At 44.9% G+C, this 132,500-nt stretch overlaps 2 protein-coding genes across 2 annotated transcripts; one reads left to right on the top strand and one right to left on the bottom strand.

The window, feature by feature from the left end:
• The first annotated feature begins 29,195 nt into the window (after positions 1 to 29,195).
• On the top strand, positions 29,196 to 41,149 carry LOC142485027 (eukaryotic translation initiation factor 3 subunit M). Its single transcript, XM_075584259.1, has 11 exons — positions 29,196 to 29,343; positions 30,711 to 30,843; positions 31,178 to 31,316; positions 31,805 to 31,928; positions 33,202 to 33,296; positions 35,289 to 35,372; positions 36,070 to 36,169; positions 36,388 to 36,469; positions 39,664 to 39,807; positions 40,295 to 40,355; positions 40,818 to 41,149. Exons 1-11 carry the CDS (start codon positions 29,302 to 29,304, stop codon positions 40,936 to 40,938), a joined length of 1,125 nt encoding a protein of 374 aa, XP_075440374.1. The 5' UTR covers positions 29,196 to 29,301; the 3' UTR covers positions 40,939 to 41,149.
• On the bottom strand, positions 40,966 to 102,502 carry LOC142485026 (coiled-coil domain-containing protein 73-like). Its single transcript, XM_075584258.1, has 18 exons — positions 102,485 to 102,502; positions 94,828 to 94,974; positions 69,562 to 69,633; positions 67,762 to 67,833; positions 66,969 to 67,004; positions 65,947 to 66,021; positions 64,587 to 64,625; positions 60,509 to 60,644; positions 58,930 to 59,009; positions 53,762 to 53,890; positions 53,518 to 53,577; positions 53,024 to 53,128; positions 49,397 to 49,507; positions 48,048 to 48,188; positions 47,338 to 47,545; positions 44,886 to 46,445; positions 43,634 to 43,764; positions 40,966 to 41,798 (listed from the first exon to the last, which is right to left on the bottom strand). The coding sequence occupies exons 2-18, from the start codon at positions 94,960 to 94,962 to the stop codon at positions 41,502 to 41,504; spliced, it is 3,387 nt and encodes a 1,128-aa protein (XP_075440373.1). The 5' UTR covers positions 94,963 to 94,974; positions 102,485 to 102,502; the 3' UTR covers positions 40,966 to 41,501.
• Between the last annotated feature and the right edge of the window lie 29,998 nt (positions 102,503 to 132,500).

Genomic DNA, 132,500 nt, shown 5'->3' on the forward strand with positions numbered 1-132,500 from the left:
CTTATTTCATTGACTTTGTCCCGTAGTCCCGGAAAAGGTCGGGACGCATAATTGTCCCGTATTTTAGCGCCTTGATGTGAAATGCCTGAAGCGTAAAAATGACAGTAATTGAAATCAGTCCTAAAAAAACATAATACATTTCTACTTGAGTGTAACAGTTCCATTTTCCGATAACTGCCGCCTTACTAAATTATTCGAATAATAAAGTTAGCATACTGCACCGATCAGCTCATAATACCGCGACACCCGCCGCTATAGACGTTACCTTGTCTCCCACCGCTACTTGTTAGCTCAGTACGCGTTCTTTTCCGCGTCCGGCCAAGCACAGAGATGATACAAACCAAAGAAATATTGTGGTCAAGCAGGAGATACCTGCTCGGACCGAAGCATTCGCAAATCATTCCTCCCTCATAATGACGTCACATTTTTCATACTGGATTCGACGTCCCGTAAACTTCAATGAGGCCACGACGGCCAAATCCCAATTCCGACAGCAAGAGTCCCCCCACAATCATTTACCTCTCCTCTTCGGCCCTCTCCATTGACATCTGAAATGATGCCGAAGGTTTGTGAGCTTTCTTCCAGATCTGACTCAAATTTTCACGCGGGAGACATCGGAAGACAGGTAAGGAAACACCTCCCCTCTAGTATAGTACCTTGAGGGACTGCGGATCAGGTAAGATCCCAGGCGGGATTGCTGCTTTTAGAAATTGTGAAGAGGGGGCATCCTGACACTGGTTAATGGGTTTCAGAATCATTTCACATCTGGGGGTTTTTTTTTGTTCGATTATTGAGGTGTACACACACACACACACACACACACACACACTCTCTCTCTAATGGTAGTTAAAGTATAAGTGTACTACAATAAATAAACTGGTATATATATATATAATTATATATATATATATATAAAAGATGTGTCCCGGTTTTTCATTTTCAAAATCTGGTCACCCTAATCTTATCAATAGGTTAAATCCTCCTCTTCAAATAAAAACTGTTACAGCTCAACCCCCTTATATACGCTGTGCTTGGGGTCCAAAGAATCACATCGCGCTATAAGCGGATCGCGTTAGGATCGAAGTTAGAAATAATGTACCATTGAATGCATTGTACAAATAAAGTATTTAAGATACCAATAATCGTGTTGTAAAGTATTCAGAAATACGAAAATTGGGAGCCACGCTCACATCACGCTATAAGCGGATTCGCGCTGTAACGGATCGCGCATATAACGGGGTTGAGCTGTATTTGTGTGTGTGCTGTGTTAAAATGGATAGATTTTTATTTTGTACCAGGTTCTTGTCAACGTTAAACATAACATGCTTGTCAGATCTTTATTGCTTTTGCACTTTTATCTGTTTGGGTAATGATGGTGTGAGGCAAAGAATGGAAGAGAGTAACAGTGTATCGGTACATCCAGAAAACGTTCTCAGCACAAAAGAAATGAGATAATGATTGTTAAAGGATTGGGGGTTTTTTTTTTTTTTTTTACTGTTTTTATACAGTTATACAGAGCGGTCTCAGGAGCTGAACCCCATTCATTTCAGCTCCAGGGACCCCGGTGTACAGACCTCCAAAGGGGGTGTCGGTATGTCGGCAAAGTTTAAAGCCCCCGCGTCTCGAGGGCCAATAGGAAGCCGCACCGGGTGATGTCACAGCTTCCTATTGGCCGGCAGAGAACGGGAGCTTTGAAACGCCGCCGTTACGTGAACCCTGCTAGTCGAGCGGAGTGGCTGCCGGCGCCCCCTACGGAGGTAAGTATCTCGGGAAACAGGGAGTCCTCGGAGCTGAAATTATTGGGGTTCAGCTCCGGAAACCCCCTGCTTCCATCTCATGTTAAAAAAATACAACAAAATTGCACAAAAAAAACCGCTGGCTTGGTTTGCCTCTACAAAGTGCAGCAAAGCATTACATTACTATGGCACCAATCACCTAGATATTAAACATGCCCCCCAATAGTACACAGTCCTAGCTGGGACTGCCCTAACCCATTCAGCACTGCAGAGGCCAGCAAGGCAGTGGGAAGGAGAGGTATCATCTCCCAAGGGCCCGAGCCTACGGTATAGTCTGCTGGATAGTATCTGCTGATTGGCAGAGTGCTTCTCTGCATAATATATCTTGCGCTCCCCAGGGTGCTGTAACTAAAAATAAAAGGCACTGCATTTGCTGACTTCAACTGCAGCCGAACTGCATCACCTCTCCACATCCCGGAGTTCTTCTGAACGCTGAAGCTGTCCGTATGGCATTATCCTAGATGTCTAAGCACTTCTCTCCCATGTGTAATACTTGTCATATGTAAAAAGCCGCAGCTGTTTTTACTTAATAGTACAAAAAAAAAAAGAAAAGTTCAACTGAATGAATTAAGAGCTTTTTTTTTGGGTTACGAAACTATGTAAAGCAAACAGAAGCATTCAACGTTTTGGAGAGAGAGAAAAAAAAATGGCATGCCGGCAAAACACATCTCTTTGGAATTATTGCCAAAAGATGATTTTAATTTCTAGTAGTTGCTCTTTGACCTTTAAAAGACACGTTGATTTACAGAGAGGGAAAATCATATGCTGCTAAAAAAACGGGTTTATGGTCGAGATCTTTAACACGATGGAGCTAAAACAAGATCTAGTTTAGGGGTAGCCAACTCCTGTCCACAAGAGCTACTCACAGGTCAGGTTTTCAGGATATCCCTGCTTCAGCACAGGTGGCTCAATCAGTGGCTCAGTCAAAGACTCAAAGTTTATAGAGTTCTAGTTACGCCACTGGGTAGTGCCATGCAGAACGATCCCACAGACAGCATCTTTAGCCCAAAGAGGATGTGTTCATGTAGAAATACGTCAGGACTACTGGGAAATAACTTGAAAAATCCATTTTAGAATGAGAAAATATATCCCTTGGTGTAGCCTATAGATTGAGATGAAAAGTCTTAATAACCCCAATTAAGCCATCTCCTGGCCTGCCACTTCCCCTGAAATACAAGACTGTACAAAACCCTACCTACAGTCTCTTCCTACAGCTTTAAATGTCCTCCTCGGGGTTCCCACCAAGTGTAAAAATATATACTGTATATAATCAGCCTGTAAATAGCTTGCGCTTTGTCAATTTGGGACACATGGGGTTCAAAGTGAGAATTAAGAGCATTCTTAATGTCCCCCTAATGGGGCAACACAGATTTTCGTCCAGGTCTGAATTTGACCACAAATAATCCCTGGGTGACACAAAAAATTCTCGGAGTAAAAAATATGCTTTCTTGTGGCAAAAAAATAATCCACAAATAGATATTGGCAATGGATATAATTTTACCAAATGCAGATATTGATTGTTCAAATGAACTAATTGCTAAAACCCTAGAGATGCCGGAGGTATTTTAAATTATTTCCCGGGTTGCATACGATATATGTATATCGTTCTCGTCTCGCGAATAACGTTAATTTATATTTCCGAAATGCGCTAATTATTGTGGATTATTATTATTATTATTAGCCTGGATACATTCTTTCATCCGCAGCCTTGCCAGGTCAAATCTCTCCCTCTGATGGTCAATAGGTTATATTGAGTTAGAAATACGTGTCCGATGACTGTAACACTAATACTGTTAGAGGAAATAACTGTGTAGACCTGTAAACCTTAAAAACCTGATTTTTAAAATGTGATTGCTTTATTATATTTGTATTAAAGCTGCAGACGATAAGTAGAAAACGTGAGTAGAAGAATGAGTGGCTCAGCAAGTTACAACACTGCCTCTGTAAACAACGACACTGAGTGTGAAGCAGGGGAACCTGGTTCAATTCCTGAAGTCGGCTCCTTGTGACCTTAGGAAAGGCACAAAAAACATAGATTGTTAGCTCAACTGGGCAGAGACTGTGTCTGTAACATTCCTATGTGCTGCGTACCGCCACTATACAATAACTTTTAAGTCCCATTGGGAAAAAAGCGCTATATGAAATAAAGTTGTTATTATTATTAAAGCATCACATTTAGTAGACTCGTAATTAGAGACGGGCAGCTCCGTCAGCTTCAGAATTCCACAAATCAGTCTCAAAAAGGCAAATCTGATGTTTTTTCTACCCCTGTAAATCCGAGAGCGAGACATTCTCATTCAATCAGAGTATGGATTTTTAGCAATCCGTTGCTAAATTTCAGACTCTGTATGGAACACCAGTTCAGATTCTTGAGAATCCGGCAGGATTGTACTGTATCCAATGGGGTATTTGGATAAATCTGCTCAGATTTTTGTGGGGGGTGGGGATCAGATTTAGTCTAATAAACCTAGTGAAAATCCACAGGTCGGATTCAGATAGGTTCGCCCATCTCTGCTCATAATCAAAATATGCACTATTGGATTAACAGTACTTCTAAATGGTTTATATGGCTCGTGTCTCTCAATGTCCGAGTGTATAGATCAGCATATACATTGGGTAACCTATTACACATATGATGTAACCCAGGGGTAGCCAATTCCAGTTCTCAAGATCTACCAACAGTCCAACTCCAGTTCTCAAGGGCTACCAACAGTCCAACTCCAGTCCTAAAGAGCTACCAACAGTCCAACTCCAGTTCTCAAGGGCTACCAACAGGCCAACTCCAGTCCTCAAGGGCTACCAACAGTCCAACTCCAGTTCTCAAGGGCTACCAACAGGCCAACTCCAGTCCTCAAGGGCTACCAACAGGCCAACTCCAGTTCTCAAGGGCTACCAACAGGCCAACTCCAGTCAACAAGAGCTAGCAACAGGCCAACTCCAGTCCTCAAGAGCGACCAACAGGCCAACTCCAGTCAACAAGAGCTAGCAACAGGCCAACTCCAGTCCTCAAGAGCTAAAACAGGCCAACTCCAGTCCTGAAGTACATACCAGGTTTTCAGGATATCCCTGCTTCAGCACAGGTGGCTCAGTCAAAGACTGCATCATCTGTACTGAAGCAGGGATATCCTGAAATCCTGACCTGTAGGTAGTTCCTGACGACAGGAGTTGGCTACCCCTGGTGCAACCCCCTCTGCCGCCCAGGGGCCTTAAATAAGTGCACACACTTGTCATTTTGTTTTAGAAAACCAATTTACAGAAGTGACATTTAACCCCACAAAATAATTTTGCATGTAAATGACCAATCGGGGCCATAAATCACACCCCAAATCCACTGCAAAACGAGTTGTATTTTACGCCGAAGTCCGTCTGATAGTTCACCTAGTAAAATAGTGGGAGTTTAGCACGCCCAAAACCCGTAACATCCTTGCGCAAATTGAAAACTCATGTGAAATCCATGGTGGTCCTGCAGCATTTCAACTCATAAAAGTAAAAAAATGTTTTATATAGTGTCATCATTCATTGCTTTCATTTCAGAAATCATGGCTTAAGCAGGCACACCGAGACAGATAGCTTTTTATAAAAGGATATTTTATGAAAGAGTGAAAAGTAACATATTTCGAACCAGTAAACGCACGGACCTGTAAACTCTGAACCCGCATTGGCCTTTGTGTCTTGTGACCTTGTTTAAGTGATTTATTTCCTTTTAACAATTCCAATATGCCAGGCGGGGGAAACATACTGTATATGTCCAATTCTGCTGTTGAGCAAAATAGATGAGACGCTCCATAATGTTACTTTATAGTAAGTGTGGGCACTTTCACTCGTGTTTTGGTTCTAAAAAGAGTAATGTTTTGGTTTTCAGTGGTTTTGGCTTAATGTGTGTGTGTGTGTGTGTGTGTGTGTGTGTGTGTGTGTGTGTGTGTGTGTGTGTGTGTGTGTGTGTGTGTGTGTGTGTGTGTGTGTGTGTGTGTGTGTGTGTGTGTGTGTGTGTGTTCAAAGCTGTGACCATGCAGCAAGCTTAAGCTTATAGGGGACCATGTTAAATGGTTTTGAAGCAAACGGTGGCACTGTGTGCTCATTTGCATGTCATTTCCCAGAATCCCTTGCTGTAGTGGAAGCGCTGTGTGCTGGGTGATAATGGTGAAAGGTGGGGTTGCAGACCTGTCTAAGACATGCAAATGAGCATACAGTAATATTTCCATTTGCTATATACAGTGTGTATATATCTATATATAAACCATATATATATATATATATATATAAAAACAAAAGGAAAGCAAAACACACACATATATATATGTTTTGATTTCCTTTTGGTTTTTCCAAAATGCAATTCGTTTGGTTCTGCTTTGGGATTTTTACCAAATACTGAAATAAAAACTGAAAACATGCCGGGACGTGCTAAAATAGCATAATAGAGCATAAAAAGGCGTACAATGAGGGCACTACAACAATGTAACTGAAACATCTAAAATTGTAAACAAGATATGTCGAGAAACACCTCGAGATTGCCACTGGGCCATGGTGTTCTGGTTGGAAATAATCTGGGGGTTTGGATTCTAACGAAATGAAGAAAATCAGGGCTCCACGGATTTGCTCAACAAACTAATTTATTGCCAATAGACTGGACGTTTTGGCCACACAGGCCTTTCTCAGACAAGCCTGTGTGGCCAAAACTATGTCAAGTCTATTGGCAATAAATTGTGGAGCCCTAATTTTCTTCATTTCGTTAACCCTGGATTGACACCGAGAATCCTGAACCAGGAGCTCCGGTAGTTGTACCCCCTTTTGATTTTTTTATTAGTGTGCAGCATTTATTTATCTTTCTACTCGGTTTGCATTCTAAAACATCTTGGAAGGTTTTGATTTCGGTACAGTTATAATTTCACACACCTGATCATCAACAAAAAAACAAAACAAACTGGATCAGCACTCAAAAATAACAATGATGGATCTCCGTTTTGATTTTGGTCTCACCGTGGTACATAAAACGTAAGTCCGGCATTATTACTTTGGAGTGTTGATCCAGTTGGGTTTTTGTGTAGTTGTATTCATCTTGCGGTGTAGATGCAGGATCACAGCACCTCTAGCTGAACTGTGTTAGACAGGGTGAGTGAAAGTTCATGCTATTTCGTTACGCACTTTATAATCTACAATAATAACATACCCTCCAACGGCAGCTATTTAGCAGGGTCGCTACATGTGTTTGGGTCCAATAAGACCAGCGGCACCTGTTAAACCGAAGTTCTTTGTGTGTAAGTTATGGGACTTCCCAGGGATTGCTTAGAAGTCCCACCTTCCGGCACAAGTAGCTAAACTACAGTGGTAGCTCTTTATGTGCCAAATGTTGGAGGGTCTGGTAGTAATATTTTTTTTCTTATGTAGTAGTTCCTGCCTCCAAGAGCTTACATTCTATTTTTTGTTGTTGAAGCAAAGACGATAAAGGGAGTTGACCGGAGTCCCTGGCAGCTGATACACGGATTCGAAGCAACTTTAAGGGCAGTAACATTACCACTCTATGACTAGTATAACACCAGCAGCAAACAGGGACAAAGCATTATGGGGGATCGTACTACAGTCACCTGACCACAACTGGGGCAAAAGCAAAGGATCCTGTTTCCTAAGGGACCTTTTTAGCTGCCAAATTGGGTGCATTTGTTGTGCTCCATATTTGCATCCAGGAAGACCAGAGATGTACAAAGAGTCTGTCTTCCCCACCCTGCAGGGTATTGTGATGGTTCATTTTGCCCGGGTACCCGTTACCCGGTTTTTGGAAATTTAGGACCCGGTACAACACTGTTACAGACACAGTCCCTACCCAGATGAGCTTACTATCTATGATTTTGGTGCCTGAGGCACAGGGAGATAAAGTGACTTGCCCAAGGTCACAAGGAATCGACACCAGGAATTGAACCAGGCTCCCCTGCTTCACACTCAGTGTCGGTTGATTACAGAGTCACTATAGTGCTATATACAGTGCGCGATATAAGCATACATAGTGGTGAACGTTTCCATCCGGTTTATCGGTTATTATGGTAAAGAGAAGTAATTATAAATAACAAATCGCATCGCCGGAGTTTCCCTTCACTTAATCACTTTCTAATGTGGAAGGTTTGCAGATTTCACTATCCCCCGTTCCTGTCTCAGAGTAAATGGCTTTTTCCGAAAATGCAAAGGAAGTCTGATTCGAATGAGCCATCAAGATCCCCCGTTCTCATATTCTTTTTATAGATTTCCTAACAAGTTATCACTGGGATCTCCATCCACTCAAACGTAAGTGAAAGTTTTATCTTACTCGGGGTGTCACTCCAATAATTTATTGCTGAGGAAATAAAACCTTTTGTCTGACAGTATATTTCTTGGTGACAGCTGTAGCAGGTCAGAGAAAAGCACACACACACACACACACACACACACACACACACACACACACACACACACACACACACACACACACACACACACACACACACACACACACACACACACACACACACACACACACACACACACACACACACAAAGCTCTCATCGGCTAAACCAGGGGGGCTCAACTACAGTCCTCATGACCCCCCCAACAGGTCAGTTTTTCAAGATATCCCAGCTTCAGCACTGGTGGTTCAATCAGAGGCTCAGTCACAGGCTGCGCCTCTGATTGAGCCACCTATGCTGAAGCAGAGACTGATTAAGCCACCTGTGCTGAAGCAGGGACTAATTGAGCCACCTGTGCTGAAGCAGGGATATCCTGAAAACCTGACCTGTTGCGGCAGGGTCTTGAGGACTGACGTTGAGCGTCCCTGGTCTAAACTGTAATGCCCTGCTCTTATTAGGGCTTTTTTTTTACAGACTTTTAATAAGGTCTCCTCTGATAATTTATGGACAAGAGTTTTTGAAGTCAAGAGACGTTGTTTGGCAAAGCGCTCTCCGTCTAATCTCAGGAAATTTAAATAAAAAGTTCTCATTTCCTCTCAACTTCTAGTTTTGCTTCGAAAAAATAGGTTTAAAAAAACCCACCTGCTGAATTCATTTCATTGCAGATTTTAGTTTCTTCTTAAACAAAATACTACTTGATGATATTATTCTCATTAGTAATAAATGTTGAATTTAAAGATAAATATAAAAGGTATAGTATGTATATATATCTCCATTCCGAGAACAAACCAGCATTTAACAAACGATTATATTTTGTTCATATATGATTTTTTTGTAATATACAATTTATATTTGCATATATAAACATTTTGTACATATTTATTGTATATGAAAAAATATTTTCCGTTTGTTGAATGCTAGTTTGTTCTCTCAATTGTTGTGTGTATATACATATTATATATATATTTTTATTATTATTTTTCTTGTCTGTTTAATGAAATATTTGATATAAAGGAGCAAAAGATTTATCTTAAGCTTTGCATTGCGCTGCCAGCCGCTCTGTATGTACTGTAGATGCGCAGATCTAAATAATGTCATCTTATCTCTCCATAGTTGAGTAATCTGCTGGTTAGACAAGGAATGTTCTATTATCTTTGTAGGAAATACACTCACGTTCAATTTACTGCTCACATCAGGAGTAGGGGAGACTTGCAGGCCTCTCCCGCACTGCGCAGTGATCAGCAGTAGGGGAGACTTGCAGGCCTCTCCCGCACTGCGCAGTGATCAGGAGTAGGGGAGACTTGCAGGCCTCTCCCGCACTGCGCAGTGATCAGGAGTAGGGGAGACTTGCAGGCCTCTCCCGCACTGCGCAGTGATCAGCAGTAGGGGAGACTTGCAGGCCTCTCTCACACTGGGCAGTGATCAGGAGTAGGAAGACTTGCAGGCCTCTCTCACACTGCGCAGTGATCAGGAGTAGGGGAGACTTGCAGGCCTCTCCCGCACTGCGCAGTGATCAGGAGTAGGGAAGACTTGCAGGGCCTCTCCCGCACTGCGCAGTGATCAGGAGTAAGGGAGACTTGCAGGCCTCTCCCATACTGCGCAGTGATCAGGAGTAGGAAGACTTGCAGGCCTCTCTCACACTGCGCAGTGATCAGGAGTAGGGGAGACTTGCAGGCCTCTCTCACACTGCGCAGTGATCAGGAGTAGGGGAGACTTGCAGGCCTCTCCCATACTGCGCAGTGATCAGGAGTAGGGGAGACTTGCAGGGCCTCTCCCGCACTGCGCAGTGATCAGGAGTAGGGGAGACTTGCAGGCCTCTCTCACACTGCGCAGTGATCAGGAGTAGGGGAGACTTGCAGGGCCTCTCCCGCACTGCGCAGTGATCAGGAGTAAGGGAGACTTGCAGGCCTCTCTCACACTGCGCAGTGATCAGGAGTAGGGGAGACTTGCAGGGCCTCTCCCGCACTGCGCAGTGATCAGGAGTAAGGGAGACTTGCAGGCCTCTCCCGCATAGCGCAGTGATCAGCAGTAGGGAAGACTTGCAGGCCTCTCCCATACTGCGCAGTGATCAGGAGTAGGGGAGACTTGCAGGCCTCTCCCGCATAGCGCAGTGATCAGCAGTAGGGGAGACTTGCCTCAGTCAGGTCAGAATATGGTCTGGCTGCACAGCTGGTCCCATAAAGGTTTGGGAGTGTGGATATTAGGGGGTGTTAGATAGCATGGAGATCGGTCCAGCCGCACAGCTGGTACCCATGGGGTTAGGGGTTAGGGGTTGGGAGGGGGAGTGATGTTAGGAGCATGCCAGATAGGCTTCCTTAAACAGTTGAGTTTTCAGAGAGGTTTTAATCCATGAGAATCAGACTCAGACCCGGATGGGAAGAATTTTGCGATTAAAATGCGTTATTCCCCGCTCGCCGCCCCTGCGGTCAGATAGTAGTAGTAAAGCTGACTCACATAATCCGCTGCTTATCACAGCCATACCTTCCCTCCCCCGCCACTTCTGTAGTCATGTAATCCCGCAAACACCATGCGGTCTCTGACTCAATTTATTGGGCCTCGCCTGCGGCCCAACTAACCATGTGACGAACCCTGCGGCCACTTTGCAGTGCGCTGCATGAGACAAGAATCACCGCTTCCCGCCGACGCCCCTATGTCCGCCGCTTGCGGTCAAATAGGCCAACGTGGGCCCATATCCACAATAGGGTGCTACGCTTTAGCCTGCCTTTACCCCGACCCCTTTAGTTTAGGGCTACCAGGCGGTTTCTCCAAAAATACTGGAGATGCGCGACCTACCTACAGTAACTATCACCTCTCTCCATGCTGTTTCCTCCTCTCCTTGACCCCACCCCATGGCTCCTGACACCTCCTTTACCCAGAAGCAGCAGCCAATCAGGATGGAGGAAGCTGCCCTGCCCCTAGCAACAGCCCTGCTCTCTCCTTGCTCGGGGAAATCCTGTGCCCCCTCCCCCCCCCCCAAGCTGGTCAAGTCACTATGTCCAGAGAGGTAATGCCGTATACACATACACGCCCAGAGAAGTAATACCGGACACATACACGTCCCGTATTACCTCTGTAGCATGGCTGGCCCAGACTGCCTCTCTACCCCCTGTCACATAAGTCCTTAGTAGCTACAGGCTGTGACAGGCTATCCTGTGAGCATTGATCCCCCTCATCCTGACTCTCTGAGTGACGAAAGTGGTGGTGACTCAGGGTCTGTGTACAATCAATCATAGTACAGACCTTATGCCCTCCCCTTCTGGAGTCTCAGAGAGGAAGTGCTAAATTGTAGTTAGTCCAGGGCTTCCCCTCCTAGGGGTGAGACGTGTGAGTTCTGCTCCTCCCGGCTGGGAGTGAGCCAGGCCAGTCAGTCCCTCCTGGGCTGACTGAGCCAAGAGAGATCAGAGGCATCAAGAGAGAGCCCAGCACCATCCAGAGGCCTGGGACCCTCTGTCATCAATCTGCATCCGCTGTATACCCTCTGCAGTGACTGCCAAATAAAGCATCCCTTTCTCTATAGCTCTGCCTGAGTCTACAGTCTATTGGGCAGGGGTGTGAAAGAAGTCTGCTTTGGTGGGGACTGTCTCTGGGAATACTGGAGCCCACTGAAGCTGGAGGCGCTGACACCCTGAGTTGAACATCAAGATCATCAAAAGCCTGTCCTGTTCCCCACAACATCGCGGACCACTCAGCTCTCCTGGACCCTCACAGGTATGCAAGCACCACAAACACGTGCAGCAGCAGTACATCTTCCAGAGAGGGGGGGAAACAGTGCTACACCTCTCATTATTTACTGGACAGAGGGTTCAAATACAGGACAGTCCAGTTCAATACTGGACACCCGGCAACCATACGATCCCTTTTGTGGATCGGAGCCTCAATTCTCAGATAATCTGCTCTGTCAAGAACTTCAAATAACTGCAAGTCACTTCCCATGAGCCTAGGGTGACCAGTTGTCCCGGTTTAGCCGGGGTAGTCCCGGTTTTTTAATGCCTGTCCCGGTTTTTTAATGGTTGTCCGGGCTGCACTGCATTCTTTAAAATGTCCTGTTTTTTTGTGGCTGTTCCGGTTTTGGCCATCAGAGCAGGGGGGCAGCAGAGAGCAGAGAATGCAGGGAGAAGAGCAGAGGCCGGTCTGGTAGCTGCAGAGGGTGGGGGCGGGGTTAGAGGCAGAGGGTGGAGGCGGGGTTAGAGGCAGAGTGTGGGGGCGGGGTTAGAGGTAGAGTGTGGGGGCGGGGTTAGAGGCAGAGTGTGGGGGCGGGGTTAGAGGCAGAGGGTGGGGGCAGGGTTAGAGGCAGAGGGTGGGGGCGGGGTTAGAGGCAGAGTGTGGGGGCGGGGTTACAGGCAGAGGAGCCCCAGCAGTGAGACAGTGGGAGCCTCGGTGTCTGCTGCCTGGGTTCAAGATGGCTTCCCCCAATGTTCTACAGAGGCAGGTAGAGACCAGAACGGACACACACGAGATGCAGCATGAGGGGGGGAGAGAGAGGCAGCATGGGGGGGGGAGGGATAGGCAGCATGGGGGGAGAGGGAGAAGCAGCATGGGGGGGAGAGGGAGAGGCAGCATGGGGGGGGGAGAAAGAGGCAGCAATGGGGGGGGGAGAAAGAGGCAGCATGGGGGGAGAGAGAAGGGGGTGGGTGGGGAGGAGAGAGGTGGGGGGGAGGAGAGAGGCATCTTGGGGGGAGGAGAGGCAGCATGGGGGGGAGAGGCAGCAATGCGGGGGAGCGAGTGAGGCAGCATGGGGTTGGAGGAGAGGCAGCATGGGGGGGAGGAGAGAGGCAGCATGGGGGGGAGGAGAGAGGCAGCATGGGGGGGGAGGAGGAGAGAGGCAGCATGGGGGGGAGGAGGAGAGAGGCAGCATGGGGGGGAGGAGAGGCAGCATGGGGGAGGAGAGGCAGCATGGGGGGAGGAGGAGAGAGGCAGCATGGGGGGGGGAGGAGGAGAGAGGCAGCATGGGGGGGAGGATAGAGGAGCATGGGGGAGGATAGAGGCAGCATGGGGGGGAAGATAGAGGCAGCTGGGGAGCAGGATAGAGGCAGCATGGGGGGGAGAAGAGAGGCAGCATGGGGGGGAGAAGAGAGGCAGCATGGGGGGAGAGAGGGAGAGGCAGCATGGGGGGGAGAGGGAGAGGCAGCATGGGGGGAAGAGAGGGAAAGGCAGCATGGGGGGGAGAGAGGGAGAGGCAGCATGGGGGGGGGGAGAGGGAGAGGCAGCATGGGGGGGAGAGAGGGAGAAGCAGCATGGGGGGAGAGAGGGAGAGGCAGCATGGGGGGTGGTGGGGAGGCAGCATGGGGGGCTGGTGGGGAGGCAGCATGGGGGGGCTGGGGGGGAGGCAGCATGGGAGGGCTGGGGGGGAGGCAGCATGGGGGGGAGGATAGAGGTAGCATGGGGTGGGATTGCATGGAGGGGTAGGATAGAGGCAGCATGGGGGGGGAGGAGAGAGGCAGCATGGGGGGGAGGGAGAGGCAGCACAGGGGGAGGAGAGAGACGCACACCGAAAATGGGGGAGAGAGACGCACACAGAGAATGGGGGAGAGAGACAGAGAATGGGGTAGAGAGACGCACACAGAGAATGGGGTAGAGAGACGCACACAGAGAATGGGGGAGAGAGAGAGACAGAGAATGGGGAGAGATTCACACACAGAGAATGGGGAAGAGCGAGACACACAGAATGGGGGAGAGAGACGCACACACAGAATGGGGGAGAGAGACAGACAGAGAATGGGGAGAGATTCACACACAGAATGGGGGAGAGACAGAATGGGAAGGGTGGAACGAGAATGGAGTGATGGGGGGAACGACAATGGAGGGATGGGACGGAGAGAGAATGGGTGTGTGTAAGGCTGCGTCCCCGCTAGCGCTGAGCATGCGGCGGTTACTTACATATATAGCTATATGTAAGTCTCCGCTCACGCTATGCGCGCGGCGCTCGTGCGCGGACACACACGCTCACCCGCGCTCGACGCTTAAGTAAACACAAACCCTATACTTACCCGCGCGCTCAACTACCCGCAATGCCCCCCCCCTCCCCCACGCGTACGTACATGCAGGACACCCGGCGCTCATGCTTGGAGCGCTCTCCAAGCATGAGCGCTCTCAGCGCCAGCGGGGACTCAGCCTAAGGCTGAGTCCATGCTCCCTGCTTGCTCGCTGAGGCGCGCTGAGGCTCAGGGAAAGCGGGTGCTTTCCCTGGCCTTGCGGTTGCTTACCGCACGCGCTGTCAGCGGGCCGTCAGGGGGCGGGCGCGTCACTGGCCGGGGGCGGGCCAGTGACGTCACGGAGCTGGTTCGCCCTCATTGGGCGAACCGCTCACGTGACCGGCCTATCGCGCCGGCAAGCGAGGGAATTTTAAATTCCCCTAAGACCTGCGCTTCCGCAAGCGCGCGGAAGCGCAGGTGAGCCCCTACTAAAGCCGCTCTAATTGCGGCTGTAGGGTCTCAGTGCTGAGCGGGAGCGCGCCTCAGCACGCTTCCGCCAGCAAGCGGTTAACATGGCCGAGGCCTAAGAAGGGGGGACAGAGAGCGGCGGAGAGACATAAAGTGCAGTTGGTGATGTCATTTGTTTTATAAATATTTTTTTTTAATGTGTCCGGTTTTTACTTTTGTAAATCTGGTCACCCTACATGAACCGAGACTTCTTCGCTTGTACAGCTGACACCTCATCCGAGAGGAGCTATGGTGATCACGGCGCCCACGGCGGAGCTGGCTAGACATCCTGGTCATGGTTCGTAGTTTAGGTAGGCCGGAATCTGTCGTGTAGCAAACAAACAGCTAATCACGAGTCAGACGCCACAGCTGGTCAAGTCTTGTCGCAGAGTATAGAGTAGGGGTGGCCAACTCCAGTCTTCAAGGGCCACCATCAAGTCAGGTTTTAAGGATATCCCTGCTTCAGCACAGGTGGATACATTAGTCCCTGCTTCAGCAGAGGTGGTGCAGTCATTGACTGAGCCACTGGTTGAGCCACCTGCGCTGAAGCAGGGATATCCTTAAAACCTGACGTGTTGGTGGCCCTTGAGGACTGAAGTTGACGACCTCCTGTGTTAGGTGTTCTTGTGGACTTGAGATGGGAACCCCCTGATCCAGAGTAAACTGCACAATCACGCCAACGAATATAACTACGTGGAAATACTGTATTTAGGAAGACAGGCCTGAAAGTTACATGTTTCCCATCCTCCACTCAGCAGTAGGACTTTGCAAAGCCCTGTTACAGTAGATGCTTGAAACCAGATAGCACTTCTTAGTAATCTTTCCATCACGGCTCTCCCTGGCACTTTCTTAGAAACCTAAACACTGCTGATCAATCATTTTTATTTATTCAAAAATTAATTTCCTTAAAAAAAAAAAAAAATTAAAAAGACGAGTTGTTCTTGTTATCTCCAGCCACCCGAGTCTACAATCCATGCCTGTTATAAAAGGAACAAAAAATGTAAATATAATAACGGTAAATGCAAGTTGAATTCAACAAAGCCTCCTGCTGGTGGAGATGTTTATTTATGAACCTCTCAGGCAATAAATGGGTTAAAGATTGATGCTGGAGGCAAGTCGGGGTAATGTCGGAGAGAAAAGTGGGCATTTTGTAAATGAATTGTATCGTGTTTATTGGGTAACCTCGCATACTGACACTTCTCCTTATCAAGGCAGCGCACGTGGGAAAACATTGGAGCAAAGTACTTTAGATTGTAAGCTCTTCGGGGCAGGGACTCCTTTTCCTAAATGTCACTTTTATGCCTGAAAGCGCTTCTTGCCATTGTGTTATTTGTATTGTTTGGTATTTATATGATTGTCACGTGTATTACTGCTGTGAAGCGCTATGTACATTATTAGCGCTATATACATACATACATACATACATACATACATACATACATACATGAACCCTAAAGTGCCTGTATGACATACAGAGCACATCATGGCGTGGATGTTCCATTTACATCACCTGGGCGACAGGTGTGGTCCTGTGATCAGTGGCACACTTATACATTCAGGAACTTACCTGTGCCCGCCTGTGTCTGTCACCTGTACCCGCCGCCTGTGCCCGCCGCCCCTGCTTCCCCATCCCAATCCAGCGTCAAATGATGCCGCCGATGTCACCAACGTGATGGCGCTCGGCGTCGCGTTACCATGCTAGCGTGGCGTCATGACATCATTTGACGTAGCGACGTCACGGTTGCCATGGCAACAAGACACTGTGTGACGTATGTGGCGTCATTTAACGCTCGATTTTGAAGCAGAAGCAGGGCGGCAGAACGGAGGCGGCCGGCACAGGTAAGTCTCTTCCCATTAGGTCTGATTGGCCCGGGAACACGGCGAATGCTAATGGAGACGGACATCTTTGCCGCCCCCAAAAAAATTCCGCCTTAGGCCCGGGCCTAATGGTAAATTTGACACTGCATTCAGGGTTCTGTAGAGGTGATAAGTGGTCACCCAACCTCAAGGGATCCCCTGGTTCCCGAGACATTTCGTTTTTGTTGTGCCGGTTTTGACACACAAATATTGGCTGCTGCGTGGAAAATATTCCTGCCTGGTGGACAAACCTTGGTGCGGTTGGGGTACCACAGATCAGCTCTGGGGGCTCCCCTGGGGGTTAAGGTAAGGAAAACCAAAAATTGTGAGCGGGTAGGTGGGACTGCCGCTTTAAAATGCATGAATTTAAATGCTGCTGAAATCTTTTTAAAGCATTAAATAAAAACCACCCTAGGTATGAAGCACCTAAATACGTACCGCCCTAGGTATGAAGCACCTAAATACGTACCGCCATAGGTATGAAGCACCTAAATACGTACCGCCATAGGTATGAAGCACCTAAATACGTACCGCCCTAGGTATGAAGCACCTAAATACGTACCGCCATAGCTATGAGCACCTAAATACGTACTGCCCTAGGTATGAAGCACCTAAATACGTACCGCCCTAGGTATGAAGCACCTAAATACGTACCGCCCTAGGTATGAAGCACCTAAATACGTACCGCCCTAGGTATGAAGCACCTAAATACGTACCGCCCTAGGTATGAAGCACCTAAATACGTACCGCCATAGGTATGAAGCACCTAAATACGTACCGCCTTAGGTATGAAGCACCTAAATACGTACCGCCCTAGGTATGAAGCACCTAAATACCTACCGCCCTAGGTATGAAGCACCTAAATACCTACCGCCATAGGTATGAAGCACCTAAATACGTACCGCCCTAGGTATGAAGCACCTAAATACCTACCGCCCTAGGTATGAAGCACCTAAATACCTACCGCCATAGGCAGTGGTTGACAAATCACCAAAAAATCTACTCGCCACACAAAAAAATCTACTCGCCACCTAGTACCAAACGTGTGCTGCTTGGGCCAATATTTACTCGCCCGGGGGTTAAATCCACTCGCCCGGGGCGAGCAAATGTATAGGTTTGTCGAACACTGGCCATAGGTATGAAGCACCTAAATACGTACCGCCCTAGGTATGAAGCACCTAAATACGTACCGCCCTAGGTATGAAGCACCTAAATACGTACCGCCCTAGGTATGAAGCACCTAAATACCTACCGCCCTAGGTATGAAGCACCTAAATACGTACCGCCCTAGGTATGAAGCACCTAAATACGTACCGCCCTAGGTATGAAGCACCTAAATACGTACCGCCCTAGGTATGAAGCACCTAAATACGTACCGCCCTAGGTATGAAGCACCTAAATACGTACCGCCCTAGGTATGAAGCACCTAAATACCTACCGCCCTAGGTATGAAGCACCTAAATACGTACCGCCCTAGGTATGAAGCACCTAAATACGTACCGCCCTAGGTATGAAGCACCTAAATACGTACCGCCCTAGGTATGAAGCACCTAAATACGTACCGCCCTAGGTATGAAGCACCTAAATACCTACCGCCATAGGTATGAAGCACCTAAATACCTACCGCCCTAGGTATGAAGCACCTAAATACCTACCGCCATAGGTATGAAGCACCTAAATACCTACCGCCCTAGGTATGAAGCACCTAAATACCTACCGCCCTAGGTATGAAGCACCTAAATACCTACCGCCCTAGGTATGAAGCACCTAAATACGTACCGCCCTAGGTATGAAGCACCTAAATACGTACCGCCCTAGGTATGAAGCACCTAAATACGTACCGCCCTAGGTATGAAGCACCTAAATACGTACCGCCCTAGGTATGAAGCACCTAAATACCTACCGCCATAGGTATGAAGCACCTAAATACCTACCGCCCTAGGTATGAAGCACCTAAATACCTACCGCCATAGGTATGAAGCACCTAAATACCTACCGCCCTAGGTATGAAGCACCTAAATACCTACCGCCCTAGGTATGAAGCACCTAAATACGTACCGCCCTAGGTATGAAGCACCTAAATACCTACCGCCCTAGATATGAAGCACCTAAATACCTACCGCCATAGGTATGAAGCACCTAAATACGTACCGCCATAGGTATGAAGCACCTAAATACGTACCGCCCTAGGTATGAAGCACCTAAATACGTACCGCCCTAGGTATGAAGCACCTAAATACGTACCGCCCTAGGTATGAAGCACCTAAATACGTACCGCCCTAGGTATGAAGCACCTAAATACGTACCGCCCTAGGTATGAAGCACCTAAATACCTACCGCCCTAGGTATGAAGCACCTAAATACGTACCGCCCTAGGTATGAAGCACCTAAATACCTACCGCCCTAGGTATGAAGCACCTAAATACATACCGCCATAGGTATGAAGCACCTAAATACCTACCGCCCTAGGTATGAAGCACCTAAATACCTACCGCCCTGGCTATGAAGCACCTAAATACCTACCGCCCTAGGTATGAAGCACCTAAATACGTACCGCCCTAGGTATGAAGCACCTAAATACCTACCGCCCTAGGTATGAAGCACCTAAATACATACCGCCATAGGTATGAAGCACCTAAATACGTACCGCCCTAGGTATGAAGCACCTAAATACCTACCGCCCTAGGTATGAAGCACCTAAATACATACCGCCATAGGTATGAAGCACCTAAATACCTACCGCCCTAGGTATGAAGCACCTAAATACCTACCGCCCTAGGTATGAAGCACCTAAATACATACCGCCATAGTTATGAAGCACCTAAATACGTACCGCCCTAGGTATGAAGCACCTAAATACCTACCGCCCTAGCTATGAAGCACCTAAATACCTACCGCCCTAGGTATGAAGCACCTAAATACGTACCGCCCTAGATATGAAGCACCTAAATACCTACCGCCCTAGGTATGAAGCAACTAAATACATACCGCCATAGGTATGAAGCACCTAAATACGTACCGCCCTAGGTATGAAGCACCTAAATACCTACCGCCCTAGGTATGAAGCACCTAAATACCTACCGCCCTAGGTATGAAGCACCTAAATACGTACCGCCCTAGGTATGAAGCACCTAAATACCTACCGCCCTAGGTATGAAGCACCTAAATACCTACCGCCCTAGGTATGAAGCACCTAAATACGTACCGCCCTAGGTATGAAGCACCTAAATACCTACCGCCCTAGGTATGAAGCACCTAAATACCTACCGCCCTAGGTATGAAGCACCTAAATACGTACCGCCATAGGTATGAAGCACCTAAATACCTACCGCCCTAGGTATGAAGCACCTAAATACCTACCGCCCTAGCTATGAAGCACCTAAATACCTACCGCCTAGCTATGAAGCACCTAAATACCTACCGCCCTAGGTATGAAGCACCTAAATACCTACCGCCCTAGCTATGAAGCACCTAAATACCTACCGCCCTAGGTATGAAGCACGTAAATACGTACCACCATAGGTATGAAGCACCTAAATACCTACCGCCATAGGTATGAAGCACCTAAATACCTACCGCCCTAGCTATGAAGCACCTAAATACCTACCGCCCTAGGTACGAAGCACCTAAATACATACCGCCATAGGTATGAAGCACCTAAATACGTACCGCCCTAGGTATGAAGCACCTAAATACGTACCGCCATAGGTATGAAGCACCTAAATACGTATCGCCATAGCTATGAAGCACCTAAATACGTACCGCCCTAGGTATGAAGCACCTAAATACGTACCGCCATAGCAGGTATGAAGCACCTAAATACGTACCGCCATAGGTATGAAGCACCTAAATACGTACCGCCATAGCTATGAAGCACCTAAATACGTACTGCCCTAGGTATGAAGCACCTAAATACGTACCGCCCCAGGTATGAAGCACCTAAATACCTACCGCCATAGCTATGAAGCACCTAAATACGTACTGCCCTAGGTATGAAGCACCTAAATACGTACCGCCATAGGTATGAAGCACCTAAATACGTACCGCCCCAGGTATGAAGCACCTAAATACATACCGCCATAGCTATGAAGCACCTAAATACGTACCGCCATAGGTATGAAGCACCTAAATACGTACCGCCATAGGTATGAAGCACCTAAATACGTACCGCCCTAGGTATGAAGCACCTAAATACGTACCGCCCTAGGTATGAAGCACCTAAATACGTACCGCCCTAGGTATGAAGCACCTAAATACGTACCGCCATAGGTATGAAGCACCTAAATACGTACCGCCATAGGTATGAAGCACCTAAATACGTACCGCCATAGGTATGAAGCACCTAAATACGTACCGCCATAGATGCTGCCGGATCACGTTGCGACTTCCTGTTGGTTCCTGTTCAACTGGAGATTTAAGCCTCTATATCAGAAGTGGCCAACTCCAGTCCTCAAGGGCCACCACCAGGCCAGGTATAAGGGATATCACTGCTTCAGCACAATCTTTGACTGAGCCACTGATTGAGCCACCTGTGCTGAAGCAGGGACATACTTCAAACATAAACCTGTTGTTGGCCCTTGAGGACTGGAGTTGGCCAGTCCTGCTCTATATTCTTCACCCGGTCAGGGACGCTATCTGCAGCGCCTACGGAGGTAAGTATCATGAAAGCGGGGGGTCCCCAGGGTTTAAATTAATGCGACTCAGCTCCGGAGACCCCCTAGGCTTCCCACCTATAAGAAAAAGAAAACCTAGGCGAAGCGGCTCCTGTAAATAGAAGGCATAGACCCAAAAGTCGAGCAAACCCCCATCTTCAATGTCAACCAAAAAACCGAACTAACATGGTCAGCAAAAGCACTATTGAGGTATTGTATTGTATTATATGTTTTTATTTATATAGCGCCATTAATGTACATAGCGCTTCACAGTAGTAATACATGTGGTAATCAAATAAATAACAGATAATATAAATAACAGATCATGGGAATAAGCGCTTCAGATATAAAAAGTAACATTAAGGAAGAGGAGTCCCTGCCCCGAGGAGCTTACAGTCTAATTGTTAGGTAGGGAGACAGTTCAGAGACAGTAGGAGGGAGTTCTGGTAAGTGCGTCTGCAGGGGGCTAAGCTTTATATCATGTGTCCAGTATTATCCACAGTGCTATTCATATGCTTCTTTAAGCAAGTGTGTCTTAAGGTGGGTCTTAAAGGTGGATAGAGAGGGTGGAAGTCGGGTACTGAGGGGAAGGGCATTCCAGAGGTGTGGGGCAGTCAGTGAAAAAGGTTTAAGGCGGGAGAGGGCTTTAGATACAAAGGGGGTAGAAAGAAGACATCCTTGAGAAGAACGCAAGAGTCTGGATGGTGCATACCGAGAAATTAGGGCTGAGATGTAAGGAGGGGCAGAAGAGTGTAAAGCTTTAAAAGTGAGGAGAAGAATGGAGTGTGAGATGCGGGATTTGATCGGAAGCCAGGAGAGGGATTTCATGAGGTATACACAATTCCCCCAAATTCTTCTGAGACACAAAGAATAATCATACACCGAACTGATACAATGCGCGAAAGATAACACGCAGACCTTTTACAGCAAATTTGCATCCAGGATTCAACTCCAGCTCAGCAAATCGCTGCTTGCAAAGAAGCTTTTTTATTAACCTTGTTGCTGTCAAATGGCTGTACATCAAAGAGGATTAAGTTGAGCAGCAGGGTTTTGGGGTTTTAAACGGAACCCCTTCGTTATGGGGGGAAAGGGGTCAGTTTTTCTGTGTTATTATATATAGAGAGAAGGGGAGAGAGAGAAGGGGAGAGAGAGATGGCGAGAGAGAGCAAACAAGGCAGGTATTCCATATTACCTAAAAATAGATTTTTCTGCATTATGGTGTGCTGGCCTTTTTTGATCAATGATTGATACTCAACTGTATCTAGGTGGCCTGCATCCTAAATTGACTCTTGACTCTCCCTCTCTCCTTCTCTCTCTCCCTCCTTGTTTGCTTCCCTCCTGGCAGTAAATCCTGGTATAAGCAGGCCTTGCCAGTAGTTGATATGGTGTTTTCCCCCTCCCTGGTGCTGCACTTGAGTGACAGTGTGAGGCGGTGACATCAATCAGGCCTGGGCATGACCAATCATGAGTCGGACCAGGTGCCCTCCTACTAGCTGTACTTTCTAATGTGAAGCGCTATGTACACTAATGGCGCTATATAAAGAAATACATACGTACATACGTTAAGAGCAGGTACCGCCCCAAAATCCTTAGTGCCTTTCCCCACTTGAGGAAGGCAGGTCACACATTAGTGGTTGGAGAGACTGATTATTGGGCCTTCTCCAGTCCTCTTCCCTCCGGGGGAAGAGTGAGTGTGACTATACCTCCGCCTCTGCTAGGGAAGCAGGGAAGAGCTAGGACAGCTGCGGGTGCCCTTAGCCTGTAGTGGCGGTACAGGGATTATCCTTCAGTGGTAGCTGAGAAGTACTGCATTGGGCAGAAGCCTGCCGTGTAACTGTGCTGTACAGAAGACAATAAACCCGTTCCTGTTTGCATATACCTCCTGCCTGGTGCGTGACCTTACTGGGGGAGAGGTAATCGTTCTACCGTGGGAGATCATCTGCAGTTCCCTGGAGCCTACGGCAGATGGAGGCACTGCACTGCTAAAGAGATATTTAGAATATGAACCCCAGAAGCCTAGTCCTGTGTCCCCACTACTAGCGGCGGACGACTCAGCCCTCCTGTTACCAGCAGGTATCATGCACCACACGACCAGTAATGGCAAAATGTCCCACTGGATGGGGGAAACACCGTTACATTTGGAGGCGCTGCTGAGAGCTGTAACAGGACAGGCTTTCAGCTAAACAATGAATGGAGGCGCTGCACTGCTAAGACATATGTAAGGTATGAACCCCAGAAGCCTAGTCCTGTGTCCCCACTACCACCAGGCGGACGACTCAGTCCTCCTGTTACCAGCAGGTATCATGCACCACACGACCAGTAATAACCAAATCTCCCACCGGGTGGGGGAAACACAGTCACACACACACACACACACACACACACAATTAATCCAGAACTTTCTATATTTGATGTGAAGCTCGAGTCTCTGATCCATTTTTTCCAGCAGCTTTTTGTTCCTCTACTTTATTTATACATTTTGTTTCTGGTTACGACAATTTTTTTTATTTTTTTTTTAAATACATAAATTTATGGATATCAAGCACCATGTCTCTTTGAAGCCTTATACTAAGTGTACCCAGTGAGTTATATGAAGAAGGAAGTTTTTAATGATCAAATGGGATGTTTAATGAGAATTGATAGAATCTTTCATGAAAGGAAATTTCGTGAAACAAGCACATCCGCTTCCATTTAAGTGTAATAACCTTACTGTGGCCTCATTACATCTCCACATCTCAATATAAATCGCCAGTGTCTTTGTTAGTGATGTCGCATTTTTATAAGCGCTGATGAATTTCTCTCTTTCTACTGATTGGGGCAGTTCCACTTAGTAAAGAAAAGAAAAAAAACCTCACGCGTGTAACTGGCTCCCTTAGAAAGATGTAATCGCCTTTAAAGCCGCAATTAATGACGTTTTTTTTCTCTTCAATTTAAAAATGTTTAACATTGGATAGAAGCAGGGGGGTCTCCGGAGCTGAACCCCTTTAATTTCAGCTCTGGGGACCCCCTGCTTCGGGAGATACTTAGCTCTGTAGTAGGTGCCAGGAGTCGCTCTGCTTGGCTAGCAGGGTTCACATTATGGCAGAGTTTCAAAGTTCCCGCACCCTGTGGGCCAATAAGAAGCTGTGATGTCATCAGGTTCAGCTTCCTATTGGCCAGCGTGACACGGGAGCTTTAAACTTTAAAGCCCAGCTAGCTCAGCCGGAGCGGCTGCCGGCACCTACCACGGAGGTGAGTATCTCCGGAAACAGGGGGTCTCCGGAGCTGAAACTAGTGGGGTTCAGCTCCAGAGACCCCCTGCTTCAATCCTGTTTGAAAAATGGAAACGGCATGAGTTGCTCCTTTAAAGTCACACTTTACTTACTGAATGCTCTGCTCTTTTTAAGGTGGACACTGCAATTATCTGACCCGTTACTTGTCGCTCTCCCTATTTCGGTGTTTTGGTAATAATGGCGACACGATTACTTCCAATGGTCAACAACAACAAAACAACAAGTGGGGATTCACGCATTGCCTGCAGTTCAAAGATTCTGCACAATTCCCCCAAAAGTGAGGAAGGTCGGAAAATTCCTCCATGATTACAATGGAGACATTAATAGTTTAAAGCAGCAATCCCTCCCAGTGGCTTTAAGGTTTTTTGTTTAACTGTTAAAATCATGATTAATCTCATGCTTGGGAAGTTACCATGGTAACCGTCAGACTACCCTGGGCTCTGAGGAGAGCACCATTTTTGACCTCCCAGATACGTAATGTTTCTTAGGCTAAGTCCCCGTTAGCGCTGAGCGGGCGGCGCTTGCGGCGGGGACTTGCATATATAGATATATGCAAGTCCCCGCTCACGCGGTGCGAGCGGCGCTCGTGCGCGGGCACACACGCTCACCCGCGTTCAGGTAAACAAAAAACCTATACTTACCTGCGCGCTCAACTACCGCCATGCCCCTCCCCCCTCCTCCACGCTCGCGTACAAGCAGGACACCCGGCGCTCATGCTTGGAGCGCTTTCCAAGCATGAGCGCGCTCAGCGCCAGCGGGGACTCAGCCTAACGCGTATACTGTATCTCCTGCACGAAGTGATGGAAAAGGACAAGAAGAGATCTCTTATGAGATCTCCAATGATTGAAGCCGGGGGTCTCCGGAGATGAACCTCATTCATTTCAGCTCCGGGGACCCCCTGCTTCCCGAGATCCTTAGCTCCGAAGGTGGTGCTGGTATGTCAGCAAAGTTTAAAGCTTCCATGCAGCGTAATACAAAGCCGTACAAAGACATCACGGCGCGGGTTCTCTGAAAATCCGCCATTACGCTACCGGCACCCACTATGAAGGCAAGTATTTCTGGATGCAGGGCGATCTCCTGAGCTGAAATTAATGGGGTTCAGTTCCTGAGACCCCCTGCTCAATCCTGTGTTTAAAAAGATAAACAGAAATGGGGGGGGGGGGGTTGCTTGGATTGCCACTTTAAAGTAGTGTAACACCCCCCCTCCCCCCCTTCCTGGTGTTGGTTACTAAAGTAAGCTAAGGAGTTAATGGTAAGCAGTGGATGATAGGCCCCACCTTGTGATTAGGGTTGCCAGGTGGCATCTCCAAAAATACTGGACACACTGGTGAAAGACAGAGACACACACACACACCCCCCTCGCCTCTCTCTGCTCCATGATGTTTCCTCCTCTCCTTGGCTCCACCCCCCAAACCTCCTCCGGATTGGCTGCATTACTCAGCAGCAGCCAATCAGGATGAAGGAAGCTGCCCAGCCCCTTAGCAACAGTCCTGCTCTCTCCCTGCTCTGGGAAATCCCATGGCCTCCCCAAGCCGGCCAGGTCACTAAATCCAGAGAGGTAATACCGGTATACACATACATGTCCAGTGTTACCGCTAAGATTTTACTGGACAGTGTGTCCAAATACAGGACAGTCCAGTTCAAAACTGGAAACCTGGCAATCCTACCTGTGATCACACATAGAACTATGTAGTAGGGGGTATAGGAAGAGAGGGAATGTCCTAGAGATGAGGTACCAGCATGAGAGGAAGAGCAGAGCCTTGGGGAGTAGAGGTAGGGGATAAGTTCCCACAGTTATAGTATAGATCAGTGTTGCAGTTAGGCACAGTGCCCTTTAAGGTAGGATCCTATAGCATGGCCATAAGAGAGGGGCCTGTCCCAGAGTGGGAACACGTGCCACAGTGGGTAGAGCAGAGGATCATCCCATCAAGTGGATCCTCAGCTACAGTCTTCATTACCCCTGAGGAAGTGGCCGTTCCAGAACAGGGCTTGCGATTAACAGTAACGTGCGCAGGACAGGATCTGAGCAGGGGCCCGTTCCACAAGATGAACTCAGAACAGTAACAAGTAAATGTACCTCCCATGAGTGTTGAGAGTGGGCACCAAGGGAAGAAATGTGTCCAGAGTGATAACGGTGTGGATTAAATAAATTGCAACCCTGTCAGTCTTATTGTAACTGTGTCTGCAGTGTCCCCAAGCAGGGAACATGAATAAAGATTGAAGTTGTACTATAAAACCTCCTGGCGCCCATCTTTTCCATTGCCCGGCCGACGACAGCCAGCACCGAGACCAGGTAAATCTGTGCTGATGGCAAACACACAGCTACCTCGGTGTAACCTCCCTAGGGAGCCAGCAGGGAGGTTACAGTAGGTAAAACATGCCAAAAATGGTCTCAATCCTCTAGATTTAACCATTAAACGTACCAATGCCAGGAGTGCACATTGGTCCATGGTTTGAGTTCCCCTTAGAAATATCAACATGTTTAATATCATCACCTTCATACTATGACCACTGTTCTCAAACTCATTAGCAGGATTTCCATTTTATAACAAACATCTCCGGTATTTAATGTGTTGCTGGTTCTTCTGTGGGCGGGGGGGGGGGAAGGATAAAAAACGAATGGGGAATAGGTTTATTTACTTAACTTCTAGCATGAAGCCGTGCGTATATCTCATGTAAAATTCCCCATTTTGTTTTTTCAACACCAGCTAGAAGTATTTACAAAGCGTTAGATCTGCAGATTGATTCACACTTTCTTGTGTAAACAAATGTGAAACAGGGCAGCCGTACCAGCCTCGGGATTCCTATATAAAAAAACAGTCATCATCGCAGCTGCTGCTGCAGCCTTCCCGGCACTGGACAACTCCAAGCTCTTAGTAAGAAACCTCTAGGTTGGGAGTGACTTCACCGTGTGCAGTGGGGCGGTGGAGCAGTGCTGTTTTACTAGCCAGGTCTCCGCTGAGAAAACTGTACAAAGACTGCACAAGTCGGTCCATCAGATGTTTAATCCCCTAAAGAGGAGAACTTAGATTAACTTCAACTATTTGTAAGAATCTCCAAAGGTGGACTCAGCTGTCTGTGAGCAGGGTTACTGGCTCTGCACTTCTGTAAGCCAGGATGTGCTGGAAAGCTGTGCAAGACTGCGCTTATAGTGCCCGGCGATGCGACGTCGCTCCAAAACTAATCCATGGAATCTGTTGCATGTGATTATAGTAAGCGCGACTGAGCGGCGGTTCGACGTTGCGACCAAAAATTTGGAAGCCAGTGAAATTTTTTTTAGAGACAGTTGCCACATGCGACTGTCTCGAAACCACTGCCCTCCTCCTTGGTGACGTCACTGGCCTTGTCGCCAGCGACGTCGCTTAAAACTAAAGTTTAACTTTCGCCAGTGGCGACGGCATCGGTCGCCATCGCCGGCACTATAAACGCGGCCTAATGCAGCAGGCATACGCTTATAGGGGTCCCTGTTACAATGGACATGAAGCAAAAGGTGAGACTGCGAGTGCTCATTTGCTTGTCATTTCCCAGAATCCCTGGCTGCAGTGGAAGCGCTGTATCCTAAGAGATAATGGGGAAAGGCAGGGTTGCAGACCTGTGTAAGATGTGTGAATGGGCTCAGACGTGAGATTTTTATTTGCTAAATAAAAAAAGAAACATTCAAAAACCCATTTGTTTAAGTTGTTACCACTCATTATTGCTGCTTCTTTCTTGTTACTTTTCCTTTCTGTTGTTTACTGAGGTTGTGAGATACAGAGATGTCAACATTAAAGTAACTAAATGAGCGAGACCTGCCATTCTGGAGAGAAAAAAAAACAGCATTTTAAGGAAAAAGTTAATAAAAAATATAACGTGAGCACATTCACATCTCAGGCAGCCCGGCTTTCCCACAAATATCTCTTAGCATACAGTGCTTCTGGGAAATGGCATGCAAATTAGCAAAATTCACCTTTTGTTTCAAATCCATTGTAACATGAACCCCTATATTGTATGTCTTTATTTATATAGCGCCATAAATGTACATAGCGCTTCACAGTAGTAATACATATCATATAAATAACAAATAATATAAATAACAGGTCATGGGAATAAGTGCTTCAGACATAAAAGTAACATTAAGGAAGAGGAGTCCCTACTCCGAGGAGCTTACAATCTAATTACAAGCACATGCGTGTCGCCTTGCAGAGCTTCCTGGCACAGGCTGGGTTACAGAAGTGCAGAGCCAGTAATCCTACTCATGGAAAAGTACTAATTTATGTCACAGGACAGTAATATAGGTGAAAAGGGATTTATTAGAAAACTATCAACGTTTCGGTCCCTCCAAGGACCTTTTTTAAAGATAGGATAATGCTTGCTGATGACTTTCCAGTTACATTTATGATACAATCCACCCAGGCAAGTTTTATATTCTATGTGAGTGCCGCCATATAATATATACATATAATATATATTAGATACACATGGGAGTAGATATATAGATATATACACACACACTGTATTAGATACACATGGATGTATATATATATATATATATGCAAATATAACTGTATGCTCATATATATATATATACACTGTATTAGATACACATGGGTGTAGAGATTCTCTCTCTCTCTCTCTCTCTCTCTCTCTCTCTCTCTCTCTCTCTCTCTCTCTCTCTCTCTCTCTCTCTCTCTCTCTCTCTCTCTCTCTCTCTCTCTCTCTCTCTCTCTCTCTCTCTCTCTCTCTCTCTCTCTCTCTCTCTCTCTCTCTCTCTCTCTCTCTCTCTCTCTCTCGACGCGCACGCGCGGTGGGCAGTGTCACGTGCTACAGAGCAGCACACTCCCTCCTCCCCTCTCTCACTTCATGAAGTCACCGGAGCCGGACTTGACCCGGAAGCGCTCGCTCGCGCTGTCTCCTTTTCCGGTGCAGCGGCGGCGGCGTGTGAGGAGGCTCCGCCATGAGTGTGCCGGCTTTTATCGATGTGACGGAGGAGGATCAGGTGGGGAACCGGGGAGGGAACCTGGGGAGAAGGGGGAACCGGGGAGGGAACCTGGGTGAAGGGGGAACTGGAGAGGGCGAGGGAATGCAGGTGGAAGCTTGGTGGGTTACAGGAGGAACCGGAGAGAAGGAGGTGGAAGCGGAAGCTGGGGGGGGGGGAGGCTGGTCTTGGGGGAGCAGAGGGTTCCCGGGTCTGTATGCTCCCCAGGCCTTTAGTATTAATAAACAAATTCTCATGTTAAAGAGGGTGGTTCTGGGCCCCATTGTCCATAATAATGTGATGAGCTGTAGGTGGGTTAAGGAAAGCAGAGGCACTGAGCCCCATTAACCTTTAGAACGCTTGGCAGTACATGCGAATAATACACACTTTAGAAGTGGTGTGGTGTCCCCTTTTTGCGCCTCTACCTTGTTCAGTCTCTCCCTGCCCCCCTTACTGTGTTCTCCCCTCTAAACACTTCCCGAACTGATGTTATGACACTTTAAAAAAAAAATAGAAAAAGAGTCTCCACTGATCTTCCAGAGATTATAAAATGTATTACATAAATTTGCCACCGGACTTAAACATTGCTGCTTGTGCAATAAACTTTCTAATCTTTGGAAGCCCAGTGGAGCCTCTTTCTATCACTGATCTACGTGTGACTCTGAATGCAGCAGGACCCTTGTTGCTGTGCACTCGTCACGTTTTGTTACCTGGTATCGTGACTGCACCTATTATGGACTAATAATGTAACTTTTGACACGTGGTTGCTATTGAAGTCTCATGTGGGCAAGGTTGCCTCCTTGGGCCTGTCCGGCATGTGGGGGGTTAAGCTGTGCAAACCTTCCCAACTTCTGCATGCTGGGGGGAGGGGGCAAGGAAATTATCATCTTTTGCGTATGGAGGGATCCAGTTGTTTCTGCCTCTTGTGTAGTTGTGAACTGGGCATCTCAGACATTTTTGAAAGCTGCCGGCTATCGCTCAAATGCTAAGGAAAACCAGTTTCTATTGTTACCCTTGATGCAACAGAAATAATATTTTGGGAACAAAACAGGTCAAACACAGTAAGAAAACAGTTTTAGAATGAAAGGAAACAGCCAGTCAGTGATATATTAGGGATGGGGTTTGCTGCTTTAATCCATTGGATGCCTGAGGTTTGCGGAGCTTTTCAGTGTATTGCAGATCCTTCTGGTAGATGTGATAACCATTCATTGAACCAGCTGCCTGCTTCCCTTGCTATCTGCTCTCTACTGATTAAACCTGACGGTTTATAAGTGAGACCAGTCCGCTGTGAATACATGTTATTAGTAAACACAACTCTACCCATTTCACTTAATGTGAATCCTTATTTATTGTTCTCGCAGTATAAATGATAAACTTCTTTCTTATAGGCTGCAGAGCTCCGGGCTTTCCTGAAGTCTAAAGGTGCTGAGATTTCAGAAGAGAACTCTGAAGGCGGTCTCCATATAGACTTGGCTCAGTTAATCGAGGCTTGTGATGTCTGTCTAAAGGACGATGATAAAGGTTTGTTTTTACAATTTAAAAAAAGAAACTGCACAACATTGCTTTTCGACGTTTGAGCTGGAACTTTTCCCATTGTCTGTCAAGCTGCACCCATATCCAGGTTGTAAAAGAAGCCAGTTTAGATTTTATGTAATATTCTTTAGAACTGGTGACTGGTGTAATGTATCATGCTAAGAATTATATATTTATTTGTTATGCTGAAACAGTTTCCCCCATTTCTTTGAAACTGAGGCCCATTACTCATATAATTGTATGGCAGTAAAGACTGTCCTCATATAGAGCTTTTCTGTTTTAACGCACCTAATCCCGACGCTCTGCAATTTGACTTTTTCAGATGTTGAGAGCGTTATGAACAGCGTGGTCTCCCTCCTCCTGATCTTGGAACCTGACAAACAAGAAGCGTTAATTGAAAACCTGTGTGAGAAGTTGGTCAAATCTCGGGAAGGTGAACGTCCATTGTTGAGGCTGCAGCTGTAAGTGTTTCTTATTCCTAATATAAATGGGGAGGGGATTACTTTGTGAGTTTGTAAGGCTTGTATATATGCTCCTCATATGAACAGGAAACTTCCTGGGCCTTTGTCAATGTGAGCATAGCATGCGGAGATCTAGTTTACAGGAGTGTAACTACCCATGAAGGAGCAAATAATGAAATGCCACTGCATACAGAGAATATCCATCCGATACAAAACAAGTTTTTTTTTTTGTTTTTTTCTTTGTTTGGTAGAACTGCATGCTCCTCCATAATATATACATATCTCTACCTATTCTGGGCTAAGCCACGGAAATAGGGAACCATAAAATAAATGTAACAAAGCCACAGAAGTGACCACATAATACCTTTGTGGCATCTTCTTTTGCTGCGTCATGAGCTGTAAATGTGGTTCTGAAGAGTTGGGTGGTTGACTATATATTTTGTGTTCTGTGCAATGATGTTAACAATGACTTGTGCACCCATTTTTAGGCTGAGTAACCTGTTCCATGGCATGGATAAGAGCACCCCTGTCAGATACACCGTATACTGTGCCCTTATAAAAGTGGCAGCCACCTGCGTGGCTATCGCATACATCCCGGCCGATCTGGATCAGGTAAGTGATCATATTGTTGTTCGGTGTCAGGGAACTTCTGGCTGTGGAAAACAGATAGTTATTAAACTAGTGACCCCAGCAGAAGGCAGAGCAAATGTAATCAGCTACATCAGCTTATTCAAAGACGTCATTCTGGTTGTGTTAACCCCTAGTCTGCCAAAGGGCCCAGCAGTGAATTGTTTATGTACTTTATATGGACATGAGTAAGCAATTCCACTTTTGGGGCACAAATGTACCGATCATCACACCCTCTAAAGGGGACAGTTATGTTTCTTATTCGCAGTTTGGCAACATGAGGTTCATGGAGATCTTTTGAAACAAGATCCCTATGGAATTAAACACAGAATCTTGCATATCCTACCTTTTTTATATCACTTCTCCATGGGACTTATCAGTATTATGTACGGAAGGTTTCTAACATTCTTGCTAATACGTAGTGTTTGTCACGTTTGTCTTTGATTTGTTTTCCTTTTACTGTCCGCACTCCATGCTTTGTGTCTCTTTAACTAACGAAATGCAAGAAATGAACACATTCAAATACAGGCAGTACTCGGTTATCCGACACAATGCGTTACTCAAAATGGCGCTGTAAAGCGAAACGTTGTAAAGCGAAACACGTTTTCCCATAGGAACACTATTTAAATGAAAGGTTCCGTTCCTGAAGGCATTTTTAACACTAAAATACACCAAATATTTTATGCAGACAATAAGATATGCAGCACACACATAAATTATATAGTGTATATACTGTATTATATATATAATATAACATAATAAATAATATATTATATAGTATAATATATATATATATATATATATATATATATATATATATATATATATATATATATATATATATATATATATATATATATATATATATATATATATATATATATATATATATATATATATATATACATGCTCTTACGGCGCTTTGCAACGTTGTTTATGTGAATGTGTATATATATATATACACACATACACAACGTTGCAAAGCGTCGTAAGAGCGTTGGATAAGCCATTTTGGCGTTGTAAAAATGAACATAGGTATGCATTGCATAGCGTTGGATAAGCCATTCGTTGTAAAGCGAAGCGTTGTAAAACGAGGACTGCCTGTACACCAACACGTTTAGGATAATGAATTATATCTCTGGTGTCACATGATACTTTTAATTGTATGAAAACGTTTTGCGACCAACATGGGTATCTGACTGATTTAAGACATTCCTTTTTTTACTAAACGTATTCCTCTGACCTTGATTCTGTGCAGGTTCGAAAATGGATCTCGGACTGGAGCCTCAGCACAGAGAAGAAACACACCCTTCTAAGACTTCTTTATGAGGCACTTGTTGAGTGCAAAAAAAGGTGTTTTCTCTAATTCCAGATGTAAATAATGTAATGTTTCTGACCCTAACTTCCTGTGCACTCCATCTTAAAAATCTTGCTTTTATCTAGTGTACTAAAGGCAGTAACAGGATTTATTATTTTTTAATCACAAGCATACAATTTATAAGTTTATTTAAAAATGTTTTATTTATTTTAAGTTTATGCGTACGGTGAGTGGATAATTTGAAGGGGTTTGGTTTGGTCTGGCTACTCCCTTTTCTCTGTCACTGTGTTTAACAAATGTTTTCATGGGCAAAACCTTGTTCTCTTCTCTACCATCTCTGTTAAGGACATTATAGGGTCAGACTAGAGCAGGAGCGGCCAACACCGGTCCTAAAGAGCCACCAACAGGCGAGGTTTAAAGGATATCCCTGCTTCAGCACAGGTGGCTCAATCGTTGACGGGCACTGATTGCGCTACCTGTGCTGAAGCAGGGATATCCTTCAAAACCTGTTGGTGGCCCTTGAGGACTGGAGTTGGCCGCTCTTGGAGTAGGGGATACACTTTATTGACAAATACACCCCCCACTCGGAGGCCTCGCAGAAAAATAGTTTGTTTTCCAAGGACACAATAGCAGGCAAACCTTTCCTTTAAGCATGGTTACTCTTGTTTAAGGAAGACCATTAGATAGCCAACATAGAAACGTTGTAACAAGTTTGACAATCGGGGATTGCTCCTTTAACGTGTTTTGCACTATAGTCACCTGACTGACACATGTCTCTACAGTGGGTTAGGGATTCTCTTTTAGCACTGAATAAAGGTAATGGGCAGCCCATACAAACGCACGCAGAATTACTGACGCAATGGATCCCTGTTCTGCAGAGCTTGCTATGCGGGTGTATCCAGTAATAAATACAGTAATGGGTTTCAAGACACTGGTTTTATAGGCGGCTGTGGCTGCTCCACAATGTGTTTGTGTTACAGGGAATAGGGAGATGTTAAGTATAAAACGGGGTTCACAAGATGGGAAGCATTACATGGGCAGGGAGAATAAAAAGGTACGTCCGCATTGTTACAGTAACAAGTGAGGGGCCAGTCACAGGTCTGGGGCTCTGTAAGAACACTAAAGCCACAAGAAGGACTTGCACCCTTTGGCCCTGGCTCAGTCTCCTGCATCATTGGATACGGTCCTCTGGGAATCCCACAGCAGCATTCCAGCTAAAGTAATGTCTGTGTAAACTGTCCAGTGTTTAACCTGTACGCTGCTGAAGGATCATGCAAACCCCAGAATAACACTGAACCCCCAAAATAACCATAAGTCTGAGGCATCCGTTTCTGCTTGTCACTGACCCTTATTACTGTCTCTGGTTAAAGAATGGTTGCATGCATGCATGCATGTATTTTTCTACTCATTAGAGAAAATGGCCATCTTTGTAAGGGGCTTTAGAGTCATTACCGATTCTTTATTCTGACTGACCGTGATTTTCTGAGTAATGGTAGTAATAAAAGGATTCTGATAACTTTCACTTGCGCGGTCATCCACATTAAATGTTTAATTGTAACCAGAGCTAACACAGCTTAAATGTTTCTATTTTTTGTTACTACATATGGATGGGTAACGCTGCGGTCTTATGCCTCATTTATAATATGGTAATTTTGTGCAACTGATCTATCGCGATAAATTGCTATGCAGTGTAAAATGGCGTGTTCTGAGGATGTGGGAAAATATGTGTACCTCTAATGCAGGGGGGTGAGAAGCTCCAGTCATCAAGGGCCACCAGGTTTGCAGGTTTTCCCTGCTTCCGCACAGGTGGCTCAATCAGCTTGCACCACCTGTGCTGAAGCAGGGATATCCTACAAACTTGCCCTGTTGGTGGCCCTTGAGGACTGGAGTTGGCCGCTCCTGTTCTAGTATTTGCTATTTTTTATTGGCATTGATGTGCACAGATCCCGTCCAGTTTATGTTGAATCTCTAAAACAAAGCAATTTGTATCTGCATCAACACTAATGCAAATAATTTCTCCTTAACAGTGATGACGCAGCAAAGGTAATGGTGGAGCTGTTGGGAAGTTACACCGATGACAATGCCTCCCAGGCCCGCGTAGATGCTCACAAGTAATTGTTTCCTCTTTCCCCGTTTTACTGCAGAGTATCAGATTTGTGCATTTTTTTCATGTGCTCTACACCGTGTGGGCCTTTGTTTCCTGCCGGTAACCTCTTCTTAAGAGTTTTCTCCGCACAAGTCTTGTGCTCTGGCTTTCCTTTGCTGCGGCTTTCTCTCCTGCCACCGAACCCTTTTTGTCTTGGTTTGCCTCCGCCATATACCTGCTCCGAACAAAGCGGTGCGTTGTATCAAGTTATGAAACCGGAGGATTTTGATGGATGACCAGACTACACTGTCTAAAGCAGGGGTGTGCAATGCCAGTCCTCAAGGGCCACTAACAGGCCAGATTTTCAGGATATCCCTGCTTCAGCACAAATGGCTCAACGATTGGATATCCTTAAAACCTGGCCTGTTGGTGGCACTTGAGGACTGGAGTTGCCTGCCCCTGGTCTAAATGGTAGATGAAAAGGGTCATTGACTTTTTTACAAATACATAAGCAATGAATGAGTCTTTGCTTAAATATACATCAATGTCCTTTTTGATGCAAAACTGAAGTATACCTTTCTGTAAAGCCTCTCTCCCGTATTCTGACGACGTGGTTCATCTTACTGGATTAACACTGTTTATGAGGTCGACGGACATGAAAAATCACTTGTTCACTCTTTTTTTTCGTTAAGGGGTATCTATCGTCGTTTCTTGTTTTTTAGGTGCATTGTGAGGGCATTAAAAGATCCCAAAACATTTTTGATTGACCACCTGCTTGCTTTAAAACCAGTGAAATTCCTGGAGGGAGAACTTATTCATGATGTAAGTAGCAATTATATCATTTCCCCCCACTTGGCTATATTTTACTGCAATTGGTCTTTATTTCAGTTGTATTTGTTGGGTAACGCATGACGTAAGCTGCAGGGAATTTATCTTATGAAAATATGGACATGTATTAAAATAGGGAATCGCCGTTCTACATGTTAAAGTGTAATAACTAGTGACAAATTGGAAAGTAAATTTTTGTTTCCGTCTTGAAGCTCTTGACAATATTTGTCAGTGCCAAGCTGTCGTCGTATGTCAAATTTTACCAGAACAACAAAGATTTCATCGACTCGCTGGGTAAGCAAAACATTCACATTTAGCACATCATAAAATGTCTTCCTTATTGTTGTACAATGAAATTTTACATGTAGTATATAATGTGAAATTCTAGATTTAGTGACTGCAGGTAACTAAGCTTTATATTTGCTTTGCTCAAAGTGTGGTTGAAGCAGCCGTCCAAGCGCCAGGGTTGTTTTATGTTTCTCTTTAAATGGGTTTGAAGCCGGGGGTCTCTAGATCTTAATTTCAGCTCTGGGGGACCACCTGCTTCCCGAAATACTTGCCTCCTGTAGGGGGTTGCCTGTATCTGCAGCTTAAAGTTCCTGGTCACATGGGCCAATAGGAAGACACAAGCGATGACATCACGACTTCCTATTGGCCCGTGTGATGCCGGACATTTAAACCGCCCTTTCAATAACCTCCAACTAGCCCAGACGGAGCGGCTACCAGCCCCACCTCCCACCCCCACCTACGGAGGTAAGTATCTCGGGAAGCAGGAGGTCCCCAGAGCTGAAATCGACGTGGTTCAGCTCTGGAGAAGACCTCCTGCTTCAATCCCATTTTAAAACAATAATAATGTTGCTTGGACTGCTGCTCTCAACCAGAAGTTCGAACACTGAACTTGTGTTATTTCTGTAGCATTCTTTACCTCAAATTAGTACTAAACATACTTTATTTAATTATTTTTTTTAAATAGATATAGATAAGCTGGTTATAAGCGCTTCATATTATGAAAACATCCAATGGTAACATCATATGGGCAGCTATTTTTTTTGAAACCGTTCAAAAAAAAACACATTTTTGAATTCTAGAAAAACATTGGAATGTCATGAGAAAAGAAAAGGCAATAAGTGGTTATATATGTGTATGTATGTATATATTATATCTCTCTGATTGTGATATTGAGTAGGTGTTGCCACATTCTGCAGCGTGAGATTAAGCACCGTATCAGTAGAATGAAAGTGAAGTCAAGTAAGCTTAAAGTGCTGCAAATTGTATTCCCATTATAAACTTTGCAATCCAGGCTGTTCCTGTTAATTTGTTTCATAGCATGAATCTGCCTGATGGAATGTTAATGTCAGCAACCTCCTTTATTTACACACTAAGGGATAAGGGAGTTGTAATTAACACTTTGACACTCCCCCATTCATGTGTAATTGACTGTTGCAAAGGAGCACAGGTCCATAAGCTATTGCATGCATTAAAATTAAATTTTCCATATCGCCCCTTTTTAGGCCGGGGGTCAGAGCCAATGCCAGGCATGTTAAATGATGCGTTTCTGTATTGCTGCATTTAGATTCTGATGGCTAAAATTGAACGCACGCTTTCAGGAAAATGAAAAACTTTAACTTTACCGGCTATAGGGAAAAGTGCATTGTAAGGCCATTCTGTAATGACCGAAACACCAGCATACAACAATGTTCTGTATTTTGTGAAGAAGGGACATACAGTTAGCGGTTATGTGGTCCAGGCACGTAATGAGTCACATACTACTAACACTATTACCTATCACTATTGCTCTAGATGTCATCTAGTTTCATGCTAAATGTTTTATTTACCTACAGATTTCTATATAATTTATTTATTTTTTATTTACGGCATTTGGTCCATGGTGTCTTCCGGAGCTGAACAGCAGTATATATTTAGCTCCGGGGAGGCAGCCAATTCCGAGATACTTAGCGGTTTAGTTGCTGGTGTTCGTTCCCTCCTGCATTTTCAAAGATGGTGCCCACGGTCATCCAATAGGAAACAGCCATGTCACCCCTCATTTGCGGCTTCCTATTGGCCCGCAAGACCTGCAGAATTTAGCAGCCATTTTGATTTCACGAGAGGGAACAGAAACCGTAGCACCCAAACTGGCAAGTTTCTCCGGAAACGAGGGGGTCTGAATCTAATAGTGAGGTTCAGCTACGGAGGAACCCCCAAACCCCCATTTTACATGAGGTAAAATCAATCAATAAAACATGTAGGCAGGATTGCTGCTTTAATCTGAAGGAACAAGACCAATATGGCAAACGTTTTCTTTCTTGGTTACCAATTAGAAAGAGTTATGCTATCGATTTTTAATCTGACTCGCCCTAACATGTACGCACCCACTATCCCATGTTCACTGCAACCTTTTTGCTGTAAAAAGTTAATTAGCCTCTTATTTGTTAATTGGGGTAATGTGTACTAATTCATTTTATTTGCTTGTAGATAATTTTTGTTGAAGCCATTTGACCATAGTTGGGTGTACCTCGTTGATTTTAATTACGATGAGCACTTTTTCATTGAATCTCTGCCAAATAATGAGACCTCATAATTGCTGCTAATTAACACACCATGTGGTGTTGATTCGCTTGTCATTGTGTGCGGTAAATGTGAAACTTTTGCATATGTTCCCAGGGAAATAAAACATTTCTTAATGTTGATCGACTGCTTTTCTTCTGCTTGTTTTTACCCACTTATTTACCCACACACGAGCGTTACAAACATTAAATTATACTTGTTTACGATGTCATTTGTAGCAGTGAAAGGAAACTGGCAGATCTCCGAAATACCAGCCTTTCCTAGTTACTTAGCATTTCCCTTTAAATTCTGCTGTACAGTACTGCGGTTGTACAAAATTGCATTGTATTAACTAGTTTAATGCCAGACAGCTGAAATGGCCTTCCAACACACGACTGAGTAAATTTTTATAAAGGGACTTGTATATAAAGGCAAAACTGGTGCTAATCTGAAACGTCATTTATCAAAGAAACAAAATCCTGTTAATCAACAGGATTTTTACCTTCACTGTTTGTGCCCCAGAATTGCTACCACTTTTGCCTTGATTCATATACCCCATAATGTTTTAGGTGCAAATATTTCAGGCCACTCTGATAATTGCCCTTTAGTAGTGCAGAAGTTATGGATAAGTGCATTTGTTTCCGGAAGTTCAGTACTTCATAAGGTAAAAGTAGAATCTGAAAGTTGTGCCTAATTAGGGTAGCGTTTTTAATATATTCTTTCTCTTGTGATTTACTCACCACCTCCCTGTCTGTTGGCCCAAATGTCAGTTGAAGATATCTCTTAAATACAATTAGAAATATTCAGGCGTAAGTGAAGTTTCTTTTTTTTTTTTTTTGACTGAATGGTTATATAAAAGTTTTGAATGTGGAAGTCTTTTAAATAAATGTTGTTTTCCTCCAGTATCTAAATATTTAACCTCCAAGGATCGTGTGCTTTTGCAGGTCTGGCTCATGATCAAAACATGGCAAAAATGCGTCTCCTTACCTTTATGGGGATGGCGGTGGAAAACAAAGAGATTTCTTTTGATACTATCCAGCAGGAGCTGCAGATTGGGGCGGACGAGGTGGAAGCTTTTGTAATTGATGGCAAGTGATCCTCTTTGTATCTTAATTTGTATGCAGCCCATTTTGCATTTGGGAACAGTCAATAGACCATGTAATACAATAATCTGTATTATTACTTAGAGGTGACTTTAAGTATGAACACTACTAGTTCTGTTTTTAATCTTCTTGCAGTGTTTATCCAGGGATTGGGGGTATTTTATCCTTTTAATTAAAAAGGGCAGAGTGCTAAAAGTAAGTGATACGGGTTTGTGAAACTGCAAAGGCTTTAGTGTGTGGGCACAAATAATATGCTTAACCTTCACCTTCAAAATATTTGCTGCATTTTGCACTGAATTGTAACAGTATATTTGCAAACTCTTAACCAACCAAACCAATTCTATTTCTGTGGCCTTTCAATACAAAGTTTAGTGGACAGGTTGCACTGTAAATCATGTGTAATATATATTTCATTATGTTCAGTCTCTAAAATATTTGTTCCAGTGACTGTTAATATTTATTTTAATTGCAGCTGTAAAAACCAAGATGGTGTACTGCAAAATCGATCAGACACAGAAGAAAGTTGTTGTTAGGTAAGGCACTTAATTATGTGCAGCATTTTGCATGGCAATTTAGTATGTTTTTAATTATTTTACTCAACATGTCTGTTTTAATATTTTAGGAATACGCAAGGACAGTTCCCATTGTCTGCCTGTAGTTAAATACTGGCAAGCATTTTATTAAAGCCCAGACCTGAATGTGATTAGCTTATTTAATGAAAGTGTCCTATTTTCCAGCACATTTCACTTAATGGCCATAGTAACGCCTTGAATGCTAATGACCTGCCTGTCTGCATCAAGCACCAAACCAAGGATTTAAAAAAACGGGAACCTTCTTTTTGTATATAAATATTTTGTTCCTACAGTGTGGAATCTTGTTTGTTTTTGTTTGCTTTTTTTTACATTTTTTTTTTTTTTTTTAATAATCCTAATAAATGTGAGGTAAATGAAAAGAATTACTGGTGTGCGTTATAACATTTATTTTTGTTTTCTTAGTCATAGCACACACAGGACATTTGGAAAACAGCAGTGGCAACAGTTATACGACATTCTCAACTCTTGGAAACAGAACTTAAACAAAGTGAAAAACAGCCTCCATAGTATTTCTGACGAGTAAACCTTTTTATCCTGTTATCTTAACCAAATTAGCAGTGACAGTAAAGATTTCGGACTCTATTTTGATAAAGCATTCAATTTTACTTCCACTGGCAATTTTTTTTTTGAAATTGGTTTTAAGTTAAAAGCCCCATACAATTCCTAGCAGTTAAAAGGCCACCTAAACTAAGACTTTGTTTGTATACCGTCTGAAATAAACATGAGATATGAAAGCTTTGTTGTGATTTGTCATATTTCGATCTTGTGTAGCAGTAGCCTGGTACATAACTGTTTTTGTATCAGCAGGTATATTTTGATGCATGTAAATGGCATACGGCATTGAACTAAATTGCAATCTTCTGCAATATAGGGCTACATTATTTTTTATTTGTTTTCTAATGATCAGCGGCTTTGGGTGGGTTACATAGAGAAGGCATCATTTATACAAACCAGGTGCGTCAGTGGGGGTGTAAGAGACCATGGGTACAATATCTCCCCGTACTCACCCATATGTATATTTAATCCCGTGTATTAGTTAACGACAAAAACATTGTGTGTGCAACCAAATGAACATTTTAAAGAGTGCTAACTGACAAAGTTCTCTTTTGCATCCTTTGTTTGGGTGCTTTCTTCCAATTTTCTTTTCTTTGGCTTTCTCAGTCTTTGATAACTTAAAAACTTCTCAATTTCGTTGATCTGATCATGTAAGCTGGAGTGCGGAGACTCCTCTTCAACAGATGGTAACTCGGGTAATATTTTAGCCTGCTTTTCACAAGGCGTTTGAATGAGCTCGTGATTATGACCTGTTGGAATACCACTGGACGAACATGGTTTTGGATATGGCACAGATAGGTTTAGTTTTCTCGCTGTTTCCAACTGTGCCTGAATAGAAAGAAATGAGACAAAATGATTGCATTGCACTTCAGGCCACCCTGGCATTAAACAGGTTAATATTTAAGATCGTGCCTTGTAGACCAGAAGGCGTCCGCGCGTATTTATTTTAAGTTATGTATGTGCTGATGTGCACAGGGCTGCGCACCATTATTTAAACGGTGCTATGGCCCACTGAATTTCTGATAAAGGATACTCATTTAAAATGCTTTCCCAATGCATAAATGGCAGGGAACCAAAAATATTCTGGGCATTGGAAAAGTTACAGTAGTCTTAAGTGAACTAATAAAGAACTTGTATTGATACCTGAAGTTTATTTGTTCTATTTTATTTATATTAAGATTCTGTTCTTTCATTTAAAAAAAAAAATGTAGGTTTCAAGCAGGTTCTGCTAACATGTTGAAAGAATGAAGAGGAAGCTAGAAAATCCTTTAACTTCAAAAAAGTTTTTTTATTTTTTACTTTTTTTGGCACCTACAGAGTTGATGGGAAAAATCTCTTTGCTGGTAACAAAAATGCTTAACGGAAGTTACATCATGGGCTACTGATGAGCAGAAGCGGCCGCCGGGTGCTGCAGCGGCGGCTACACCACTGTTATTGGAGGAATTCCCAGCGAGTATAAATATAGAAGTGCACATAGCAAAGATTTTAGAAATGTTCCACACAAAAAAAACAGTGTGCCTAGCATGTGCATCCAAAGTCAAACTTCTTTGGGTTTTGTCACTGACGTGTTTTGATTTACTATGATTTACATTGAATTAAATACTTTTGAGAGTAACAGCATTTAGATACTTGACGATCCAAAATATGTATCTTACTTTAGTTATAAGTCAATTATATCATGTATTCCAAGTGATAATATGACAATTTCAACACAAATAAATTATACTCGTAAATTAAAAACATTAAGATATCACAAATACAATTTCTGTTACAAAACAGAAAAGTTTCACTTACAATGCACGTGCTGAGCACAACTTTTTTGTTTACATACCTCCCTTCCCTATACATACCTCCCCATAATCACTTTTTGATGTGTGCAAAGGTGGATCAAAGTTCACATTTTCCATATAATTCTATCAACATAAATGCAGAAACATTGATTTCTTGTTCCTGTGCACTCAAGAGTGTACAGGAACTATGACAAAAAGGTGGTGCACATTTCACATTACACTTTGGTAAAGATGTGGATGCATGATAAATGCATATATTTTAGTGTTAAGGGAGAAAGACCCACTAGCATGCACTCTTAACTGTGAGATGCGGCAGGGAGGTACATGTGAGTGGTGAGTTGAACCAAGTACTGATAAATCAATATGATCCTCCTACATTTATTTGTAGTTGGATACTGGGAAAATATATAAAATCACATTTTAGCACTTGCTAATTGCAAAAGTCTTCAGGACTGGGGCAAGAGAAAAAAACAAACTAAAAAAAAAAAATTTGAGCTGCATGAAACGCTGCCTAATGTTTTGGAGATATGCATGGTTTGATTTCTGTCTCTGTAATTGAGCATTTTCACACCTTCACTATCGCACTATGGTCCCTTGGTCTATAGAAATTGTATGAAATACATTTTAAATCTACTCTACAAAATGAACCACAATCCTTTTACCAAAACTAGCCAGATAGAACCTGCCTTATTTATCCCTAGCAGGTCTCTTCCTGCTGTTTGTGTCGGCCATAATTGAGAAAAACGGGGCCGTGGTGTTCGTGTTCTGGGATCCTCCAAGTCTTAAAGCATCCAGCTGCGTACTGGCTTGTCCATATCAATGACGTACTTTCACTCACAATCTATTCAGCAGTATTTTTTTGCATTGACTTACTTGTTCTTTTGGAAAAGAGGAATTCTGTAATGTCTGAGCCACTGCATTCCATTCTGCACTGTGATCTCTCTCGGGGACTGGATGGTTCTGCGCAGTCAAGATGTCAGCCACTTGTGTCATATTGATGGAACCTGATTGACAAACCGGAAATGGGAACATTAGTATATTCCCTGGCTACTAAAATTCATGAAATAAAACTTCTGTTTTTCCTCAAATAAAAAAACACTTTAGCTGAATCTATTTTCTGAATGCCTTTCACACGGGATCTTCAGAAGCCTTTGAAGAGTTAAAAAAAAAAAAAAAAAAAAAAATTCCCTCTTAATATGTGCATCAATACAATCCACGCTGATAATTAACTGAGTTGCTGATCGATCCGTTCTCTTGTGATTGATGCGGCTCGGGTTCTCCTAAAAGACTGCAGAGGAGTATCCTGCAGTCAGTGGAATGCATTTGCATATTAATATGACAAAGTTCTGTGGGGACGATCATGTGACCTGACAGTCACTAGATACAATTGGTGCACTGCTAGAGAAAGGGCCTCAAACAGGGGTGTGCCAGAGCCTGTTTCAGAAGAGGCAGGGGATGTGACTTTGTAAATGGCTGCTATAAAAACAAAAAATGCTTTGTTACATTATAATACATTAAAAATGTAATTCAGAGTTATTTAAAAATAAAATGTTACAAATATTTTCTCATAGTACAGAACTGATTTATTTAAACAAACATGTAGGCTATTGCTTGGCCTGCAGCTTTAAAGCAGAAATCTAGGGTGCATGTGTATTTTCTAAATATATTTGGTAATTATTTCTTTTTTTAAATTATTTAAACAGCAGTCCCCTGCAGCTGAACCATGGCACGCTAGGCTATGGGGATCCCCACCCCTCTTTCCTGAAATGTTTGATATTTAAATTCCTCTGCACTAATTCTTGCCTGGGAGAAACAATATGGTCACTGGGGTAAGCCTCACTCGGGTGGCCAGCAGAAAGCTGTGACATCATCATGAGATGACATTGCACCTCCCGAGTTGGGTGACCCCCGCAATTATATTTTTTCTTTCTTTGCAAATACTGGCAAAAGTAAAAAAAAAAAAAAAAATCTTGGTAATCATGGTGTGAATGCTGCTGTTCTACTGCAAAGAACTCCTTGGTTTATATAAAAGTAAATGGGAGAGGCGATAATTACTGCTTTAAGCCACTACATGATTGAATCGTATAGGAATAACCAATTATAACTCGAGGATTATCCATCTTACCTTGTTCTGCTTTGGTGCATACATTTTGATAAATCACGTTAGGCAAAAAAGGTTTGATTTCCGATGGGTATTCATGTATGTCTTTTGGAGTAAAGGGTAGTTTATCCATGAAGACTTTTACAGTTTGAGTGTCACTTCTATTTACTCTTGCTAGAAGCTTACCACATACATCTATTATCTCTTTACCATTCAATGTTTCAGAATCTGATTCTGTATTAGCGCTTATGTTTTGTTTACTACCAGATAACGTGAGTAGTGTTGGACAAGACTCCTCCAATGCTGCTGCTTTTCTGTTTTCTTTAGGTTTATAGATAAAGGGCTCCTTGGCTTCTTTCTGAACATAAAAATTGTCTGTTTTCACATTTAACTGTTCATTGGTTTGTTTCAACATCTGACTACCACTGACTTTGTGTCCTTCAACGTATAATTCTGTTTGGTTTATATCGCTTGGATTTCGCCTACCTGTGTCTGAATTCTCATTCTCTGATGGATTTGTTTTTTCCAAGTCTACATGTGATATGTTAACTGTTGTACCAGCCACATTTTTATAGTTTTCTAATTTCCGAGAATCCTGACCGTCTGCTGTTGGTACGACTTGCAAATATATACTTTTACGTAATTCTTCACTGTCATAACTAGGACTAATCGACATTGGAAATGCAGAAGAGCCTTGCTTTGGATTGAAGGCTTTGCTCTCCATTCCCTTTTTACAGGTAGTGTTATTAGTTGTATCACAAGACACATCAGGAAAATTAGAAGAATCTTTACAATCTGTAATAAAAGTACTGACGATTGTACGTTTTTCACTGGATTTGTCTGCCTCATCAACGGTGATTGCATTTTGCTCATCTGTAAAAGTCTGTTTATATGGAGGCAAATTCGTACATAATCCAGTAGGGTTTTCTTTTACCAGCTGTATTTGTTCTGTTTTATATTGTTTATTTTGATCATTATAGGAAGAAACTGTATTGAACTCCAGTGTGCTACATTTCTGGACATGGCTGTGATAGCTGCTTGCAGCCTGGGCCAGACAGGCAGTGTTGCTTCCAGCTGTAGAATTCTCTTTATCTGAGATGTGCTTGTTTATTAGTCTTTCTCTAGTTTCAGGAAACAATTTGGATTCTTGCTTGTGTGGCTCATTTATTAAGACACCTTTGTCGTGCTCTGTAGTGTCTGCCTTATCATGTATATTATAAACTACTTTACTTGTAGCATCTCCAAATTTATGACTGTTGGAGTCTGTCTGCTGACTTGCATCTCCGCTGCAGACAGCCGATGGTTTATTATTGTCTAGCAGCATCTTCTCTGATTCCACAAAGATTTGTGCTGGTATACCAGCACTGCATTGAGAATATATTTCTTCACATGCATCGTTTTTATTCAAACATGCGCTGTCAACTGGGATATCTTCACTGCATTTTTCCTTACATGTTTGTTTTCCATTTTCTTGAGCAGTTACAAAGTTAGCTGTCTCTCTACTTAAGTTGGACTCGTGTTTCTGCTCTTCACAAAGACTTGTCTTATCTCTTACATTGTAAACATTTTGAAGCCCATTTACATCTGCATTTAAAATACAGTTGACATGTTGAATTAAGGAAACATTACAATAAAGCTTTAAGTAATCAAACTTCACATACTGCAAACACACAACTGGTTTACTCCATAGCTGAAGGGTCACTGCAATGCATTGTTATTCTGGAAGCACTGATGTGAACACCATATACCACATTGAAGAGGTATAGGAAGAAGGAGTGGCTCAGTGAGTGGCACTGAGTTTTAAATCAGGGGAACCTGGTTCAGTTCCCGGCGTCAGCCCCTTGTGACCTTGGGCAAGTCACTTTATCTCCCTGTGCCTCAGGCACCAAAAACATAGATTGTAAGCTCCACATGGCAGGGACCTGTGTCTGCAAAATGTCTGTAAAGCGCTATACAAGAACATGCTATTATAATTATTATAGGTAATCATATACTAAAATAACATTGCCAAATTTTATTTTTTTTATAGGCATGGGCTTCAATATATTTTTTGGCATGTGAATATTTATTATGTTTCATTAAAAATGAACCCCGGCATTCACTTTCACATACAAGCAGATGCCTTCATTCCGACAGAGTATATTACACGCGATCCGGCGTTCCCTTTCATTCAAGGCACTGCTGGGTCTGGTACGATACGGTGTTACGCATCAACCAAGAAACAACATTTTAGCAAATAAATGAATACTACTAGATATACAAAATAGCACAAACACTTTGAGCTTCATTGTTCACTTGTTTTTGTTTACTGTACGTTGTCAATTTTTTGTCAAAAGACCTATATTGATCCTGTAACAGCTATTGATTTCCATTAATTGTACATAACGTAAACACACTAAATTTTAGGCTTACACATGTAATATATTAGGTTAGGCGGGGAAAAAATAATGATATTTATAAACCCTATTTTACTGACCGTTAGACACCGTTTCCTTGTTGTTTCCTTCTTTGCTTAGCATCTCTTTACCATTCACCTGGACAATAGCAGCATCTAATGAACAATCTTCCATATCTGGTTCTGCCATTTTTACCTCTGGATCATGTACAAGTCTATTTTCAACTTTACCGTATTCCATATCACACTGTTTACCTTCCTCCTCGTTAACTTTCTGATGCTCTTGATTCTTTGCACAGAAAATAGGTACATTAGAAATTAAAACAGCTCAAGTAATTTGCATTTTAAAGCAATAACAAAAAAGGTATGAGCTGACATCTTGTTATTTAAAGTTAAGAGTTGGTGACATTTTAAAAGGTCAACTGATCATTTAAAATAACTATTTAGACCAAAACAATAAATCTTCCAAAACCTTGCATGATGCAATATTTCAGCAGTGACTCACTGACTATGATATCACAGCAGCAGTACCGCAAAGTTTCAATTTGGGTTTTCTTACATGATTTGAAGGTGGTGCTCCAGATATGGTATTTTTAAATCCGGATACCCTCTGGTTACCAGGAAACTTACCAATTTAGTTGCTGGTGCTACTTACTGGACATTTAAATGGTTGTCCAATAGGAATCTGCAATGTCATCCCTGCTGTGATGATGATGATGATGATGCAGCTTCATATTGGCCCATCCGACCTGCAAGATTTGGCAGCCATTTTGATTAAACTAAACCTTTACCTTTATCAGTTGAACGTTTTCTATATCTTGACGTATCTGACACGACAGCTCACTGTGGCTTTGCTGGAGGTGTTTATATGCCTCCTTAATTGATTCCAACTCATCTCTTATTGCATCCGTCCCTAAATTCATGTCCTCTTCCTGCAATAAAAGAAGGTTACCTCGGCACACTCGCAGGATATCTCAGAACCTTCGTTCGTAGTGTCCTTTCGGTTCCCTGTGCTAGACCATGGTCGCCCTGCCCAATGACCACCTAGTTAGTATACAGGTTAAATGAAAAACAACTGCAAACAAGGGATTTAACCACTTCCGCGATATCTCCACGCAATAAGGCTGCGTCCCCACTGGCGCTGACCGCGCTCATGCTTGGGAGTGGTGACGTCACCAACTCTCTAAGCATGAGCGCCGGGTGTCCTGCCTATTTTGCAAGCGTGGACGGGGGGGCCTTGCAGGCAAGTTGAGCGCGCTTGAAAGTCAATTTTTTTGTCTGCTCAAGTGCCAAGCTTTGGTGAGCGTGCGTGCACCGCGTGAGTGGGGACTTCCACATAAAGACTGCAATAAGTAAAAGCGGCAAGCGCACAGCATGGTCAGCGCCAGTGGGGACACAGCCTTATTCAGTCCTCCATGCAGAGACAATAGATGGCCCCAACGGGAAAGGTAGACCTGACGAAGGGTCAGTTTGGGTTTTGCCCCCCCCCCCATCTGCCCTCCGAAACACCTTGTTTGCAGCCATTTTTTTGTTTATCCTCTTCCTGCAATACACATAAAAGATTTCCAAACTGAAAGTAGCAGGCAATCAACATTTTGATGTAAATATTTTCACCGTGAGAGACAACAACTGAAAAATAATCTATACGTTATGTTTCTTAGTTGAGTCCAAGGTTCTTATCACCAAAAGTCCCACGGTTTATAAAAATCAAAATGGCTGCCGATTGTAGTGATGTGCAGAGATCCTCTCATTCATTATCCGCTGCAGCTATTGGCCATTTTTCCTATCTGTAACTAGCGGATATCTTCTGAATTCGAGAGCACCCAGTGGTAAGAAAGCAGTGCGACTGCTCTGAGGCCCCCCTCCCCACTCCCCCATACAGGTAATGTTTAAAAGTGTGTGTGTGTGTGTGTGTGTGTGTGTGTGTGTGTGTGTGTGTGTGTGTGTGTGTGTGTGTGTGTGTGTGTGTGTGTGTGTGTGTGTGTCAATCAATGTACCCAGGAGCATCTATACAAAACACACAAAGAATAAACAATCTTTAAAGAAGGATGCTGAGAGAGACATGACACATTGCCTTTGACTATTTTCACAGTATTTGTTGACCCATCAAAGATTAAGACCTTTATGCTGATACGCCTACTTGTTTTTTCCAAGTTCCCAATGCTGTCTCGTGCTGTCTCTGGAGAGCAAGGAACTTTTCTTCATTTTCTTTTGCCTTTGCCCTTTGAAGCTCATTATCTCTTCCAAGAGTCTGCAATAAAATTAATTATCCAAAAAATAATCAATACCACATTAATGAATTTTGATGTGTTTTATGTTGCTTGGACCTTTTGTTTCTAACATGCTAGATGTGCCACACAGATCAGGGATAATGTGCCATCAACAATAATTTTCATAAATTAACAGAAAGGTGCTTAAAGTTTAGCTAACAGGAAACGGGGGAGTGCATAGAAAAGAAATGGCTATAAAAGGGTATAAAAACACTTGCCATTACTCAGTTTCACTGCATACGTTTTAATGTGTTGAAAAGGTAATATAGAAGGCAGAGCTGGGAAATCTGAAATGTAGCACATTGAAATCTTAGAATAAGGGCAAGAATGGAAAAATAAGGTAATAATTATTTTGGTGTGCCATATAGACTATTTACATAGATGCTTCACTATGTTCAGTTGTGCTATTTACATTTATTTCCTGTAAGATACTGAATGTGAAAGCACACTTCAGTAGAAGTTTTTGTTATGATGTACAACATGAGTTTAACACTGCCAAAGCAGCAACATTATTTCTGCGTTTACTCAACACTAGCTTTGCTGTCATGTTGATAAATTGACGTAATTCTGTATGAATCAACAGTAACAGTTCACACACATTCAGGTCCTTTTGGAATTTTTACTTAATCATATTTTTCAGCGGGAAGGATGAAAGACTTGAATCCATGACAATGAACTAATTCCAACCTTTACAAAATGTAAACAGTGCTAGCAGACAATAGATGTCAATGCATGTAACAAAAGAATCAATTATATTTATGAGCCTTTGCTTTGTTTTTGGACCCACTTCAGAGCAACTAGTCAAGTATGAAATCATAATGTGTAACCACATTCCTCTCTTCTTTACCTTTTGGCTACAAACTGTTGGACGATTTCTTGATTCAAATTTAACAATTGTTACAGCAAGTCTAAAAAACCCTTTGGTTAATGCATCCTTTTAGAAACATCTGAACTACATGGGAAGAATGTTACAAGCAATAAAATCACAAGGCTGGCTCAAAACTATACTTTATTTCAATTTGAAAAGCAATATATGTGTATATTAAATACATTTAATGCAATTTTGTTTGGAAATCACAATTTATCAACAGATTAATTGGAATGCTACATAATGTAATAGTTAAATTGTATTGTCCAAAATACTCGACCTAAAAATGGCAATCGTATATAACACCTTCGATAGCTACCTGTATAATATGTCGAATGCACAGAGGTCCCAGAACACAAGCAGAACGCCCGCAATTTAAGATGCATAAGGGTTGTGCCATTTTACTAGCTTGGTGCCTAATGTATTGACCTCAATATAGATGCACAAAGAACAGAAAAACACAACTTTTGGGGTGGAATGAACATCCCTTCGACAGGTACCCCTTTTATCCGTCTGTCTTTACTCTTTTATCTGTATAATGTGCCCAAGTTTCTATAGCCAAATGTATATACAGTGACGAGAAAACGTTTGTGAACCACTTAGGATTTTCACATATTTCAAACCTAAAATATTAGTCCTAATAATAGATAAAGATAACTTGATCAAACAAATTACACAAAAACATGATACTTTTTCAACATTTATTTATCCACAAATGATTAAATATTCAATATCCATGTGTGGAAAAAGTATGTGAACCTTTAGATTCAGAACCTGGTGGCGCCCCCTTGAGCAGCAATTATTTAAACTAAGCATTTCCTGTAACTGCTGGTCAGTCTCTCACATCGGCTTTGAGGAATTTTGGCCTACAGCAGGGCCCCGCTTCTCGGTGCTCCGCTTTTCGGCGATACGGTGGCACCGAGAAGGGGGTAGCCCTGTTGGATCCTAAGTCGCGCATGTGCCGAACGGGCGGTTGCGCCCGGCGCACATGCGCAGACCGCAGTGTGCGCGTACATATTGTAGTTTGCGCGCGCATATCGTAGTTTGCACGCACAGATCATAGGTCGCGCATGCGCAGAATGGCGAAAATGCCGGTTTGCGCATGCGCAGAACTGAAAATCGCCGGATCCGATTTCCGCCGATTTTCACTATACGGCAGACCCCTGGAACGGAACCCGCCGTATACCCGGGGCCCTGTTGTACTGTATTTCTCCTTACAGACCTGCTTCAACTCATTTCAGGGCTTCCTTACATGGACAGCTCGCTTCAGGTCCTGCCTCAACATTTCAATGGTGTTTAGCTCCAGAGTTTGACTAAGCCATTCTAAAACGCAGAACTTCTTCTTCTGCAGCCATTCTTTTGTAGATCTGCTTGTATGTTTAGGATCATTGTCTTGCTGCATGACCCACTTTCGCTTCAGCTCACGGACAGATGGCCTGACATTGACCTTCAGAATCTTCTGCTACAATGCAGAATTCATGGTTGTGTCAATGATGGCAAGCCATCCAGCTCCTGAAGCAGCAAAGCAGCCCCAAACCATCACGCTCCCACCACCATGCATGACAGTTGGAATGAGGTTCTTCTGTTCAAACGCAGTTTTGGTTTTCGCCAAATATAACATTTCTCATTGAGACCAAAAAGTTCTATCTTTCACTCGTCTGTCCAGAGAACATTGTTCCAGAAGTCTTGTGGATCATCTATGTGCTCTTTGGTGAACTTCAGACAGGCAGCAATGTTCTTTTTAGAGAGCAATGGTTTCCTTCTGGCTATCCTTCCATGAACGCCATTCTTGTTTCGTGTTTTTCTGATAGTTGAGTCATGAACACTCACATTAGCCAAGACGAGAGTGGCCTCCAGATCCTTGGATATTACTCTGGAGTTCTTTGTGATCTGGATGATTTGCCTGTTTGTTCTTGGAGAGATTTTGGTAGGACAACCGCTCCTGGGTAGTGACTGTGGTCTTGAACTTTCTCCATTTGTCTGACAGTGGATTGTTGGAACCCCAAATCCTTAGAAATGGTTGTGTTCACCCTTTCTAGACTGATGAGCATCTATAACGGCTTTTCTGAGGTCCTAAGAGATTGCTTTTGATCGTGGCATGACGTGTTTCCACACACCTGTATGGTAAAGACCAAACTCACAAAGTTTCTGATCCTTGTATAGGGTGGGGCTCCAAAACTCACACCTTAAGATCTACCTAATTATTTAAACACCTGATTCTAATTATCCCCTTTAATTTAGCTGATAAAACCAGGGTTTCACTTACTTTTGCACATACCCTGACTCTTAATTACTCATTGTTTGTCAAATTCATACATAATTTTGCTTCAAAAGTCATGGAATTGGTTAATATAAACCCTATTAGATATTTAAGAAAAGACTGGTTTTGATTCAAGCAGGTTATCATGGAAAAACTATGGCATGTCCGTAATTATCATTGAGGTTCACAAACTTTTTCCCACCACTGTAATTGTGCACTTTATGAAACTGGATTAAAGTTGGCATGCATGTTTTACCAATCCTTATGTGCAAGATTAGTTAATTATTGTAGGAGACAGATAAAGTCTGTGCTCCAAACACATTATCTAAAGTCATCGCTGTGGCATGGGGTAATAATAAGGAATATGACCTGATGTTCCTCTTTGAGTGTAGTCAGCTGACTTTCCACATGTAGGATGGTTTGAGTGTGTCGTTGAAGTAGCTCTTGCACATGATGCAAAGATCTCATAACCTCCTAACAAAGGAGCAAAATTAAGACTTTTAAGGCATTCAAATTTCACAATAATTTACACAATAGAGGAGACATACCCTAGTGTGCTATATAATTAATCCCTCATTGACTAAACTGCACTAGTTTTTACCTCGAGGTGGCACCTTTATAAGGAATATTGGAGTTAAATTGCAGTATAGGGTTCTATTACTTATCCTTGGGGGAAAAAAACTATATTCTTAAAGTTGGTAACATCAAAACATTAGCGAAAATGAGCATTACAACTAGAAGCTCAATGAAAACATTGACTTGGCACAATGCAAGAGTATGGTTTGCAGAAAGGCTCTTTATGTATTTCGTAAACTTGTGACTTGAGAAAATGACTACATATCCGAAAAGTATGGGACTATTACCTGCTTCTCCTCTGTGGTATTGAGATTTACTTCATAAAGCTTTTTGTTGATTTCCGTTTCCTTGACAATGACATAACGGGAAACAAAAGCGACACAACGTACTTTTAAATAATCCACCTGCAGTGTTCATCATAGCAGAAATATGAGAACTATACCCATGATGACTCGTAACATTAAATGCATTGAAATCTACTGAGAGTGATGCTCCTGTGATAGTATAATGAATAGACATTTCGAAACTTACCATATGAAGTTTTTGCTGTAGCTCCATCAGCTGCTGGTCTTTTTCAACAAGGCTGATGTTCTCTTCGCCTGCCATCTGCTGACATGCCACATTGGCCCTTATCAAGTCCAAAGTCAATTTCTTTACTTCCTTGAAAGAAAAGAAACTAGAATTATTTTTTATCTAAAATTTCAGGAACGGTGTACCAGAATTAAAACTTTCATTGCGTTGTACGTTCAGTGTCCTATAGACGTATAATGTACTCATCAAGGCCCCTATGATGTATGTTGCAATTTATCAGGGTTCTGCTGGCTCTCGGGGAAGCATTCGTGATCAGAACTGCACAGACGTGGCGACCGCAAACTAAACGGAAGGAGAGGACCCTTCCCCTTACATCAACGGAAACAGGAAGCCATCACGTGATTGCTCGGGAGTGATAACTGGGAGCTTTGTATAAAAACGTGTATTTTCCAAACAGATTGAAAGAGCACATTGTGTTGTAAAAATAATGTATTCACCATTAGCGGTATATGTTGGTATGTCATTATTTGTGTTCTTACATTTGGCTCACGTTTTATTAGCACTGTTATGGTGTGTGTCATGCTAAAATATATATACAAAGCAAGCCCTAATGAAACCTAATTTCAAAGATATTGAATGGATACGTTTACATGAATAACAATCAAATGCATAGTTCTTTAATGGGAAAAATTGCAGACTGAAGCGTCAACAGAGCATTATGTTCATACATACAGCATGGATACACTAAGAAATGTTTCTGGAATTATATTTTATGCTAAGAGACACTTGATGGACTATTTTGATGCATTTATGGCGCACAATTGTGGCGTTTGCTTGTAGTTTAATATAACATATTATTTACATGTGTGCACTACAGACAACATCCAAACTCCGCCTCTGGCTGCACCCTCACCATCATTATGTGTATGTGAAAAAGGTGTTGACGCACACACAGCACATAATAAAAATTGGTTTTATACATTGGCGCATTGAGACACAGTAACATAGTATTATTTTGTGTGTGTTTGACGACAAAATCCCTTATAGCAACGTTTTCTACATAACCCCACTGTCTTTTTTCATGCTGTGAACATTGAGCCTCGGCTGGCTTTTTAATTCTTTTGTCCTGCAAAGTTTTTGGACTACATTTTCAAATTAGTTGTATGCTACCTTCTACTTTTTAGCCTCTGTGTGGCTGCACTGTCAGATTGGCTAGTGGCATCTACACAACACTGAAAAATACTCATCCAAATCTTGAAAAAAAAACATGGAAAAATAAAGAAATGTACTTTATGTAAAAAAAGGAAAAAAATCCAACCTAGAGTTTTCTTTACTTAAATATATTTGTTAGTTTTCCATGTTTTCTTTGGGATTGATTAGATTTGTACTCATTAATTTACCTCAGAGAATTTGTCAGTTAATACACGATTTAATGTCACAAATCCATATTAAACAATAACCTGATTTTATTATGACTGTATACCCAATATATTTATTGAAATGACTGTTTCGTATCCAGCATGGATCAAAAGGACATCATTTTGAAAAGTTCATGAAAAGATTCTAGGACAGATGATGTTTTCATCTCATTAAATAACGAATAGATTCTACAGACAGAAATATTGTGCCCTTTCTCCCTCACCCCTCTCCTTTCTCTCACAGGGGTAGTCTGTTTAATATCTCTCTCTCCTTGAGTGCTCTGACGTTCATCCAGACAAATAGCAGAGGTTATGAATGCTGTTTGACGATAGTATCAAGAATTCTTCATAATGCCATAGTGGTAAACCAAGCATTTAGTGTAGTAATAGTTTTATCTAGCCACTAAGTTTGGTCTGTTTAACTTTTCTCCACAAAACTGGAATTCCGCCTTATCACAGACCTGTGGCTCAACTGTTCTGGACAAAATCAAATAATGATATAAAGAAAAATGAAGATAATCCAATGGCTGAAATGTATAAACACAATTTTGTTCAAACTACACTTACTAACATTACCTTTGTACACGAATGTGTAAGTAATACACTTTTTTCTATGTAAGTGATAAAAAAAAGGTCTAACTTGAACATAAACAACATTGAAAATAGCAATCATGGCTGCTCGTTTTTCGGGGGGAGGGGGAGAGGTTTACCCCAGTCCCCTTTTCTTTTAAAGGATGGGAAATTCGGGGAGTCCCCACAGCTGAACTGCACTATTTGCAGCTCCGGTGATTCCCCGGTTACAGAGATACGGTGAAGGGAAACAAAATGGCTGTTTAAAATCGATTGCGTCATCCGTTGCTGCTTCCTATTGGGCGGACAGCACAAGACCAGGAAGTGATACTGGTACCTTTACCTCGGAAACCAGGGGTTCTAGAGCTGAAAATAGCGTGGCTCAGTTCTGGAGACCCCTTGGTTGCTATCCTGTAACAATAAACGGGGGTTCACACAGCAGGACTGCTGCTTAAGAGTATTACTTACAAAATAACAACAGATTATTTTTTATCAAGAACAGAGGTAATCCAACTACATCTTCTGTTTGTTATTCAGTACTGTATTTGGTACACAGTATTCCCGTCATTTTTCAACATTAATGAAACATTTCCACATTTAAAGTTCTTTTCCACTATTTTTAAAGTGTTTTCGCCTAAGGGAAGCTGCCGAAACAAGTTTAGTGATAATCGAACAGTTCACATAGCTAAAAAATTCTCTTTGGAGCCTATTGAATATGTAATAAATACTTATATTTGAGAATGTTTGCATGCTAATTTGCATTTTGCCGCTTTTTCACAATTTATTTAAAAAAAAAGCAGAGCCAAATCACACTCTACCGATTTTTTTTTAATGTGGAACAAAGAGCATATAACAAAGCTCATAGAAGAAAATAATTAATACATAAGAACATTTAGATCAATCTTGTTTCATTTAGTAACTAGCTGATATACCCGGCGTTGCCCGGAGGCAGGGAGGGGACGGGGGGTGTGAAAGGCAGGGAGGGGACAGGGGGGGCGTGAAAGGCAGGGAGGGGGCGGTGAAAGGCAGGGGGGGGCAGGTGAAAGGCAGGGGGGTGGGCGTCAAAGGCAATGGGGGGGCGTCAAAGACAGGGGGGGGCATCAAAGGCAGGGGGGGTCAAAGGCAGGGGGGGCATCAAAGGCAGGGGGGGCATCAAAGGCAGGGGGGGCATCAAAGGCAGGGGGGCATCAAAGGCAGGGGGGGCACGTCAAAGGCAGGGGGGGCACGTCAAAGGCAGGGGAGGGCGTCAAAGGCAGGGGGGGCGTCAAAGGCAGGGGGGGGCATCAAAGGCAGGGGGGGAGGCGTCAAAGGCAGGGGGGGCATCAAAGGCAGGGGGGGCGTCAAAGGCAGGGGGGGCGTCAAAGGCAGGGGGGGCGTCAAAGGCAGGGGGGCATCAAAGGCAGGTGGGGGCATTAAAGGCGGGGGGGCATCAAAGGCAGGGTGGGGGCATCAAAGGCAGGGTGGGGGCGTCAAAGGCAGGGGGGGGCGTCAAAGGCAGGGGGGGCGTCAAAGGCAGGGGGGGCGTCAAAGGCAGGTGGGGGCGTTAAAGGCGGGGGGGGCGTCAAAGGCAGGGTGGGGGCGTCAAAGGCAGGGGGTGCGTCAAAGGCAGGGGGGGCGTCAAAGGCAGTGGGGGCGTCAAAGGCATGGGGGGAGGCGTCAAAGGCAGGGGGGGCGTCAAAGGCAGGGGGGGGCGTTAAAGGCGGGGGGGCGTCAAAGGCAGGGGGGGTCGTCAAAGTCAGGTGGGGGCGTTAAAGGCGGGGGGGGGGCGTCAAAGGCAGGGTGGGGGCGTCAAAGGCAGGGGGGGCGTCAAAGGCAGAGGGGGGGCATCAAAGGCAGGGGGGGGCATCAAAGGCAGGGGGGGGAGCATCAAAGGCAGGGGGGGGGGCATCAAAGGCAGGGGGGGGCGTCAAAGGCAGGTGGGGCGTCAAAGGCAGGGGGGGGGGCGTCAAAGGCAGGGGGGGGCGTAAAAGGCATGGATTCCTCCCCCTGCATTTCCTCACCTGGCAGAATGCCGCACTCCTCGGCCTGCCAGTGGTTCACTCCCGGTGGCACAAAGGAGCTATTGCGCGGCCGCAACTCCCTTCCGCCCTCCTCCTGCTCCTCAGGGATGTTGACTGGGGTAGCGGCGTGTGGGGGTGGGGGTGGGGGGTGAGCCGAAGAGAGCGTGCTCTGGGCGGTGGGGGGAAGTGGTTGAGCGCCGGGGAGCAGGGGTCCTTCCGGAGGCTGCCTGCCCACTGCCTGTCCCCCTGCCGGGGAGGAAGGGAAGTGAGCGCCGGGGAGGGAGGTGAGTGAGCGCCGGGGAGGGAGGTGAGTGAGCGCCGGGGAGGGAGGTGAGTGAGCGCCGGGGAAGGAGGTGAGTGAGCGCCGGGGAGGGAGGTGAGTGTGATGGGGGGGGGAAAGAGAGTGTGTGTGTGTGTGTGTGTCCGAGGGGGAAGAGAGTGGCAGTTGGGTGACGTCAGAGCCACCAATCTGATTGGCCAGAGGCTGAGGACCAATCAGATTCACCGCAGATAGCACTAACCATTCGATTTTATATATTAAGATGTGAAATCCAGTTCAACAATTCACAAGCTCATACAGACCCTGAATCACAAGTTCAGAGACGTCCGTACTAAAGAAGGCTCTTTCACAGAAATAATTATTCAAGCCTTTCCATCTTTTACATTCCCAAAATACCTTACTGTAAATTCAATAGATGAATCAACGGATTGATGAATACTCAACTATCTTTATTTTCTTCAATATTGGAATAACGTCATAGATAGTTTACATGATTGAAGAAATTGTTTCACAATTGTTTAACTTAAAGCCACGTTTATAGTAACCGCGACGCGCGAACAAACCTCAATCCTATGATGCCGCCCATAGTGTGCACCGTGACCGTGTACACGATGAGGCGCGATGGCGTTTTGGAAAGACAAAAAAAATGTTGTCTTTTCAAACTACGGCCGCGTCACTTGAGCAGTTCAGCCAATGAGGCCGAACCAGCTCTGTGAGATCACGGCCACACCTCCGCCATGCCTCCCCATCGCCTGAACCACTATGTTTAGCAATCGTCCGAGCCTGTCGCTTCTGACACGCCATGAGCTCTGTCACGCGCGGCTACTAGGCCTAAGGTTTAATAGTCCATGTATGCAGTGCTCCTACATGCTCTGTAAAGGTTACTTAGTGTAAACATACCTCATTAAGACGATCAGACTCGGACCTCCTTTCTGTGTTTTCAGCCCTCAATTTTGTATTCTGTTGCATTGCTTCCTGTACTTTAAGCATAATGCACCACAAATTATTAGAAATTATAGAAGGTATTTAAGATGCGTAGGGTTTAACTCACAACATATGGTTAGCAGTTCCAAATTATTACAGTTTCCATAAATATGTATTCTTGACGTTTTCTGTTCTGGTCATCAAGGGCTACTATGATGGGGCGTATTGTTGTTATAAAGATGCTAAATGTGGCACTTAGGCCTACATTCTATGGTCTAGGACATTTGGTTGTGGTGTGTAGCCGCTACTCACCTTGCCGTAGAGACATCTCTCCACCGGCTGTTTTGCCCCAAGCGAAGCCCCAAACCTTAACTTTTACCTTAAAACCTCCTAATCTTAACTCCTAATAATAACACTACCCCCTACCCTAAAAACCTTAACCCCTTACCCTAAACCCCTTACCCACCCTAAGCCTTTAGCCTAAACCACTTACCCTAAGCCTTTATCCTAAACCCCTTACCCATATCCCCTACCCTAAGGCTTTAACCTAAACCCCTTACCCTAATTCCCTACCCTAAGCATTTAACCTAAACCCCTTACCCATATCCCCTACCCTAAGGCTTTAACCTAAACCCCTTACCCTACTTCACTACCCTGAAAACCTAACCCCTTACCCTAAAACCCCTATCGTTAACCCCTATCGTTAACCCCTACGCTAACCACTAAACCCCTTAAGTAAATTTACCTTAAGTAAATTGGCGAAATAGCTGGCAGCTGAGTGTCCAGCGGTAAAGGGAGGGTGCATACTGTCCAAAAAGATACAGAAAAGGGAAAAAAGGGACAGGTACTCCTATATTGACTCAACGTTTCGGTCCCCACTGGCTCTTGAGAAAGGTCCCAGTGGGGACCGAAACGTTGAGTCATACATTTCATATATATATATCCCAAAAGAGCTTCGGCAGTTTAAAAAAAAATCTTTTTGTGAAAAATCCGACAGAAACTTCCTCTTCGGACCCTTAGATTTTAATATATGCAAGTCCTAATGTCTATGTATTTTTTTTGGGGGGGGGGGGGGGAGGGCCTACTTTTGCTTCAGAAAAGCCATTTGCTTCAGAAAGCAACATAGAGTGTGGTTGGAAGGAATAATGAGAGGTGTTTGGAGGTGTAACTTGAGGCACATGTCAGAATAGAATGTATAAATGTTTACCTTATTTTGCATCATATTTTCCCATCTGTTAATGACAAAAATATCCCAGGCCTTTTCTGCACACTGAAACTTCTATAAAATGTATAAATCATTGATATACTCCAAGACTAAATAATTCAGCCTACTGCTTAATACTTAGCTCCTGGGGCTATTCTTTGTAAGTAAATGTATAAAAGCAGACAGTCTTTCTTCAGAATATCGCTTAGTGGGAGTGTACGTAGCTTTAGGAAATGTATCATCACCGTTACAGTGATACACTGTAGTACGATATGGTGTTTAGATAATAAACACACTTGGTTTGTACAAAGCAACATTATGTATTTTGCTGAATCGTGCCCATATAGTTACCATTTTGTTGGAGTTTTTCATGCGCTTCTTTTACCATTCCAAATTGACGTGTGATACTTGTATAGCATTTCTCAACTTCACTTAGCTGTTTCATGTGGTCCTCCTTAGCTAACATATGCAATTGCGCTTTCTGCTCCTGTTTGGGAGAAAAATAAAACTAAGCTGAGTAATGATACTTTAATGAAGAAACCAACCGAATCTTTGATAAAAGACAACAAATGTGTAAAATATCAAAAAATGTGACATTTCTGAAGCTTATCTACACCTATGAAAATGTTGGACCATTCAAATGTATCATAACTTGCAGCTAACCTAGCACTAAAGTTGAAAACTTGGTAACTGGATCAAAAGGGTATTAATATGTATACCAACGTTTAAAAGGTGCACACAGTACTGCAGCATTATTTAGATTCTAAGATGACTTATAAACATACACGTATTTCCTGCTCAAAATATGTATCAGTCAAGGGACATTGACACATTTTAAATAAGGAAACGCATACTGAATTAAAAAAATAAACACAAAGTACTCCAACCACAGTGAAGAAAGTGAGCACATTCACCCTCTCTAACCTTACTACACAACAATTTCATTTATTTTTATATTCCGATCTTGAAAAATAACTCTACGATCTAATTTTAATTCCCTTTACTCCAATACTTAATATGCACCACTCACCATTTTCTATTACATTTTCATTAAAGAAAATATATTTTATTTCTCTTGTACTCCACTTTCATAGGCTTAAAGTGCTATACATGCATAAACATCAGCAAGTAATAAAAGGTGACAGTAATCAAAAGAAATGGGCAAGATAACACGAGCAAGATAGAATATACAATACACATTTTTCATGTTTTATAAGGTATGAAATTAAACACAGAAGAATAAATGGAATATCATAATAAGTTAAGAAATAACAACTATTTTAAAATTACTTCCAGCTACTCAGTCTGAGAATTTCCCTAACTCTGTTCTCATTTACAAATCTTTAATTACATAATAAAATCAGTAATAGAATACTTAGAGTAATTACAACATCTAGGAAATGGGTTAGTCTTTCTGGTAATGTAGTTCTAAATTCACCTATCATCTTAAGGTGGCTCTCTTTTTTGTTTAGAGAAATGCATACAATTAAGCTTTATTGCAGAGTAATAAACGGGAACGTTTTATTAATATTAGGGCAGTGCTTCAGGACATAATATTATCAACTATCCTTTTGTGGCATCAAACTACAGAAATGCTGCTAACAAAAGCAAAAAATATATGTTAATATGGAGCGTTAAACACACTTTAGCCGCTATTTCTCTTTTGTACACCACAGCTTTATTTAGCTTTGCTTATTGCTCACTAAATCATACGCCAACACTTAGGGGTCAATTGTAAATAGTCAGAAGAGGATGTTAGTTTTCAGCAGAAAATCCCTATGGAAGTCTACGGGGATTTTGGGCCGAAACGTCCCGAGCTAAAGCTTCGGACTATATAGCATTAACCGCTAATCGTAGCCATTATGATTTTACCAACTAATATTTAACACCTATTTATACTGTAGCCCTTTCGATATATTTGCTAGCATTTCAAATGCTTACTGGGACTGTAAAACATGTTGCTCCTTTCATCTCACAGAAAGTAATAATGTTGCTGCCTCTTGTGCATGAGATGATTTAAAAATAAGAAAAATTGGTTAAAATGTTCTGATTTTTCATACCTTTTCAAAAATGTTTATATTTAGATATTGCACTGATGAACATTTTTGAACAGCTGCAGAAATCGCTGAAGGTTCAAGTTTAATTTATCAATTCAAAAAGAAGGAAGCTTCGTGTGTGCGTTATTACATTTTGGTAGTTTTGTCTAAGACCATTAAAAATATATGGGGGTGTTTGTACCCCTCAATCACACGCATTGGTAATGAGCTTTTATGAGCTAATATAAATGAGAGCTTTTCCAAGTGCTTTTCACAATATGGATATTTGTTTTTGTTAGGAAAAGTCTCACACAGCCTTGCTTTGGATTATAGTAGCTCAGATATCAGATGTCTCAACAACTTGGAAGATGTTTAAAGAAGCATTGAGTGTTCCAACATAAATTGAGCTACCAGAAAATAATAAAGAAAGACTTCTGTGTTACTTTAGGCGATCTAGCCAATATGTATCGCTAAAAAGCGAGTGCCATGGTTGAGTTGTATGAAATGGGTGAGGAAGTTTGTTTTGGAATTAGTGGAAAGTCCCAGTAATGATTTACAGAAGTGTTTTTTTTGGGGTATTATTTTTCATTTTGGATCATGTAATAGAACACAATGTCTCAACGGGTGAAGATTTCTCCATTACTTGCTGATAATTACTCTTCCAGTGTTGAAACATGATTTGCCCCTCATAAGTTTACAGTATTTCACAAGATCAGAATTGCGGAATCTAGGTGCATATGTAGATCAATGTTTAGAACAGATGTGTAAATCCAATGTGATGACATGTGAATTTAACAGCAAGAGCAGATTAAAGTATCCAGCTAGGACATGCTTGAAAAAAGAATCTGACTGGTTTGGAAACATCAAATTGAAGGTCCAGAGTATCAGAGTAAACAAAAACAGGGATACGTTCTTTACAATATGCATAACTTTACATTAATATTTATATTGGTACTGGAAAGAGAGTTCAAACATAGGAATGTATGTTTAATGGCTAAATCACTAGTAAATGTGTCTAATATTAGAATATAAAAGCGTAACGCAAACGTTGAAGTCGGAGAATTAACGAGTATAAACGTAACTGTGATGCGCACATTTTTTAAATGTAAATTTTGGTTTGAGCAATAACATTTGTCTGAAATTATTAACACGTAAGACATGTTTATATTCCTTTTGATGTTTAACTTACATTCTTTTCCTCAGGTCAAAGGACACGTTATTCAATTTCGCCATATTTTGTGTAAAACCACTGTAGCGGTAAAGATGATTTTCTGTCCAAATGTCAGGGTACTTAAAGCTAAATCAGATGTTTGTTTTTGAGCTGGTTAATTAAAATCACCGTTTATAATAGTCTGACAATATTATCGTTTTTCTTTCCAGCTGAGCAGAAGCAGACTTTTCACAGCTTTTATTCAATCAAGCTTGGCAGTTTCTTTACAGCATTGCTTGTCACATCCTTCATTACCGTAAAAGACCTACGTACTTGTTGGGTTTTCATGGAAAGCATTGTCTTCTTTCAATTCTTGTCCTTGTACAGTAAGAGTTCTAAACTATACTGGCGAATCGTGAAAGCAACCATTAAAATGCTATACAGAAATGTATTATTGTTACTCAGATACAGTTGCATTCTACAGTTAGCTTTAATGATTAGACAAAAGAGCACCGAAAGGCCTTGTCTTTCATGTCTTTTTAAATATTTTTAAAAAAATCTTCTTGCTACTGTACAATTATATTTCTACACAAATGGGTGTAATATTTACCACACTCTGGTATCAAATGTCTGCAAACTGATTTTTTTGGTGGTAATTGTCATTTCTTGTAAAATTGTATGTTTACCATGACAACCACCTTTCACTATACTTTTCAATTTATGAAACTGTCATATAAAGTGATGTCTGCTGTTTCCATAGTAGTTAAATCAAATCACTGATAAAAATGATTACAATCAAAGAGCAGAGCGGGAAAGAATAAAACCAGATGCACAATTCAGAGCACAGGTAGTACAGTTTTTGAACAATTTACAGAACATTATTCACGAGATCTGTCCACAGATATAACTCCTTGTAGACACATTATTTGTACATGATCATGGACCAATCATGTCAAATGGCTCCCACTTATACAAATATTTTAATGAGGAAAATAGATCAACAACCACTCCAAATTCATGGATGCATCATGTTATTGAATGGGTGCAGATAATGTGCTCACAATGTAGCATTGGTCAAAAGATAAACTGGTCCACTTAATTAATGACAAACTATTTTACATACCCTGGATTTCCAAGTGACTAAGAAAAAACAGGCACGGTTAATTAAATTACATGGAAAATCAATCAAATGAAATTCTCTTACTTAGCATCAAATCAGAGTACATTTTGAGAAGTTCCTTACCATTTCATGTAGTTTCTTCTGTAAGCTGTATTTTGACATCTATCAGATCAAAACACACAGTAAAGAAAAGATTGGTCTTGAAATAATGGCTTGTTTAAAATGACAGAGTTTTGAGGAAAACCCTGAATCCTACTTGTTCAAATTCTAAACGCTGTAAAAAGTATAGTGAAAAACATCCACACTAGTGAAATATGACTGGCATTAGTAAAAAAAAAAAACAACAACAAAAAACACCACTGCAAAAGGAACTAAGCAAATGTATTGTACAGGTTTAAACAAAAAAAACACTGACACCTTTAAGTAGCACCGATTTCACAGTTTCGTAACTAATTTACATGTAGGGTAATATAACCAGAAATTTCAACATACCGTTTTATTTTAATATTTGATTTTCACTCAACACTATCTGTGATAGAACAGTTATTTACAATTACACTGTTAATACAGTCTTACATCTGAAACTGGTATTAGTATTTCCTTTCTCCATAGGTCATAATATCATTTAGTATAAAATGTCATTCTTTAACTTGGAAAATACCATAATGCCCTTCAATTTCTCATCTGCCCATGTATCATGAGCAGTGGACCATGAGATACGCTATATATCACCGCTGCTGTGTCATGGACTGAACAAGGCAAAACAAATCCCATCTGATCTCACACAGAAGGTCAGCCATGTGGGGGAATTTATTTTGCTTCCAAAATGCAACTAGCATTAAGCAGATGATTAAGCATGCTGACACTGACAGGGAAAACAATCTATTTGTGAAAGAATTTTAATAAGAATCAAATGCATAACATACCACAAGTCCAATTATCTGTACTTATAGGACCACAAAGGAAGTTATTTCCCTCAATTTCACTTACATTGGATATCAGAGACAGATCTGAACAATACTACATTAAAACCCAATAATGTTCCAATTGTAGCATAGTGTGAAACTAACAATACAATTATTATGTAGAAGCAGTGCTAACATGGATACATTGATCATACATTGAATAAATATACTTTAATGCATACAATAAAAAGGATATGGAATGTGAGCACAGCTACAAAATTAAATTCCTATTACTTCTGTATTTAGCCCTGTTTACCCTATACAATATATACTGTTTATACACTTGTGCTCCCTGACAGGGAAATTAAAATACTTAGACACACGACTTAATGGCCATATTTGTATAAATAGTTTACCAAGAATGTAGAACATCCTAGTATAGGATTACTCACCATAGGTTGTATTGCTATATAATGAACTTAGCCCCACTTCACAAATATATGCAATTAAAAAAAGTAAGTTATGTGTACAGAAACGTTTCATACTGACATCTTATTCCTAATAAATAAAGATTTCACCTGTAATGTTTTCAAATCTTCTTTCAGGCCACCAATCTCCCTTTCCTTAATTTCTGCAGCAAGTTGAAATTGTCCCTTCATTGAATTTAATTAAAACATAAAAAAACAACATAGAATCATAATTACAAAAATAATATAAAAAGTAATCGAGTCATCAATTTCTTCTGTTATTTATTTTTGGTCCGTGCCTTCTTGTTTTTACCCAAGTGCACTCTGACAATACTTTAAAGCCCCCTAAAAAACAACAACATTTTCTTTTCAGTATTTGAACTTGGGGTGCTGAACCCCGCTCTTTTCAGCTCCGGGGACACCACCTTGTTCCCTATTTACTTACCGGTGAAGTTACTGTTATTACTTCCTGATTTTTGAAGGTGATTTAAATGGCCGTCCAATGGGAAGCCGCAACAGATGATGTTCCAGCGTCCTATTGGCCTGATATATAGCAGCACTTGTGTTTCCCCTGGAGGGAGTTTGAAACCCTGTAACTTCCCCAGTAAGTATTTCAAGAACCCGAGGGACATGGAACCTAGCAATAGCGCAGTTTTGCTTTGGGGAACCATCCTATTAAAAAAAGGGGGGAAGGGTTCAAAAAAACAAAAAAACAAGTTAGGAGGATTGCTCTTTTAACCCCTACAGTGCTTTAATGACATACGGTGTACGTCAAGAAAAGTGGCACCCAGGGGCTCTTATGACGTGTATCATTGGCCTCTACTACTTGTTTAAGGAAATTGAAGGAGAGGGCCCACATCCAGCCTGACAGTGGGAACAGAAAATGTGTCAGGCGATGCGGTAGTGCCGGAGGGTCTGTGGTGGACTTGGCACGACCCTCCAGCACTGTAATATGCTGTCATATTGTTCCTGTTAATTATGTCTACATTTCATTGTTTTTGTTTAGCTAAAAGTCCTTAAAATCTACCAAAATGATTGGCCAGAATAAATGAATGAAGAGATAAAAAGGTGCGTTAAACCGACACAAATTTGTAATAAGATTGAATTACACACAGGTTAATTCTGCACAGTACCTTTTCTTCTTCGGTGGCACACATCTTTGCCTGCAACTTTAAATCAAAAAAGAAAACATGTTTCAAGCTCAGAACATCTACTCTTGTTTCCCGATAAAGCACATTTTAAAATGATGGGTCACTTTTCATGTGTTTACATTGAATAGTCTGGAAGTTGTAAAGGAAAACAGAAACAGTTTAACTATAGCCCATATTTCTAAATAGACCTGTTCATAAAAATAACAGGTTTTGAATACTAGTATTCTGACCACAGCTGTTAGCATGATGTCACCAGAAACAATCATTTAGCACCAATCAATTGTTGGTGATAGTAAACAAGCCAGAACATTAAAATGTCCCAATGCAAATGAACAATGAATTCACAGCTGCTTGGGCATTACATGCTATTCCTCAAATCATACTGCAACCCATTACATTTTTGTGTTTTTCTTTTGTTTTATATCAAGTTCCTTAAGTCACTTATCAATGCTTCTCCATATATACTGTAGCATTGCATATTATTGTGTTTCAGCTGAAAGGTGACAGATACTTTATGTATACTGTATGCAAAAGCAATCCCCACGTTATTGCATTCATGCAAAAAAAAAGTAACCACTGCAATAGGCCTAATTTCTGGTGGTTCATAAACTGGCATTGAACTGGATTCAAGAAAATCAAATAAAAAGATTATTAATGGAAAGAAAACAAAACTGCCGTTGGCTCCTGCCGAAGTCAATGTGATGCAGCAAACACAAAGCAATTTTACTCAGCTTTACAATCTAATGAAGTTGTAGCAACAATCATTGTGTGGTACCTGCTTTTTTAAAGCTGCTAGGGCTTCTTTGTGTCGCTTGTCTAAGATTTCTGACTGATGTGATAATGTTTCCTGCTCAAAAAGACAAAAATGAAGTTAGCTGGAGAGTGAGAATAAAGTGTGCTTCTCCCGGTAAGTATTACTCTAAACCAGGGGTGGTTAGCCCGCGGGGCCATGACGGCATTTGGAATGGCCCGTCATCCTCCCGCAATCTTCCCACTGGAAGTCAGGCCCAACTTCCGTATCTGTCCGCGGAGCCCCAGCTCCCCTCCGCTGCGGGACCGGAGGCCTCCTCCCACCCGCCCAAGGTAAAATTCTTAGAGGGGGTAGTGGGATTGAGTGACAGAGGAGGATGAGGAGCAATAGAGTGAGATGAGAGAGGAGGAGCAAGGGGGATTGAGTGAGAGAGGAGATGGGGGGGGGGGGATTGAGTAACAGAGGAGGATGGATGGGGGATTGAGTAAGAGAGGAGGATGAAGGGGGAATTGAGTGAGAGGAGGATGGGGGGGATTGAGTAAAAGGGAGATGGGGAGATTGAGTAAGAGAGAAGGGGGGATTGAGTAAGAGAGAAGGGGGGATTGAGTAAAAGAGGAGGATAGAGGGGGAATTGAGTGAGACAGGAGGATGGAGGGGGGATTGAGTAAGAGAGGAGGATGGGGGAAATTGAGTGAGAGGGGGATGAGGGGGGATTGAGTGAGAGGAGGGTGAGGGGGGATTGAGTGAGGGGGATGAGGGGGGATTGAGTGAGGGGATGAGGGGGGATTGAGTGAGAGGAGGATGAGGGGGGATTGAGTGAGAGGAGATTGAGGGGGGATTGAGTGAGAGGAGGATGAGGGGGGATTGAGTGAGAGGAGGATGAGGGGGGATTGAGTGAGAGGAGGATGGGGGGGATTAAGTAAAAGAGGAGGATGGAGGGGGGATTAAGTAAGAGAGGAGGAAGGGGGGATTGAGTCATAGAGGAGGATGGAGGAGGGATGGAGAGAGAGAGGAGGATGGAGGTGGGATTGAGTGAGAGGGGAAGATGGCGGGGGGATCGAGTAGGAGGTTGAGGGGGGATTGAGTGAGAGGAGGATGAGGGGGGATTGAGTGAGAGGAGGATGAGGAGGGATTGAGTAAAAGAGGGGGATGGTGGGATTGAGTAAAAGAGGGGGATGGGGGGATTAAGTAAAAGAGGAGGATGGAGGGGGATTAAGTAAGAGAGGAGGAAGGGGGGATTGAGTCAGAGAGGAGGATGGAGGGGGATTGAGGGAGAGAGGAGGATGCGGGGGGATTGAGGGAGATAGGAGGATGGAGGGGGATTGAGGGAGAGAGGAGGATGGGGGAAATTGAGTGAGAGGAGGATGGGAGAAATTGAGTGAGAGGAGGAGAGGAAAATTGAGAAGGGGGGTGGAATTGGTAGAGTGAGGCGGAAGGGCAGTAGGACAGTGGCCCTCTAAAAAAAATTGTACCCGTTTAATGGCACGCCTGAAAAAAGGGTTGGCCACCCTTGCTACAGATAATACAACATTGCCTAACAAAAGGCCGCACAGAATGATGTTTTTATTGCTTTATACACAGCATTATTGAACTCACTGTCTTGTAATAAGGCCAATATAATTGTGCACATTTCCCAAATTAAAAACATAAACTGACTAATATTTGACACATTTGAAAACTGTCTCTGAAAAATCAGTATAGGGCCATATTTACTAAGCGTAGCTTTGCCACGAGACATCTTTCGGCACAAGAAGACATCTTACAGCCCAAGAGTCACTCTTTCATATGCATAAGCCTTAAACTTAGGTAAGAGTTAACACGCACATTTTGCCACACAAGCTCTTGTTTCTCCATCAGAATTTTACTGATTTGTTCCTCGTACTGAATTTTAGCAACCTGGTAACAAAGAAACGTAAATTAGTACAGGTTGTACATTAACATATATGCATATGCTTTTTATAGAGTAAATTTAAAGCATTATACAGAAATTATCAACTGTTTTTACTAAACTCTAGGTATGTCTAAAGCTTTCCTTGACAATATTTGGCTCAGTCAAGCCATTCAGAATGATTTGTGAATTGCCATATATATAAAAAAAAAAAAATGTTAACAATACTTTTAAATTGTCGGTCTTGGATTGGACTGTCAGTTATGCTAAACCTTTGAGTCTATGTATCCATAAAATACCATCAATAGTAATGTCAGCCTCACCCTCTGGAATGTTTATACGGACAGCCTTTGGCACAGCCGAAGGGCAGCCAAAGGGTGGGAGCCGTTTGCTGCCATTCGCTGATGTTTGGTGATGTTAAAGCTTCTCTATTTCAATCTGAAACTCACCAGCCCTTTCACCCCCTGTACCCAATTTACCAACTCTATCTGTCCATGAAACGTCTGTGAATTGACTGTATAACCTCTGTTCATTTAATGTAACCATGTATTATCATAAATTTGTGCCCAGGACATACGTGAAAACGAGAGGTAACACTCAATGTATTACTTCCTAGTAAAACATTTTATAAATAAATAAATGTGTTACCAAAACCAATGTTTCTGAGGATACCGTGTCTTAATTACGCACCTTTATCAAGTTTCTAGATCCATTTCCTTAATCTCCGAAGCTCTAGCCACTACTTTTAATAGTGTGTAGTTCTTGTAACCACATTAGTCACAGACAAGTGCTGATTTTTTTGTAGTCATTAACACATTTTAAAAGATCAGTTGGTGTACAGCAGTTTTCAAAACTCACGGGCCCATATTTATTAAGTGGTGACAGATTCCATATGGCAACTTTGTGGCTTTGAAAGACCCTTATGGCTCATTCAAGTCTTCCGGCACCCAAAGGTGTCTTACTGAATAGCACCACTTAGTAAATATAGGCTACTGCCCCCAACCATGAAAAACCGAACTGTGAGGTTCCAAAAACTCTGCACACACACATTTAGTAATGCATTAAATAGTCCCTTCGCTGTTCTTGCATGTCTATCTTCTCTAGGAATTTTAGAAGCTAGAGTTTAAATTAATGTATTCACTTGATCAGCAAACCAACACTGCTAAATACATACAAATGTTAAAGGCACTGAATTATCACTGTTTGAGAGAAACTGCCTATAAATCCAGCAGCGTGCTGGTTAATTGCACATAGGCAATCAACCAGACTCCACCTGGCTGATAAGGAGAAAAGCCTGATGTGAGAAACAGAAGAGAGATTTGCTTACCTCACAATTGGGCTGACATAAGGAGAAGGAGGACAGACCAGATTTCCTTAGCCCACAACTGGGCTGACCTGAGGAAAAGATGGTGTCTTGATGCACACTGTACTGTATGCTGACAGCAAGACAAGGGGACAAGACCTCTATACCTGGACACAAGCATGCTGACCAAGGAGAACAGAGAGGCCTTCCCCTACAGCAACAACAACAGATACAGATAAGAGACTTTCTTGTTGGACTGTATATATATATATATATATATATATATATATATATATATATATATGTATGAGAGACAGACAGACAGACAGAGAGAGAGACAGAGAGACAGAGAGAGACAGACACAGAGACAGATACAGAGAGAGACAGACACAGAGAGAGAGAGACACAGAGAGAGAGAGAGAGAGAGAGAGAGAGAGAGAGAGAGAGAGAGAGAGGGGTTTGTGTGATGTCTCAGACTCTAAAAACAAACTTAACATATAGTACTGTAGATGTTAAGTATATTTATAGAGTCTGTTTCATCACACCAATCCTGTGGCGTAGCAGGTAGGGAATTGGTACTAGTATGTGAAAGGTCCTGGGTTCGATGCAGATTGTCTGATTGAAAACACCAAATCAATGGTAGATCTAGAAGCCCTGAAACCACACTGGGACTCTGGCAGAATCCATAGTCTACAGAGTACAACATGGGCAAATGCCTTTCCAATTGTGCTCAGACGCAAAATACCATGATTACTATTAGTTACTTCGGTCGCCTTTGTTCTTATACAGTGTTTTAATGTTCGCATCATGCATAACTTGTGGCGCTACTCCTTGTTTCCAACAGAGGATGAGAAGTTTGTGTTACTGATGGATTAATACCGACTTCCCACACTTGATCACTTCTGCTGGACTCCCATCTTTCTTTCCACTTTCCAGATTGTCAATAACCTTATTGAGCAGTTTCTGTGAGTAGTAAGAAAAGTCTGTGCTCACTTTGTAAAGGAGGTTTCCTCCTATTTTATAGATGTGCTAATTGTCTAAAGAGTTTCCCCTGGGTCGAAGTACATACGTAGAGATAAGACAACGATTATATAGGAGCTGCTGGGCAGCAGCACGATGCTGTGACATCACCGCTACGATCCGGCAAAGCGGCAAGTTGAACTGCAGACTGCAGGCAGCCGGAGGAGACAGGGAGTCGTGGCGGTGGCATGGCCATGAGCGGTTCTGCCTAATTAGCTGAACCGGTCACGTGACGCGGCCGTCGCCTGCCAAGAATAAATTCCTCTGTCTCCTCTCCAGTTTGCCGCCCTGCAGTTCGGCGCTGCGCGCCCATCGCGATAGGTATGTTTGGTTACATTGGATTTATGAACTTTTCAGCTGCGACGCCACCGGGCGATTTTAGGTATAATCACGGCCTAATAAAGCAGGCAGACCACACACTCAAGGAAGCGATTCAGCAACTTTCTGCCCTATGTGGTCATATAGACAAATGTATTGCATTTATTGCATAGTTTGTGATGAGAGCTGTTTCAGTGACCTTATATTCCTTTGGGTAGATCCCAAGGAAGTGCACAACCCATCTTTCCAGGGTGTTATCTTTAGAGTTGGGCCTATAGCTATTTTGAGGTCATCCTATATTCCTCTAATTTATCCTATGTCCGATGCAGATTGTATTTGTGTGCATAGCTTCAACAATTAGTTGTTAGTACAGCGTCTTGAGGTCTGTTGAAGTTCACTTTTTTTCTTTCCACGGTTCAAGAAACATTTGGTCTGTGAAGTTCTTCTTGTACTGAAGGAGAGAAGTTTGTATTGCTTTGATAAGCGGTGTAATTTCATGTAAGGACGCCTATAACCAGTCCGGTTTTTATGGATCATTGTTTTCGTACTATCCCATTTTTCTTCTGCAGTCTTGTATAAGGGTAGATCAGCAATGGTCTCTTCTAAAGCCTCCATACAAAGAGTTTTCACATGAATATTTGTACACATTGTGTTAAAGCTGCAGTTCAGTCTTTTTTTTATTTATTTTTTTAATTCAATAGATACATGTGGGCAATCTATAATTACCTAAAGAACTGTATAGCTGCCAGTCAATTCGTTCTCCATGTATTGATCGGCGAAATTTGGCGACATCTTTAGATATGGGATATGTTTTTCATCTGCTTCTGTCAGTCAGTGGAAGCTCATGAATATTCATGAGCACTCCTGCACTGACCTGTGCAAGAGGGAGGGCAGGGCTCACAAAGGGGTGTGACAGGACATGAATGGGCAGTGCCTTAGTAAATGCTTGTTAAAATAGAATACAAGAAAATTGGTCTTTCAAAGTTGTTTTTTTAAAAACAGAAAATGCTAAAAGTATTTTTTCTTACTACAGAACTGATTTATTAAAAAAAAAACACACATGCAGGATATTGACTGAACTGCAGCTTTAATATGGGCAATGCTTTTGCGCTTGATATTAGACAATATCTTAATCTGGAATTACTTTTGTTGATTACAAGTGAATGGTCAGTCTACACCGTGAAATGTGCAAGTAATGATGCACATTATTGATGTGAAACCATCTGGTGATGATGAAGTCCAGCTGGTGCCAGTTGCCAGATCTTGGGTGTCTCCATGATACTTTATGGCATGCTTAGTCTTCAAAAAGAGTTGTTAATACTCAGGCCATGATAGGCGCATAATTCTAGTAACCCCTGTCCATCATGCTAACCATGATGTGTGGACCAAAGCAGATTGATCGGGCTTCTCTGTCAGCACCAACCCTGACGTTAACATCTCCTAGGAGATATAAATCTTCTGTGTTGGGCATCATAATAATAGCACTATTAAGCTCATCATACAATTGATCTTTAAACCTGAACATGAGTAGAGTGTTGCAGCATATGCACGCACAACACTATTATTCCTGTTCTGATGTTGACAAGCAGAGTGTTAAGATTCTCTCTGAACCATTTGAAGGGTTTTTTTTTACTTAAGGTGTTTTTGATGTCTTGGTTGTGATTGTGCTGGGTTAGCTTTTGATTGTCCAATGCAGTAACTATCTGAATCAGCCTGCATAGGGGGGCACAGGAGAAAAGAGGAAGGTGGTATCATTCCCAGGGAAGAGAGGCAGAACAAAAAAAGTGAACCCCAACAAAAAAAGAATAACAAGGGAAATAAAGACAAGCATGAGACAAATAAAAAGAACATAGATATGAAAAAAAAAATCAAACAAACAAATACTGAAGAGGAAAAGAGAAAAGACATGCAGAAAATGTGCTAGAACCCAGTGAGAGAGCGCCAACCTTCAGTCAGAGCGGCAGCCCTCAGTGAGAGAGTGCAAGCCCCCAGTGAGAGCGCCAGCCTTCAGTCAGAGCGGCAGCCCTCAGTGAGAGAGTGCCAACACCCAGTGAGAAAGTGCCAGCCCCCAGTGACAGCATCAGCCCTCAGTGAGATCCAGCCCCCAGTATCCAGTCAGAGCGCCAGCCTTTAGTCAGAGAGTGCCAGTCCCCAGTGAGAGTGCCATCCCCCAGTGAGAGAGAGTGCCAACCCCCAGTGAGAGAGAGCGTTAGCCCTCCAGTGAGAAAGCATCAGCCACCAGTGAGAGAGCGCCAGCCTCCAGTGAGAGATCCAGCCCCCAGCGAGAACACTAGTCTCCAGTCAGAGCGCCAGCTTCGAGTGAGAGCGCCAGCCCCGAGTGAGCGCCAGCCCCCAGTGAGAAAGCTCCAGTCTCCAGTGAGAGAGCCCCTAGTGAGAAACCTCCAGTCTCCAGTGAGAGAAATCCAGCCCCCAGTGAAAGCGCCAGTGTCCAGTGAGAGTGCCAGCCCCAATGAGAGCGCCAGTCCCAACAGTCTCAACAGTTAAGGAGTATGTAACTCATAAAGTACAGGAGCAGGAAGAGACTATGCAAAACATGTTCCTGCATATAGAGGACCTGGATAATAGAGGGAGACGTTCTAACATAAGAATTAGGGGTATACCCGAAACAGTAGAACGCCAAGAGCTGGTCCCATACCTACAAAAGCTATTCTCCCATGGGACTGATGAATCACAGGAACGGACCTGGAAGATGGACAGGGCACACAGAGCGCTTAGACCCAGACCATCAGATCCCCCGAGAGACACTGTAATTAAAATGCAAGACTTTACTGACAAGGAGGTCATTGTGCAAAAGGCCAGAGACATTAACAATATAGATTTTGATGGGGCCAAGATCCAGCTGCATAACAATCTCTCCAAGTTAACCCTGCAGCACCGTAGATAAATTAGGGAAATTACTGTGCACCTTCAAAAAGACAACATGAGATACAAATGGGGATTTCCTACCAAACTGATTGTTATACAACAAGGGAAAGTTTCTGTCCTCAGGCACGGAGAAAACCCCACTAACTTTTTTGAAAGACTTAATATTCCAGGACCCAAAGCAAGTAAAGAATCACAGGACTCCGCCACGCCAGGAACCACCCGATTCCACCCAGAGCGGAGAGGAAAACAATGGGTTGGCGTGGGCAGTAAGAAGAACAAAAATCCCAACGATAACAGCGTTCAACAGAACAGGGACAGGAAGAGCCTGTAGAATGAAACAGAGACCACCGAGTGAAGAAGAGTAATTATTGTAATATAATGGAGATTTTTGACTATGTACTTTTATGTCCGACTGTCAGACTAGAGGTCCGAACTACGCAATGTGGTGGACATATGCCGATATGACTATAACTCACAAACTGTAACGTTGCTGACTGCAAACAGGATACGGACACGCAGGGCAGAGGTAGGGAGTAATAAAGCAACCTTGGCCTGGGATCAGAGGCCTGGGATGCTAGGGTAATCAGGTACGTTCCGAGGTCGAGGCAGGTGGCAGGCAAAGGGTAGTCAAGTCCGGTTCCGAGGTCGTGGCAGGCGGCAGGCAGGGGGTAGTCAGATTCAATTCCAAGGTCAAGACAGGCAGCAGGCAAAACAAAGGCATGCGGGAGCTCAGAAAGGACAAGGTAACCAGTACTTTGCACGAGCAAAGACTAGTAGCAACTGCCTGTCTTTTAAATGCCAGAGGCAGCTGCTTGAAATGACAATCAAAGAGAGGCTGGTTTCCTGTCAGGGGAGTAAGGGCAGGATTTGGCAAGAAGCAAGATGGCTGTGGTAGTTTTGGACCAGATATCACTTCCTGTCAACATTCATCCTGAATGTTCAGATAGATCCCTTAAACAAACTAAATGCCTTTGCAAGAGCAAAAGACAAAGTGTAATAGTATCTGACAGTTCACAGGTTTAGAAAGGGTTCTTCCTCTTTTTCTTCTGTTGATAGTTCAGATTAGAGATAATTATGGGAGGACGATGTTTTTCTAGATTAGTTTATGAAGATGTCTATAGTAATGCTGTGATTTTATTACAGATGTATTATGGATAATAAATTAAGGGTTCGATGTCGCCTTAACATTAAGTTTGAGGGATAAGATAAGAAATTGAAAAAAGAGAGTAGATAGAAGACTGATTTTGCTGCCCCCCCTAAACCCTCCCTATTTTTTCCTCCCCTCCCCACCCTTCCCCCAACCCCCTCCCCTGTGGACAAGGAATGGCTGGACCGCCTGGGCTTGCGCACTCGCCTCCCCTCCTATATCTCCACACCAGGACTGGTATGGGCACGTGGCTCTGTCTGCTAGCAATCTGAGTAGATAAGTAGCGGAGCCACCCATTTCGAGAGAATAGGTTAGGTTGGGAGGTCTTGAGAAATGGGGGACCAAAAGGCTGATCCCAATTTTTGGTTAATTGTGTATTTATATGTGTATGTGTTTTTATGTATTTTTTTATAACTTGTATTTTATTGAGATATTTGTACAGGAAATACAATAAAACATACGTTGCATAGTAACTTTGAGCATCGCAGTAAAATAAATACAATCTTTGAAACATACTGTGTTGTGTATAAAATGGGGGTTCCACGACTTTTCGCGCCCTACCGTTGTATTTTTGTATTTTTGACTGTTTTTCTTTTTCTATAACAAGTCAACTATCGCAGGGAGAAATTATCCAAAAGTTTACTTGGCAGATGATGGTCGAGGGTAAGGTGGTTCTAAAGAAGGTAAGAAGGTAAGAAGGTTGGAGTAAAAAACAAACTGAGGTTGGCTGCTAACCATCACTACGAACCCAAACACCACAACAAACATGACATATAGGATAGGCACTTGAATGTAAAGGGGCTAAACTCACCGGTAAAAAGGAGACGGGCCCTTGCAGAGAAAAAAAAGATGAAAAACTATGTAATGTTTATACAGGAACCGCATTTTAAAAGCGATAAAGAACTGAGAATGATCAATAAAGACATTGTACAACATTTCTATAGCTCATCAAGAGATAAGAAAAACGGGGTGGGAATTCTGCGTAGCAAGAATTTTAAGCTGCAGGTTATCACCACGAAGAAATATATAGAAGGTAGATATATAATGATCAAATGGAAGATAAAGGAGAAGAAGGTTACCTTAGCAAATATATATGCCCCCAACGTTGGGCAGGCAGATTTTTTAGAGGAAGTGCTGGCAATAACTGATGTGTTTAGAGAAGGAGCTCTATATCCACCCCAGTGTACATCTGCGTTGCCCCAAAGGCGGACAACCTTTGGTGCAGCCGAAGGGCAGCCAAAGGGTGTGAGCCGTTTGCTGATGTTTGGTGATGTTAAAGCTGCTCTATTTCAATCTGAAACTCACAAACCCTTTATCCCCTGTACCCAATTCTCCAACTCTATCTGTCCATGAAATGCCTGTGAATTCACTGTATAACTATGTGCTCTTATTGTAACAATGTATTTTTTTTATAACTCCATGCCCAGGACATACTTGAAAATGGGAGGTAACTCTCAATGTATTACTTCCGGGTAAAACATTTTTTATAAATAAATAAATATAAATAAATAAATCTGGGTGGTGATTTTAATATTGCACTAAACCCGGTGTTAGATAATTCTAAAGGACATACAAAAGTGAGCAAAAACAGACAACATTTATAAATAAAATATTGAATTAACCGGCATTGGTTGATGCCTGGAGAGTTTTGAACCCGTCAGGAAGAGATTACATGTATTACTCACACCCACATGATAGCTACTCTAGAGTAGATTATCTTTTTAGAGACCTGATCAATACGAGTAAAATACGGAAAGTCAATATTGGTAATATTACATGGTCAGACCATGCACCAGTAACTCTAGAAATTGATTTGGGTGGGGGGGTCTATACAGAAAGGTGAGTGGACATGGAGATTGAATGAGTCTTTACTGAAAAACAGTAATGTAGTATTAGTGACTGAGGATGCTCTTAAAAATTATTTCGCAGAAAATAATGTAAGGAATATTTCGCCAGCAATACTGTGGGAAGCTCATAAAAGTGTTATAAAGGGAGTGTTTATTCAGCAAGCCTCCCTCAGGAAAAAACTAAGAGAAATTATAAAATTAAGCAAGCTAATCCAAGACCTTGAAACAAAACATAAGAGGGCAGCAGATAAGGAGATATTGGCGGAACTAATAACAGCAAGAGGAAAATTCAATTTGTTAGCAACTCAAAAAATAGAAAAAAGTCATTGACTTGGCTTAACATAAATATTATGAGAAAGGTAACAAAATGGAGAGACTGTTAGCCAATCAGTTAAAGCAGAAGCAGAGCCAATATAATATCAGCAAAATTCAGAAGCAGGATGGGGTAGTGTCATAGGATCCAAACGTTATTAAAGAAGAGTTTAGACCAGGCCTGCACAACTCGTAAAGCAAGAAGGGCCGAAATGCTCCAAGGAAAAAAAATTTGGGCCGCACGGGTAAAATCATCATCATCATCATCTCTCCTCCAGCACCTCTCATCATCATCCTCATATCTCCCCCAGAACCCCTCACTATCAACCTTTGCGATACTCCCCATCTATCTCTCATACCCCCATCTCTCCCCCTCACCCACACACATAATACTCCCTCTCCACAAACACACAATACCCCACTGCACACCACACACATCCCACCCCCCCTGCACCTCACATCCTTCTCCCCCCCTGCACCTCACATCACTCTCCCCCCCTGCACCTCACACCACTCTCCCCCCCTACTCCTCACACCACTCTCCCCCCCTGCACCTCACACCACTCTCCCCCCCTGCACCTCACATCCCTCTCCCCCCCTGCACCTCACATCACTCTCCCCCCCTGCACCTCACATCACTCTCCCCCTGCACCTCACATCACTCTCCCCCGCTGCACCTCACATCACTCTCCCCCGCTGCACCTCACATCACTCTCCCCCCCTGCACCTCACATCACTCTCCCCCCCTGCACTTCACATCTCTCCCCCTGCACCTCACATCACTCTCCCCCCCTGCACCTCACATCACTCTCCCCCCTGCACCTCACATCACTCTCCCCCCCTGCACCTCACATCACTCTCCCCCCCTGCACCTCACATCACTCTCCCCCCCTGCACCTCACATCACTCTCCCCCCCCTGCACCTCAAATCACTCTCCCCCCCTGCACCTCACATCACTCTCCCCCGCTGCACCTCACATCACTCTCCCCCCCTGCACCTCACATCACTCTCCCCCCCTGCACTTCACATCACTCTCCCCCCCTGCACCTCACATCACTCTCCCCCCCTGCACCTCACATCACTCTCCCCCCTGCACCTCACATCACTCTCCCCCCCTGCACCTCACATCACTCTCCCCCCCTGCACCTCACATCACTCTCCCCCCCTGCACCTCACATCACTCTCCCCCCCTGCACCTCACATCACTCTCCCCCCCTGCACCTCACATCACTCTCCCCCCCTGCACCTCACATCACTCTCCCCCTGCACCTCACATCACTCTCCCCCTGCACCTCACATCACTCTCCCCCTCTGCACCTCACATCACTCTCCCCCCCTGCACCTCACATCACTCTCCCCCCTGCACCTCCAATCACCCCCCCTGCACCTCCAATCACCCCCCCCTGCACCTCCAATCACCCCCCCTGCACCTCCAATCACCCCCCCTGCACCTCCAATCACCCCCCCTGCACCTCCAATGACCCCCCCTGCACCTCCAATGACCCCCCTGCACTTCCAATGACCCCCTGCACCTCCAATGACCCCCCTGCACCTCCAATGACCCCCCCCTGCACCTCGAATCACCTCCAATCACCCCCCCTGCACCTCCAATCACCTCCCTGCACCTCCAATCACCCCCCCCCTGCACCTCCAATCACCCCCCTGCACCTCCAATCACCCCCCCCCCTGCACCTCCAATCACCCCCCCCCTGCACCTCCAATCACCCCCCCTGCACCTCCAATCACCCCCCCCCCCTGCACCTCCAATCACCCCCCCCCTGCACCTCCAATCACCCCCCCTGCACCTCCAATCACCCCCCCCCTGCACCTCCAATCACCCCTGCACCTCACCCCCTGCACCTCACATCATCCTTCCTGCACCTCACCTCCCCTGCACCTCACCTCACCTCCCCTGCACCTCACCTCCAATGCACCTCACCCCAATGCACCTCACATCACCCCCGGGACCGCGGGGAATCGTCGCCATTTATTTATTTTTTTTAAGTTTTTTTTTTTTTTTTTAAATCTCATCGCGGGCCGCACAGAGAGGCCGGGCGGGCCGCACAGAGAGGCCGGGCGGGCCGCATGCGGCCCGCGAGCCGTATGTTGTGCAGGCCTGGTTTAGACTATTCTATGAGAAATTAGACAATATAGAAGCCATGCAAAATAGGAAGCAGGGATATATAAAGGAAGATGTAGAATTAATTATGAAGGATATTCAAACCAGAACAATTATACCCGAGGCGAGAATAAACTTGATGCGGTTATAACGTGGGAAGAGATAGGTAAAGTGGTGAAAGATCTACCTAATGGAAAAAGTCCAGGCCCTGACGGACTACCACATACATACTTTAAAACATTTGCAAACTCTCTTATAGTATATATTCAGGGCATGTTTAACACTTTTAGAGACTCAGGAAACTTATCTCAATATATGTCAGAAGCCAGTGGTGGGATTCAAAATTTTTAGCAACAGGCCCTCTCTCACCAGGGGGGGGGGAGGCGGGGAAGACTGGGTGATAAGGAGACAGGGGGAGAGAGAGAGACGGGGAGAGAGACGGGGGAAAGAGACGGAGGGAAAGAGAGACCGGGGGGGTGGGGGGGGAGAAGAGAGACCATGGAGGGGGGAAGAGAGACCAGGGAGGGGGGAAGAGAGAGACCAGGGAGGGGGGAAGAGAGAGACCAAGGAGGGTGGAGAGAGACCGAGGGTGGAGAGAGACCGGGGGGGGGGAGGGGGAAGAGACAGGGGGGGGGAGGGGGAAGAGACAGGGGGGGGGAAAGAGAGACGGGGGGAAGAGAGACCAGGGAGGGGGGAGTGAGAGACCAGAGAGGGGGGAGTGAGAGACCAGGGAGGGGGGAGTGAGAGACCAGGGAGGGGGGAAGAGACTAAGGAGGGGAAAGACATGGGGGGGAGGAGCAAAGCATCCAGGGGGGGAGAAGAGAGACCAGGAGGGGAGCAGAGACGGGGGAGGGGGGAGAAAGAGACCAGGGGGGGAGAGAGAGACCAGGGGTGGAGAGAGAGACCAGGATGGGGAGAGAGACCAGGGGTCCCAGTGCAATGCAATGCCCAAAAGTGCAACGCAATTACAAATGTGAAACATTTGAAGATTTTTTCTGGCAGCTGGAACAGCGTGCTGGGGAGACTCGGGGGGTGAGGGGTGTCCCGGTGGTTCAACTGAGTGGCTGCAGCACTTACCTGGTAGTCAGAAACTTGTTCTCAGCGGAGCAGCAGTAGGCAGGTTCTATCATTCTTTAAGCTCTTGCTGGAGTGATGCCAGGGTTCAACAGCTTGTGTAACTGGGCATACTCTGACCCCCCCCCCCATACCCGAGTTGGCGCCATGAAGGTGTTAGAGGCAGAACGGAGGCTGAGTGCTTCTCCACATGGGGTCTAAGCAGCAGCAGGACACAGAGCGGAGTTCTTAAAGAGGAGGGGGGAAGGTAGCCGGTTCTGCGAACTAAGAGAATTTTAGGCACCGGTTCTCCAGAGCCGGTGCGAACCGGCAGAATCCCTCTACTGTCAGGACTGTTTCTTTGGACTACTCTGAACTTCAAAGGGACTTACTTGGGGCGGGGGTCCATCCTGGATAGCCCACTCAAGATGTCAATTGTTTTAATCAAATTTTATAGACATGGTCTGGGGAGAGGAGCTTCAAAGCCTCTCTACAAGGGGTGGGCTTATGCTGGTGCCATGAGGAAAGAATGTTTTTAAATCAGGGAAAAAGATTTTAAAAATCAGATCTCACCAGAGGCATGCTTTGAACAAAGTACGTGAGACCTCCTGTTCTGAGCCAGTGGCCTCTCTGGGGAAAATCCATAGCATTTGGTAAAGTATAGGATTTTCTGTTTCTGTTTTCTACTTTTATTTTAAGAAGCTATTCTGCCTTATATGGTAACTGTATGTTTTTTTTGTAATACCTTTTCTGTAACCTAAGCACTGTATTTTTATATATATTAAAACATTGAAAAAGTAATGCTTTGGGCTCTGAGTGAACTGATTGCACACTCTGGAGAAAGAAATTACGATTCAGACACATTTAGCTACAACTGATTTTGGTGTGTTAAAGTGCATAGTTTTTTAATATAAAAAAAGGGACCTGGGGCCCTGGCAAATATTAATCTGATATCTTTTATCATATTTGCATACCTCAGGTGGTGGCAGTGAATAGTTATGATTTGCAATTAAGTAGGGGTTAATATTAACTCACTGTTTCCTTGCGGAGGAGAAAGGTGGGGCGGCTAGAGTAGCCTTGTGTATTAACCCTGGTTGCATATCTAAGTCACATGTTCACTTGTGTGCTGTTCGTGGCGGTGGTATATTGGGACAGATTGGGGAGAGATACAACTTATTTGAGGGACCTTTGCGGGGTGAAGAGTGAGGCAGCTTGCGGGTTGTGTATTGATCCTTGATCCTATAGAGGAGATATTGTCCATTTGATGGACCTTTGCGGAGGTGAAAAGTGGGAGCGCTTGCGAGCGTCAGTATTAACCCTTGTCCCGTATGCAGGTCGCGGGTTAGCTGGGTGTCGTACGTGACAGTGATCAAACCGGATTAATACCAAAAAGGGAAGCCAAGGATAACACTAGACCAATTATAAATATACCGAACCAGATTAATAAAACAGACTCCAGCTATGATATTATCTATAGATTCCGAAAAGGCATTCGATAGAGTGAAATGGAATTTTATGTTTAAAATGCTGGAACATATAGGAACGGGGATATGTTTAGGTAGTATATAAATACACCATATAGCAATCCGTCAGCAAGGGTCAAGGTAAGTGGGCAGGTCTCACACTCATTTAAAATATTTAATGTTACGAGACAGGGATGCCCTTTGTCATCTTTGCACTAATAATGGAGCCATTAGCAGAATCAATAAGGAATCATCCAGATATTGTGGGATTTAAAATATGTGAGAAAGAACATAAGATCACATTATATGCAGATGATGTTCTTCTGATAATAACCAACCCTCTGGTTTTGTTTCAAAGTATAATGAATGTTCTGGGCAAATATAGTCTAGCATCTCATTTAAAAATCAACTTAACAAAAACAAAGGCTCTAAACATAAGTCTTCCGTAAGAGTTGGCGGTCTAAGTTAAAGAAAACTTCCCGTTCGAGTGGAAAAATAAGAGTATAAAATATCTAGGTATAAATATAACACCAAAAGTAGAAGATTTATCCAGGCCAATTATACTCCATTAGTAAAAACAATAGAAAACAATTTAAAAGGTGGAATAAAAATATTATCTCATGGATAGGTAGAATTAATTGTATTAAAATTAATATATTGCCGAGGCTTATGTATTTGTTCCAGGCTATCCCCGTGAAAGTTTCCAAGCAATATATTACTACACTTCAAAGTAAAATTACTACATTTATTTGAGAATTTAAAAAGGCAAGGACCAATACTAAAACATTGCAAAAACATAAATCACAAGGTGGGCTACCAAACATCAACAAATATTATCTCGCTACACAAGTGAATGCCCTTTTTGAATGGTTTCACTGTACTAAAAATAAACTCTGGGTGAAAATTGAAAAGAATTATTGCAAAGAAATACAGTAGATACAAATAAGGCTCCATGGCTTAAGAAGACTGATCACCCTAGAGGTTTTTACGAACACCCCACTATTGGCGCAGCACTAACACTAACCCCAATATGTTGGAACCCTGATTTTCCCCCACGGGCTCGACTCCGGAATAATTAAAAAGTGGAGTCAAGAGGGTGTAATAAGCCTGGGAGACCTGATGTTTTAAACACTTTCAGGACCAGGTCGAATTTAAAGAAGGGGAGAGATGGCAATATATGCACATTTTACAATATATGAACGGAAAAAAAAACAAAAAAATATATTAAGGGTGCTGAATCCTTTTGAAACAGTACTGGTTTTGCGGGGTGCAGGCAGGCACAATATATTGTATATCTATAGAGCATTACTAGAAATTAATATTGAAACTAAACCAGTGTTTGTACTAGCCTGGGAAAAAGAACTGGGTAGGGAGTACTCTGTACTCGAGTGGACACAGATATGGAGTGATGCTAGCTCTTCCTCGATATCAAATGAATATCCTAGAAAATGGATATAAGATAATGTATAGGTGGTACTACTCACCACAAAAGCTGAAAGAATGCTACTCAGGAACTTCCAATAAGTGAGGAGGTGGGAACAATGCTTCATATCTGGTGGGAGTGTAAGATAATAGAGCGGTTTTGGAATATGATATTACAGCAGATTTTTAATATTACCAAGATTAGAATCCCCAACGACCCGAGTGTTATATTGCTAAACAGAGAAGGGGCCAAGGGGCACAGAATTAGGAAATCTCTATTAATACATATGCTAAATGCAGCAAGATGTGCCATCGCGGCCAGTTGGAAAAAAATGGAGGCACCCAGTATGGGACAATGGGAGTCGAGTATGAAAGGTCATGAAAATGGAACAATAATCAAGGATAACCACTGACACTAGGTTAAAATTTGAACACCTTTGGCTGCCATGGTCAGAGTTTACGGCTAATAGAGCACCGTGAGAGGATTGAGAGTGGACACATTTGCCATAGTGAGAATAATGATAATAAGGATAACCATGTTACGCTGTGCTCACCACAAACAAGACAAGACCCCTGTACTGAGATGGGAGTATGAACACACCAGCCACAGACACGGGGATCATGTCCAGAGTGTAGAGTAGTCGTGCTAGCCGGGTCTGGGGTAGAGAGGTCAGGGTAGTCGTTAATACTTGCCATGGTCGGGTTTGGAGAGTGCAGGATCGTCGAGGTGCAATGCCGTGGTCTGGGTTGGTGAGGAGCGGAGGGTCAGAGGTAGCCAAGGTCAGAGTTCCAGAAAGTAGATTGTCCAGGGGCAAGCCGGGTCGGTACACGAAGGGTTAACTAGAAGCAAGGCACAAACTGGAGCGAGGCAAGACAGGAGTGGTAAACACTGTAACACAATCTATGCTCAGCCAAAGAGCCTGTGGCTCAGCTAAGCATATATACAGTAGAAAATAAGGGTATGACCCCACAAATGTCCGGATGCTACAAAAACTTGCTATAAGGCAAACAGTCCCATAATATCCTGTGTGGTGATTAACGGAGGTGACCACAACACTGCAGCAGTATATGAAATGAATATAGGTATAACCAGGCACACGTGTATTGACTAAACCGGGGTGGGTGTTATAAGGCAGAAACTGATAGAAGTACACGGCTACACATAGAAACACATACCGCCGAGTAAATCACCAAGAAGAAAATTCTTTGATAAAGTCCCTTCACGGGATGAAACGCGTTAGAGGTTCTTCCATGTTCACTATTTTGAACCAATAAAGTTTTTTTGATACAATAACGCTTGGTTGAGTTTACGGAGGGCTAGCAGTGACCGCTGGGATCATTCTTTTGCGACCATATATATAGAGGGCTGGGCCAATCCCCATGGGGGTGGAGCGGAGGCGCGGCCTCAGCGGAAACCTGAGATAGGTGGATCGATTGAAGCACAGCTGCAGCTTGTAAAAGCAGATCGATTGTTGCCACGGAGCTCGGGAGCATCGCGCACGCGTCACGGGCATGGGCCATCACACTGGGAGCGCGCAACGTGATCCAATGCCCACCTTCGCAGCGTCACGTGCGAACCCGATCCGAAGTTCGGCCAACTGATGCCCCGCGCGTGCTCGCAGGCGCGCAAGAACACGTGCGTGGCTGCCGGGCGTCAAGGATCCTCACAAACCCGTATTATTATTTATGGGATTGACTTGTTCTAGTTTATTTAATTTTTTTTTTGACTAATTATTTTATTTAATGTTTTATTTGTCAGATTGTTAGTCTTATGCTTGTTTTTATTAGTATCAATGCTGTCAGTTTATGTGTTATTGTATATCCGGTACTCTGATTAGTTGATACGATATTATACAATAAGTCCAAGTATGGCTGACTGTAGACCGCAGAGTGGAAAGGGTAAAAACCCTGACATGGTTTAAGTTATGCTGTATTGTTTTGTATATGTTAAATATTATAAAATTGTGGATTATAAATAAAGAATTTACAAAAAAAGAGAGCGTCAGTCTCCGGTGAGAGATCCAGCCCCCCGTGAGAGCACCAGTCTCCAGTCAGACAGCACAAAAAGCTCCAAAACGCAAACTCCCCTCAAACGTGTAAAAAGAAAGAAAATAACATAGTACAAATGTGTAACAAATTTTAAATTGAGTGATAGGGACCACTGAAACCCGTGAGTACTACAAGCGCAGCCGAGCCGTCCCCTGTCACTCGCATCAAAGAAGCTGGAATCGGAGGTTTCCATTGGCCCAATCGTCATCGTCACGTCATCCGCCGAGGAACCCAGAAGTGAGACACACTACGAGACTGGAGCCAGCCGTGGACGTTCGGGACACCGACACCATTAGACCCCGAGTGGTCCAAAGGCTTATTATATACCTGGAGCATGTGAGTTGAATGGGCTCACTGCTCATTTGTATTTAACTATAAAACTGATTTACACTATATAAACACCTCTATTTTGTTCTATGATCTGGAGATTTCCTGCTACACTTACTCATGATCCATACCAGATACAATCTGACAAACGCCTAAATATCGCTTCCACCACGTGAGTGAGCCTTCATAAGAGCTATAACTCAATTTAAAATTTGTTACACATTTGCACTATGTTATTTTCTTTTTACATGTTTGAGGGAAGTTTGCACTTTGGAGCTTTTTGAAGGTGTCTACCTAAGGGCTGTTGAGAAACACCCTTCAACCCGCTGCATTTCCCTTACATGGTGATATAAATACTTGCACTTAAAGTTTTAAATATTCACTTTCTAATTAAAATCTCTCCAAGACCAAACCGGCAAATCATCCAGGAAGTCACAAAGAACCCCAGAGTAACAGCCAAGGATCTGCAGGCCACTCTCGCCTTGTCTAATGTGAGTGTTCTTGACTCAACTATCAGAAAAACACTGAACAAGAATGGTGTTCATGGAAGGATAGCCAGAAGGAAACCACTGCTCTCTAAAAAGAACATTGCTGCCCATCTGAAGTTCACCAAAGAGCACATAGATGATCCACAAGATTTCTGGAACAATGTTCTCTGGACAGACGAGTGAAAGATAGAACTTTTTGGTCTCAATGAGAAATGCTATAATTGGCGAAAACAAAATTGCGTTCGAACAGGAGAACCTCATTCTAACTGTCAAGCATGGTGGTGGGCGTGTGATGGTTTGGGGCTACTGTGCTGCATCAGGACCTGTACGTGTCATCATTGACACAACCATGAATTCTGCATTGTATCAGAATATTCTAAAGGAGAATGTCAGGCCTTCCGTCTGTGAGCTGAAGCTGAAGCGAAAGAGTGTCATGCAGCAAGCCAATGATCCTAAACATACAAGCTGATCTATAAAAGAAACACAGGAAACACTTAGTTGAAGTCATTGCTGCTAAAGGGGTACTGAATCTAAAGGTTCACATACTTTTTCACACATGGATATTGAATATTTAATTTGTTGGATCAGGTTATTTTTATTTATTATTAGAATTTAGATTAAGATCTAATAACATTTCAGGTTTCAAATATGTGAAAATCCTAAGTGGTTCACAAACTTTTTCTCACCACTGTGAGAACACAACAGATAGACAACAGAGGGTTGTCCTAAATGGAACTTTTTCAGGTTGCGCTAAAGTCGTGAGTGGAGTACCTCAGGGATCGGTACTGGGACCCCTGCTTTTTAACTTGTTTATTAATGACCTTGAGGTTGGCATCGAGAGCAAAGTCTCCATCTTTGCTGATGATAATACATTGTGTAAGGTAGTAGAATCAGAGCAGGGTGTAATTTCTCTCCAGAAGGACTTGGAGAGACTGGAAATGTGGGCAGGTAAATGGCAGGTGAGGTTTAATACAGATAAATGTAAGGTTATGCATTTGGGATGCAAGAATAAACTGGCGACTTACACATTAAATGGGGATAAATTGGAGGAATCCTTGATGGAAAAGGATTTAGGAGTGCTTGTAGACAGCAGGCTTAGCAATAGTGCCCAAAGTCATACAGTAGCTGCAAAGGCAAACAAGATCTTATCTTATATTAAACGGGCAATGGATGGAAGGGAAGTAAACATAATTATGCCCCTTTACAAAGCATTAGTAAGACCACACCTTTAGTATGGAGTACAATTTTGGGCACCACTCCTTAGAAAATACATTCTGGAACTACAGAGAGTGCAGAGAAGAGCCACCAAATTAATAAAGGGGATGGACAATCTATCTTATGAGGAGAGGCTAGCTAAGTTAGATTAATTTACATTAGAAAAGAGACATCTAAGAGGGGATATGATAACTATATACAAATATATTCGGGGACAGTACAAGGAGATTTCAAATGAACTATTCATCCCAAGGGCAGTATAAATGACTAGGGGGCATCCCTTAAGGTTGGAGGAAAGGAGATTTCACAAGCAACAAAGGAAAGGGTTCTTTACAGTAAGGGCATCTACAATGTGGAATTCATCACCCATGGAGACTGTGATGGCAGATACAATAAATGTGTTCAAAAAAAGAATGGACATCTTTTTAGAAAGGAAAGGTATACAGGGATATACCAAATAAGTAAACATGGGAAGGTTGTAGATCCAGGGTGTAATCTGATTGCAAATTATTGGAGTCAGGAAAGAATTTATTTTTCCCCTTAATGGGTTTTTTTGTTTGCCTTTCTCTGGATCAATAAGTAAGTATAGATATAGGATAAAGTATCTGTTGTCTAAATTTAGCATTGGTTAAACTTGACGGACGCACGTCTTTTTTCAACCTCATCTACTATGTAACTGTAGTTGACAGCAACAGATGATATCATATTAGCCCGTAGAGCATAAACTGATATGGCATTAAGAAATATGTCATGCTATTTCAGTTTATTTTGGAAAAACTTGGCTGAAAATGGCACCTGACTGGTCCTCAAAGCTTGCACTCTTTTTTTTTTTTTTTTCAACTTAAGTTTTGTTAGAAGGTCACATGTACATCAGGCATTGCATACATTGTTATCCATCACAAAATCAGAACAAAATCCAGTGTCCATGTATTCTAGCTATGCACAGGACAGACTGGGGGGGGGACATACAGACAAACAAACATCTCTAAGCTACGCGTAGGGTAAACAGGGGGGGGTGGGGAGGGGGGGAGGGAAGTATCTTCTACCGTGGTTCCGCTGCGTGCCTTATCACCTTCAGCCAATCTCTTACAGGGGGTGGCTGGGATCTCACCGGTTCCATCTGCGCCCCCCTCATGGGGCTCTCTATATCTCCCGTCTGTCTCTTATTTTTAGTGTCATTATTTGTGTTTGTGCTGCACTACCACGGGAGAACGCATTTCTCTCTATCATTGCCAGATTGTGGACCTGTTTACCCCCGGTATGTCTGTCTGGAACAGCCACGGTATCCAGACGTTTAGGTAATTTTCGCCTGTGTCTTGTACGAGGCTGGTCAGTTTTTCCATCTGACAGACCGTCCAGATTCTATTCCGAATTGCTGCTATTAATGGGATCGTATTTTGTTTCCAGCGTGCTGTGATCTCTCCCCTCACTGCCGTTGCAAAGTGGGATATCAGTTTATGGGTATGTTTGGATAGGTCTTTGTGTGGTCTGTTCAGAAGGAACAACCATGGGTCCAATGGGACCTCAACGCCTAGGATTCTAGTTAGCCAATCTTTGATTTGTTCCCAGACTCCGACTATTTTGGGGCAAGACCACAGCATATGTAACAGGTCTGCTTGCTGTCCACATTGTCTGGGGCACAATGGGGAGTAACCGGGCAGAAATTTAGCTAATTTTGTGGGGGTGTAGTACCATCTCATCATTACTTTATATGCGTTCTCCCGTGGGGTCGTGCATATGGAGCTCTTGGAGACCGCAGTCGTAATTTTTGTCCACTCCTCTAATTCCAGCTCCTCCCCTAGGTCAGACTCCCATCTGGTCATATAACCCAGTTTTTCCGCCACTTCTACTCCCGAACCCATCACTTCTTTGTATAACTGCGATATGAGTCCCTTAGTGGTTGTCACTGAGCGACAGAGCTTTTCGGAATTTGTCAATGGGCTTATTGGTTGATATGCCTGGTAAAATGCTCTGATCTGGAGGTATCTAAAGAATTCAGCATTCGGGATATTGTTATCAGATTTTAGTAGATCAAAAGTTTGTATGCCTCTTCTACCCTCCAGATCTGTTAATCGGTTGAGATGGTTAGCTTTCCAGATTGCGAAATTAGGACCGTTCAGTCCCGGAGCAAATAATGGATTATCCCATAGGGGGGTCATACCAGATTTTTGATGGGTCAGAGAACACTTAAGCCTTGTACTCTCCCACACCGAGAGTGAGTTGGTCATTGAGGATAGCGGCCATTTGGTGCCCGATCGCACCTTTTTAGGTAGCCAGATTAGGTGTTTCAAGTCAATTGGGGAGCAAATCTCCTGTTCTATCTCGACCCATCGTTTTGAGTCCGGGTCGGCGTGCCATTGCACAATTTGGCATAATTGTGCCGCTTTATAATATGAGAACAAGCAAGGTACCGCCAGCCCCCCTGCCCCCGTTTGTCTACGCATTATCTGCTTGCCTACTCTCGCCTTCTTACCTCCCCAGATAAATTTATCTATTTCTGATTGAAGCGCGAGGGTTTCCTTCAATCGTATCGGCACCGGTAGGGTTTGGTACAGATAAAGAAGGCGGGGAAGCAGGTTCATCTTAATGCAGTGGATCTTTCCGATCCAAGAGATTTTATGAGTAGCCCATCGCCGTATGTCCCCTTTCAGGGTGCTTATTAATTTAGGGTAATTGGCCTGGTATAGCAGCTTGGCTGTCTTTGTGACGTTGATTCACAAATATTTAATTTGATTCTGTTGCCATGCAAAATTAAAGTTGAGGGTGATCAGCTTCTCCAATGGTTTTGGCAAATTTATGTTCATAGCCTCTGATTTAGCCTGATTGATTTTGAAACCAGAGATCCTGTTAAACCTCCCGAGTAAGCCAAATAGGTTTGGCAGAGAGGTAAGGGGTTTAGCGATTGTCAGGAATACATCATCCGCATATAGTGCCACCTTATGCGACTGGCTTCCAATGACAATACCTGAGATGTCTCTACTGTCTCTAATCTGAGCAGCCAGGGGTTCCATGCACAAAGCAAAGAGAAGTGGGGAGAGCGGGCAGCCTTGTCTCGTGCCGCTTCTAATTGAAAAGGGATCCGAGACGAATCCTCGGTGGGTCACCCTCGCTGACGGATCTGAATATAGGGCCAAAATAGCTCTCGTCACCCTCTCCCCCAGTCCAAACGCTCCAAGCGTAGCCTCTAAGTATGGCCAGTCTATCCTATCAAATGCCTTTTCTGCATCCAGGCTGAGCGCCATAACTGGAATTGATCTTGTATTGGCTATTTCTAACAGATCAATGATTCGTCTGGTATTATCCGCTGCCTGCCTGCCCGTGATAAACCCGACTTGATCTGGGTGCACCAGCCTGGGAAGGACTAGACTCAAACGGTTGGCCAATAATTTAGCATAGATTTTAATGTCCGAATTAATCAGGGAAATTGGTCTATAACTACCACAATCCTGCAGGTCTTTTCCCGGTTTGGGTATTACTGAGATGGACGCTTGAAGCATATGTCGAGGGAAGGGGGTTCCCTCCAATACTTGGTTAAACATGCGTAGTAGATGAGGTGTCAATTGTTGTTTATATTTTTTATAGTAAAGATTAGAGAATCCGTCAGGACCCGGGGCCTTAGAGGGTTTCAAATTATTGATTACCTCCATAACCTCTTCCGAGGTGAAATGCTTGCACTCTTTTTAAACATAAAAGATAGCACTTTTGTCAGGGTTTTGTAAGAAATCTTATTACGTACCATTCATGTAAGGTTTTAATAACATTTTAACTCAAGAGATAAATGTGCCGCAATATTTTTTGCAATGTTTTATGTCAATTTATAGGAAAATTATTTGTATTACTGCACTGAATTTCTGGCTATATTAATGTTAATGAATATAGTTATATTTGTGGGAAAAAGACGGGTAATCCTTTTTTTGTTGTTTTTTTCCTGGGGTGGAGGGAGGGGGCAATATTGCAAGTTGATGTGCAAACATTGAATCAGAAAGCATCTTAATTTTTTTACTACATAGATGACCAAAGCTTATTATATTGTCTGCCTTTTAACTTTCAATGGGAGAGGGAGTAGAATCTTATCTGTTTCCAAATGTTATTAAAATGTGCTACTAGTATTAGTCACATTTATGCAAAGAAGACAAATTATACATGGAAAAATAATTAATCAATTTAACAAAGCAGAGGTTATTTTTCAAATGTCTTACTTTAAATTCATTATTACACACTCGTGACATGATATACAGCTCTGCAGTAGTAGAACAATACAAACATAACCAATCTTTTCAATGAAATGCTGGGGGATCGCGTGAGGCCTCTGCAACACTATACTTACCTTGATTCTGCCAGCATCACTCATGTCCATCGCAACGCGGCATCAAACGACGCCACGGGGCCATGTGACGTGACACGCGTCAAATGACGCTGCGGGTCACGTGACATGACATTACATGACCCCGCGGCATCATTTGACCCTTTAGCCTCATATATGAAAGAGGCAATTTAGATAATCAAGAATCCCCGGCGTTATTTTACACGTCCACATTTATCCGGGAAGTTTACTCTTTAATACATAATTTTACTTTACATGATTGATGCAAATAACTGATTTTATTGCTTGTGTTAAATTATGCATGTATTCTAAACTTCAGAAGTTTTTTCTCTGCAAGATGACGTGTAAAGAAAAAAAACTTCCAAACTACATTACAAAAAAAAAAAAAATCGGGGGAAGCTGAGAATAAAGTAACAGGGAATAGAAGACCTTTATGGTGTTTATTTTTTATTACATGCCTTAGGACTACAAGCATTTAAGTGTTTTTATAAAAACACTATCATAACAATAAAAGAGGAGTCATTTGATGGTTTATTTACCCGTTCTAACCTTTACAAAGTGTCAAGTCTTCTTTAAAATGTTTGCTTCAGGCTGTAGTTTTACAAGCTGGGCAGAGGATTGGTCAGGCCCCTTAATTGTTGACCCTGAACTGATTTAGGGACAGAATACAGATGGCTTATGTTCACAAAACCAGAACTGCTGATTGCTACTTTTTGTGTTTTTGAAGAAAAAAAAAAAAAAACTTCTACCTCCTACAAAATAACTTATTTCTCATACTACTTAATCATATCCTTCTTTCACTCTCTGGCTGTTTCATATATTACGGAGATACTCTCTATAAAATGGATACCCACATATAACAACTTTCCCCATGTAACAAAGAAAGTTATTTACAGCACAGATTTATAGCTCACATAAACATTCCACTTTAAAGTTGTTTATTTTCAGCCGTAACTTAGAACATTAAAATTACTTGGAATTTGACAGGTCTAAGCGGATATGTAATTCTGTGCAGGTTGTGATTGCTTTTACTGGATTACCCTTATAACCACACATACATATTAGTTATATTATTAATGTATTATGAAAATCGTTTATCTAGTCTTGTACGCTTATTGTTTTCCCGTTTGTCTAATAAAAGGTTTCTACAATCTGTAAAGAATCTTGAGTTTCTTCACGGATTTCTATTCTCGTTAGTTATCAAATGGATATGTAGGCCTACTGTATACATACTGCAACACGATTAATGTTAGATTCATTTATCTTAGCTTCCAGTGCCCATAACAAATATTATATAACCAACACAATGATGCATATTTAGCTAGCTATACCAACTCAATCTATATATTAATTTTACATTGCATAAACTACAGGGGGTTTCAGAGTGCAGGTCACTGGTGTCTTACCCCCAGAAGCCGTTTAAATGAGCTTAGCTTTGACAATCAAAATAAAAGAAAATTCAAATGTTGGGTCCTAGTTCTGCACAGGGATTGCCCAAATCCCTTAAAATGTATGTGTAAGGCTGCGCTTATAGTGCTAGCGAAAGCGACGCGACGTTGCGTCAAAACAAATGCATTGCTGCTGTCGCGTGCGCTTATAGTAAGCGCGATGGCTTGGATGCAATCGCTGGAAGTCATCTCAATTTGATTTATACAGCGACCGTAGCCTTTCGTCGCCGTCACTGGCACTATAAGCCTAGCCCAAGAGTGCAGCAGCGCTGAGCAAGAACCCGAGAGAGGGGGTTGAAATGTTGGCATTTTTGTTGCGCGAGTAATACATTTATTTGTTCTTTGCTGCGTCATTTCCTCTTACACATGAAATAACTAAGACATCTTTCATTCATAAGCAGATTAAAAGGTGCGGATACATAGGACAAAAAAATTCCAGCAATTAAACTGCCGCTCCTACCCGTCCCATACGTAGTTCTTCTACAGCTTCAAATAAACTTGTTTTAAACTCTAACAGCTGGAAGGAGAGCAAGGTTTCAAAAGAACCTTGGAAGGTGTAAGAAGTCGTCTCTGTTTTTATACCATCTTCATCCATTTTGTTAATGATCTGCAAAACACAATGCAGTAGTAACTGTGATTTACTGTATATAATTTACTCAAGGTTTGCCTAAATGGCTGCATTAAAGGTGCAGTCCCGGGTACTTATCTTTTTTTAATTTATTTTAAATGCAGCCATTTTATTTTTAAGATGATGTTGCAGTCCAGAATATATCAGCCTCCAAAATCACAGACTATGGCTGCCATTTTCCCCATACGTGTCAACAGGATGAAGCTTGAGTGACACATGCTTATTTTAGCATCACTATTGATGATGGAAAAGAAGAAAATAAATAAAAACGCGGTGACGTATATTTTTAAGAGTACTTGAATTTGATGTGCTTTTTGTTGCCTGCTGCATGAGACTGCCACTTTAACCAGTGGGGCTGCAAGGCTAGTGTCTCGGGGCATTCCGTCACTCACGATCACATGACCAGTACCGTGATCGCTACGTCACTGATATTGAAACGGAAGGGGGAGCAGTCATCCCCCTTCTGTTTCGTCATCAGGGCAGATCGCGTCCTGAGCGCCGGATGCGATCTCCCTTAAGAAAACAAACCTTTTTGGTGGGACATAGCTACTAGGTTATGGGGGACCCAGCGTGCAAGACCCCATGACATAATAGCTACATCCTAGGCTAGGGCACTCAAAGGGTTAACTAACGAGTATTAGTGTTCACTTCTTTCACTAAATGTTTTGGCCAAAAGACTGAACTAGATGACCTACACTTGTAAGAAGAAAAAACCCTATAGAAATTAACTAAATAAGTTGTCGTGTTGGATATGCATTGGGGATTCTTTGTTGACAATAGGGAAAAGACATTAACTTCTTAAATTCATGCTAAAAAAAAAATATATATAACAATCTGGAAGGTATTTAACATCAACATTTATCCCATAAATAAATGATCATTAAAGCTATATGATACATCTTACTTCTGCCTACCGCTGAACATTACAGATAGGGAAAGGGGTGAATTGATCCACCATGGAAGTTGCGTTCTGCTCTCATTGAGGGGTAGAGAGAGGAGGACGGGAGCCCGGATCCTTTTTACATTAACCGATCTGCCTTCTATGAGGCTGACGCGTCTCCAACTGCATGTCACTAACTGTCCCCAATTACCCCACTTGTCACGCTGACAGTAGTATCACGGTAATAAAACAATTTAAATATTGACTTACCATCATTTTATATTATCACAAGATTACTATCAGTCACATAGGTGTATATCACCCAGCTCTCGTTTGTGCTAATGTTCCCCTAACACAATCATTACCGTTTATTTATATTCCACAGCGCAGTACAATGAGGGGCTATGGACAAGAACATAAAACACACAACTGAAAGCATGATGAAACAAAAAGATACGGAGGCCCCTGCTCTGAGAAGCTTACAACCTAAAAGGTTTTATGTCTACGAAATCATAGAAGAAAATTGGAAGTTGTTAAATTAGATGTTTTTCTTATGAATTTATATCCCCCCAAAAATACAAATGCAAAGCAGAATGTAGGAATTGTTATATTTTTTTTAAACTAAATATTGAATGTTAATTCTATGCTGATCTCTCCACGAGCGAAAAATTGTAAATAAGTCTGGTTCATCCAATTCCTTTACGCACACTTTAAATTTTTTAACCAACAATCCCATTACAAAAGGAGCAGTTTATTTATTTCAATGTATAAAAAAATTCCCGGCATTACGGAGGACATCAACCTTAATTCAGGACGGAGTTATCTGTTTGATGCAGACACGGAGCACAGCCAAGTCTGCCTCATTGGGAACCCCATGTCCTGATGGAGGAACGAAACCGATTGGGGAGTAAACTGAACGATTCTTTACTGGCCTGTTTACAATAAGTCGCTTTCCCCATGCCGGAGAAGATTTGGGTCCCATTCATTGAAATGGAGCTGGTCTCTTCTCCAGCAAAGGGAAGATTATTAAATATGGGCATTTAACTTGCAATGTCATGTGGGAACTTCTATTTACAGGGAAGTAAAAACTTCACATTGCGCCCCAAATATTAGACAGTGTCCCGATCAATAAGCAGTATTGTCAATTAAATGTCTGCCGCACTCCAACCAAACTATCGCTATTTTTTAAAAGTCTTGTACCTATTAAAACCAGGTGAACCTTTTGTAGCTATTTCTTGGATTCCCGCCATTGGTTGACGCCTTCAGCTAATTACAGCACTTTGCAGATCAATGAATGATTTGATATATGTTTAGCGGATTATTATAAGGAAGCTAATACTACCCCCTATTTAATGAATATATACGTATATGCAAATAAATCAAATTTTTATTTGTAAAATTCTTAATCAGTAAAAAAGGGGACACAAAATAATTGTGTACCAAGGAAAATTCACTTAAATGCACACCTCACTATTCCATAAAATGTAACCTTTATTGCTATTAACTTAAAACATATATTATCGAGTGTTCGTGTAAGTGTAATAAAAATATATTAAACAAAATTAAACAGAGCAGTGACAATCCCTGAAATATATATTGCCACTCATATGCTTAATTAGCAATCAGATGGTAGGGATAGAGACTGCAGATCAGCGAGGTGGAAATAACGACCAATATCAACAGTTGAACACAGTTTGATGAGGGAGAGACAAATTGATCAAATAACAACTCTCAAAGTACAAACTATGAACACATATTAATGTTCAATACAGTATTAATAAGGCACAATGCTAAGATGTTGCATTGGCCACACCACGCTGTGTGTGAATGGTTGATGTATAAATATATACTTCTAATGGAGTACCACAGCATATAATGCAGCAAGGATCCTTAATATGTGTTCATAGTATGTACTTTGAGAGTTGTTATTTGATCAATTTGGCTCTGCCTCATCAAACTGTGTTCAACTGTTGATATTGGTGGTTATTTCCACCTCGCTGATCTGCAGTCTCTATCCCTACCATTAGGGTGACCAGATTTTGAAAATGAAAAACCGGGACATTTTTTTTTTTAACATAACAGTTTATTTATTGTAGTACATTTATACTTTACTACCATTAGTCCTTGTTACATAGGTGTGTGTGTGTCTGTGTGTGTGGTGTGGGTGTGTGTCTGTGTGTGTGTGTGTTGACCTCACTAATCGAACAAAAAAACCCAGATGTGAATGATTCTGAACCCATTAACCAGTGTCAGGACGCCGCCTCTTCACAATTTCTAAAGCAGCAATCCCGCCTGGGATCTTACCTGATCCGCAGTCCCTCAAGGTACTATACTGGAGGGGAGGTGTTCCCTACCTGTCTTCCGAGGTCTCCCGCGTGAAACTTGAGTCAGATCTGGAAGAAAGCAGGGTAGGTTACTTCGGTGTAGGTATACGGCAGATAAGATAAGACAGGGAGGGTGAGAGAGACAGAGAGGGTGAGAGAGACAGGGAGAGAGAGAGAGGGTGAGAGAGACAGAGAGAGAGTGGGTGAGAGAGACAGAGAGAGGGTGAGAGAGACAGAGAGAGCGGGTGAGAGAGACAGAGAGAGGGTGAGAGAGACAGAGAGAGAGGGTGAGAGAGACAGAGAGGGTGAGAGAGACAGAGAGGGTGAGAGAGACAGAGAGAGAGCGGGTGAGAGAGACAGAGAGAGAGCGGGTGAGAGAGACAGAGAGAGGGTGAGAGAGACAGAGAGCGCGGGTGAGAGAGACAGAGAGAGGGTGAGAGAGACAGAGAGAGGGTGAGAGAGACAGAGAGAGGGTGAGAGAGACAGAGAGAGGGTGAGAGAGACAGAGAGAGGGTGAGAGAGGCAGAGAGAGAGCGGGTGAGAGAGACAGAGCGGGTGAGAGAGACAGAGAGAGAGGGTGAGAGAGACAGGGAGAGAGAGACAGAGAGGGTGAGAGAGACAGAGAGAGCGAGGGTGAGAGAGAGGGTGAGAGAGGGGGTGAGAGAGACAGAGGGTGAGAGAGGGTGAGAGAGACAGAGAGAGAGGGTGAGAGAGAGAGGGGTGAGAGAGAGAGAGGGTGAGAGAGAGAGAGGTGAGAGAGAGAGGTGAGAGAGAGAGGTGAGAGAGAGGGAGAGAGAGAGAGGGAGAGAGAGACAGGGAGAGACAGGGAGAGACAGGGAGAGAGGGAGAGGGAGGCAGGGAGAGAGACACGGAGAGAGAGACAGGGAGAGAGAGACAGAGAGAGAGAGACAGGGAGAGAGAGACAGGGAGAGAGAGGGTGAGAGACAGGGAGAGAGAGACGGGGAGAGAGAGACAGATGGGGAGAGAGGGTGAGAGAGAGGAAGAGAGAGGGTGAGAGAGACAGAGAGAGAGGGTGAGAGAGACAGAGAGAGAGAGAGAGAGGGTGAGAGAGACAGAGAGAGAGGGTGAGAGAGACAGAGAGGGTGAGAGAGAGGATGAGAGAGACACAGAGAGACAGGGTGAGAGAGACAGAGAGAGGTGAGAGAGGGTGAGAGAGGGTGAGAGAAAGGTGAGAGAGAGAGAGGGTGAGAGAGAGAGGGAGAGAGAGACAGGGAGAGAGGGAGAGACAGGGAGAGAGCGGGAGAGACAGGGAGAGAGAGGGTGAGAGACAGGGAGAGAGAGGGTGAGAGACAGGGAGAGAGAGACGGGGAGAGAGAGATAGGGAGAGAGAGACGGGGAGAGAGAGACGGGGAGAGAGACAGGGAGAGAGAGAGGGGGGGAGAGAGGGTGAGAGAGAGAGGGGGGGAGAGAGGGGGAGAGAGAGAGGAAGAGAGAGGGTGAGAGAGACAGAGAGAGAGAGAGAGAGGGTGAGAGAGACAGAGAGAGAGGGTGAGACAGAGAGAGAGGGTGAGAGAGACAGAGAGGGTGAGAGAGAGGGTGAGAGAGACACAGAGAGACAGGGTGAGAGAGGATGAGAGAGAGAGGGTGAGAGAAAGGTGAGAGAGAGATAGGGTGAGAGAGAGAGAGGGTGAGAGAGAGGGAGAGAGAGGGCGAGAGAGAGAGGGTGAGAGGGAGAGAGAGGGAGAGAGAGAGGGAGAGAGAGAAGAGAGAGAGAGAGAGAGAGAGAGGGAGAGAGAGACAGGGAGAGAGAGAGGGAGAGACAGGGAGAGAGAGAGAGAGAGACAGGGAGAGAGAGAGAGAGAGACAGGGAGAGAGAGGGTGAGAGACAGGGAGAGAGAGGGTGAGGGAGACAGGGAGAGAGAGAGGGTGAGAGAGAGGGTGGGAGAGAGGATGAGAGAGAGAGGGTGAGAGAGAGACAGACATAGAGAGGGTGAGAGAGAGACAGACAGAGAGGGTGAGAGAGACAGAGACAGAGAGGGAGAGAGGGGGAGACGGGGAGGGGAGAGAGGGGGAGACGGGGAGGGAGAGAGGGGGAGACGGGGAGGGAGAGAGGGGGAGACGGGGAGGGAGAGAGGGGGAGACGGAGAGAGAGGGAGACGGGGAGGGGGAGACGGGGAGGGGGAGACGGGGAGGGGGAGACGGGGAGGGAGAGAGAGGGAGACAGGGGGAGACGGGGAGGGAGAGAGGGGGAGACGGGGAGAGAGGGGGAGACGGGGAGGGAGAGAGGGGGAGACAGGGAGACACACACACACACAGATACACACACACAGGTACACACACACACACACTGGTACGTACACACACACACACAGTGGTACACACACACACAGTGGTACACACACACAGGTACACACACACACTGGTACACACACACACACAGGTACACACACACTGGAGTACAGACAGAGGCAGCCACGAGCAGGCGGCTCCCCGCCTCCCCCCGCGCCCATCTCCCGCACCAAGGGGGGGAGGAGGGGGATGGGAGCGCCGGGACGCAAAGGTACAAACTGCCGCCCCCTTCCCCCGATGGGCAGCCACGGGTTCCCGGGGCAGAATGGGGGGACACCGCGCAGCCACCACTGCCCGCCCCCGCGCCCATCTCCCGCACCAAGGGGACCGTAGGGGAAGGGAGCGCCAGTACAGGAGGCAAAGGCACTAAAAACCCACCTCATATCACCCCGGGTGGGCAGAGGGGAGTAGACACCGCGCAGAGGAGCCTGGAGCGGGCAGAGACACCCCCCACGTGTGCTCTGCCGCAGGAAGCGGAAGCCCCGCCCCCCTGGTCTTGACCCCCCCCCCCCCAGGCACGCTGGTCCTGCACCCCGCCCCCAGGCATGCTGGTCCTGCCCCCTGTGGCCCGCCCCAAGGCACCCTGGTCCTGCCCCCGCCACAGGCACGCTGGCCCTGCCCCCTGCCGCCAGGCACCCTGGCCCTGCCACCCCCCCACGGCACCCTTCCTTCCATCCATTCCCACATGCCGGGCCTTGGCGAAGGATGATGCCGGGGGCGGTGCTTAATGCCGGGACGCAGGGAATTGGCCAACAAGGTACGAAACTGCCGGGGGGGGGGGACTTTGTACAATGCCAGGCCGCATAAAATCAGCAAGACCCATTTCCCACGTAACACAAGCCCAACCCCTGGCATTAAAAAAAAAAAATACTTACCAGCCGGGCTGCTGCAGTCTCCTCCTCCGCGCCGCCGCAGACTCGTGCACCGCGCACCGCAGCTTACTCGCGCACCGCCGGCGACAAAAAGAAAAACGGGGACACATTGAGGAAAACTCGGGACATTTCCGGGACACACAGGAAACAGGGACAGCTCTCGAAAAACCGGGACTGTCCCGGCAATAGGGGGACGGGTGGTCATCCTACCTACCATCTCATTGCTAATTAAGCATATGAGTGGCAATATATATCTCAGGGATTGTCACTGCTATTTAATTTTAATATATTTTTATTACACTTACACGATCATTCGATAATATGTTTTAAGTTAATAGCAATAAAGGTTACATTTTATGGAATAGAGACGTGTGCATTTAAGTGAATTTTCCTTGGTACACAATTATTTTGTGTCCCCTTTTTTACTGATTCACTTTCAGTTCACAGTTTGCCCCCACTCATAATTATCGAATGACTGTTAAAGTTAATTAGCAAGATTTAAGTTGATCACTCCCTATCCCCCCTTGTTTTTAAAATTCTTAATGCCAGGTCTTGCAGCCGCTTCATTTACAGATGATATATTTCTTAGGCTATGGGTAATATTGCACACCTTGTTCTTATATATTTTGTGTTATTAGGCGTCTCTGAGATTGAATCCATTGTGTACCCGGGTACTACGTACGTTAAGTAATTCCAGGACTGGAATACTGGCGTACTAAACAATTGAGGTATGTGCTATATTATCATTATTCATTGCCACTCGGTGCGTGTGCGATTTTATGCTGTTTTTATACACTGACTTTTTCTCACGCAAAAACATTTGGACTGCAGCAAATTCTGGTTATATACCCCGAGTGCCTTCATATCTAAGGTATTCTAATTCCTGTCTTTGGGTTTCTCGTCTAATGTTTGCTAAATTCTGTGTATAATAACTTGCACGTGTTACAAAGCCTCCACAGAAGCTGCCCACTTGCTGTAAACTCCTGAATATCACATTGACAGTGCACAGTGTTGTGAGGGTCTGTGGTCACGTTAATTTTTATTACATTTCTCACTGTGTGCCATTAACTATAGTAGTTATTTAGCCGTTACAGTTCACATACATGTAGAATTCTGCTGGTATTTTAGGTATCATGTTATGGAGGGGCCGCCAGAACCCTCTCCCCCACCAGCACTAAGACAAAGTAATTAAAAGAGTTTCCCCGACACCGCCTCGGCCTATAACACCGCCCACCACAAGCTGCAGTTCATTTTTACTTCGCACCTCAAAATGGCGCTGGCAACTTCTCTGAGGTGCGCTCCAATGCGGCTACGTCACTTCCGTCAACGGTGTTTTCCCGCCCAAACGCTCCGAAGCACGGCGGCGATAGGGGAATGATCTGGTGGGCGGGACCGATGAGAGGCGGCCCCGGAAGTCACGCGTGCTGCTTTGACGTCTTTCACACTTCCAGCCAGGGTTGCAGTGAAGCAGGGAGCTGTGCCATTACAATGAGCCATTATTATCCAGTCATTGCTACAGGCCCTAAAATAGGATTCTTCTACCTGTTATTTTTAATGCTCAGAGTATTATATATTAGTGTGGTGTGTGTGCTAAATATATAAACCTAATACAAAATTGATTTGTGTGTCGTATATATATTATATGTCCCCTCGTTCTGCATAAGGCTGAGTCCATAGAAGGACAAGCAGCGCTGAGCCGTGCGGACGCTCCGCGCTGAGCCCCTGCATCCTCCATGAGAATGTCTTTAGAGGGGGCTCTCGCGAGCATCCGCAGGCGTGCTGAGGCGCTGGATTTTTCAGCCGACAGCCAAACTGTTTTTCAGAGTGCTGTCAGCTGAAAACATCCAATCAGCGCGGAGCAGCGTCAACGTGTCGGCGCCGTGACGTTGACGTGGGTGCGTCGCGGGGCGATTGGCCCAGCGACGTCACTGCCCCGCCTCCATCAGTCTCGCCTCCCGATCGCGCCCGCTGGCGTGCATGGGCATGAAATCGCGCAGATTTCAACAGGCGAGCGTCAGCGCGGTCCAGCCCTGCTACCCCTTCTATGGGCCCCAGCCTTAATATAGATATGAACAGGAAGTGCTTAACGAGATAATCAGAATTAGCAACGGGAAAAGAAAAAGGTGCCAGCTTCAGAGCACCGAATCCCTTATTTGTATTCTTGATGGAGGCTAGAATTGTGCAGTGTGGACCATTTTGTGGTATGAACAATTAAAAAATATATCTTATTGAAAAATATATTTAAAATAAAGGCAATAATGAACTCAAAATGACAACATATAAACGTTAAAGTACGCCCTATACCAATATACTTGGGATTATTACATCCCTATCTAGGGGAATTCCAATTGCCTGGGATCCTTATATTTACTATTCAGGAGAACTAGTGTAGCAGTGGATGTATGGCAACATAGTTAGATACTATCTCCCACTGCAAATTACATATATAATCTATCTTATACTATATTAGTGAAAGCACTGTATGTTTGCCTGCCTGCCTGCCTGCATGCATGCCTGCCTGCTGGATGTCCGGTGTCCCTAGCGGCAATCTCATTGGTCCCTTGGCCCGCCCGCCCCCCGCACACCTCTCATTGGCCTCACACACTCACACCACCCCCTTGGCCCGCCCCCCACACCTCTCATTGGCCTGAGGCGGAGTGACGGGCCAAAGGTCCAAAAAAATAAATAAAACACACACACACACACACACACACACACACCTCTCTCCCCTCTCCAAATCACCTTTTCCCCCTCCCCAGCGGCATCACCTCTTCCCCCTCCCCAGCGGCATCACCTCTTCCCCCTCCCCAGCGGCATCACCTCTTCCCCCTCCCCAGCGGCATCACCTCTTCCCCCTCCCCAGCGGCATCACCTCTTCCCCCTCCCCAGCGGCATCACCTCTTCCCCCTCCCCAGCGGCATCACCTCTTCCCCCTCCCCAGCGGCATCACCTCTTCCCCCTCCCCAGCGGCATCACCTCTCCCCGCTCCAAATCACCTCTCCCCGCTCCAAATAACCTCTCCCCGCTCCAAATCACCTCTCCCCCCTCCCCGCTCCAAATCACCTCGCTTCCCGCAGCTGCCACGCGGCGCGTAAGATGGCGGACCCCCTTCCTCCCTCGCGGCGCCGAGTCAGACGGTGGCGGCGCCCGGAAGTACAGGTAGGTGTCGCTCCCCACCTCCGGCGCCAAACGGAACTGAGAAAGGGCGCATCAACTGAGGTGTGTGTGTGTGTGTGTGTGTGTGTGTGTGTGTGTGTGTGTGTGTGTGTGTGTGTGTGTGTGTGTGTGTGTCACTGTCCACTGCCCCCCCCTCCTATCCACTGCCCCCCCCTCCTGTCCACTGCCCCCCCCTCCTGTCCACTGCCCACCCTCCTGTCCACTGCGTCCCCCCTCCTGTCCACTGCGTCCCCCCTCCTGTCCCCCCTCCTGTCCCCCCTCCTGTCCACTGCCCCCCCTCCTGTCCACTGCCCCCCCTCCTGTCCACTGCCCCCCCCTCCTGTCCACTGCCCCCCCCTCCTGTCCACTGCCCCCCCCTCCTGTCCACTGCCCCCCCTCCTGTCCACTGCCCCCCCTCCTGTCCACTGCCCCCCCTCCTGTCCACTGCCCCCCCCTCCTGTCCACTGCCCCCCCCCTCCTGTCCACTGCCCCCTCCCTCCTGTCCACTGCCCCCCCCTCCTGTCCACTGCCCCCCCCCCTCCTGTCCACTGCCCCCCCCTCCTGTCCACTGCCCCCCCCCTCCTGTCCACTGCCCCCCCCCTCCTGTCCACTGCCCCCCCCTCCTGTCCACTGCCCCCCCTCCTGTCCACTGCCCCCCCCCTCCTGTCCACTGCCCCCCCCCTCCTGTCCACTGCCCCCCCCCTCCTGTCCACTGCCCCCCCCCTCCTGTCCACTGCCCCCCCCCCTCCTGTCCACTGCCCCCCCCCCTCCTGTCCACTGCCCCCCCCCCCTCCTGTCCACTGCCCCCCCCCCCTCCTGTCCACTGCCCCCCCCTCCTGTCCACTGCCCCCCCCTCCTGTCCACTGCCCCCCCCTCCTGTCCACTGCCCCCCCCCTCCTGTCCACTGCCCCCCCCCTCCTGTCCACTGCCCCCCCCTCCTGTCCACTGCCCCCCCCCCTCCTGTCCACTGCCCCCCCTCCTGTCCACTGCCCCCCCCCCCTCCTGTCCACTGCCCCCCCCCCTCCTGTCCACTGCAGGAAATGCAGGGGGAGGAAATGCAGGGGGAGGAATCCATGCCTTTGAGGCGCCCCCCCCCTCCCTTTGACGCCCCCCCCCTCCCTTTGACGCCCCCCCCTCCCTTTGACGCCCCCCCCCTCCCTTTGACGCCCCCCCCCCTCTCCCTTTGACGCCCCCCCCTCTCCCTTTGACGCCCCCCCCCTCCCTTTGACGCCCCCCCCCCCTCCCTTTGACGCCCCCCCCTCCCTTTGACGCCCCCCCCCTCCCTTTGACGCCCCCCCCCCTCCCTTTGACGCCCCCCCCTCCCTTTGACGCCCCCCCACCCCTCCCTTTGACGCCCCCCCCTCCCTTTGACGCCCCCCCCTCCCTTTGACGCCCCCCTCCCTTTGACGCCCCCCCCCTCCCTTTGACGCCCCCCCCTCCCTTTGACGCCCCCCCCCTCCCTTTGACGCCCCCCCCCTCCCTTTGACGCCCCCCCCCCTCCCTTTGACGCCCCCCCCCCCTCCCTTTGACGCCCCCCCCCCCTCCCTTTGACGCCCCCCCCTCCCTTTGACGCCCCCCCCCTCCCTTTGACGCCCCCCCCCTCCATTTGACGCCCCCCCCTGCCTTTGACGCCCCCCCCTGCCTTTGACGCCCCGCGCGCACACACTGACTGACTGCCGCACGCACGCACACACTGACTGACGCGCACACAAAGCCTGACTGACGCACGCACACACTGACTGAGGCACACACTGACTGTGTGTGCGTCAGTCAGTCTGTGTGTGTTTGTGTTTCTGCCTCAGACTCACTGACGCGCGAGCAAACACACAGTGACTGACGCACACACGCTACATGAAGCTGTAAAGGAGGGAGGGAGGGGGGGGACTGGATTGATGTGAATGGGGGACAAACAGAGAGAGGGGGGAGGAGAGAGAGGAACGGGAACATTACATCCCGGGCAACGCCGGGTCTCTCAGCTAGTATACTATATTAGTGAAAGCACTGTATGTTTGCCTGCCTGCATGCATGCATGCCTGCCTGGATGTCCGGTATCCCTAGGGGAAATCTCATTGGTCCCTTGGGCCGCCCCCGCACACCTCTCATTGGCCTGAGGCGGAGTGACGGCCAAAGGACACACACACAACAGGGACACACACACACACACACAGGGACACACACACACAGGGACACACACTCTCCCCCGTCAGTTGGACCGCAGCTCACCTTCCACACACCCCCCCCCCTCCTCTCCCGGTGCCCCTCCTCTCCCGGTGCCCCTCACTCTCTCCCCCCTCCCCACCTCACCCAAATCCCCACGCTCCGCAACATCCCCAGCCGCACCATCACCCTCACCGTGCGCCGCGGAGGAAGCGCGGCCCTGCTGCTCAGCAGCAAACTCCAGGCTCCTTCCCCCTCGCGGCGCGGGCCTCCTGCTCTCCCCATCACGTGTGACGCTACCGGAGAGGGGAAGCGCGGTGCGGGACTCCCCATCACGTGTGACGCTACCGGAGAGGGGAAGCGCGGGCCGGGCCTCCTGCTCTCCCCATCACGTGTGACGCTACCGGAGAGGGGAAGCGCGGTGCGGGACTCCCCATCACGTGTGACGCTACCGGAGAGGGGAAGCGCGGCGCGGGACTCCCCATCACGTGCGCCGCTACCGGAGAGGGGAAGCGCGGGCCGGGCCTCCTGCTCTCCCCATCACGTGCGCCGCTACCGGAGAGGGGAAGCGCGGTGCGGGACTCCCCATCACGTGTGACGCTACCGGAGAGGGGAAGCGCGGCGCGGGACTCCCCATCACGTGCGCCGCTACCGGAGAGGGGAAGCGCGGGCCGGGCCTCCTGCTCTCCCCATCACGTGCGCCGCTACCGGAGAGGGGAAGCGCGGGCCGGGCCTCCTGCTCTCCCCATCACGTGCGCCGCTACCGGAGAGGGGAAGCGTGGGCCGGGCCTCCTGCTCTCCCCATCACGTGCGCCGCTACCGGAGAGGGGAAGAGCGGCGCGGGACTCCTGCCACTCTTGCCCCCACCCCCCCCAGCTTCCCGAACTCACCTCCTGCCCCAGCCAGATGCCACGGGGTCAAGGTAAGTCACACACCGTCTCCCACCCACGCACTGTCACCCAGTCACCCACACACCCACCCAGTCACTTTCACCCAGTCACCCACTCAGTCAGTCACCCACCCACTCAGTCACCCACCCACTCAGTCACCCACCCACTCAGTCACCCACCCACTCAGTCACCCACCCACTCAGTCACCCACCCACTCAGTCACCCACCCACTCAGTCACCCACCCACTCAGTCACCCACCCACTCAGTCACCCACCCACTCAGTCACCCACTCACTCAGTCACCCACCCACTCAGTCACCCACCCACTCACTCAGTCACCCACCCACTCACTCAGTCACCCACCCACTCACTCAGTCACCCACCCACTCACTCAGTCACCCACCCACTCACTCAGTCACCCACACACCCACCCAGTCACCCACACACCCACCCACACACCCACCCAGTCACCCACCCAGTCACCCACCCACACACCCACCCAGTCACCCACCCACACACCCACCCAGTCACCCACTCAGTCACCCACCCAGTCACCCACCCACACACCCACCCAGTCACCCACCCACACACCCACCCAGTCACCCACCCAGTCACTTTCACCCAGTCACCCACTTTCACCCAGTCACCCACCCACTCAGTCACCCACCCACTCAGTCACCCACCCACTCAGTCACCCACCCACTCAGTCACCCACCCACTCAGTCACCCAGTCACCCACCCATTCAGTCACCCAGTCACCCATTCAGTCAGTCACCCAGTCACCCACCCATTCAGTAAGTCACCCACCCACTCAGTCACCCACCCACTCAGTCACCCAGTCACCCACCCATTCAGTCACCCATTCAGTCAGTCACCCAGTCACCCACCCAGTCAGTCACCCACTCACCCACCCAGTCAGTCACCCACTCACCCACCCAGTCAGTCACCCACTCACCCACCCAGTCAGTCACCCACTCACCCACCCAGTCAGTCACCCACTCACCCACCCAGTCACTCACTCACCCACCCAGTCAGTCACCCACTCACCCACCCAGTCAGTCACCCACTCACCCACCCAGTCAGTCACCCACTCACTCACCCAGTCAGTCACCCACCCACCCAGTCAGTCAAGTGTCAGTCACCCACCCACCCAGTCACCCATTCACCCACCCAGTCAGTCTCCCACTCACCCACCCAGTCAGTCTCCCACTCACCCACCCAGTCAGTCTCCCACTCACCCACCCAGTCAGTCTCCCACTCACCCACCCAGTCAGTCTCCCACTCACCCACCCACCGACCCAACTCACCCACCCACCCACCGACCCAAAGTCAAACCGACCCAAAGTCACCCACCCACCGACCCAAAGTCACATACCCACCGACCCAAAGTCACACACCCACCGACCCAAAGTCAAACCGACCCAAAGTCACCCACCCACCGACCCAAAGTCACCCACCCACCGACCCAAAGTCAAACCCACCCACCCACTCAGTCAAGTGTCACACACCCACCCAGTCACCCACACACTCAGTCAACTCAGTCACCCACCTAGCTGTCAAGGGGGGGGGGAAGCCTAACCCTGTCGTAAGCCCCCCCAAAATTACATCCCAGGCAACGCCGGGTCTCTCAGCTAGTATATATATATATACAGAACATGAAACACAGACAGAGCTCAGTGCACATCCAGTGAAACCTATACACGGTACAGTGCCTAAATATATATGTATAGATATCTATTAAATAAAATGGTCTTTACCTGGTAATGCACAGGTTATTAAGAATTTATATTAGTGTTAGGGATCCTTGAGATGTGGTCTGCCGTGTAGTGGCTCAGGGGCTTACAACACTTTGGCCAAAATGTTAAACTAAAAGACCATTTTATTTAATAGTGTGACAGAAACCAGGGGATGGTAATAAATTCCGTATATAGGGCTCCCAGGATACTAGACAGTTTCTATCCTGTTGGGCCTGGGAGTGCAGCCTTATAATACATACACTCCATCCCACAGTTTGGCAAGTGCTGGAACTGAGGGATGAGAGATCCAGACCAGAGTTTGTCTGCTGCCTGATTTCTGTCACCTGTCATGCTAATTAGGAATCAGGTATGAAAGACTGATTTCCTGTTTGCTCTGGTCTCCCCACAAGAGCCAGGAGGCTGGAAGGCTGCTGAACTACAGAGGGGAGAAGCCTCTTCCCCAAACAGGTTCAATCTTTCTGTTCATTTGTGTAAGACTGCAAAAGTACCGTGTTTTGATGTTGGAAGTGGAAAAGCCACTTCCAACCCTGAGTCAGGGATATCTAAGTTAAGTTATCGCTCAGGTGAGCAGCTTTTGTTTTGATCTGTTTTCTGTTGTATGCACTGTGGCAGTCTCAGTGCCTGGGACTGAATAAACCAGGCATAGCCTGTTTAAAGGAACAGTACGTGACGCCTCATCATTTAACCTACCCTAAAAGACCGTGTTCTAAACAGTCCCGGACAAACGACGGAGCCCCGGAGTAAGCCGTTTGTCACATATGGTGGAGAATGCGGGCAGAGCACTAGGGGGTCTGCGGGTTGAAGAACTTTGAAAAAAAAAAAAAGTTTTTTTCATCCTCTGCAAACAAGATGGAAGACGTGGTGGGTGCGCTGGTACGCAATGTCGCTGCCCAGAAAGACGTGAATGAAACCCAGCAACAGCTGTTAATAGCCCAGCAAGAAACTAATGCAAACCAGCAGCAGACGAATGCAGCCCAGCAACAGCTGCTAATAGCCCAGCAAGAGATTAATGCCAACCAGCAACAGGCGAATGCAAACCAGCAACAGACGAATGAAGCCCTGCAAAACGCGAATGCAAACCAGCAAGAGACAAACCGCTTGCTGAGAGAGGAGCAACAGCGGTTCGCTCAGGGCTTACAGCAGGAACTCGAGATCCTGAGGGGGACTATCAGTAACCTTCCACTGGCAGCGGCAGCCCCAGTTCCGAAAATGACCAGGGCAAGCCACTACCTTCAGAAGATGGGACCCTCGGATGATGTGAAAGCCTATCTTCTCACGTTTGAACGCACGGCACAGAGAGAGGGATGGCCAGAAGCTGAGTGGGCTGGTCTAATCGCACCCTTCCTAAGCGGCGAACCCCAGAAGGCTTACTTTGATCTAGAGCCAGCCGAAGCTAACGTCTATGCAAAATTGAAGTTCGAGATCCTCGCCCGCCTCGGCGTAACCACGGCTGTTCGCGCCCAAAGGTTTCACGCATGGTCCTTCACGATGGATAAAGCCACCCGAAGCCAGATGTATGACCTCATCCACCTCGCCCGGAAGTGGCTACAACCCGAGATCAACTCAGCCAGCCACATCGTGGAACGGTTGGTCATGGACCAGTTCTTGAGGAAACTTCCCTCTGCCTTACGCCGTTGGGTCAGTCGGAGTGACCCCCACAATGCGGATGAGCTTGTGGCCCTCGTAGAAAGGTACAATGCAGCAGAAGAGCACCCGCAACCCACAGTCGTGGAGCAACCCCACTACCCGAGGTTCCAGGACTCTTCCAGAGACGGTAAAAGGGTACCGGGGTTAAGGGGCGCTGAAGAGCGGCGACCACCTTCACGCAGCACCAGCAACAGTGGTTCGCACACTAAGGGCAATAGCCAACATGGGGAGCCGGGAAAAGGCTCTAAGTGGGACATAGACTATGTACCTAAATGTGTAAATTGTCATGAGAGGGGCCACACAGCAAAAATCTGCCCACTAAATGATGAGCCCATGCAATGCAACAGCGTGGAACCTTATTCGCTGTTGTCCCAATGTATGGGCCCTAGCCCAGAGGACCCCTTGAATAACCATCTGTGGGCATTTGTAAAGGTTAATGGTAAGAGGGTTCGGGCACTTCTTGACTCTGGGAGCATGGTCACACTAGTGTCCGAATACCTCTTGCCCATTAAGAAGAAACAGGGAAACAGTTCACAAAGAGTGGCAATTTGTTGTATACATGGGGATAATCATGAATATTCCACTGTTGATGTTTTTTTTGAAACAGAGTTTGGTTCTTTAGATTTCAAGGTGGATATTGTACCCAAACTGGCACATGATGTGTTAATAGGGACCGACTTTCCCCATTTTCTAAAAATGTGGTCCCCCGCTCAGAATAGCGCCCAGAGTTCAATAGCGGACCATAACGAAGTATTAGAAGAAACAAATCCTTTCCCTTTTTCAGAAATGGAGGTTGACGAGGGCCCAAATAAGAAGGGGGAAAACGAGGAGTGCTGTAAAATTCCCTTCCCCATCACTACTTTGGTAGGGAATACCCCAAATCAAGATGTTGAGCAGACACTTACCACCCCAGAACCGGATAAGACCCTCGCTGACCTAGAGGTCAGTCCTGGGAGTTTTAAGAAGGCCCAGTGGGAGGACCCCACATTAGCGGTAGCAAGGGGAAATATACGGGACCAGAATAGTACTCCTGGCCAACCAGATAGGTCACTTGCTTACCCCTACTTCGAGGTAGAGAACGACCTAGTATATCGGGTTGATAAAAGGAAATCAGTTACAACTAAACAATTGTTGGTACCACGGACATTCCGTAACGTAGTATTACACCTCGCACATAGTCATCCATTGGGGGGACACCTAGGGGTGGAAAAGACAAAAGAAAAGGTTCTCCGAAGCTTCTATTGGCCTGGGGTTCTGGCAGAAATTACGAATTATTGTTCCTCATGCCCAGAATGTCAGATCACCGCCCCGTTCAAGGCGTACCGCAGCCCATTGGTACCCCTTCCCATAATAGAGGTACCATTTGACCGGATTGCTATGGATCTAGTAGGACCCCTAATAAAGTCTGCTAGGGGACATCAGCATATATTGGTAATATTAGATTATGCCACCCGATATCCGGAGGCAGTTCCCCTACGTAGCACCTCAGCTAAAAACATAGCAAAAGAGTTAGTAGTTCTGTTTTCCCGGGTCGGGATTCCTAAAGAGATTCTATCTGACCAGGGAACACCATTTATGTCCCAAGTAACGAAAGAGCTATGTAAACTCCTAAAAATCAAGCATCTCAGAACCTCAGTCTATCATCCACAAACAGATGGTTTAGTGGAAAGGTTCAATAAAACCTTAAAGAGCATGTTACGGCGGGCGGTTGATAAAGATGGGAAAAACTGGGATTGTTTGTTACCGTACCTGTTATTTGCCATTAGGGAAGTTCCCCAATCATCCACAGGCTTCTCCCCGTTTGAACTATTGTATGGCCGACACCCAAGGGGCTTACTGGATATAGCCAAAGAGACTTGGGAACACGAGGTTACCCCTTACAGAAGTGTAATAGAGCATGTTGCCCAGATGCAGGACCGCATTGCTGCAGTCCTACCCATAGTGAGGGAACACATGGAGAAAGCTCAAGAAGCACAGAGGAATACATATAATAAGGGTGCTAGGGTCAGAATTTTTTCTCCAGGTGATAGGGTACTAGTTCTGGTTCCCACCGTGGAGAGTAAATTCCTTGCTAAATGGCATGGTCCATATGAGGTCTTGGAAAGAGTGGGAGAAGTAAATTATAAGGTAAGACAGCCAGGTAGGAGGAAACCTGAGCAAATTTACCATATAAACCTACTCAAGCCCTGGAAAGATAGAGAAGTCTTGTTAACCCTAGTACCCCCAGGTCCGTCAGAGAATCAAGAAACTGACCCAGAGGTTAGCATAGCTGAAACCCTGTCTGTTCATCAGAAACGAGAGGTTCAGAATTTAGTGAAAAGAAACAAAGAAATCTTCTCTATACGGCCAGGTAGAACTAGCGTAATTGAACATGACCTAGTCTCTGAACCGGGGGTCCGAGTTAACCTTAAACCGTACCGAATCCCAGAGGCCAAAAGAAAGGCTATAAGTTTAGAGGTTAAAAAAATGCTAAAACTAGGTGTAATTGAGGAATCCCAAAGTGGGTGGAACAGCCCTATAGTCTTAGTCCCAAAGCCAGATGGTACAACAAGGTTTTGTAATGACTACCGGAAACTAAACGCGGTGTCAAAATTTGATACTTATCCTATGCCCAGGGTAGATGAACTTGTAGAGAGACTGGGCAAAGCCCGATATCTCACAACCCTAGACCTAACAAAAGGGTACTGGCAGGTTCCCCTCACAGAAAGGGCAAAAGAAAAGACAGCCTTCTCAACCCCAGACGGCCTCTTTCAGTATAAGGTGTTGCCTTTTGGCTTACATGGAGCTCCCGCCACATTCCAAAGAATGATGGATAAAATTTTAAAACCACATGCTCGGTATGCTGCCGCCTACCTGGATGATGTGGTAATCCATAGTGAAGATTGGCAATCCCACCTTCCAAAGGTCCAAGCTGTGCTTGACGCAGTCCGGTCTGCTGGACTAACTGCTAACCCCGCTAAATGCACTATTGGTCTGGAGGAGGCCAAGTATCTGGGATATTCTATTGGCAGAGGTTTACTCAAACCCCAAACACTCAAAGTGGAGGCGATACAAAATTGGCCAAGGCCAGTTACAAAAAAACAAGTAAGGACCTTTTTGGGGTTAATTGGGTACTATAGAAGGTTTATTCCCAATTTTGCAACTAAGGCAACCCCACTAACTGACCTCACAAAAGCAAGAGGACCGCTAATGGTAAAGTGGTCCCCCGAAAACGAACAGGCCTTTAGAAGCCTGAAAGAAGCTCTCTGTGCCCAACCAGTGTTGGTCACACCTGACTTCTCCAAAGAGTTCGTAGTCCAAACCGACGCATCTGAGGTAGGGCTGGGGGCGGTACTCTCCCAGGAGTCTCAAGGTGAGGAGCACCCCATCCTTTATTTAAGTAGGAAACTAAATCCCCAGGAGAAAAATTACTCCATAGTAGAGAAAGAGTGTCTCGCAATAAAGTGGGCTGTAGAGACGCTCAAATACTACCTGTTGGGGAGAAAATTCCGGTTGGTCACAGATCATGCACCCCTTACCTGGATGTGTCAAAACAGGGAAAAGAATGCTAGAGTGACCAGGTGGTTCCTAAGCCTACAACCCTTTAAATTTTCTGTGGAACACAGGTCAGGGCACAAACATGGCAATGCTGACGGGTTGTCAAGGATGCACTCCCTAATATCCATGGTCGCTCATCCCTCGAGGTCTGAGCTGGGGGGGAGGATATGTGACAGAAACCAGGGGATGGTAATAAATTCCGTATATAGGGCTCCCAGGATACTAGACAGTTTCTATCCTGTTGGGCCTGGGAGTGCAGCCTTATAATACATACACTCCATCCCACAGTTTGGCAAGTGCTGGAACTGAGGGATGAGAGATCCAGACCAGAGTTTGTCTGCTGCCTGATTTCTGTCACCTGTCATGCTAATTAGGAATCAGGTATGAAAGACTGATTTCCTGTTTGCTCTGGTCTCCCCACAAGAGCCAGGAGGCTGGAAGGCTGCTGAACTACAGAGGGGAGAAGCCTCTTCCCCAAACAGGTTCAATCTTTCTGTTCATTTGTGTAAGACTGCAAAAGTACCGTGTTTTGATGTTGGAAGTGGAAAAGCCACTTCCAACCCTGAGTCAGGGATATCTAAGTTAAGTTATCGCTCAGGTGAGCAGCTTTTGTTTTGATCTGTTTTCTGTTGTATGCACTGTGGCAGTCTCAGTGCCTGGGACTGAATAAACCAGGCATAGCCTGTTTAAAGGAACAGTACGTGACGCCTCATCATTTAACCTACCCTAAAAGACCGTGTTCTAAACAGTCCCGGACAAACGACGGAGCCCCGGAGTAAGCCGTTTGTCACAATAGATATCTATACATATATATTTAGACACTGTACCATGTATAAAGTTTTGCTGGATGTGCATTGAGCTCTGTCTGTGTTTCATGTTCGTCTCTGGTTTCAAATGTATATTGCCATGCTCAGTAGCACTCCTCTGTGACACTTATACGCTTATATATATGTTGTGGTTATTTTGGGGGTTCAATATGAGATTGTGGGTATTCTGTATGCTCTCCCAATACTCACAAGTAATTATAAAGCCACGTTTCCTCTAGTGCTCAGTCCCACCACTGATCCCGGCGTCCTAAATCAGTAGCCCCAATAAATAGAGCGAGTTCGTTTTGCATTTACACTGGACCTCCTCCATCCACGCCCTGTCCCTACTAGGGATACATAGGAAACAAAGTCCTAAGCGAATAGGAAACGTCATCTGATTTAATCTGTAATTTTGTAACAAATAGAACGGGCAAATTAGATGGGCCAAATGGCACGCGCCTGCCGTCAGTGTCCAGGTTTGAAAAGCCCGGTATACACTACATCAGTGGTTTTTGAACCATTCTTTTGGTTAAGGAACCCTATAATTATGTTGTGAAATTCTGAGAAACCCCAACCCACTCTAATAGCATGTCTGAGATCAGATACATTGTAAGGAACCCCAACCCTCTCTAATACCATGTCTGAGATCAGATACATTGTAAGGAACCCCAACCCTCTCTAATACCATGTCTGAGATCAGATACATTGTAAGGAACCCCAACCCTCTCTAATAGCGTGTCTGAGATCAGATGCATTGTAAGGAACCCCAACCCTCTCTAATAGCGTGTCTGAGATCAGATTAATTGTAAGGAACCCCATCTCTAATAGCGTGTCTGGGATCCGATGCATTGTAAGGAACCCCAACCTTCTCTAATAGCGTGTCTGAGATCAGATTAATTGTAAGGAACCCCAACCCTCTCTAATAGCGCGTCTGAGATCAGATGCATTGTAAGCAACCCCAACCCTCTCTAATAGCGTGTCTAAGATCAGATGCATTGTAAGCAACCCCAACCCGCTCTAATAGCGCGTCTGAGATCAGATGCATTGCAAATTCTTCTGTATTTGGTACATTTTTCAAATTATGTGAAAATTACAGGGAACCCATTAGGGGTGCTCGGGGAACCCAAGAGTTCCTAGGAACCCCAGTTGAAAAACACTGCACTATATTATACAATTACAAACTCCTGCTGGTCCATTAGAACATGTCCATTTTGCAAGATTGGAGATGAGCCAAAGTAATGTATACATACATACATACATCTACTATATATTTCTGAAAGCACTGTATGTTTGTCTGCATGGCCTGTGTCCCTAGGGCCAATCACATTGCACCTTTGGCCTGTCACTCAGCCTCAGGCCATGCCCGCCCCCACACACCTCTCATTGGCCTGCGGCCAACACCACTGACACACTGTCCCACCCCTCACTGACTCTCATTGGCCTGCGGCCAACACCACTGACACACTATCCCACCCCTCACTGACTCTCATTGGCCTGCGGCCAACACCACTGCCACACTGTCCCACCCCTCACTGACCTTTGGGAACGCTTCAAAGCACCTAACACTCACTGCTCTGGGAGATTTGGGAACGCTACACAGCACCTAATCCTCACTGCTCTGGGACCACGCTTCAAAGCAACGAATCCTCACTGCTCTGGGGCCACCTCTCAACCCACAAAACCCTCACCGCCTGCTACCACAGATCAGGTACAGAATCTGAACTATATAAACATTGCTTTCAGCACTCCAACATTACACACGCTCACACAACACCGCACGATCACCTCCACACACCGCACGAACACGCAGCGCATACCGACGGACAATGCCTCTTAAAAACACCCCCCTCGACCATCACCCCCCCCAACCTCATGCACACCACGAACGCACGCCACAGCTGTCCCGCTACCGCAGCCCCTCACCCCCCCCCCCACCCGAACAACCAACGCACGCTGCTCCTCCGGAGGCCGCAAAAACCACACAACCTCATGCACACCACGAACGCACGCCACAGCTCTCCCGCTACCGCAGACCCTCACCCCCCCCCCCCACCCGAACAACCAACGCACGCTGCTCCTCCAGAGGCCGCAAAAACCACACAACCTCATGCACACCACGAACGCACGCCACAGCTCTCCCGCTACCGCAGCCCCTCACCCCCCCCCCACCCGAACAGCCAACGCACGCTGCTCCTCCCGAGGCCGCAAAAACCACACAACCTCATGCACACCACGAACGCACGCCACAGCTCTCCCGCTACCGCAGACCCTCACACCCCCCCCACCCGAACAACCAACGCACGCTGCTCCTCCAGAGGCCACAAAAACCACACAACCTCATGCACACCACTAACGCACGCCACAGCTCTCCCGCTACCGCAGCCCCTCACACCCCCCCCCCACCCGAACAGCCAACGCACACTGCTCCTCGGCAGCCCCTCACCCCCCCCCCCCCACCCGAACAGCCAACGCACGCTGCTACTCCGCAGCCCCTCACCCACCCCCCCCCCACCCGAACAGCCAACGCACGCTGCTCCTCCGCAGCCCCTCAACCCCCCCCACCCGAACAGCCAACGCACGCCGCTCCTCCGCAGCCCCTAACCCCCCCCACCCGAACAGCCAACGCACGCTGCTCCTCCGCAGCCCCTCACCCCCCCCCACCCGAACAGCCAACGCACGCTGCTCCTCCGCAGCCCCTCACCCCCCCCCCCCCACTCAAACAGCCAACACACGCTGCTCCTCCGCAGCCCTTCACCCCCCCACCCGAACAGTCAACACACGCAACTCCTCCGGAGGCTGCAAAAACCACACACACCATTAACCTCTCCCCCCCCCCCTCCCGATACCACTATCATACTTACATAACCACAGGACAACGCACGCAGCTCCTCCGGAGGCCGCCAAAACCACACACACACCATTAACCTCCCCCCCCCTCCCGAGACCACTATCATACTTACATAACCACCCGACAACGCACGCAGCTCCTCCTGAGCCCACAACACCTACACACACCATGACCTCCCCCCCCCCCCAAAACCAGTCTTATACTTACATCGACATTAAATACACTACTCTCAACAATGGACATAACCATATTTCAACAAGCCTTTCCAATAATAACATTTTATAAACTAACAACCGTAACAAATAACATACACTTCGCTAAATTGCCCTCATATACATGTTCTTTCTACTGCTGTTGCTTTACAAACACAATTTTCAATAATATTACATAACATTCACATGACATTACAACTTTCAAATACAACATTTACACATACTTATTCACGCTTCACATCCCGGGCAACGCCGGGTCTCTCAGCTAGTCCTATATAATTATGACATTAGCAGACCCCTTCCTGCCTGACTCCATAAAACCATTTCCATATATCTGAGCTGAGCAAAATTTGTTAGATTCAGATACTGGTCCATATGCGAAAACGTTGAATAATGCTTTACATGCATATCACTTTGGTTTGGCACCTGATATACTGTCCCATAATGGTTAATAATTTTTTCTCCTATTGTCACCAGTTTTTCTCCCTTACTCTCTTTTCTCCCTCGTTTTCCCTCATTGCGGGGGGGGGGGGGGGGGATTTTTTCGGTTAACTCCCTATCCGGTTCACACTTTATCAATTCTTATAGTACCCTCATCTCACTTCAATTGTACATTTCACCATCTCCCTGAGTCTACATGGTGGATAAATATCTGTTGTATGTACATATTTGTGTATATTTTTGTATATCTCTTGTACATATTTTTCCTTCTGGTGTCAATGTGCTTTACCTAAGATTATAGTGATACTTTGACTTAGATTTCCACAAAGATGTGATTTTTACACTTGTTCCTATGTACTTTTTGGGGGGTATCTTTCATCACATGTATAAACTTTCTATTTTTGCTACAACTGACTTTGTGAGAGTTCATATTTATTCCATTGATCTGCTCTGAGCGCTGGGAACCGTCCCTATCTCACTGTCCCACAATGTTTTTACCTTTGAGATCCTTCTCATTTGTATTCAGCACTGTTTCCTACTGCTACTATTGTCCCATTGGAAGCAAATGAGTTCAAGTAGCAATTGATTCTGGGACTGAAGTGCACTAATAGCAGTGAAATGTTCACTAGGTAAATACAGGTAATCAACACCTTTGTTATACAGCAAAGTAGAAGTATTAAATATTCCTTTGCATAGTCCGCAACCAATTGATGAGACCCAAAATATCGAAACAGCCGTCAGTGAGTAGGTTTACTGGACATACACTTCTTTAACCCAGGCTGTGCATAAATTTGGAGGGAGGGGTCCATGTTAAAATGGGTAAGAAGCAAAAGGTGACTCTGTGTGCTCATTTGCATGTCATTACCCAGAATCCCTGGCTGCAGTGGAACTATTGTATGCCAAGAGATAATGGGGAAAGGCAGGTTTGCAGACCTTGTGGTATTTGTATTTACTAAATATTCCTTTAAACTTGTGATGCTTTGTAGCATTTTTACCTTCTTTACCCAATCTCATTTGCCAACCTTTGTATACGCGGGGAGATTGCTCATCTTGCGCCTCTCCCCTTTCATGGTTTTTTTTGTGGGGGGGGGGGGGGGGGAGGAATGATGGCTGCATAATTTGTTTATAGAGATTAAAGATAAAGAGTAATAATTTCCTGATACCACCCACATTAAACAGACCTGGAGAAAATAGAAAATGACTGATTCTTTTTCGCAAGAAGCAAATGGGTCAAAATGTTGCTTTAGAAGGAGCTGAATCTTCCCAAGGAAGCCAATTACACCGATAAATTGTTTAAAACACATTTGTTTGTCTATGTGGGAGACTGCTGTATATCGAGAAGTTAGTCTATACTGCACAACAGGGGTCAGAGTCGTAACGCAGCACAAACAAATGACACTGTCATTCCACTTAAATTATTTAAGGTATTTAATTTGACCTGTAGATAATTCCTTGTGTTCCCATCACGCCTGACTTTCAAGTGGGAGGGCTTCATCATGATGATTCTTTAATGGAAGCCAAGCTTTCTCCATTTAACCCATAGCGTTATCAATCATGTGCACGGAGAAATGAGCCCGTTAAATTCCCCAGTATCACAAATGACACGGTGACCCGAGGGCCAGCGTCTTTATTCGCTTCTCCAGTGATTCACTTCAGCAGATATTAACTAGTTTTATAATCCATGAAAGGCAAAATTAAAGGACACCAACCAGAGAACAGAATAATTCCTATCAGCAGCAAAGTGATGTCGGTATTATCCTATAAAATATATGGCCGCAGAGTGTGATGTGGTAATGAAGTAAAGATGGTAATAATCAAATGCCTTGGGCAAACACTAATATGCATTTAATCACATGACACGCAAGCATTTGTCACAACAGCTGAATGCATGTGTACATAAAATACAGGACTCAAGTCCTTACTGTCACAGCATAGCAGCAGCAGGGCGACGCGAGTAGCTTCTAACAGCAATTGTAGAACCAGCAGCAAAAAGGACTGCATCCACGCGTTTGTTGTAGGGAAAAGAGGTGCCGGACCCCAAAGGAAATGAAATTCATTTATATTTAAACTACAATAAATAATTGAAATAAAGAAATGTAGAGAAAGCCTTTAGCCTCTCTCAGGTAGTATGTCAGACCCATTCTTAGTCATTGCCAAATTACTATAATGCGGGGCTTCTTGTTGAACCCTTAAAAAAAAAAAAAAAACAACAAAAAACAAGCTGCCGTAACTCACTTCCCACCCCCAAAAATAAGCTACATATATTAACACGTTTAAAAAGAAAAAATTTAAAGCGCACACTACATGTATTAATAAAAAAAAACTTGATATTCTTTAAATCTGTATAAAAAAAAAAAAAGACAATGCTCACTATTGGAGACAAAAATAGTTGATTCACAATTGATAAGAGCAAACGGTTCAGTACCACGTGATGAACTTAGATATGGGGTAACCACAATGTCCTTAATATTGCGATATATATTAATATATATTTATATATACACATACACCTTAAAATCCCCACTGAACATAAGGTGCATACAAAAAGAGACGCCAGGAAACACTAGGTAAAGGATAAAGTTATTACTTACAGGCAGGGCCCCGCTCATGTGGAGGGGTTCAGTTCTATTTTCGCCAGAAAGTGGAACCGGCAATTTTCAGCATCTACACATGCGCAGACCTGCAATTCCCCCGTTCTGCGCATGCGCAACCTCCGTTCTGCGCATGCGCAACATCCGCACCCCCTGTTCTGTGCAAGCGCCACCTCGGACGGCCCCGTTCTGTGCATGCGCAGACATGGCGGCCCCCTTCTCGGTTCCGCCATATCGGTGGATCACCGGAAAGCGGGGGCATCGAGAAGCTGGGCCCTACTGTATATGTATGCTGGGGAAATCTGTGAATACATCACCACCATGTCTTGTATGTAATGTGTAACCTTGCTCACTTAATGTAACAATGTATTTGTAACCATGTATTTGTCATCATAAGGCTAAGGCCCCACTGCCTCAGACCACGCGCCCGCACTGCAGACAGGCGGCGCGTGGAGAGGCACTTGACCGCTATCTGCGGTCTGTAGGGAGCGGGGGCGGGGGGTACGTGGTTTGAGATACGAATGCTACAGTGACTCCACATCTAAAAGCAAATAGCACAGAAAAATGTAAGGTAACTTCCTCGCTTAATTAATTAGGTGGGCCAGGTGGAAACAAAGAGGTCGGGTGCTCCTGTTTGCAATGTCTATAAAGCTAAGTAACATGACAGCACAATGGAGGAGGAACAAAGATTTTTTTAATATGCTTCTATCCTGTGTCACAGTTTGAAATCGTCCTGTTTTTTGTCCCTTTTGGCAAACTTACATAAAAGTGACCCTGTACTGTATTTTATGGCCAGACCACGTCTTTTTTTCTTCTTCCAGCGTTTCAGGCTTCCCATGTTAAAGAATCGCAGCCATAGGTAGGAAGCTCCCTCCTCCCTCCTCCCTCCTCCCTCTCTCCTCCCTCCTCCCTCCTCCCTCCTCCCTCCTCCCAGCTCCCTCCTCCCAGCTCCCTCCCAGCTCCCTCCTCCCTCCTCCCAGCTCCCTCCTCCCTCCTCCCGAATGAAGGCGACCAAACGTTAAAAAAAAAATGACACAGACACACACAGCTCAACAGGCCGCCTCCCTCCCACAGCTCCTTCCCTCCCCTCCTTCCTCATTGGCTGACTGCCGCACCACGTGACGCGTCAGAGCTGCAAATCACAAGGAGCTTGCAGCATCGGCTGACTGACGCGTCACAGCACGCAGTCAGCCAAGTCTGCAGGAGCCAGCGGGGACCTCCAGACTGGAGGAAAGGGGCTGGTGGCCCGCTGCCGCGCGGCGCACGGGACCAAAGCCTTAGGCTGCGTTTATAGTACTGGCTATGGTGACTGCGACGTTGCGCAGCACCATAGCAAGTACATGAAGTCAGTCGTGGGTGCCCATAATGGCCTGAAGTCACGTCGGTGCGATCGCTGGAAGTCAAAGGATTTTTACTTGTTCAGTGTTCGTCGCGTGACGTCAGTGGCACGTGAGCGGTTTAGCCAATGAGGGCGAGCCACTCACTGCCACGCCCCCCCCCGGTCGCCCTCTCCTGTCTCCTGCGCCAGAGTATAAACACACATATACCCAGCAAGCTCTGATGAACCCCAACAAATACCTCATAATGTTTATATGCCTTGATGTGGCGTGCAGGCTTACAAATGCTTTGGCCAAAGGGTTTAACAAAATACCCTTTTTCATGAGATTATTTTATTTTAGCCTAATTGGTAGGAGCGCAGGAATCAAATCTTTTTGTTTAAAAAAAAAAAAAAAATATGTATATATATAATCAAAAAATAAATAGATGATACCGTTTATTTATTTATTTTTCTATTTATTTTTTGATTAATGAAGCTCGGCTAACACGGTACTGATACCTACACACACACACACACACACACACACACACACACACACACACACACACACACACACACACACACACACATATATCAAAAGGAGTGATACTGGACTTGCCAAAATGTATACAACAAAAATCAAAGAAGCCCAGAGCTACATCCAATATGACAAAAATACACAGTGAAATACCTGTATATCTCTTGAAAAAGGGTAATTTAGTTCAACCCTAACATGGCCAAAGCATTTTAAGCTTGCGAGCCACACCAAGGCATGACCAAATATCGCAGGTCCTAACACTAACTGATTAAAATTCTTAGTTACCTCCATAATTACATTCTACATTGTTTGATATGATCAAATCCATTATTGCCCCCCTCCTGGTTGGTTCCTCAATAATTTTGGTCATATAATTGTCTTTAAGCACCCCCAAAAACCTGTTTCCTTTTGTTGTAATGCTAATCTCATTGCTCCAGTCTATGTCTGGATAATTAAAATCAAACATGACCCAGTTTTGACCCATTTGCAAAAGTATTTTAGCTTCCTTAATCTCACAGATATTTGGTGGTTTATAGCATATCCCTACAAACATTTTCTTTGTACTTTTACCTCCACTGCTAATTTCTATCCACAAGGTCTCTACATTTTCATAATTCCCTTCATAAACATCTTCCATTATTATAGGTTTTAGATCCGGTTTATCTTAAAAACAAACTCCACCTCCTCTTCTATTTGCTGGATCCTTCCGAAAAAGGGAATGACCCTCTAAATTAACTGCCCAGTCATGAGTTTCATCCCACCATGTTTCATTAATGCCTATTATATCATACTGGTCCCTTGCAGCTATTAATTCAAGCTCCCCCATTTTATCTGTTAGGCCTGGGACATAGTAAGCGCTTAGGTGCTGCTGCTCGCTCTCGCTTGCTGCCGCTCGCTCTACCAGGAGCTTTTTGCTGTCCTGGCAGAGGAGACAGCAAGCGCGCTTGGGAGGCGGGTATCACTGTGTGTGTGTCACTTGGTAGCTGTCAGTGTGTGTGTCACTTTGAAGTGGTCTGTGTGTTTGTGTGTCACTGGGGAACCTGTGTGTGTGTGTGTATATGTGTGTGTGTGTATTATAAAATATTTTAAGAAATAAAAAAAAAAAGACATGTGAGAATAAATTATTTATTAACATTGTGCAACTTTGATAAATATATTCACGCGCGCGCACACTCATGCACACATCACACACACATACATACATACATACACATACACCTCTTTGCTGCCTCTGTCTTGTCTGGTAGTTACAATGCCGGACCGGCTGCAGACCCATTGGATGGGAGCTCCTCCGCTTCCCCGAGCGGCAAATTTCAAATTTGCCTGTCTCGGGGAATTTTCTCAGCCTCCGCACGCATCAGCACGCATGCGGAGGGAGAAACTATAGCCACGCTGATAACAGATGCAGGGGCTTTGTGCATCTGTTCAGCACAGCTCATCGACGCTGAGTTCACTATGTCCTGGGCCTTAGGCTTCTTGCATTAGCAAGCATGCATTTCATTTTTTTTTATTTGCAATCCAGGGGGAGCATATAAGGGAGATAAAACAAAATACAATCTAAGTGTAGACAGTTTGATAACTTATGGGTTAATTCAGTGATTTGTCTTGGCTCATATGTGTGGCCTACTCACAAGATGCAGGTCAAAAACGGGCAATAAAGCACAGTGGTCTTTGCGGGAAGGACTTCTATTCCAATGAATAATGGAGACCTCCACTCTCAGCAAAGCAGCGGTGTATATAGAAGAGAAAAGATATCCATAGTGCAGACCAATCATAAAAAACGTAACTTTATGGGGTTTTAAAATTGAACACTTACAATAAAAACTTTTAAATAATGCATGTATCACAATACTGTGACCGAAGAGAGTTTGCTGTTGACTTCTGGCTCACCCACCACCTCCGGTCTGTGGACCCTGCGTGGGACGACGCTACGCTGGACTCTCCACCTCCTGAGATCCCTGTGGGGTGTACTGGTCCCGTCAGCTCCGGTCCTTGAGTTGGACGCCGCTCTGTTCTGTCCCTGGAGCTCCCTCTAAGGCGTGCTGTCCTGTCCCCTCCGGTTAGCTCCGATATGTCACTTCCGGTTGGCCGCGATCCGTCACTTCCGGTCCTGGGTCTGCAATCTCTGACACTGCTTCTCTCCTCCTCTGGGCGGCTACCACTCTACGCGTTTCGCCAATACGGTGCGTGGCTTCCTCAGGAGTGTACCGCCCCCTACTCCTCTGTATCTTAATATACCCCGCATCATTAACTCTTAATAAAAAACATGTGTTTCTAAAAAAGTCTGCACTAATTAATACCTTAGAATTCATCTGTGTACATAAGGGAGCACTTGTATAGTGATGGAGAAATGAAATAAGTGGAAGATTCACTGATTTGAACTGTAATTAGAACGGATATACTTTCAAAAGGTATATAATTACAAGGGGAGGCGTGTACAGCTTTGATCCCCGGTCTGTGCAGAGCAGCAGGGGAAAAGACAGGGGGGGGGGGGGGGGACATGGCTGGGGGCGCATCCGTGACGTCACCTAGCATGTTCGCCCTCATTGGTTGAACCGCTGGGGGGCGTGGCCAGCGCTCCGTCGCCAGTTCTGCAGACAGTTTTACAGTCTTCAGAAAAATCTGGTCGCGTGGCGGCCCAGACAGGTAGTGGGCCCGGCCGCAAAGAGAGGTGGTTCTTGTCCCTGCAGCACACGACATAGCGAGCGCCGCAGCAGGCAGCGGGGACCTGGCCTAAACCAGATAGCTAGAAGAGTCGAACGAAAGACAAAAATCCCCTGTGCTACATCTACAACTTCACAAATGATATAGTTATATACCTATCTGTTTATCTTCTCATGAGCAAGGGACATTTACTGGCTGTTCTTGCTAAGTACCTGTGAATGGATCCTTTTGACACATTATGCATGATGTGCATTTCGGTTCTGAGCTTATAGGGGCTGTGTGTGTAGGTAGGAGAGTCGGCAAATATTTGTACACAGCGTCACCCGACGTTTAGTGTGTGTTTTCTCAGTAATTATTTAATTGTCCGTGTTGCTAATTGTCTGTACCACGCTGTAGAGGTTGGCACTTTACAATTAAACAACAGTAGTAATAATAGTAATAACAATAATACTAGTAACAGACACATTTTTCCTAACCCAAACAGCACTAAATGAAAAGACAAGCACAAATACATAGAGACATTGATATAAAGCTTATAATGTAACGTACACAATAAAACCCCTCTGCTGCCATCTAGCCGAAGGCTCCCAGACTCGCACAATATTATATTACATATTTACGTTCAGGACGGATTGGAGACAGATATTGTCTCCGGGCGTTCTCTGTCTCACCGGCCCTCCTCCTATGACGCGGCGCCACGTGACAAATGCCTCACCGCACAGCAGCAGGAAGAGATGCCGCTCAGGCAAGACGCACTTACAGAGGCTCCTGGCAATCAGTTTAATTGTTGTAAGGGAAGAGCGCGGCGGCGTATGTAACTTTCATCAAGGCTCGCAAACCGGTGCCGCCAGCAAGCTCCACAAGCCGGCACCGGCCCATGGACCCACCGGCCATTTGCCCTGTTTCCCAGCGGCCAATCCGCCCCGGTTTACAGCTTGCAACGTACTTTAACCATTTCACTGCCAGGAGGGCCTGCAACACCTATTGGTACACAAAAAATAAATAATTTTGTTTTAACGATCATTGTTTCAAGGCTAAGGGACGCCATGGTCACGTGACTGCGGTTTGCCGGACAGTCTGTGGTCACGCTGGTGCCGCTGCCCCTTCTGGGAATCCAAGGGTTAAATGTATGTAGCCATGTATAAAAATGGTGTACATCTCTTTCTCATGCTGGCAGTAAAACCTGGTAAGTATGCAGGGTTGCCAGCATCAATCATGGAGGTTTGCCCTCACACCCTGGTGAGGTGTTATATGTACACAAGGGGAGTGGTAACATGCTCTGTGTCCACTATTAGTGATACAAGAGGTGTGGCTGTTTTCTGAGTCTATATAAGACACAGAACTGCCTAAAGTTAGTGTTAATCAAGTGTTCCGTAGTGATTGGAGAGTGTTAAGCTAGGGATCTGTTATGGTCCAGTTCTGGAGGTCTGCAGCAGTTAAGGCTGTCAGATATAAGCAATAGTATCTGCACTGTGATCAGGTACCTGACACAGGTGGTGATCTCCCTGAGAGGAGAGGTGACCCAACTCCATTGGGAGGGAAGATCTTCTGAAAGGGGTGTGCAGCAAAAGAATGAGCGGCTGAGTACGACTGCTGTGAGGGGCAGGCTGCTAGAATGATGACAATAAAGATGCCCAGATTCAACAGACGCTTGCTTTTTATGTGTGGAGTCATTGCATAGAAGGAGGCACCACAGAGGAGGTCCTCATCAGATACATCCCCCTGCGGCCGCAGAGATCCTGATGAGGTGGAGACTCTAAGCACACTACCTCAGATGCCTGTCATGCTGATATCTCCATACCAACCCAGGGGGAGACTCAGGAGTCCTGTAAGCCAGCAGGTGCACCACAACATACATACATGTAATGGGGACCAGTTAGACCACAAGGGCCAATGTGAGATTGGGTGGGCCTGGAAAAACCGTTACATGTATGTGCTAATTTCTTACTTTTTCAGACTTCGTTCTTCTGCCTCATCCTTTGTTTGAAATGATTTGACGCATCCCTCATGTCGAATACCTGAAAGAAACCATTTAAATTAAAAACAGAATTGTGGGTTATTAATAAATATAAAGGATTTGTGTAATATTTGTAATAGTCATATTGTGAGAATAATACAATTGATATATGACATAGGATGAAACATCGTGTTGTGTCAAATACATTTCTGAGTTTATACATAGCAACTTAATTCTGCGCTAACACTATTTACACCATTTTTTTAGGGTTTACACATCTTGAAGTTGGCGTATACTTTATGCACTTTTGTTTCTATTTTGGGGCGCATAGAAATATTTTTTGGTAGATAGAAATTACATCTTGTACACCAAAACAAATGAAAGATATATTTTCTGACAGCTGGAAAGATGGAGGTATATAAGATTAGTACTGCAGGGCTCAACTCCAGTACTCAAGCCCTACCCAACAGGTCAGGTTTTCAGGATATTCCTGCTTCAGCACAGGTGGCTCAATCAGAGGCTCAGTCTTTTTTACTAAAGAACTGAACTAAAGAATAATGATCCTGATAGCTGTACTGACATAACAGGATCACAAAAAAGGTTCCCTTTGGACATCAAAACAAATATTACGAATTACCTTAAATTATTAATGTTCTTTATCATGTTTATTTTGTTGATAGACATTCTATACTTTAGTTTTTTTCAATGCTAATTAATACATATTCATTTTTTATTTGGAATACAATTCCTCATTGGTATCCTTTGAATACATTACTCCAGGGACGCCCAAACCCTCTGCCTGTTCTGCTTCGGTGGTGCGCCCGCCTCCCCCCTCCTTACCTTGCGTGGCGTCAAATGTCGCAGCGGGGTCATGTGACGTCACGTGACCCGCGACATCACGTCACCTGACCACGCGGCATCATTTGACGCCGGGTTGCCATGGACACGAGTCCTGACACCGGTAGAGTGAAGGTAAGTTTAGAGTTGCAGGTTCCTCACGCGGTCCCCCGGCATTTAATTAAAATGCCTTGGGGCGTGGGGGGGGGGAATAAGAGCGCAGGGCCCCTGCAACGCCGCGCCCCCCCCCCTAGAAAAATCTCTTGCCCCCCACTTTGCGCACCGCTGCGTTACTCTATACTTGGCCATACAATATCATTGCTCATGTTCTCACAATATCGCTCTATTTTCCGCTTTGATTTTTAGACATATTACACATATTCACGACCCCCTTTTTTGTTTTGATGTCCAAAGGGATCCTTTTTTTTGTGATCCCGTTATGTCAGTACAGCAAACATAATCATTGTTCTTTTTTACATTTATTATTGTTGGTGACATTGTTACACACAATGCATTGGAGATGTCATTAAATGACTATAGTTAAGGTGCAACATTGTATCATTCATACATTTGTGTATCTACATTGGGTTTTATCCTGCTACACGTTGTATTCTTTGTTCAGCTATTGGCGCCTCCCCTCCTGAATGTGATTACAGGTCTTTGCTTATGCATTATCCCTTACCTGGCCAGGTATGCAGTGTTAGCGCATGCCCAAGGAGCGGAACTTGCAGGATGGGTGTGCTATTTAACCGCTGATTTTATCAGTATTTGTTCTTTGACAAAGCGCCATTTGCAGGCGCGAAACGCGTTAGTGATTTGTCTCCACCTCTCTCTCATCGCAGGTGTTAAAGACATATTTTTACATTTTGGATACATTCCCAGCTTTTGATTCCACAGTGCTCCGCTTTCTCCGGTCTATTAACTTCACGGCTGGACGTGCACTCTCGATGTCCTCCGGTGCAAGGATTGAGTGTAAATACAGTGATCTGATTCTTTGTATACTGGACTCATATACTGTATGCCTTATTCTTTGAAGATAAGCTCCTTTCAAAAGGCTCATCCAGTGGTCCAGAGCAGCATTTCAGGGGTACTGGCTATTAACCCAGGGCTTGTTGGTTAAACAGCGGGTCCTGGCTTTTCAGCTTAGTTACACCCCCTGCTATATGCTCACAGCTGACTTACATCTCTGCGTTTGGACGAATGTCAGACCTGTTCACTCACCACATTTCATCTTCAAAATGATTTTTTCCCATGACTTACATATTTTATTGCATTATAATATTGATTTTTTTTCAGCATCAGTCTCTTAAGTTGTTTCTCATAAACCGTGGGCATTTTTTGAGAACTGACCTTTTGGGATTTGCATCCTATTTTTCCCTGGTCAGTAGTGGTCGGATTAGGATAAAGTAAGGATACCCAGAATCCTCTCTGATACATATGTCTGGTTCCCAGACAAATAACTATGGAAAAGATCTAGCTACAAGTGGCTAATCCTGTTCAGTTCAGTTTCTCGCTCAATGATGACAAATTGCAGCATTTATTGTAGAATGTGTGAGTAACATTTGTCAACTATGTTGTTTACCTAATATTTTATGGGGATAATATTTTGTGGTTTTAGGCTGGCCTCATTCTTCATTTTGGCTTCCTATCAAAGCCAAAAACAAATGAATCATACTTCATTGGAAATCGTACAAAGAGTCAGAAATGGATTATTTGGAAGTGAACGATAAGAATTAAATGGCTATTTCTCAGAACACCAAACCTTTACTTGTGCATGCTTATGCTTTGTTTGTCAAACAATTAATAGAACAGTGCCACGTAGCAGGTAAAAAAACAACAACGTATTTTAGACAAATTATCAGCGTAGTCGGCTTCCTTAGGGCTGTAATATAAAGCGCACTAGTGCGCATGCACAGCGGTGGGCGCGTTTATTTATATGTTGCAAGCTGTGATGCACGAGGCTAGGGGGCATGGCTCTGTCACAGCGGTAGGCCGCGCTGTGATTGGCTTGCCGCGTCACGTGGCGCGGCAGCAGCGCGAAAATACAAATTTCTTGTATTTACTCTGATCTGCCACCGCTCACGGCCGTACACACGCGCATCTCAACTGTATCAATGTCAGCCTCCCAGTTAGTTATCATTGACACGCATGCGCACGTCAGCGCACGCACATATAACAAGCCTTAGAAAGATTCAAATCACCTTTCCTGTAACGCAATCTGTATCCTGTGAAAAGTGGAATACATATTTTCCTCGGGTCTTTTGTTTATCTGTTTGACAAATACTGGGTTCATAATTACTATACAAACAATGGACAAAATAAAAACAATTCACCTATAGTTTTGGAGAGTGAAAATCATATCACCAAAAAGCATTTAAAGATTGAAAAATAAAGGCCAAAGTTTTGGTTTAACCTGGAAAATTTGTAAAAAAACCACCTGCCTGATTCTTTTGAAAGGGGGAAGACGGCGACATCTAACCTATTACAGGGGTGGCCAACTCCAGTCCCCAAGGGCCACCAACAGGCCAGATATTAGATATCCCTGCTTCAGCACAGGTGGCTCAATCATTCTGATTGAGCAACTGATTGAGCGGAAGCAGGGATATCCTTAAACCCTGACCTGTTGGCGGCCCTTGAGGACTGGAGTTGGCCACCCCTGATCTATTACAACATGCCACTGTTCCTGCCTCACTTTCACCCAGGTGGGACTTCCCTTTCATTGCGATTAACCATGTCCTTAGTAACCTGGCTTAACCCTTCGAGTGCCGCAGCCCCTCCAGCACTTTACGGTCCTCGGGTGAGCGTCACGCGATCACGGCATCGCTGATGATGGAAGGGTAGAAGTTCTCTTCCTTTCCTCAGACGGCCAGATTGCGTTCAGCGCTCCACAGGGGCGCATGTGATGTAGCTATTATGCCATAGCGCCATGGACAGGTGCCCTCTCCCTGCAGCTGGCATAACTGCAGTCCTATGTCAAGTACAGCTGCCCGCTGGTTTCCGATAGTGTGAGCAGTGTCATTTCCTACAGCGTTAGTGTAAGAGATGTGTGCAGAGGTATGCAATGGAGACCGTTTTTAAGGTGAAATTAAAATAAGGCTTTATTGCGCCTGTCCCTTTTAACACCGCAAAACATATGAAAACAACAAACGCCTAGACCTGTTTAAGGGCTAACTTACTTCCCCAGTCCCTTTCTCCAGGGCTGGAGGGAAAATCCCATTACCACCTTATTCCCCAAAGTCTCAAGAGATACCTTAAAGCAGGTGGCCCTTCATGTCAGTCTCTGGTAGGTTCCTGGGTCCCCTGTGCCCAGGAATATAGGTCTTTGGGTGTCTTGATTTCAGCAGAGCCTTTCTGCTCAAGACCTCTTTCCTCTTGTCAGCACCCTTGTGTACTGAGGAAAATCTCCCTTCCTGTCTCTGAGTCAGGCTTTTTTGACACCTGTAATCAGCCAGGTGGTGTTGGTTAATTGTCTACTAGCAGTTAACCACCACACTGCTGGATTAGAGGCACATTTCTGAACAGGGATAAGTCCCCTGTTACAGTTAGTTTGTAAGCTCTGTAGGGGAGTGAAATCACCCAGTGTTCTGTTTTATGTATTGTGAACCTATTTGTCTAATTATCGCCTGTATTTTGGCATCATATATTATTACCTCTGTGCATAGAGTTCTAGGGAACTAGTCCCAATATCAGGGCTCAGTAATAGTCATGACATGCACATGAATAAAGTCCATAAATGGAAATCACACACAGGAAAATAGAGCTA

The sequence above is a fragment of the Ascaphus truei genome, unplaced genomic scaffold (assembly GCF_040206685.1).
Source record: "Ascaphus truei isolate aAscTru1 unplaced genomic scaffold, aAscTru1.hap1 HAP1_SCAFFOLD_514, whole genome shotgun sequence".
Taxonomy (NCBI): Eukaryota; Metazoa; Chordata; class Amphibia; order Anura; family Ascaphidae; genus Ascaphus; species Ascaphus truei.

Bases quoted from the DNA above. Each gene is read 5' to 3' on its own strand.
- LOC142485027 (XM_075584259.1), top strand. From the start codon at position 29,302: ATGAGTGTGCCGGCTTTTATCGATGTGACGGAGGAGGATCAG. The intron at 30,844-31,177 runs GTTTGTTTTTAC...TGACTTTTTCAG, and splicing joins TCTAAAGGACGATGATAAAG to ATGTTGAGAGCGTTATGAAC. The intron at 40,356-40,817 runs GTAAGGCACTTA...TTGTTTTCTTAG, and splicing joins CAGAAGAAAGTTGTTGTTAG to TCATAGCACACACAGGACAT.
- LOC142485026 (XM_075584258.1), bottom strand. From the start codon at position 94,962: ATGGATGAAGATGGTATAAAAACAGAGACGACTTCTTACACCTTCCAA. The intron at 59,010-60,508 runs GTAACTATATGG...TTATGCTTAAAG, and splicing joins TGAAAAACTCCAACAAAATG to TACAGGAAGCAATGCAACAG. The intron at 47,546-48,047 runs GTAAAGGTTTAG...TTCTGTGCAAAG, and splicing joins AAAACGTTCAACTGATAAAG to AATCAAGAGCATCAGAAAGT.